This window comes from Panicum hallii, chromosome 1 (genome assembly GCF_002211085.1).
Source record: "Panicum hallii strain FIL2 chromosome 1, PHallii_v3.1, whole genome shotgun sequence".
Taxonomy (NCBI): Eukaryota; Viridiplantae; Streptophyta; class Magnoliopsida; order Poales; family Poaceae; genus Panicum; species Panicum hallii.
This window is the reverse complement of record NC_038042.1, coordinates 53,917,624-54,028,901: the sequence shown is the minus strand read 5'-3', so window position 1 is coordinate 54,028,901 and position 111,278 is coordinate 53,917,624. Positions and strand designations below refer to the sequence as shown.

General features: G+C 48.2%; 18 protein-coding genes across 24 annotated transcripts; 9 read left to right on the top strand and 9 right to left on the bottom strand.

Moving 5' to 3' along the window:
* Positions 1-7,745: 7,745 nt before the first annotated feature.
* LOC112873226 (rho GDP-dissociation inhibitor 1-like) lies at positions 7,746-10,720 on the bottom strand. Its single transcript, XM_025936236.1, has 5 exons — positions 10,195-10,720; positions 9,963-10,029; positions 8,508-8,726; positions 8,221-8,345; positions 7,746-8,099 (listed from the first exon to the last, which is right to left on the bottom strand). The coding sequence occupies exons 1-5, from the start codon at positions 10,447-10,449 to the stop codon at positions 8,019-8,021; spliced, it is 747 nt and encodes a 248-aa protein (XP_025792021.1). The 5' UTR covers positions 10,450-10,720; the 3' UTR covers positions 7,746-8,018.
* A 1,981-nt stretch (positions 10,721-12,701) lies between these two features.
* On the bottom strand, positions 12,702-16,232 carry LOC112885873 (ADP,ATP carrier protein 1, mitochondrial). Its single transcript, XM_025951560.1, has 4 exons — positions 16,079-16,232; positions 14,153-14,679; positions 13,430-13,801; positions 12,702-13,329 (listed from the first exon to the last, which is right to left on the bottom strand). The coding sequence occupies exons 2-4, from the start codon at positions 14,657-14,659 to the stop codon at positions 13,033-13,035; spliced, it is 1,176 nt and encodes a 391-aa protein (XP_025807345.1). The 5' UTR covers positions 14,660-14,679; positions 16,079-16,232; the 3' UTR covers positions 12,702-13,032.
* Positions 16,233-21,953: 5,721 nt separating this feature from the next.
* LOC112878897 (E3 ubiquitin-protein ligase makorin-like) lies at positions 21,954-25,869 on the top strand. 2 transcript variants are annotated; one of them, XM_025943156.1, is made up of 6 exons: positions 21,954-22,296; positions 23,517-23,604; positions 23,721-24,508; positions 24,739-24,808; positions 25,488-25,576; positions 25,664-25,869. In XM_025943156.1, the coding sequence occupies exons 1-6, from the start codon at positions 22,286-22,288 to the stop codon at positions 25,695-25,697; spliced, it is 1,080 nt and encodes a 359-aa protein (XP_025798941.1). In that variant the 5' UTR covers positions 21,954-22,285; the 3' UTR covers positions 25,698-25,869. The 2 variants fall into 2 exon arrangements, with proteins under 2 accessions (XP_025798941.1, XP_025798940.1); XM_025943155.1 differs by having other exon boundaries at positions 21,959-22,296; positions 23,703-24,508.
* Positions 25,870-34,901: 9,032 nt separating this feature from the next.
* LOC112895045 lies at positions 34,902-35,893 on the bottom strand. Its single transcript, XM_025962913.1, has one exon. It carries the CDS (start codon positions 35,817-35,819, stop codon positions 35,157-35,159), a length of 663 nt encoding a protein of 220 aa, XP_025818698.1. The 5' UTR covers positions 35,820-35,893; the 3' UTR covers positions 34,902-35,156.
* A 262-nt stretch (positions 35,894-36,155) lies between these two features.
* Positions 36,156-37,656, top strand: LOC112878942 (PRELI domain containing protein 3A-like). 2 transcript variants are annotated; one of them, XM_025943224.1, is made up of 2 exons: positions 36,156-36,893; positions 37,503-37,656. In XM_025943224.1, the coding sequence occupies exon 1, from the start codon at positions 36,289-36,291 to the stop codon at positions 36,877-36,879; it is 591 nt and encodes a 196-aa protein (XP_025799009.1). In that variant the 5' UTR covers positions 36,156-36,288; the 3' UTR covers positions 36,880-36,893; positions 37,503-37,656. The 2 variants fall into 2 exon arrangements, with proteins under 2 accessions (XP_025799009.1, XP_025799017.1); XM_025943232.1 differs by having other exon boundaries at positions 37,488-37,506.
* A 1,693-nt stretch (positions 37,657-39,349) lies between these two features.
* On the top strand, positions 39,350-41,054 carry LOC112878923 (60S ribosomal protein L31). Its single transcript, XM_025943194.1, has 2 exons — positions 39,350-39,532; positions 40,574-41,054. The coding sequence occupies exons 1-2, from the start codon at positions 39,441-39,443 to the stop codon at positions 40,851-40,853; spliced, it is 372 nt and encodes a 123-aa protein (XP_025798979.1). The 5' UTR covers positions 39,350-39,440; the 3' UTR covers positions 40,854-41,054.
* Positions 41,055-42,004: 950 nt separating this feature from the next.
* Positions 42,005-43,681, bottom strand: LOC112902771 (probable glucosamine 6-phosphate N-acetyltransferase 2). Its single transcript, XM_025971944.1, has 2 exons — positions 43,097-43,681; positions 42,005-42,239 (listed from the first exon to the last, which is right to left on the bottom strand). The coding sequence occupies exon 1, from the start codon at positions 43,593-43,595 to the stop codon at positions 43,101-43,103; it is 495 nt and encodes a 164-aa protein (XP_025827729.1). The 5' UTR covers positions 43,596-43,681; the 3' UTR covers positions 42,005-42,239; positions 43,097-43,100.
* Positions 43,682-45,210: 1,529 nt separating this feature from the next.
* On the top strand, positions 45,211-48,861 carry LOC112890731. Its single transcript, XM_025957584.1, has 4 exons — positions 45,211-45,949; positions 47,466-47,749; positions 47,829-48,056; positions 48,153-48,861. The coding sequence occupies exons 1-4, from the start codon at positions 45,475-45,477 to the stop codon at positions 48,639-48,641; spliced, it is 1,476 nt and encodes a 491-aa protein (XP_025813369.1). The 5' UTR covers positions 45,211-45,474; the 3' UTR covers positions 48,642-48,861.
* A 41-nt stretch (positions 48,862-48,902) lies between these two features.
* Positions 48,903-51,590, bottom strand: LOC112890742. The gene is made up of 7 exons (XM_025957595.1): positions 51,127-51,590; positions 50,675-50,848; positions 50,454-50,546; positions 50,273-50,341; positions 49,804-50,010; positions 49,440-49,565; positions 48,903-49,322 (listed from the first exon to the last, which is right to left on the bottom strand). Exons 1-7 carry the CDS (start codon positions 51,370-51,372, stop codon positions 49,170-49,172), a joined length of 1,068 nt encoding a protein of 355 aa, XP_025813380.1. The 5' UTR covers positions 51,373-51,590; the 3' UTR covers positions 48,903-49,169.
* A 2,053-nt stretch (positions 51,591-53,643) lies between these two features.
* On the top strand, positions 53,644-66,928 carry LOC112888216 (clustered mitochondria protein). Of its 2 annotated transcripts, none has more exons than XM_025954546.1 (29): positions 53,644-53,847; positions 54,142-54,374; positions 54,888-54,952; positions 55,037-55,226; positions 55,305-55,436; positions 55,595-55,751; positions 56,490-56,683; positions 56,769-56,870; positions 57,300-57,435; positions 57,519-57,647; positions 58,853-59,213; positions 59,392-59,496; positions 60,129-60,247; positions 60,583-60,691; positions 60,787-60,876; positions 61,424-61,558; positions 61,634-61,804; positions 61,882-61,968; positions 62,386-62,517; positions 62,644-62,793; positions 62,870-62,938; positions 63,106-63,264; positions 63,368-63,424; positions 63,501-63,541; positions 63,888-64,007; positions 64,444-64,753; positions 64,830-64,937; positions 65,906-65,971; positions 66,215-66,685. In XM_025954546.1, exons 2-29 carry the CDS (start codon positions 54,149-54,151, stop codon positions 66,683-66,685), a joined length of 4,191 nt encoding a protein of 1,396 aa, XP_025810331.1. In that variant the 5' UTR covers positions 53,644-53,847; positions 54,142-54,148. The 2 variants fall into 2 exon arrangements, with proteins under 2 accessions (XP_025810331.1, XP_025810332.1); XM_025954547.1 differs by having other exon boundaries at positions 53,647-53,847; positions 54,891-54,952; positions 66,215-66,928.
* Positions 66,929-67,072: 144 nt separating this feature from the next.
* On the top strand, positions 67,073-69,273 carry LOC112888243. Of its 3 annotated transcripts, none has more exons than XM_025954548.1 (3): positions 67,073-67,285; positions 67,544-67,825; positions 68,704-69,273. In XM_025954548.1, exons 1-3 carry the CDS (start codon positions 67,219-67,221, stop codon positions 69,030-69,032), a joined length of 678 nt encoding a protein of 225 aa, XP_025810333.1. In that variant the 5' UTR covers positions 67,073-67,218; the 3' UTR covers positions 69,033-69,273. The 3 variants fall into 3 exon arrangements, with proteins under 3 accessions (XP_025810333.1, XP_025810334.1, XP_025810335.1); XM_025954549.1 differs by lacking the exon at positions 67,073-67,285 and adding an exon at positions 67,338-67,401; XM_025954550.1 differs by lacking the exon at positions 67,073-67,285 and adding an exon at positions 67,358-67,401 and having other exon boundaries at positions 67,468-67,825.
* Positions 69,274-69,545: 272 nt separating this feature from the next.
* On the bottom strand, positions 69,546-71,741 carry LOC112888279 (outer envelope pore protein 16-3, chloroplastic/mitochondrial-like). The gene is made up of 3 exons (XM_025954551.1): positions 71,607-71,741; positions 71,107-71,428; positions 69,546-69,912 (listed from the first exon to the last, which is right to left on the bottom strand). Exons 2-3 carry the CDS (start codon positions 71,408-71,410, stop codon positions 69,770-69,772), a joined length of 447 nt encoding a protein of 148 aa, XP_025810336.1. The 5' UTR covers positions 71,411-71,428; positions 71,607-71,741; the 3' UTR covers positions 69,546-69,769.
* Positions 71,742-73,266: 1,525 nt separating this feature from the next.
* On the bottom strand, positions 73,267-74,731 carry LOC112888295. Its single transcript, XM_025954553.1, has 2 exons — positions 74,514-74,731; positions 73,267-74,123 (listed from the first exon to the last, which is right to left on the bottom strand). Exon 2 carries the CDS (start codon positions 73,949-73,951, stop codon positions 73,547-73,549), a length of 405 nt encoding a protein of 134 aa, XP_025810338.1. The 5' UTR covers positions 73,952-74,123; positions 74,514-74,731; the 3' UTR covers positions 73,267-73,546.
* A 2,254-nt stretch (positions 74,732-76,985) lies between these two features.
* Positions 76,986-78,850, bottom strand: LOC112878943. Its single transcript, XM_025943222.1, has 2 exons — positions 78,395-78,850; positions 76,986-77,555 (listed from the first exon to the last, which is right to left on the bottom strand). The coding sequence occupies exons 1-2, from the start codon at positions 78,738-78,740 to the stop codon at positions 77,227-77,229; spliced, it is 675 nt and encodes a 224-aa protein (XP_025799007.1). The 5' UTR covers positions 78,741-78,850; the 3' UTR covers positions 76,986-77,226.
* Positions 78,851-79,186: 336 nt separating this feature from the next.
* Positions 79,187-83,703, top strand: LOC112898620. Its single transcript, XM_025966975.1, has 10 exons — positions 79,187-79,203; positions 79,396-79,680; positions 79,953-80,096; positions 80,189-80,293; positions 80,373-80,407; positions 81,356-81,445; positions 81,644-82,011; positions 82,128-82,168; positions 82,280-82,380; positions 83,298-83,703. Exons 1-7 carry the CDS (start codon positions 79,187-79,189, stop codon positions 81,730-81,732), a joined length of 765 nt encoding a protein of 254 aa, XP_025822760.1. The 3' UTR covers positions 81,733-82,011; positions 82,128-82,168; positions 82,280-82,380; positions 83,298-83,703.
* A 3,586-nt stretch (positions 83,704-87,289) lies between these two features.
* Positions 87,290-91,179, top strand: LOC112899457 (protein NRT1/ PTR FAMILY 7.3-like). Of its 2 annotated transcripts, none has more exons than XM_025967943.1 (5): positions 87,290-87,588; positions 88,223-88,322; positions 88,455-88,620; positions 89,238-89,455; positions 89,567-91,179. In XM_025967943.1, exons 3-5 carry the CDS (start codon positions 88,494-88,496, stop codon positions 90,971-90,973), a joined length of 1,752 nt encoding a protein of 583 aa, XP_025823728.1. In that variant the 5' UTR covers positions 87,290-87,588; positions 88,223-88,322; positions 88,455-88,493; the 3' UTR covers positions 90,974-91,179. The 2 variants fall into 2 exon arrangements, with proteins under 2 accessions (XP_025823728.1, XP_025823721.1); XM_025967936.1 differs by having other exon boundaries at positions 88,452-88,620.
* Positions 91,180-95,402: 4,223 nt separating this feature from the next.
* On the top strand, positions 95,403-100,198 carry LOC112886426 (fatty acid desaturase DES2). The gene is made up of 2 exons (XM_025952331.1): positions 95,403-95,560; positions 98,536-100,198. Exon 2 carries the CDS (start codon positions 98,540-98,542, stop codon positions 99,701-99,703), a length of 1,164 nt encoding a protein of 387 aa, XP_025808116.1. The 5' UTR covers positions 95,403-95,560; positions 98,536-98,539; the 3' UTR covers positions 99,704-100,198.
* A 1,678-nt stretch (positions 100,199-101,876) lies between these two features.
* LOC112875941 lies at positions 101,877-102,767 on the bottom strand. The gene is made up of 2 exons (XM_025939955.1): positions 102,586-102,767; positions 101,877-102,430 (listed from the first exon to the last, which is right to left on the bottom strand). The coding sequence occupies exons 1-2, from the start codon at positions 102,683-102,685 to the stop codon at positions 102,117-102,119; spliced, it is 414 nt and encodes a 137-aa protein (XP_025795740.1). The 5' UTR covers positions 102,686-102,767; the 3' UTR covers positions 101,877-102,116.
* Between the last annotated feature and the right edge of the window lie 8,511 nt (positions 102,768-111,278).

The following is a 111,278-nucleotide window of genomic DNA, read 5'->3' as shown; positions in this document are numbered from 1 at the left end:
CCTTTGGTAGGCAACGGGTCTACTCTCCCTGTTTCATCCATTGGTCACACTGTCTTACCCGGTCCCTTTTATCTTAGTATTTGTTGCTCCAGATATTATTATTAAGAATCTTATATCCATTCGACAGTTCATCATTGATAACACCTGTCCTATTGAGTTTGACCCTTTTGGCCTCTCTGTGAAGGATCTGTGTTCCAGGACCACTCTCGTCAGGTATAATAGTTCCGGATTGTTATATTCATTGCATCTTCCGGCGTCAGCTTCTGTGTCACGTGCCCACCTCGCTGCGGCTTCCACCACCCTCTGGCATCGACGCCTTGGACACCCTGGGCATGAGGCCCTGTCCAAACTTACTAGTGTTTCCGCCATTCATTGTACCAATAATGGTCCGGTGATACTTTTTGTCATGCTTGTCAACTCGGTCGTCACACTTGGTTGTCGTTGTCTAGAGCTCTCAAGATTTTCGATTTAATACATTATGATTTGTGGACTCTCTCATTGTGAGTGTGTCCGGGTACAAATATTATCTTGTTATTCTTGACGATTGCTCTCATTTTACTAGGATGTTCCCGTTCGCCTCAAGTTGGAGACATTCCCAACACTGGCTAACTTTTTCTCTTATGTGACCATCAAGTTTGGCTGCGCCATCAAATCCGCCCAGTGTGATAATGGCCGTGAGTTCGATAACTCATCTTCCCGGTCCTTCCTCACTCACGGCATTCTGCTTCAGATGTCGTGTCCCTACACTTTGCAGCAGAACGATAAGGCCGAGCGCATGATTCTTTCTCTCAACAATATTGTGCGCTCCCTGCTGTTTCAGGCTTCCATGCCAGCGTCTTATTGGGTTGAAAGCTTGATGACTGCAACACATTTGCTCAATCGCCTCCCTTCAAAGACCCTTGCGTTCGCCATCCCTCACTTCGCCCTGTTCGGATCCCCGCCCTCATATGAACACCTTTGTGTCTTTGGGTGCACTTGCTATCCGAACACAGCAGCCACCACCCCTCATAAATTGTCCCCTCGATCCGTTCGCTACGTCCACTTAGGCTACTCCCCTCATCATAAAGGGTATCGGTGTTTGGATCTCTCTTCTAATCGTGTGCACATCTCTCACCACGTCGTGTCTGATGAGACCTCCTTCCCGTTCTCCACCTCACGGACGCCAGCTGCTACTGACCTTGATTTTTTGGATCAGTTTGATGTTCCGGTCCTCCCGATCAGACCTCCTCCACCTGCAGGTTCTCGACGCTCCTCGACATCATAGGGTGCTCCGCCGCACGTTGCAACTGTGCCTTCGGGCACGCCCGTGCCCACCACACCTCTGGCCTTGGCGCCGTTCCACGCGGCCCCCGGAGCTCCAACGCCCGTGCCACACGCGGCTCCTGGCGTCCCTGCGCCCACACCACGCGCGGCCCCTGGAGTCCCTGCGCTCATGCCACGCGCGGCCCCAGGCGCCCGCGCCATCCACAGCCTCTGGTGCCCTTGCTGCTCCAGGCCAGTTTCGTCTGACTCGGCGCCTACCTCCGGCCCCAGCGGTTCCGTCGTTGCCAAAAGGAGCGGTTCCCATCACCCCCGTCGTCAACCAGCACTCAATGGCAACTCGTGGCACATCGGGGTTCCGACAGCCTACTACTCTTCACGTTGTCACCGTCTCACCAATTCCCAAGATGTACCGCAGCGCTCTCGCCATCCGAATTGGCGCGCTGCCATGGAAGATGAGTACCCTGATCTCCAATAAAACTTGGGAACCTGTTCCGCGGCCTCCTGGTGCTAATGTGGTCGCAGGCAAATGGATTTTTCACGTAAAGTATCATGCTGATGGCTCCTTGGATTGATATAAAGCTCGCTGGGTATTTCGAGGCTTCACACAACGTCCTGGTGTCGATTATGACGAGACCTTTAGCCCGGTGGTGAAACCAGCCACACCACGGTTCGTATATTCTTCTCTCTGGTGCTCTCACACGACTGGCCAGTTCATCAGTTGGATGTCAAGAACGCCTTCCTTCATGGGACCTTGTCCGAGACAGTCTACTGTTGTCAGCTAACCGGGTTTGCCACCTCAACAAGTCACTGTATGGTTTGAAACAGGCTCCTCGTGCGTGGTACAGCCGTTTCACTACTCATCTGCTTTCCATGGGATTTGTTGAGGCTAAGTCCGATACTTTGCTGTTCATCTATCGCCAAGGATATGATACTGTATATCTCCTTCTCTACGTGGGTGACATTGTCCTCAAGGCATCCAGCGGACCTCTTCTTCGTCGAACTATATCAGCTTTGCAGCAAGAGTTCTCTATGAAGAATTTGGGTGCTTTGCATCACTTTCTGGGCGTCTTTGTTCAGCATGGCTCTTAGGGCATATTCATGTCCCAGCGGCAGTACACCTTGGACATCTTGGAACGTGCAGGTATGAGTGACTACAAGCCTTGCTCTACCCTTAGTTGATACTTGTGCCAAGATCTCTGCTACAGATGGTCTGCCGGTCATTGATGCCACGCAATATCTTAGCTTGGTGGGTGCCTTGCGGTATCTCACCTTCACCAGACCTTACATCTCCTATGCAGTTCATCAAGTTTGTCTTCACATGCATGATCTGCGGGAGCCTCATTTGTCTGTAGTTAAGGGCATCATGTGCTACTTGCAGGCCACGCTCGACCATGCATGGTCTTCTTCTTCACCAATCTGCACCATCAGAGCTCATCGTCTACACGGATGCTGATTGGGCTGGTTGCCCTAACATGCGCAAGTCTACCTCTGGCTATGCCATGTTCTTTGGTGACAATCTGGTTTCCTGTTCCTCGAAGCGGCAAAGCACGGTCTCCCCGATGTAGTGTAGAGGCTGAGTATCGTGCTATGGCCAACGGTGTTGCCGAGGCGTGTTGGCTTCGTCAACTTCTGCAGGAACTTCACTGTCCCTTGACCAAGAGCACCTTGGTAAACAAGAATGAAAATCTGAATTGTATATGCTCGGCTGTCCTTTGGGTTCTATGGAAACTAAGGAATGGTTTTTGTTTTCAGTGAAAATGCTGGCATGGAGTGGAACCGGTGCTGGGATCGGTGGCAAGGATGCTGGAGAGATGGAAAATTCTGCTCAAGGAGGACAAACGCACGGAGATGGACAGCTTCATTGGGGGACTGGAGCGGCTTGGAGCAAGGATGCCAAGGATCATGAGCGCTATGGAACAATCAGATTTGGGAGCGTCTTCATCTGCTCAGTCCCATCAGGACTCCAGCGCTGCAAATCTGGGGGCACGAGCTCCTTCTACCGCGAGTTGATGACCCGTCTTTAGTCCTTTTGCCGGCTGCTATAGACAGTGGCCTGGTTGAACCCTCTTGTTGTGCGGGCGAGCGTATTAATACGCTGAACTAGCACGCTTTGGAACTTTTTTTATGCTTTGTTCATGCAATAAAGCGGGAAAACCTTTTCTCTAAAAAGAATATCAGCTCTCAGCAAGCAAGAGGCAACCTGCAGCTGCAGGCCCTGCCCCTATCCTGAAGTCCGCAGAGACGCCACCCTCCTCATGAGACGGCAGCACAGCAGGGAAACGCCCCGGGACGACGGGCGGCGCTCCTTCTCCGATGAAGACGACAGCTCATCCGGTGACGCCGCCGACACGTGCTCCCGGGTCTTGGCCCGCGCGATCTCCTCGTAGACGAGCCTCTTCCTCGTGTAGAGGTTCGCGGCCTCCCGGTTGATGGCGCCGCCATCCATGACAGGCTCGTGCAGAAGCGAGACCACGACCAGGAGGATCTTGTCCACCGACCACGCAGGCGTCCACCAGTTCTTGTCAGTCAGGAAGTCGAGGCAAACCAGCCTGGTCCTCGGATCGATGTTCGGGTGGTACACCTGAAATCGCAAGCGCAGAGCAGCACAAGGACATGGAATGGATGCATGTGTCAGCCCAAAAAACCGAAGAGAATTGGACGATCAGAAATTCAGAATTCAGACAGAGAGGAGATCACCTTGGTCGCGAACCTGACCTTGGGAGACTTGAAGGGGTAGTCGTGCGGGCCGTGCCAAGAGTCAAAATAACTTTAACAAAACCAAACTGCCAAAATGGCGCTCAGTTTAGTAGGCAGTCGACCAGTAGTAGTAACACCAAAACCTCACATCATTCTCGAAATAGATTTCATCTAGAACCATATAATGTAAATAACCGGCCATGTATGCTGACCACTAACATACATAAAAGGTAACATATGTACATCTTATCATACCGGCGGCCTAGGTGAACAAACCAATCAATTACATCAGAAACAATCCAATTCTACTCACACCGGATTTATTCATGTAACACGATTCCCAGTCAATTACTACATCTTATCATTTCTAATCCACTCGAACAAATCAATTCATCAGAAACACCAAATACTCACACCGAATATACCAGGCGGACCCTTCACCTTTCATCAGAAACGAGAGATAACTGTCACACCGTGTTTCCTCTACCAGGCGGGCCAGGCGGCATCAAACTCTCAAGCTGCGAAATCCTCTCACGCTGCCAAATCCAAGTCTCCATGGGAACTGAAGTCAGGTGGGTGATTTCCTCACCTTGTACGAGGAGGTAGCCAGTTATTCTTTGATCCGCTGGAATTTCAACCGCAACGGGAATCAATTCGACTGAAGACGTCGGCATGACCGGGGAGGAGGAGGCGGCGCCGGAGGTGGACGTCGCGTCGGTGCGGAAAGAAGACGTCGCCGTGGCCGTGGAGGAGGGACTGGACGTCGACGACGCGGCGGCCGCGGGAGACGTTGCCGTGGCTGGGGGAGGAGGAGGCGGGCGGAGGAGGTGGACGTCGCGGCCACGGAGGAAGAGCGGGACTGTTGGAGCTGACCACCTGATCAGCCTCCCCTCACGAACTCTCTGCACAGCAAGCAAGCACTCCTTGCTAGCTACACTCGGTGGATGAAAAAAAACACAGGCTAATAGAGATCACTGATACACACATGAGAGCACAGCACACCAGTGCTCCTCTTTTCATTCTTTTCACCACCCAAATAGACGCGGATTACAGGTCTTAAATAAACACATCCGGACCCATGTTTTGGCCGCATGATCCGGCCAAACGCCGCATGGCTTAACCACTAGGCACTTCCCTACATGCAGGCCACATCTCCTTGCATGTAGAGCACCACTAACAGCACACACTAACGACTCTTCCAACAGCAAGCTCTGATCCAGTCCATCAACCATGCGTGCGCCCATGCAAACAGACTAACTTTATCTTCTTACTCCTAGATTAGCGCCGCCACGACTCGATCGACCAAGCACCTGACCGCACACACACCTGCAAGCCTAACTCCAATGACACACGTGCACACATAACATCACGCCTGCCGATGATATGCTCGCACTTGCAAATCCTGACCACTACGCCATGCTGCACAACAGATAATGGACACAATTAACATCTAACATGGACCCAATAATGCTAAACTGACACACACGCACACACCTAACAAGATTATGTCTAACATGGACGTCGTCGGAGGAGGAGTCGCCGCGGACGTCGAGGACGCGGAGGGAGATCTTGATGCTGCCGTGGCGAAGGAAAGGCCGGACGCGTCGATGCGGGAAGGAGACGTCGCCGTGGCCGCGGAGGAGGAGGAGGAGGAGGCGGCGGCGGAGGTGGACATCGACGGGGTCGACGCGTAGGCGGCGCTCGTTGAGGACGAGGAGGAGCTCGACGACGACGACGACTCGCTGCTCTTGCAGCGGCGACGCTGACAGCAACAGTACAGGAGGATCAAAGCTCCAACTAGCATGGTGAAGAAGAAGGCAATGCCTCCACCGATCGCGCCGCTCTGGGCCATGGTGAGGGCATGGCGCTGCTTCATGCCAGCGGAGGCGGTGGTGGAATGGCGCACCTTGATTCTTGTAAGTTTGATTCTTGGGTGTCTTCTGCTCATTGGAAGGCACCGAACCAAATTTATAGTCCAATTAGCACAGCAGCTTGCCAACAGACTGCACGGGCAGCAGCACATCCACATACGAAGGATCGCGAATGGACTATGAACTACGAGGCTAGCCATAAAGGTGCTGCAAGCGTGCAATGGAGTTCAAGACATGTATTCCTTTAGAGCAAGTATTATGGGAGGCTGCGTGCCGGCTGAATCCTATGCAGAGGAGAGAGAGGAGAGGAGAGAGAAGAAAGCGGCGTTCCGCTTAGGCTGTCTCCAGCGATATCCTCCAAATCCCATCCTCTACATCCTTCATTTACAGAATTCTCTACAAGATTCTCTCCTCTATATCTCATTTCTCTCCAACAACGTTCTCTAAATCTCGTTCTCTATACATTAAACCCTATATTAGAAACGTATTTTGTTTCAAATTTTTATACGTACGTATTTATCATACCTCAAACGCTATGGATATATTTTATTTTTATTTAATTCAGTGTCTGAAACGTAAAGAAAAAATAAAGAAGAGGAGAGAGAATCTCTATATATATATAGAGAAAATCTGTAGCGTTCTCTATTTTAGAGGACCATTTAGAGAACGCTGCTGAAGCAGCAGAGAACGGAATCTTCTTCTATCTATAGAGTACAGGACCCTTTACAGGCATCCGCTGGAGATAGCCTTACCGCCGGTTGAAGAATCTCTGCTCGTGGGTCTGGATGGATTCCACCGCCAGCATACAGCCTGCAGCGGACCCAGAAGCGGGCGTATAGCCGCGCATGCAGCCGGTCAGCCGGCTGCATTATAAGCCTTGCTCTTAGGGTCCTTTGGTTAGATTTCCAACCGGTTGGCATGTAGTCCGCGTGTCGGCTTGGCATGTATCCAGAGTTTTTTTTTGGAACGCATTTATCCAGGGTTGGGCTTCCAACCGGTTAGCAGTATCAGAGACAGCTAGATCGATGGTGGACTGGATGGACCGTTCCCCCACCCCACCCCACCTGAATTCCGGCCAGTGGGCGCCCAGAGCTCCATGTGGCATCTTTAGTTTCAAGTGAGTAGTCTCTCTAGTTGGTTTGTTTGTTTTATGTAATCACAACTCTGTAACCTCCCGCTTGCTTCCTTCTTAAATGCAATGCAGTGCTCCTGCTTTTATTTAAAAAAAAGTTCCGGCCAGTGATGGGCCAACCAAACTTGACCGGTTGGGTCGGCCTGGCCCCGTGTGTGACCAGACCATTCCGTTTTCGTCAGCCTTCCCCCAGTGCCTGGACAGTTGTTGGACCTGTCCTGTTTGTAATTCGGCCCTCTGGGCCCTGCCATGGGGCCGATTTGCGCCTCTAGAATCCGCGCAGAGACCACCACACGCTTGTCACCGGCAGCGAGCGCGCGCGCGGCCGTGCCGAGCTCAGAGCCAGGCAGGGCGTGTCGGTGTGCGCGGGAAACGCGGCGCGGACCTCGACACGAGGTGTGTAAAGTAGGGCGCCTTTGTTGGTTCCCCAGGCATCTGCATCTTCCGCGATACCGTCCTGGTCTCTCTGGTCCTGACTGGCGTCATAAACTGACGGCTTCATCGAACCCTCCCAGACTGGTGACGATTCCGGGTTCATGGCCTGAACTGAAGAATGGTTGTTCGCGGTTGAGACGACGCTGATCTTTTACGGCATGGCTCGGTGAAAGCAAATAGAACGGCTAAAACAAGTGCGCTGAAGAGCGGCACGCGTTCAACTGCTGAACTCTACTGCCTTCAAGATGTCATGTTGCCAGGGATTTCAAAAGTTAGTGTCAAGTTACTCGACCTCCAGTATAACGACCGAGTTACATTTACGAAAACAAAACCAATTCACGAGTGCATTACGTAGAACGCAGCTTCATTTCATTGCTCTGAACTCAACAGGCAGTTTGGAAACGAGACCCCGACACAACACCCAACTGACAAAGTGAAAACGATATTCACACACACACAAGCAGTCACATGACGAATAAAAACCTAGGGACGGGACGAACAACCCAGCAGAAGAGCAAAAGGAAAAAAAAACACAAATGAAACGAGTGGTCTGCTCAGGCACAGCGACATTGAAGCAGCTAATCAAGCAGGCCGACCCCGTCGCCGCTGGCGGAGGCTGATCAGCTCGTCGACGGCCACTCCCGGCGGATGTCGAAGGTGTAGTTGATCTCCAGGTAGCACTTCCGGTCGTCGTCGAGGAACTGCCGGAACCAAGATGTCAGATAAATAAACCTTCTGAAACTCTGAAGACTGAATTTACCGCTTGCCGGTTACCACCCCTGGAATTAACTGAATGATCCCGTTCTCGACATTGCAATTTACCTTGGTCCTGGCAGAGTAGGAGCCCCGGGCGAACATTCCCGACGGGGTGGTGTCCTCCGGCGTCACGTAGGTGTAGGGCTCCAGCTGGGGGCTGAACGTGCCGAGCATCTCCTTGGCCCTGTCAACTGCGCCGCCGTGTGACAACCAGCAGAGAGCAGGCCGTGAGCTGTGCGATCATTGAGCAGGCGACGACCGGAAACGTGGTCGTGCGCAGAAATGGGAGCACGGGGTGCTCGGTGACCGAGATCATGGCGGTTTGGTTCCAGATTTTCGGTGTCGTCTCTCACCTTTGAGGCCGGTCTTCCAGACGGTGTTGGTGTAGCGGAGGCCGGAGACGATGTTGTTGCTGACGGAGAAGGTGAACTTGAGCCGGTAGGGGGAGCCTTCCTTGAGGGTGAACCACACGCCCTTGGCGTTGGGCTCCACCGGCAGAGGCAGGAAGATGTCGGGGCGGCCGGGGGACAGGATCGACAGGCTCATTATCTTCACGTCCGGCTCCAGCGTCTCTGCAAACATTCAGGACGATGTTCAAAACTCAGATCTGCTCATTACATCAAATTCAGATAGTACTGATTTTCTCCCCGCTTCAGGATCGAGATACTTGCATCTCCCACTCAATTGGCCAAAAAGGTTTTGGCCGTGCTACTTGAATTTACAACATGGATTACTCTGAATTCTGTATTCTGATGGAGAGTATGCCGAATGGCTGATTCTGAATTTGCAGTGAATGAAAATGGGTCCAACACTCTTACTGAAACCAGGAAGGTGTTTAACGACATTAGTCTAAAAAGTCTAAACCAAAAGCAAAGGCTCCTTCAACAATGCCCTTCGAAAATGTGCTGACCTTAAAAGCAGCAAAAAAAATGAGTATGCTACTTGATCGAGATACGATTAATTTTCTCCTTTAAGATCGAGATACTTGCATCTCCCATTTAAATGTCCGAAAACGTTTTGAAATTTGCTACTTGGATTTATGACATGGATTGTTAAGAATTCTGCATTCTAATGGAGGGCAACCTGATTCTGAACATGAACGCATGAAAATCTGTCCAACAACCTAAAACAAGGAACGTGCTTAACATTAAACAAATGTGCCAAATGCATGAAAATGCGTATAGCATTCGTCTAAAAAGTCTAAACCAAAAGCAAGGGCTCCTTGAACTATGCCCTGCAGAATGCACTAATCTTAAAAGCAGCAAAAGTGCCGTTCAACTATATCAGCCCAACGACAACAACCAGCATGCCACTTTTCAGGATTGGAAGGTGCTGATCTTAATCAAGCGTTCAAGGAAAAAACTGGTGCCCCTTCACCCCCTTTCCTCAGAAAACGGTCGGCATGAAAAGACAAGCAAGCCGGCGACCGGCCGGCCGGCCTGTCCAACGGAGCCCACCACCGGCCACCGCCTTTCTTTCCTTTACCCCCAGCGCGTCTTCATTTTCTACGGCAGAACGCAATACGAGCCCCAGGTACGGTACGGGGGGTGTGGCCGGCGGTGCATTAGCGAGGACACGGGTTAAGCAAGGGAAACAAACGAAACGAAGGGCTCACGGCCGGCGTCACGGTCACGGGACCATCTCGGCGAGCATGGCGGTGCTCTCACATGCGCACCGCGGCGTGTGCCAGTGCCCCCACCATGCATTAAACTAGGCGGCAAGGACGGGCGCGCGAGCCAATCGAACGCACGCAACCAGCAAATTCGCAGAAATTTAGTAGCTCGTTTTAATGTTTGCTGCGAGTTTACCTCCGACGGAGTTCAAATCCACGCTGCCGAGGAGCTGCTCCTTCCACCGCCGCAGGCTCTCGTCGTCCTGCGAACAACGCACGCGGCCAAGCCAGGAAGTGAGGAAACGCGCCGGAAGCTAAGGTGACCGTTACCGAAAGGAAAGAACGGCAAGATCATCGGCGTGAAAAAGATCGACGGGAACGTTATCCCGGCGGCAATGGCGGCGAGCGGGGGGACGTGTAGCAAGTACCTTGTCCTTCTCGAGCTGGTCCTTGATGCTGACGCGGGGGCCGAGGTCGATGACCTTGGGGGCCTCCTCCTCGTCCTCCTCGTCCTCGTGGCAATGCGGCGGCGGCGTCGCCTCGCCGCACTTGCCGTTCGCCGCGTCGCCGCCGTGCTCCGCCGCCGCGTTCTTGGCCTTGGACGCCGCGGCCTCCTCCGGCTCCGGCGCCGCGGGGACGTCGACCTTGGAGCAGGAGATGGCCGCCTCCACCGCCGACGACATCGTCACGCTCCCGCACACAATGCCGCCAGAGCCAAGAGAAGCGAAGCGGAGAGGACGGCCGGGGGAGCACGCAAGACAAGAGGAGAGGAAGCGTGGCAGAGCCGCAGAGACGAGGAGGAGGGGCACGGGAGGCGAGCACAGATACCAAGAGCGCACCAAAAGGCGAGCGCACGGGGAGGGAGAAGAGGGAGGCGGCGGACACGTCGAGGCGGATTCGGACAGGGGGAAAGGACCGCGGCGCAAGGCTCCAAAAAGAGGGCGCGGGCGGGCGGCGAGGGGAGATGGTTGGATCCGACCAGAGAGGATAAGGGGCTTTAATTCTCTCCACCCCCGCGGGGAGGCGACGGAGTGGAGACGTCGTGACGGGCACGACCTGCGCCGTGATGCAATGCAATGCAGCCCCTCTACAGGTTGTCCAGCCGTGGTGGCGTTGGTTAGGAGTTTTAATTCTCCTGTCGATGCGATCAGATCATTGGTGGCTTTGAAGTTTCTATAACAGCGGCTCAGTAAATCGTGCAGGTTTGACAGTACGGTGACGGTAGAAGGTAGAAACTTCCATGAACTGCGTGATTGACCCGGCGCAAGTTTTTATCCTGCTGGGACATTCACCCGGCAGGTAAAGATCTGCCCGGGTGCCCTTCCCTGTCCGCGCGGGCAGCTTTGTCCGGGGCCTTGTCCGGTAGCAGGGCCCGTGCCGTCCATCACGCCCCAATCACGGATCTGCGCCACAGGCAGCGTCAGGCCACCCGATGCGGCGTAACGCTCGAATCAATGGGGCACCTGACGCCAACTCATCTCGGTGGCTCGTACTACGGCCCTCAGCGTTGCCAACAACACTACAACAGGCAACTGCTGCGCCGAATTTTCCGATCCATTCAGCCTGGTTGGGGTCCAAAATGCATGCAAACTTTCTGCCATCTGAAGAATCCTGCCGTACCACTTGCTGACAATGTAACTATGCTAGTATGCTACCAAGGAACTACTGTGTGACATGCAAAGGAAAGTTGGCATTGGCAATGGCAACCTTTCGAGCTGAAAATCTTCATCGAAAAACAGCTTCCCAGCCAAATGGATGAGGGTTGGCAAGCCAATGGCAAGCATCTGTGCTCATTGCAGTGACCATGGCCCTTTTACCGCCAAAACTGTAAAAAGGAAGTATAATTTTCTGTAAGAGCTGGTAACTACGCACAAATTTCTTGGATCTCGTCGTGCAGCCTACGGTTGGTAATTTTCTTTCATCAGAGCACAGGTGCTGTGTTCTTCTACGAGCAGGAGATCTAACGCTCTACAATATCACCCGCAGCTAGCGGATCGAAAAATGTACAGCAAAGTTTTGCGCGGCAGCAAGTTGTGTCTTGCAACGAATCTGCCATGAGGGAGAATAATCATTGATCAGGATCAATTGTAAAGTTGGGCCTAGGCTCGGGACTAGCGGGCCACCGCAAAAGCCCGGTCGGCGCAGCCCCCGAACTCAACTCGACCCGGCCCACTAAGAAACCGCCACCGGGTCGGAGTCAACCGCGCACGTCCACACTCGACTTGCCAGCGTCGGCGGGCAGCACACGGAATTCACACCGCCGGCGCCGGAGCCGCGATGCTGCGCCTCCGAAGCCACCTCCTCTCCGCCGTCCGCGCGGCCTCGCCTCTCCCTCCCACTTCCTTCCTCAACCGCCACTCCACCGCCACCTCGCCGCACCCCCCGCTCGCCCTCCCACCATGGCTTTCCTGTTGAAGCCAGAGCGTATCAAGGAAATTGTAGATTGTGCCCGCAAGCTTGTCGCGCCATGCACCTCAGCCATATTGAAGCTGGCCTTAGCAACCACCTACAGCATCAGCCCTCGGAGAATCGGCGTGGAAGTTGGAATTCTTGAAGAAAGCTCTTGGATGCTCCGAGGCTGAGCTGCGCATTGCAGTTGGCAGGTTGCCTACCATTCTGAAATTATCAGAGGTCGACCTGACCCGCACGGTGGAATTCCTGAAGATGGGAGGTTCGTCTTGAGGCTCAGTATACGGCGCATACGACAGCAAAAAGGTACGATTTGCTGGTGCTAAAAAATTGTGTGTTTATTGTTGTTCTACAAGAACTAACTGTTGACGGAGAATCTGAAACTAGTTCCCTGCTTTAAAGTTTTACTGAAGATCGACAAAGCACCATCAAACGCAGATCCAAATCAACCATACCAGAACACGGGCAGAGAAACGTCCAACAAGGCAAATACTCTCACGAACAAAACCAATGATACGATTAAGCGTTGCAACAAGGAGAAAAATCAACTGCATCAACTTGACTCTCATCCGATACTTAATCCAAGGCAATGTATGTAAGGAAAATTGCCCCACTGATGAAGTCGGGCAGACTCGACTGAACCTAGGACGATAAATGTTTTTGGGGACTGATGCCGCCATCTAGGATAGTTACCATAGTGTTTGGAGATCGAAGTCTCCACACAAAACGAATGCTGGAAGAATCCTCCCTCTACATGAATTATTACTTTTTTGATATGAAAGGCAAAAACTTCACCAGATCCTGATTGGGCAGGACCGGGAACAAACTGCTCTTGTTCGTCATCATTTTTTCTCCATTTAAGCACCGCCGGAGCCGTACTTCTTCCCGAAGAAGAGGATCTGGAGCTGATCGTAACCAGAAAGCACACCAGCACCAGCAATGGCACGGAGGATGTTGGCACCAGCACCCTTGAACAGAGACTTGGGGCCTTCCTTCTTCAGGATCTGCTGGAATGCATCCAAGGAGCTCTTGTACTTGACAGCCTCACCAGACGTCATCATCATGCGTCTACGGACAGTGTCAATGGGGTAAGATGCAAGACCAGCACCGTTGGTGATCAGCCAACCCAGGGCGAAGCTCGCAAAGAAGTTGTCCTACAAAGAACAATCTTACTCATATCACAGAAACAACTTAATGTGCTCATATACAAAGCAACAGAGCACTGACGAGAAGAAGACTGAAGTTCAAACAAACCTGGAGGTTGCCGGTGAGGACAACTGGCTTGATAGAATCGTAAAGCCCAAAGTACAGACCACGGTACACAATGATTCCAACACAAGAGATGTTAAACCCACGGTAAAGCCCAGCAATACCATCAGACTTGAGAGTCTTGCGGTAGACATCGACAAGACCATTGAATTGCCTTTCACCTCCTCCCTTGGCTGCCTTGGCATCATTGGCCAGCCTTGTCCTCGCATAGTCCAGGGAGTACACGAAAAACAGGGAGGAAGCACCAGCAGCACCACCAGAGGCAAGGTTGCCAGCAAACCACTTCCAGTAACCATCCTTGTCCTTCTTGAAGTTGAAGAGCCTCTTGAAGTAATCCTTGAATGCAAAGTTCAAGGCCTAGGAGAGAAAGACAAATGTTAAGACATTCAGTATGAAAATATTGTGTACGATGACTAAAACAGGACCCATTTGAATTGAATTAAGGACCACAATTCTAAACTGAACTTACACACACAGCTAAATAACTGCCAGTAACACCACATATACAAAAAAGGCCAGGTATCTAAAACATCACTAAACAACCATCAAGCATTGCTAAAATACAAATGACTGCTATACAAAAAGACAACTCATCATTGAAGCACTGAACGACTATGCAGTTTCGGTATATTTCCAATAGTTTCTGATAGAAAATATAATGAAAATTCTGTCACCAAGCATAAGGAATTTCAATAATGTGAAGTTTACCTGAGTAGGGAAGTAGCGAATAACATTAGCTGTGTTACCCCTCCACAGGGAGGAGAAACCCTCATCCTTGATGGTGCGCTTGAAGCAGTCACCAATACCCTTGTATGGCTCAGACAGCCTACCAGCCTTAATCATCTCATCCTGGTTCTGAATAAGCAGCTTCACACGCTCAATGGGAGCAGCAGCAGTCTTTGAGACAGCAGCTGAAACACCACCCATCATGAAATCAATCATGAAGTTCTTGCCTCCTTTCCCAGCTGGAGCATTAGCCAAAGCCGGGGAGGATGGGGAGGATGAAACCACCGGGACATTGACGCCACCACTGACGGACATTAAAGGGCCCCAAAGAGTCTGGGTCATGTAATTCCTTGTGGCAAAACTCCTTTCATAGGATGAGACAGAAGGGCAGATGATACGGGCCCGTACACCTTCAGAGAAGCTGAAGCCCAGGTGGAACTGGCCACCTAGCTTATGAAGGACAGTTGGTTGGTTGACCTGGTCCGCCATCACCACCTCAAAACTATTTCCTGCCACAAACATCAAGAAATGATTTGTTAGGACAGTACAAACAGAAACAGAATAAGACCTCCAAAGTTTTACTCCAGGCTTTCTACCAAAGCTACAGTAGTAGCTACATTTCAACAGAAAACAGCAGGTATATTATATCAGCATACATTGGCAAGCACACAAATTCATAACTAGATGCCGTTCTCTGAAGCAGAGGGCCTCCAAAGACACTAACTACAGAGAATTTTGAATCAATCATGCAAATACTTCTTAAGAATTAATCATCTATGTGCCAGCATCATGTGAAGATACAGATCAGTGCACAATGATGATATAACTTTACATTTTTCTGAGTCTTGAAAACAATTATCAGACAGAGCATGATGGGTGCAAACAAATAAACTAAGCTACTAAAATTACAGTAAGATTATCACATGAAGCATGCTCAAACAGTTCCGGAACTATAAAATACTCATCCAAGTTGTAATCAAATGCCAACTATCCTGACCTCCAAGTCTAACTACACTATGCATTGAAAAACATCATAGCAACTCAACAGTAAGCATTGAAAAACATCATAGCAACTCAAACAGTAATGAGCACTCTAGTTGTATTTCATGAAAATAATAAAGCCAAAGCAGGGATGATTGTTTGCAGCGCACATAAATAGAAAAGAAAGGTTTCACTGAGGCTGGGCGTTTAAATGCAACTGGTTGACGTAAACAGTTTATCTCCACATAACAATACTAAATCAGCTGTGCCCACAAAGGTGTTCATAGATTGTGACAGCCATTACATACGCAAGGCAGAACTGATAACAGATCTACGGCCGAGAGCATGCTAACCAAGATCTTTATCACATGATTGGTAGATCAAGTCTAAAGAATTCAACATTTCAACCGATCTATTTGGGACGGGCGCCTGCCGTCAGATCGCCATCGGCTGCACACAGCAGAGCCGGATCTAACGCGCCACCGTCACTATCACGGAACAGCGGTCAAAAAAACGCCATATTTTTCTCCGCCCTGTCCCACTTCCCCGCCTGACCAACCGATAACCCGGCGATCTAAAGATTCCACTGAGATCTCAAGATTCCGAGCCAGCTAGTACATGAGAACCCCGCGATGCACACATCTAGGAAGAAACGAAGTAGATCTCAAGCACAGATGAGCTAACCACAAGGTGAGCCTCCACAGTCCTTACCAGAAGAAGGAAGCACCGATCTGTACGAACCCGAAAGGGGGAGACCACCACACGGACAACCCAAGGGAACACAAACGAAAAGAATGGATCTACGGCACGAACAGAACAGCAGATCTATATATAACACCACGCTGGCGGACGGATCGCCACAAATAGGAGCGGGAGAGCACGAGTCACGGGAGGGAAGCTAGGCGGGGACGCGAGCGAGGGACTCACACTTCGGCACCGGAGGCGGGGGAGGGGGGCAGGCCGGGGCGGCGGCTCCGATCTTTCAGAGGCGCGTCGAGTTGGGAGGGGGAACGAGGCCTTCTCGGGGAGTGCCCTTTTATCTCCGTCGCGCCGCCACCGCGCGTCGCCCCCAGTCGCGTACCCCCGCCGCGCGGGGCCCTCCCGTGCCGTCACCCGCGGCCCCTGGCCGTCCGATCGGGCGGGGACGGTGGATCCGCGCGCGGTGGCCCACATAGGGGCCGCCCCGTTCCATGCCGGGTTTTCTGATTCGCTCGACCGCGTGGATCCGCTGCGGCTCGATCGAACACCGCGCGGCGGGCTCGGCCAGTGGAGGCGCGCGAGGGGTGGCCGGGTGGGACGTGGTTGGTGGGGAACGCGGGGAGCGCTAGGGTTTGTTTAGGGCCGAACGGACGGTGGATGCGAGCCGCCATGTGGGGTTGGTTGGTCAGATCGGGTCCGGCGCGAGGGAAGTTTGGGGGAAGGGGGGGACGGAGTGTGAAAGGGCAGCACGGAACATATGGGCTGGCGGTGCGCGAAACGTGCAAAGTTGGTTGCGGCCTTTTGGGGATGGGATGGATGGTCAGCACACACACCATTTCCTTTCTTTCCGATTTTTTTTAGGGACTCTTCGTTGTGATAGGGACTGGATCAAAATTGATTGCTCAATTATGCGGTTGTTTATTGGTGTATTGTTTTCGATTTTAGACCGGAGTCTCGACCGTCCGTTCTCGATCGCAAAGGGGCAAGGGCACCGAGAAATCGTAGCTTTTCCAAGTTGGATGGCTGTGGTGCGGAAGAATGGGCGATTTGGATTTTTTGGAGGGGGTGGCTGATGGGGAATAAAGGAGGGTTCTTTCTATCTCCTCGTGGAAAGTTCAAATATGAAAGTGACAGCATAGGAATTAGGGAGTAGGAAACATCGAATTGGAATGGTCCATGCATTGTATTTTCTTGAGGTCAACGATGATATCATGTTTTGTTCACGCCGATGCGTTCAGGGCGGGGCCTGTACAAATATCCCGGTGACAATAATTTTAAGATAGCGTAGGTATAAAGCACAATTATTTTTTAAAATAAGGAAAATAACAAACCAAATGCTTGTTAGCTAGGGTTTTAGATACCACATGCATCTCACTTTCGTACGACCTAACACCTATAAAAATTGGTGTTTGGCATAATCTGACTGGACTTCATGTATCATGAGAAAACGCTGGAGATAGTCGGTGCATTAATAATTGTGTCAAAAACTCGATCGAGTAGGATAGTTACATGCACGTTGATGGATCTAAATTCGAGAGACAAAAAGAATCTATCTTCACTAGGAACATACCAAACTCTAGAAAGCTATTTGGCAAACTTGCGGGGGGAAATAAGATGTATGGTGGTTTTCTCTTTTATGGACACGCCTTCGCGTGACCATGACCCGGAACTAATAAAGAAAATCTTAAATTTTCCAATACATTTCATAGTGAAGCAAAAAAAAAACACCCCATACAATGTACAATTAATGAAAACGGGATAGGAGCAATTGAACCCGGTTGGATCCAAGCTGGGATAGTGGACCCATTCTTGACCAGTTTGAAAAATGTACACTTTAAGGTAAGTACATTACTACACATCAGCGGCGGTCTCATAGGTCATCTCATATAAGTTTACGTAGGATTTTTTATTAGGTGGCGGAGAGAGGAGGAGGAGAGAGAATAAGATGATTATTTCGCGAAACAACCGCCTCATAGACTAAATTTGGGGACTATGAGACCACTTTCTCACAATTGTACGAGTTCTTATTGCCATGCAACTCATAATATTTTTTTATGCACAAATTATGGAATTATATATTTACAATGAGATAACTTATAAGATCTTATAAACTATTGTATGTATTGCCTGTTACATCATTTCAAGATGACGTGGCGATGCATGAGACCGCTTGTTAGACTAGACCAATATACTTGCTCTAACGAAAATACTAACTACGTAGTTATCAGTACCCTAGTTAATGCAAATTCAAAGATACTGCACATGCATGAAAAAAGAAACCTATATGTTGTATGATTTGGCAAGCTATTTAATCGTCAATCCAAATCTTTTCCTCTAAGCCATCAATTTGTTTTTTTATTGTAAAGAGTCTTGGACCGTCTACTGTCATAACACCACGCAAAAAGGAGAATTAGCGTTGTGAAGCGTTCCCTCATCAGAGGTGACTAAATGTGATACAAATATCAGTCACAGAAGGCTGATAACACATTTATTACATCAGATGGTTCATTACCGTACAAACCGTCGAGGTAGCGGGCACTGAAGCACCACTATCATGAGGGACAACATGAGGACTAAAAGCCAAACTAAAGTGTCAACGAAATCTAAGATAACATCAGAGTCTTGCGCCATGATAAGCTTCCTGTGGAGACCCTGAACCACAAGCAAGGTTGGGTGCAGGACGGCGACCTACTCGACGTCTTCAGGAACGAAGTTCGGATCCTCCTCTGTAAAAACTAAGCAAGAGTGAGTACATACGTACTCAACAAGTCCAACCATACCCACAGAGGGGGATAATAAAGATCATGCATAGGATATATCAAGGATAGGGTTAGGGTTCGTTTGCGATAAACCAAGGTTTTACACATACAAGACCTCATTTTATAAAAGAGTTTTCTCAAAACATTTATGTAGTAATCGAATAATAAGTGGGGTCGATCCTACACAAAGGATCCAAGTTTTAATGCTACCGGACTCCACATCCACAGTAGCTCACGGCACAACTGCCGGACACTTTCAAAACAACTCACACCACAAGACCAACCATCCCAAAATATCTATTGAAGTGACCAAGCCGTAACTCGTCCAATACCGTGGACACGGCTATTCGAATAGATTTTACACTCTGCAGAGGTTATACACTTTACCCACAAGTAGGGTACCGCACTACGAACATCTTAGTGTCGCTGCGGATCCTAACAAAGCTATTACCCACCTTAGCTGAATCTAACTAGCCAACACGGAAGCAACCATGGGGTTAATGACCTATCAACAAAGTCATAACCGGGACATAACTCACACAGATTGTATTCCTTCTCCATGATCTCCCGTTGCTCAGCAGCTCTCCTTTTGGCTAGCAGAGCAACTAGTGGGGTTTATGCTAAGCCATTGCCCACACAACGGTCGAGTGGTTGTACGATAAGTGGGTTAGGTAAGATGACACCTCAGTTCATCCTTACATTGACAACACAGACATCTCCCAACCATGCTCAACCACAAAGTTACAAGCTCACTGGTGGTATTTCACACAGGAAACACCGTCCATCTCGTCAAGTTATATCTTTCTTTTATCTTCCAGAAATCCTGTTTTATCTTTTATTTATTTTCGATAAAACACGTTGTGGTCATGCTTAAAATATATTAAAGGGAATAAAAGGTCCTAAGCATCTCTAGTAGTAGTTAACGTCCAACAGAGCAAATCCTATATAGACATTAACCTAGGTCATCATGGAATAGTCATAGCAATCAAGGGGTGGCTATCCAACCATGTCTTGCAATAAAACAATGCATTTTGTAAAACAGGCCAATAGCTTGTGTTTATAAAACTGGGATAAATATGCATCAAAGGATGGGATTGGACTTGCCGTCCTCAAAGCCTTCCGGAAGCTCCTCCTCGAGGTACGGGTCTTCGGGCTCCGGCTCGCGGTACTGCTCCCTCTCGATCACACCGTCGGCTACGACACACAAACAATCACACAATAAAAATAGAGTACGCCGACGAGCTTAAAGAAAAGTAAAGAGAAATAGGGAGCTTCGATTAAAAAAAGTTATATATATAGAGAAGACTATTATATTTGTCGGATGTGGATCCTGAGACTTGGAGAAAATATTTGGAGATGATGCGTGGTGGAGTTTGGAATCGATTCGAAACAAAATGTCGCATGAACTAATGAGTTAAAGGTTATTTAGGGAGTAGTTTAAAAGGATAAGGACCTATTTGTAATGAAATAAAGAGATAGAAGGGGCTCTGATTAAATATTTGAGAGAGGGAGGTGGAGGGCTGCGAACTGCATAAGAAGGAAAAGTGGAGGGGGTCATGCACAAGTCTGCCTTTCTTCTTCTTCGAGACAGAACAGGAGGGGGGAATGGTAGGATGGGGGGGGGGCAGGCCACGAGCGCCGCCCCCCTGGTGCATGGCGACGCCCGGGGAGGAGGGGAAAACAGAGAGGAGGCCGAGGGGGTCCGATTCCGGCCCTCACCTCGTGCGGAGACGGCCTACGGAGGACTGTCCACGGAGATGGGTGGTGGCCGGCAATGGTGAGCGGCGGCGGCGAGCTGCAGCGTGAGGTAGAGGAGGGGAGGTGCTGGGGCGGTGTGGGCGGAAGTGAGGGGTGGCTCGGAGGCTGATTTATAGGCCGAGAGGGAGAGGGGAGATGGCCGGCATGGGAGGGTCACGCGCAGCACAGGAACCTCGCCATTAATGGCGGCCGGGATGCTCGGAGACAAGGCGCAAGCTGCGAGGGCGAGGGGACGGCACGGAGACGGACCGACGCAGCAGTGGGTCGCACGCCGGCTTCGCGTGCACGGGCAGCAAGCACACAGTCGCACAGCAAGCAGCAGCGGCCGTGCCGTGACGCGGGCGGCGCTATGCGAGCGCGCGTGCACAGCCAGCAACGCGTGCTTATTTAAATAAAAAAATAAAAAAATTATTATTATTATTATTTATTTTAAATTTTCACTCAGTAGCTCCACAATTTAAATAAGCAAAGATATGAAATTTAAATTGTTGCGTTACTCAGCAATTTAAATAAGCAAGCGGGAGAATTAGAAGAGAGAAATAAAATGGATTTGAATAAAATATGAGAAAAGAAAAGAGGGGACACGCGCGCGGCACCAACGAGCACGACCGGGCAGGCGCACGCGGCCGACCGCGACACGATGGGGATGCAACGGGACGGCGGGGCTGGTGGAAAAGGAAAAAGGGACGGGCGGCTCCGCGGAAAAAGAGGAAGAGACTGCACGATGTCAGGACGACGGAAAATCGGGAGGTGGGCTTCGGGAGCTCGAGCGGCGGAAAAAGGTTTAAAAGATTTTTAATCGAGTGATTGGTAATGTAATTTAAATAAGATAAAAACGCGGGCGTTACACGTTGCCTAACAATTTTACTAGCCTAAATATCAACACCACGAAAAAGACCACGGTTGTCTAACATGACTTGGAATGTTAACACAAGCCATTTTTATTATAATAGATTGAACATTTAGCTTTATAGGTCCACTAAGAATTGAGTGCTAGATAACCCAGAATTATCGTTTTAGATCTTCGCTTCTACATCTAAATTTATCTTTTCTCCATCCACTAACCCAGCTTAAAATTGCGTTTTGTCTATGAACAAGGCATTTTCAACAACCGCAACACCCCTTGCCGTGGGAACCGTAAGATCTTCATTCATAGAGGTATAAGTGGAGTTACGTATAAATTGTTTTAGTAAATAATTTGCATCTTAGTGCCTCTCATCTCAGTACAGCTGTCGCATCTGTTCATCAGTTCATGTACATGCACACACACCGACCTCTCCACATACGCACGCCACGCTCGAACCTCACTCACACAACCAGACCTACGACTCTACAGACCGTGTCCTTCTTAGCATCACCAGAAATTCCGTACACGACGGGCGGTGAGCGCTCCACCGAGCGATCCCACCACCGAGCTACGCGCTCGTTCGCAGTATGCGTAGTTCTTTCTCCACGTGCTTTGCCAGCCTTGCCTGCTGCGCCACACATTCCCCTCCCTCCCCTCCGCCAGCGAACTGCTCCTGGCTGTTTACCTCCTCCGCGACGCGCGAGCAAAGGCGGTTGGCCACACAATCCGGCGGGAACATAGCTCCAGGGTGGAGGCTCCCCACCTCCCTCCCGCGCCGAAATTCCGCTTCTGCCCGAGGCCCCACCACCTGCCCCGCCACGTCGCGGGGGCGGAACCGTCGTTCCGCGTACCTCCCGTTTTTAGGAGGCGATTCCCCGCTTCGGTGCCCACCACAAAGCTGACCTGCGGAGGCGCGAGGACGACGAAAGGGACCGAGCGGGAGCCGCGCGCTGCACCGACCAAACCCTAGGCGTTCGGCGGGCGCCACCGCGGCGGCGAAGACGGGGGCCTCGCGTCGCCTTGGTGTCCCCGGTGTCGTCGACGGTGCAGCTCGATCCCGGCTCGGCAGGCATGTCGAAGAGGTAATACTTCGGATGCCCCATCACGCCACTGCATTTTTAGCGATTTCGAGCTGGGTGCGACGCTGTTAAGCTTAGAAGCGGATCGCGTTCGTGCTGGTGTGAAAATTTTGGACTGGATTTAGCTTGGATTTCAGTATGTGTATAGCATCGCAGCGCGGTCATCCTGCGAATGGAGCTGGGTGTTAGCGCGGAGGGTCGTCTTAGATTTGAGCGAGATGCTGCTTCTCTTCGTCTATTTATGGTAAATTGGCAATTAAGATAGTATTTGGCTTTTGTAAGGCTGTAATTTCGAGTTCAGGAAGTTTGTTATCATAGTGGCGACTAAATTAATCTCCGAGGGATTGTCATTCTAATTCGTTTGGTTGTGGTCGTGGAAAAACTGGTCTAGTGGAGCGTCGTCAAGAATTTCTTCAATTTATCTAGGTCGTGGAAAAACCTGAGTCACGGAGTTAGTTGGAGTGGCACAGAAATGTCCTCTAGAATTGCTGAATGCAATATATCTAGGTGGAATTAGAGGGGCAGTGGTTGTACCTTTTTTTTTTATTTCCTTGCCATTTCCCCCAAAGGCCCAAGCCTATTCTAAAGTGAAGGTGGAGTTGTAATTTTTAGAATAAAAACAGGACAGAAGTCAGGGCCGTAGAGGCGTAGAGGTAAACTCTGAATAAAAAGGCGTATTGGTACACCGGCATCTATAAAATAGGATGCCTGGAAATGTTTGACAGTGCATCTCCATCCGTGCATGGTTTGGATGATGGTGAGACGAGCAAACACTTCAAAGTTCAGTAGAAAATTAGGAAAAGAGAACGGAATTAGACATGCCATGTTGTCAGTTCGCTGATACATGAGAAACACACTGCTGGGGATGTTTATTTGAAGCCCTGAAAAATTGCAGCATCCAATCTTGCACTCTTTGTATGATTTTAATGATGTTAAATGTCTCTTATGAGGATTATATCTGTTGACATAGCATACCGAAAATTTATGGTGGTCAGGGCGGACCTAGCCTAAAAAATCAGGGGCAGCCTGCTAGTATACGGGCCTTCAAAACTTCACTAAACAGGGACTATGTCCATTGAAAAACAGGAAACTGAGTGGCGGCCTGGGCCCTAGCTGGGCTCAACGCCTCAACATAGGTGCGCCCGAGGTGGTGTCCATGTACAACATGTAAAAATTTAGAATTATGAAGATCTCTTATGTTATCTCTTTCTTTTATTGATCAGGGTCCCTTGCAAATTCTTCTTGCATGGAGCTTGCTTCAAAGGAGATTACTGTGAATTCTCCCATGACTGCAATGATCGACCAGATAATGTAACCTACTTACTTCTAACTTTGTACTAGTTTCCTTACACTACCCGATTTACATTTGCATGATCCAGTATTTTTTACTGTAATGCTCTCACCTACAGGTTTGCACATTTTACCAGAAAGGTGCATGCTCCTTTGGTAGCCGTTGCAGAAATGAACATGTTGAAGTTCGTCGGAACCGCCCCCAACCAGCAACCACTGCAGCACGTGTATCCTCCAATTCTTCTCAGCTAGTCACTTCTTCTGGAGGTCCTCATTGCAGTGAATGCCAAACGGATCAATGTGACCAAACGCAACAGATATGCAAGTCTACGACAGCACTTTCTGCACCAGAACCTGCATGGGCAGATGATTATCATGAACATGACACTCCGGAGGATGCCAGCAGCTCGTCGTCCTACCAAACTGTGGAAAACCAAACATCTCAACATCCTGCTCATATGCCAATCTCCTCTTCTGCTGCTGCTGGCACTTGCCCTTATGGGAAAGACTGTTCTCAGATGCATGGAGATCTATGCACATTCTGTGAAAAACAATGCTTGCATCCTCATCGTCCTGATGAAAGTGGTCTGCATGTCGAGCTATGCAAGAAAAACAACAGACTTCTTGAGGCCTTGAGAAAAAGTGAAGACATTGAGTGTGGTGTGTGCTTGGACCGTGTGCTCTCAAAACCTACGGCAAAGGAAAGGAGGTTTGGGCTGCTGTCTGACTGTGACCATTCCTTCTGTATATCATGCATTAGAAATTGGCGTAGCACCTCTCCTACATCTGGCATGGATGTCAACTCTACACTCAGGGCTTGTCCAATATGCCGCAAACTGTCATACTATGTAGTTCCTAGCACTACATGGTACTCCTCAAAGGAAGGAAAACAGGAAATCGTTGAAGGCTACAAGGCTAAGCTCAGGTAAGATACTTGATTTGAAGATCTGTTTTATCCTCATGCACATTGTGTTTATGATATGTTTCAAACTCCTCAGATTAATAACAGCAACACATCTGTATTGTTTAGTTTGTGTTAAGTAATACATATGCTGTATTCTAAGATGGATTGCTGATTTGCTTGGATTAAACTTTCTCTGAATTTTTTTTGCCAAAGCAGAAGGTGATTCACTAGCTGCGCATATGTTGTTGCAGGTCTATTGATTGTAAGCACTTTGACTTCGGAAAGGGCACTTGTCCCTTTGGGAGCAGCTGTTTTTACAAGGTACAGTTGTACTTCATTTTCTTGGTTGTCTAAATGACTCGTATTGTGCATGTCTGCTGTAATGTTAGAATTACAACTAAATTGATCTAGCTGCCTACTTCCTGCGTTTTTGTTCGGTTACATGCTTCGGTTACTTCCTGCGACTTTTAATATGGACATTTTCCAGTTACGATGCCAGTTTTATTGCCAATACATCTTTGTAATGTGAAACTGGAATCTTCTATAGCAATTTGCAATTTTAAGCTGCTTGCTGTCCGTACTCGAATTCGATTGTAGGTTTAAGCTGAATTGTGCTCCTTCAAAAGTGCATGCCCGCAGCAAACTGCTACCATTTCATAGTACAATAGGATATCTTGTTTGTTTATTTGAAAACATCTGCCGGATTATTATAATATCTTTTGATTTTGTGGAAAATGATATTGAAGGAACAACACATGTTTCTGCTAATTGATACCGTCCAGTAGTGACTGTCATATCTCTTCAGAACTTGGAAGAGAAAATTTACAGTGTGTAACTGCTTAATGGTCTGCTGGTTTTCCTCCACAAGGGCTCACTTCTGGAATATATACCCATAATACATAGCCCCATATGGGTTTCCTTTTGTAGTAACCGTATATTGTGTCTCTTCCCTTGGCGTTACACACTACTGTTCTCACACCTGTACCTGCACCTTTTTCAGCATGCCTACAGAGATGGCCGTTTGGAAGAGGCTTTACTGAATCACAATGACGCTGACGGTGCAAGTGCAGCGATTGCCAGACTTATGAGGTGGGTATCCTATATCCTACCAAGCGTCTTATGCAATGCTGCATTGCTTTTACGCTAGCCGGTAACAAACTCCTGCTTGTTTCCCAGGTTGTCGTACCTACTGACTCGGCTGCATGTCTAGGGAAAACCCGATCGTTATTACCTCACGTACACGCCTCGCGTAGTATCTTTCACCAAACAGGCTGAGTTGATTGGAGTGAGTTATTTGACCAGGCAGGCATTCCTGGATTTGGTTTTGTACTGAATATTTCAAACATCCAGAAAAGAGGGCGGTCATTTCTGAATTTTATCTTCTGCTGAATGTTCCATGGCATCCAGAAGGGAGCAGTCCAAATCGAACCAATTGGAAGCTTTGCTAGCCCTCGTCCGGTTGGTTGTTGATCGGTGGTTGTGACCAAACTAGATTATACTCGTACGCTGCTCGCTGCAGCATCTCTAGTATACCGCTTTTCCAACCCAGTATTAATTGTGAGCTTGGTTCTGGAAATCTGAATTCTGAAACGACCTCACGGTGGTGGCTCTGTAACTGGAGGCGAGAGATGATATCTCGTTCCGCAGAGCAGCTCTGGCGTTGGGAACTAAAGATGGTATCCCTTCGCCACGGTAAATGTTTCGCCGCCGCGTCTTTTTGGTTGCCAACGCACCTATAGAACATTAGATCATTGCCCCATTTCCTCATATTTTGAGGGGACAGTGTATATACACCTCTCATCTCTCTAACTTCGTTGATTCTGTTTCAAAAAAAAAACTTCGTTGAAAAAAATGCTAGATTTTCGGACGAGACGGTTCAGGGTAAATCTTTTGTTCGTGTAACTCCAGAATGAGATCTTGCTGCCTATTCTCAAGAACTGCATGCAAATCATAGAACACGGAGTACAGAGTGTTGTCTGCAAATGTTAGGAAGACTTGGAACGCAAAATGAACCATGGTAAAAGAAGACATGGAACCAAGAAAGTCAATTGACGAACGCACGAGATCCATCGTCTTTATTCATAGAAGAACACACGCCTCAACAGGAGATATACATCCAACAATGCGGTATGGTACAAAAGAATAAGCAATAACACAGATCAGATCACGAACGGCGACTCAGGCACAATCACACAGCCCATCACTGCTACTGCTACTGCTAGCTAGCAAGACATAAACAAACAGGGTCCTGACCTGACCCCGAATCAGCCAGGAACCACCGCCGCAGCACCTACTGCATGAGGCCACCCGCGACGAGGATGGAGAACACGGCGGAGCACGCCACGGCGAGGGCCGACGCCGCGGCGCCCGCTGCGGCGCCCGTGACGGGGGCCGGCGCGGGCGGCACGCCCCCGTCCATCTCCTGCGCCGACGCCGCGGCGAACAGCACGGCCGCCACGGCCACGAGCAGCACCGCGGAGCGGGACGCCATCGCGAGCGCTAGCCGAGCGAAGCGGGAGCAGAAGGTTGGCTAGCCGCGGCTAAGCTAAGCGAGGCAGAGGCAGAGAGAGGTCGGAGGTCAGGCGGTGGTGAGGACGGGATGGCATGGGCGGGCGCTGCCTGTATATAACGAGGTGGCGCCGGTTCGCGGGTTGCGGTCGCGGGCCTCGCGCGCACGGGGCGCTCCCGTGGCGACGCGTGGGGGCTCACGGCGGCCGGCGCGACACGTCGGGCGCGCGCGCCCGCGGAGGTGGCGCGGCGCGAGGGGGTCTCGGCGCGCGCACGCGAGCGCGATTCCATTCCATTCCATCCCACCCCACCGCACACCACACCTCGGGTCTGGTGATGCCCACGGCCCAACCGGCGTTGATCGGCGCGGGCGCAACCGCGACGCGTCCCGCGCACGCCGCCGCCTCTGGCGGCCCTGCGAGACCCGGGCTACGCCGACCGACACGACACGGTGGCCATCTGGCCACCGCCACGCTCCGCGACGTCACGGATAGCACGCCGTCGCGTCACTCTACGGCCGCAACCACCGCTCGCGCTGATTGGCCCATCGCTGCTGCGCCGACTAGTATGCTGGCCGATCATCACGTAGCGTATCACCTACGTCGCTGGGGTTGGTCAATGGCAGCTGCCGTACGCGTACACGCTGTACGCGCGCGCGTACACCTGCCCGGGCCTGGGCGGACGCCGTAAAAGTGTAAAACTCGCGCACATGCCAATGCCAGCCGGTGCCGGGTCAGGTGGCGTAGGACGCCGGCTACGGGCGGCGTCGGGGCCACGTACCGTAGGTTTCGCCCCTCCAAAAGTCTTCACGGTTACTTCAGCATCAGTGCGCGCTCGGCGCCGTAGACACGCCGCGTGCCGGGGCGCCGAGGCGAGCGGCGTGTCCGGGCGTGGCGCGGAGGATGGCACGTACTATGTCCGTCGACAGGGACCGAGCGATCGGAGATCAAATCAACGCACAGCTCTGTATCATTTCCTTGCGGACTCGGGCAAGCTTGGAGACTGTGGAGCCCTGTAGGTGCACCTGAAAGAGGAGTTCCTGACCGATCTGGCAGAGTTCCATGGGAAACGGATGCATCCTCTGTGCCTCTGCCGGCTCTCAAGAAGTGTGCGAGCGTGTTCCTGCTCTCTCTGGGCCGCGGTGCTTCGGCTGTCGAGGTCGTCAAGGCGTGCGTATCCGTCCGGTGTTCCAGAGTATGAACAGGAGCCGAGCCGCACCAAGCGAGACGAGGGCGTGGCAAGTCAGGTCGGCGCCGTCTGCGTTGCAGCGCGGTACGGAGGCGACGGGACGAAAGGGAGGGCTCAGCTGCAGGCAGGGAAGCCGTCCGTCTCATCCTCACCGTCCGGTCGACATGCATGCCAGTGGCGAGCCAGCGCGAAACCGGCGGCATTCTTTTCCCACTCCTCTACGGCTCCCTCGGTGCGGGCGGTTGCCGGAATAATCTCCTAGTAGTCCTAGCGCGCGGGGATGTCCCCGTCGCCGGAGCTGAAACGACGATGGTGTTTCTGAACCCGATTGGTTCAGACTTCAGATTCAGAGTTCAGAGATCGCAACTCGCAAGGGCGCTCTGAATCCCGCTGCGTCCTTCTCCGTGTAAGTTATATCGTTGTCGATCAAGCAAGAAGCAAGATCCTAATCGTGTCGTGATCTGTATGGAGATGAGGTTCGGAGTTCATGAGCTACTCCTAGCTGGAGCGGCAGACAATAATAATTCAGGCTGTTGGCGTAGCGATACCGTAGCACAGACTGCAGAGGGGCCCTGTTAGTTGCCGATAAGCTCCTTTTGCTCGTACACAGTGATTGGGCAATTCATCTGATAGAAACAGGATTCCAGGTTAACGATTGACTCGCCGTATCGTCGTTAGGTGGGTACCTAATGCTTGGAGAGCGTCGTAACATTATTCTGCTTGTTCATTCCATTTCACGGAATCACGGGACAGATGCTTCTGGAATCTGACGAGCAGATGAGCTCGCCAACCGTTGCGTCGTCAGGCTGGCAATTCTGTCCGTCAGTGCAGGCGATCCATCGATGTGGATTTTTCAGTCCAAACCAATGAACTCTTCAGTTAGTTAACATGTTTACAAGTACTAACACCAGCCAATTATCGGCAGCCTGGAAACGTACAAAGCAAATTCGACGAGCTAGAACAAGTCGACAAAACTCGATCGCGGACTTCGAGATGCCTTCCGCTGCCACGTGTGCTGGGCCTTCTTGTACCAGAGCCGGCGAAATCATTGGCGAGAACGTGGTGCCGGGCCCGACATCGTTGCTTGGCGAGCCGGCGCGCCCGCGCTGGCCATGGGCCCCATGCCACCGGTGATGACTGATGAGTGTGCCTCAAGCTCGATGATACGAGCGGCGCCATGGGGGAGGGTTTGAACTGGCTGCTGCTTTATGCCTGCAAGGCCGCAACGAACCAAGCTGCTAGCGCAAGTCTCCTCCCTGTCATCGCGCTCGCAAGTTGAAGCAGATTGTCGATCGCTTTTCCGCCAGCTTAACAACACATGGTGTTGGGCATTATCTAGAGGATTAGAAATGTGCTAAAGCGGAGCGGAGCGCTCGAAATGGACCAAAGGATTTTTTAAAACCCCGGTCGGCAGCCTGCATTTTCATTTGGAAAAGTCTGAACTGAACAGCTCCCCTTTCCCTTTCATCCAGCAGCTGGCAGGCTAGCTACTTGCTGCCTCCGTAGACTAAGCGCTGATGGTACCTTGGGGATTCATCATTCCCCGGGTTTTCCACGGTTACATTTGGTCTTCTTCCCCTCCTCGGAGCAACTAGCTAGATGGTCTCCGTTCTGAACCTTCTCGACAACCGGATGCTGTGGCGCAACCGCGCAACAGTACAGAAAATCCAAGCTGCCGCGCTGTTTCGCCGGCGACGAAGACGAAGGCGGCGGACACAACGTTTTGGACCTGTCTCGAGGCGAGACGTGACAAACATTTGACAAAAATAGGCACGCACCGCCGTCAACCAAAGCCCATTTTTTTTCCAAAAAAGAAAACTAACACGCAGCCACAACACGCGATTAAACGTGCGCGCCTGACCAGTAGAAGAAGAAAGGGACTCGTTCAATAACGAAGCTCAACGAGCCACGCCACGCGACCCGTTCGTCTCTTCCCCGCGCGAGACGGCCGGCCGCCCGTCCACTCGCCCGCGCCCGCCTCGCATGCACATGCGGGCACGTAGCGGGCGCCACCACATGGCGGCCCACCCACACCCACTGACCCACCCGCTCTGGCGATCGTCGCGGCCAAAGCTTCCTTCCCCCGCTGCGACTAGCCCCGCTATAAATCCCCCGCCCCCGCCCGTCCCATCCCTTCCCAGGCAAGCAGGCAAGCAAGCTCGGGGCGACAGAGGCAAGCCAAGAAAAGCAGCAGCTAGCCAGCCAAGCTCGCCGCGGCTCTTCTTGCTCGCCTCCGTTCCGTTTCCGTTCCCGTCCCTCCGAGCTTCGCAGAAGGGATGGAGATGAAGAAGATCGCCTGCGCCGTCCTCGTCGCCGCCTCGGCCACCGTGGCGCTCGCCGCGGACGCCCCGGCCCCGGCCCCCACCAGCGGGTCCTCCGCCGTCGCGCCCGCCGTAGGCGCCGCGCTCGGCGCCGCCGTGGCCTCCTTCTTCGCCTACTACATTCAGTGAGCCGCCGGCCCGCCCGCCCGCGGGGAGGAGGAGGAAGAGACCACGGGGAGACATGGCCGCGCTGATTCCGAACACCGCGCGCGCATTCCGATGCGTGGGTGGGTTTCGATTTGACGCGGCTTCGTCTTCTTCTTCTTTCTTCTTTCTCCTTAATTTAACGAATTGATGGATGTCGCTGATGCACCAGTTTAACTTGGTGCCTTGTCATTTGTTCTCCAATCCCTTCGAGAGAGGGACAGACACCTGTACCATTGCTTGCCATTTGTTTGGATCAATTCAACAATTCGATTTAATCACCCCCGTCGTCCGTCGATGTGTGCTTAACTTGCATAAATGTTGCCCCTACGGCCCGATGGCTGGTTTTCCAGTTCATGGCATCTTGTATTCTTGTTATGCTTTAGTATCCGTGTGTTGAGGATGTGCTTGGCGTGTAATCCGTCTACGATGCTACAAGTGCTCTGCATCTGAGTGAACGCCGCTTCATTTCAGTAAGCATTAAGTGCATTACGGGCTTACGGCACAGTAAGTTCATAGAGAAATGAACGGCTTCATGTGAGAATAGCAAGCATTTTCACCAAACAGGGTTACCTTCTAGTCGAAGTGACGGTGCATGAGGCGTCAGTACACCGTCCACAGTAATGACTGAGATTAACGAAGTCGCAAGATGGTACTGCTGTGGAGGCCCAAGGTTTAGTTCAAGCAATCGAACTCCCCACTGTACTTCGCCCGAAGAGAAAGAGAACTGCACTGCAATTTCTGAATTGTTTGTACTCTGCTCGCGGTTGCAAAAATAAGTAAAACATGCAACATGGTGGTGGTTGTATCTCTCGGAATTACCGCGCAACCAGTAAAATTTAGGCAGTGGCTTTGTAAAATTTATACCGTCCATTACCGGTTCACCCGGGATCAATGGTCTGCACCCAAAAAGTATGGATCGTTGTCCAGATCGAGTCTCTGCAGGGTCCCCAATTGCAGAATTACAAGAACGCTTCAAGGAGTAACTATCACAAAAAGTCGTAAAGAGCAGCGCGCCGTACAGTGATCTACAGAACCGAGAGAACAAAATTGGAGAGGCGAGGAGCAAAGCAACTCAGATCCAACAACTGCTAAAAGAATGGAAAGGTAAAGACGAGATACTCTGTCGCCAGAGACAAGCAGAAGCATCTCACTGCAGCATCGACATTCCAGGTCATCTCTTTCAATTTGCAACTTGCACGCGCCGGAAAGGTTCAAGCTCGCAAAAAAACTCCAGAAAGGCTGCAAACCTGCATCCCCAAGTGACCACCAACACTCAACTTTGTGTGATGTTTCTGAATGTTGGTGTAAGGCCAGCATGTGATCGAGCATGGCCGCAAGTGATATCTAAGCATTCACTTCAGTGGAAATTGGACACAACCAGATTCATAAACAAATACATGTTATTTAAGGCACCCAGGCTGATTTTTTTTTCCCGACCAAAGGCATTCAGCCCAGCTTTATTAAAAGCTTAACATGCGATTACACACCCATGCTGAATTTACCAGCTGGAAAGGAACAAGACACATTTACCCAGCACACAAAGGAAAAGATCAATCCATAGATGCAAAAGATAATATACTGGTCTGCCTGTTGATCAGACATTAAGCTGAGAAGGGAAGACACTCAACAAAGATGAGTCTCACTTTCATGGACCAGCCACCACACTTCAGCTTGCAGCCACTAAACCTCAGCCTTGCAAGGTCAAGAATGCTATGGTCATAACATAAGGATTTCCCCATCCGGGTGCAGGAAGAACATAGCAATGTTTGCATAGGCTTGATCCTATGCTCAAGGAGGTTATCACAAATCAAAGGGTTGAAGAACTACATGCACAATGCATGTTTCAATGAGGGAAAAGAGACTTGCAACTCAGTGGACTATGAAGTTGAATGAAACGGGTGTGCATGCTCCTTTCATTACAGGTGCCTATTTATAATGGCAAGAACGACCGCCAATAATTGCCCATTCTTATCAAGCAGCTCAGACAAGGCCTATTGGTGGTGGACAATGCTGCCGGTGAATCTGTATATCCAAAGGCATGGTGACAAGCTATTTCACAGTGTTGTCCAGAAGATGCATAAGGGCTACGGAACCTACACAATAGAGAATGCCTGGTGCATATCCTCTAGAAAACTGTTCTCCTTGACCTAGGCTAACCTACAAGGTAAACACAGTGCAGTATTAATTCATTAGGCTTGCTTTCCGGAAATCAGATGTTATAGAACTACAAGACTTTTTCTATTTCTTATGCTTGTCAGGTAACTAGAGACCAGTAAAGGAGGGTGCGAGAGGTGGGGCTCCTAAAATACAACATCGCTCTCCGTTGCCAACAGGAAAGATAAATCTCTATTTTATTAAACAAGTAGCAAATCCACAGCTTTTAAGAACCGGCAGGCAAGAGTGATATACTATCATGTATTAAACTACATGCATAAAGCTAGAGTGCTAGACCACGATGTATCCGTCATGAAACAATGGACAATGAGAAAAGTCCAAGTTATACAGCTCAAGGATTTCAAAAGCATTTAGCAAAAAAGAAAACCAGTTGCTTAGTTCATGTGAATATCGCTAAAGACCACTATTAAACAACTAATCCATCAATTCAAGTTGTTATCCCTACAACAGTGCGAACAAGAAACTTAGGTAAACAAACCCAAGAAGTATCTGGATTTCGTTAGTGCATTCGTAGAAGACCAAATTGATCTGTGAACTGGAGCTGCAGTTAGACACTAACATTACACTTCATGTCTAGACTCTAATAACTCCATAAGGTAATAACACCATTGATAGGTTATTTGGGTAGATTCATCAAGTGATTCATAATCACTAATTGTTGCAGCAGGTAAGATAGACCTACAGAAAAGGTAATCTGATCAACAGGATATCAAATTTAAAGTTGATTTGTCCTTTTTTCCATGGAAACTTACCTATTAAAAACCAAGATAAACAAATATTTTCTAACATACTTGGACATAAAATCACCAAGGCATGATAGAGACAACAGACGAGAAAAATGGTACTTTGGAACATAGATGCTTACAACGGTGCTATTATAAGAAAGGACACAGCAAGTGGAGAAACTGTACTACCAAAACAAAGATCCAGCAAGTAATAAAGATATGTCTCCTTCATTATCAAGATGAAACTCAAATCTATAACTGCTACTACAGCTGATTAAAAAACAAACTATGTGATACCCACATCATCTAAATGACTAGAAGTTAGGTTTTGATATTGGGACCATACAGCCCCCTCCTTATAAAAACTGGATCCAAAAACAATACTACATAAGGTAAGACAGGATTAAAAGTGGGAAAGAGATCCCACAAAGCCACAACATTTTATAATATTATGATAAAGCAAGGATGTTTACCTTCCATCTAGTTTTGTTGCTAAAAATATTTTTTTCTCCAACACAAGGCAAACCCCATTTCCATTACTTAGAACGGAAATAATTGCTAAAAATATATGCCTAACTAGACAATCAACACCAAGATAACTGACCTTAACAAGCAGCAAAAAATATTATGAGCCCTGTTTGTTTAAACTATTTTTTCCCATAACTGGCAGGAGGGCTGTCCATCATTAAATTAACAAGAGATAAAAGAACCAAATACAAGATCTTAAGTCCAGGGGCCCAAAAACAAAAGAAAGAAGAAAAGAAAAGGAAATGAACGGACGACCAACCACAAAACAGAAAAGAGAAACTGAAACAAGATTAGGCAAAATTATTGAAAGATTGTGATAAATCCATTTCTTCGTACGAAGGTAATCCTCGCAATAAATCACCAGCTCTAGTTGACTCCTATTACTGTATTTGATACTATGCTAGTTCTATTTTTCTTGACACCTTATAAAACCCTACCTACTCCTTGACATCACATAAGCCAATCCTGGGGAAAACATCTAACCGGCCAAATCTGAGTTCTGAACTGAGCACACAACAAGACTGCCAACAACATAGGTTCCAAAACTCAGTTCACACTGATCTCAGTATCAACTGAATCAGTAACGGTAGCCTTCTAGCATACCTTGCCAATTCACAAAGGTTCCAAAACACAGTTCACTCTTCTCTCAGTATCAATTGAATCAGCAACTACAGTATTCTGGCGTAAAGCCACCATATAACCTAGCCAAATCACAAAGGATCAAAAACAGTTCAGTGTTAAGAGAGTAGGCGATCCGAAATGTTGTTATAAGCACGTTATTAATGTACAAGATATCAGCATGGAGCTGGTTCATCTAAAATATAAGGAAGATGCTAAACTTCTCCAACTGGTTTGGCCGAGCTGAAGATGAATATCATTGTACTAGGAATATTTCAAACAATCACAATCATATTGTAATCTCCTTTGTCTCGTGTACAATCACCAAAATTAAGCATAGCCAACATCCAAAAGCACCAAAAGTACAAACTTCGAAGTCCATTTACCTACCACCAGTGCATTCTTATTCCTCAGTTACTGACACTAACCATCCTCCTTGCAGAGATCTGAACTCAAAACTCACCGCATCAATATCGCAGCAACTGACGCGACAGACACCCCGAGAGCGCAAGAGATGGCCATCACCCGCGTCCGGAGCAGCATGAGGTTGACGTTCTTCGTAGCCTGGAGGCACAGAGTGAGCACCTGCAGCCTCGCGTTGGCCTCCATCTTCTGGAAGAAGGCGATGGGCTTGATGGCGCGGCGCAGCACCAGGGCGACCGTGAAGGGGAAAGCGAACGCCGCCACGCCCTGCACCGCCGCGGCGGACTCGACGCCGAGGGGCGGGGCACCGTAGGCGATCCACGCGCCGGCGGCGAGGTGCGCCCCTCCGAGCAGCGCAAGGGAGCCGCTGAGCCCCTGCACGGTGCGGCGAAGCGCGTCGAGCTCGCGGCGCGTCTCATCGGCCAGGGGCGATGTGTCGCGCTCCACCGTGGGGCCCTCGATCTCCTGGTGCCGCATCTCATTGGGCGACGCGGGCGCGGATGCAGCGCCGGTGTTGGGCTCTGACGGCGTGGAGGAGGAGTCAGGGCTGGGGTTCGCGGACGCGGACGCGGAGAAGAAGCGGCGGCCGGGGTGGAGGAGGACGAAGGGATCGCGCCGATAGGGGAATGCCTTCGGGAGGTGCGCGGCGGCGGCGGCCGTCGGGCTCAGGAGGCGGCGGGAGAGCTGCGCGAGCGCCATCGGAGCCTGACGAGGTAAGGTCGCAGGTCGCGGTGGCTGCTGCTCGCCTGATCCGGGGTCGTCTTTCTTCTGTTTCCCAAGTCAAGCTGAAGGCGTAACAGTGGAATACGTTTCCTCCCCTTGGATGCGTTGAAGCACGCGTACGCTTTGGCAGCACACGTGGCAGCACAAGGAAACCGCTAGGGACACGCGGGAGGCGGGACGGAGTCGGGGGTCACGTGCCGACCGCACCGCTCACGCTCGCCGGCTGGTTCGGGCTGCCTTCCTCGTCAATCCAGCGGCGGCCGCACTGATCGGGACCGGGCCGGGCCCTACAAAAACCGCCTCTCCTCCACCACTCCCCCCTTTCCAACCTCCTCCTTCCTCCTCCCCTCCTCGCCAGCCACCATCAAACCCTCGCCGCAAGAAAGGAGAAATCAAATCAAATCAAGCCAAAACCCCCCTACCCCACAAGGCCGAGCCCCGCGCCATGGTGGTGTACACGCAGGAGCACGTCTACCGGCACCCGTGGGACCGCGTGACTGCGGCGGCGTGGCGCAAGTTCACGGACCCGGCCTCCCGCACGGCGCTCTCCCACGTCGCCGACGTCCACACGCTGCACCGCCGCCTCGACTCCGACACGGGTCGCCTCCACGCCGCGCGCTCCATCACGGTGCGGTCCCCGCCGCTCCCCTTCATCCTGCGCCGCCTCCTCCCGTCCGCCGCGGCCTCCCCCAACGGCGCCGCGCTCTGCCACTGCGTCGAGACCTCGCTCGTCGACGCCCAGCGCCGCGCCATGGACGTCGTCGTGCGCAACGTCAGCCTCCGGGGCCTCATCGAGGTCGAGGAGCGCGCGTCCTACAGGCCCCACCCGGACCGCCCCGACGAGTGGACGCAATTCAAGCAGGAGACAACGATCCGGTGCCGCCCGCTCGCGGCCCTCGCCGCCGTCGCTGAGAAGGTCGAGACCCGCTGCGCCGAGAGGTTCCTGCAGAACAGCGCCAAGGGGAGGGAGGTCGTCGAGCGGATCTGCCGGTACCTCGAGGCCGAGTCCGCCGGCGCCGCGCCCTCCGCAGTCTGATCTGACCTGATCTGGTTTGCGCCTCTTTACTTGATCTGATTGGATCGCAAAGGGTTCGCTCGATCTGTACTGCGTGCGCGCGGACGAATCGAACCTCGCCTCCTAGGCGCTTGTTGTTTTTTTTTTGTATGATATGATGAGCTAAATCCGGAATGGAATAAAGCTTGAGGTCATAGACTTAATTGTTCTGTTGTCTGTGGAGCTGTTTTAACCCCTGATTTTGGTCATATGCCTTGCTAAATTCTACTCTTATGAAATATCTGGTGCTTATCGTGCAAATTTGACAGATTTGTTAGTGCCCATGCTTCAGTCAAGTAGATTTGTTTAGTGGTTGTCATTATTCATTGGAAAGGGCAAAATCAAAGGCTATTGCTGTGTTGATTGTTGAAATCGGTTGCATAGTTCTGTTGTTCTAGCTCAGACTGTCCACTTGATTGATTGGTAAGAATAGCACGATGTTCCACTTTATTGATTGATTGGTAAGAATAGCACGATGTTCCACTTTATTGATTGGTAAGAACAGTATTGCATTGTGAGGTACAATGTTTTTTTGAAGTACCTTGACATTTTTCATGGTCCTTCTAAACGTTGTACCTATTAAGTGATAGATACTGTGCCTGCAGGTTTGCCTGTGGAACCATTTTGAGCCTCCTATTGCGCTTGCACCTTGTGAATTTGAGCTATTGGATAATATCAGTGTTTTGATCAATTGATGTCTGTGCTGTGGATGAGAGGCAAAAGTAATAAATGTATCATTCTTGAAGCTGGGAGTGTAGTTCTATCGTCTTTGCACAAATTGTCCATTTGGTTTATTGATAAGAATGGTATGGCATATATAGTGAATTCCATTGCATCCTTCTATTACAAATCTACAGACTGGATCATGAGTTTCTTCATGGTCTTTTGAATCCTGAATCTATTCACTAACATACTGCCTGCAGTTTGCCACTTTGTACACCATGTCCTGTTGTCATTTGTGGACTGGCCTTTTCTTCCTCGATGCTGCTTTGGTTATGAACTTATATTATTAGTCTGCTTGTGCTTCAACAGGTTTCGATTAGTAGTTTGGTGCAACTACTTCAGTTAAAACAATCAACTGACATAAATTAAGAATTGAGTTACGCCACTAAGCCAGTTATTTTAAGCAGCTAGAATGCCTTTTTCCAACTGTTCCATTATGGGGTGTTCTTAATTTCAGAACAAATAGCGTAGTCTGTCTGTTTGTTTGCACGTCAACAATTTGTTTGATGTCCCGCAATCAGATTGTTACTTAATAGACCAAGCCGTTGAATGCTGCATGTCAGCATCTTCCATTAAAGCTCCAACTTTCTTCTAACTGTTTATTTCACTCCATAGATCCTGAATATACTTGAAATGATTTGATCCGCCATATTTCAGACCATAGATATAGTATCCTACACTCCTAGCTAGTTCTCTACTGTAAACTAACAATGTGGTTCTGGGCAAATGCTATTTCTGGAATCTGGAATTGTTTGTGCTATATTTTCCTTGTTCTCTTGGCAGGAAAGTGTGAAACTAAAACCTGCTGAATTCCTCTTTATGCTGCTGGAGGCAACTGTTTTTTTACTTGTTCGTTCCCTGCCTGCGAATTTTATGGTTGCAAGAATTTCTCAGATAACTAAATCTGTCCTCTTTTGCTTGTTTGTAAATTTGTGGCCAAGTATATTCGATCCTGTTCAGAAGGGCGTGACATGAATGATTGGTCACTGTTATCAACATGTGTGAACTGCTGTAGTGTTGTGCCCGAAACATTTATAGAAACCCAAATGAAGTTTTTTCTGCGGTTACAGTTGTCAATGCTTCAATGCAACCTTTGGCTTGACTGAAGGATTCTCTGGTCTCGGCTGATGTGATTAGGTTATTGCCGCCGCCGGTAGTGGTCATGACTCATTGAGGTCATCTATAAACTTTTTGGTTCAGTATTTTCTGAAGACCGAAATAGACCTGGCTGATATTTTTCAATAGCTGTTTTTGTCTGTTGAACTGAAATGCTTATCAGTTGCTGCTACTTGTGACATGACGCGCAGACTCCGAGGGTTTATCTGTGAGGAACATGTTGCAGTTTGTGTGAAAGATTAGGGTGCACAAAAATCAGGTCGTGTTGGTGTCACTGGTATTGAATTGCTCAGCTGATGGCAATGAGGAACTGAGTTATCAAAAGACGTACTGAAATCTCAATCTACTAGCCTCGAAAGAGAGTGCTTTAAAAAGAAAAACCCGGACATCATCTCTCGACCTACACTGTCGCAAGCCTCGCGAGACCAGAAGGCTAGGTTCGGAATGAGAGACCATGGCTATGTATGCATACATAAAATAAAATGGAAACGGAGAGGGTCTACCCCTAGATGGGCCTAACTCAGTAGACATGGGCTGGTCAAGTATTTGCGAGGAGAGGCCCAAAACGGTAGGGAGCCCTAACTCGCGCCGCTATAAAACGGTGTCCCTGGCGGGCGCGGTTAGGGTTTATCTCCTCACGCCGCAACTTCCCTCGAGCCCCCTTGCAAAGGAAAAAGGCGGCGTTCGGCAGCGGCGGAGCGGAGATGTCGGAGAAGAAGCGCGGCGCCGGCACCCGCAAGGACGAGGTGGTGACCCGCGAGTACACCATCAACCTCCACAAGCGCCTCCACGGATGGTATCGTCCCCTTCCTTTCCTTGCCCTTCTCTTCCATTCCCAAGCTTTGCGGTAGCTGCTCACCAGATCCACATGTTGGAGAGTACTATCGCGCGTGACGAAGTTCCGTGGCTGCCTTAGGCTTGTCCGTGAGTTGCTGGTGCGGAGGGTTGCAGCCTGCGAGCACTTTGTGGGCTTGCGAATGGTTGACACACCTGTTTGGATCAGTATCCATTACCAGCTAGATTACAGTCGGAATCATCTGACCGAGCGGGATTAGATTATGGTGGATCCTGCTCTTGTATTTGATCCCACATTTCATCTCATTTTTCTTGTTTAGACTGGTGACAAGTGGAATGTAATAGCTAATATTTTTGTTGGCACCGTTCTATTAGGTGCTAATCGGGTATAGTCAGGTGTCTGCTTTATTATTCTGTGGCTGCACACAGTTACATGCCCGGGAGATGTAATCTGCTCATCGTTACACGTTTTGCTTCTCATTATGCTATGATGTGTTCCATTTGGGCAGTACATATTTTTTGAAGATGTATATGTGGTACATTAACGCCTTTTTTGGTTAATACAAAGTATCCACACAGAGGCTATTGCATTGTCCCGGACATAGTCAGGTATCTGTCTTATACAATTTGTGGTTGATACAGTTACATGCCCGGTACAGAATGTCACTCATCGTTACACATGTTGCCCTGTCATGCTGTCATGTGTTCCATTTGGGTGCTACATCTATATAGACATAGTAGTACTATATTTCCTGATTTATGAATGTCATGCCATCAAATGTTGAAAATTATATCTGATACAGTAATTTGGTTTGTATTGTCCGGGCATAGTCAGGTATCTGTCTTATACAATGTTGTGGTTGATACAGTTACATGCCCGGTAGAAAGATGTCTTTCATCGTTACACATGTTGCCTTGACATGCTGTCATGTGTTCCATTTGAGTGCTACATCTGTACAGTAGTGCAAATGATGTATTTGAAATCAAGCTGTAGTTGATCTGTCATTGTAGTGATTGCTAATTGGTTGATAATTGTCTACAGCACCTTCAAGAAGAAGGCACCAAATGCCATCAAGGAGATCAGGAAGTTTGCACAGAAGGCCATGGGCACTACCGATGTCCGGATCGATGTGAAGCTCAACAAGCACATCTGGAGCAGTGGTATCCGGAGCGTGCCAAGGCGAGTCCGTGTCAGAATCGCCCGCAAGAGGAACGATGAGGAAGATGCCAAGGAGGAACTTTACTCTCTGGTCACAGTTGCTGAGATCCCTGCAGAGGGTCTGAAAGGTTTGGGTACTAAGGTTGTTGAGGATGAGGATTAAACCCTCCCATGGATTCAATCAGCTAGCACTTAGTGCATATCATGAGAGCAAATTTGAGAATGTTGCCTTAGATTATTGTTATCTACTGTTGAGATGACTTATGTAATAGAAGATTCGAGACTTTGCTCATTTCTTTGAAGTGCTTGAAATTTTGACTACTTTGTCAAATCGTGGTATCTGCGTGGTGTGTTATCAAACTTATACACGGTGTGTGATAATCTTCTGCCCATTTTTTCCTGTATCAATGTATGAGTTCCACTTCTCGTTAGCGACTATGCATTGCTCAATATGGTGCCATGCGGCGCTAGTTGGTGCGCGTGTTTGTTTGTTTCAGCTACATGTTGTGGTGTCTTGTATTGAATTCTTACGCTTGAGTAGCCCTGTTCGGTTGATTTTCTGGCTTTGGGACTGGTTCTCTCCCGATGAGCTACTACAGTACTACACCTGGGCAACCGTCTTCTTGGGGCCGATTGGTTTCAGGATGAGGCATCCTAGCTTGCATCAGCGCAGCCTGGCTGAGGTGGAACAGCCTCTCCTGAGCCAGGCTGCGCAGAAACGCGGATGGATTTTGTATCCCACGAGCCAGGTTTGCTTGCTATTTTTGCATCACCTGAGACAGACTGAACTAGAGATGCAGGCCTCCAAACAAGCGCAGCTTACATAACACGAATCAGGCTGAGCAACCAAACACGCTGAGCGCATAAGATGCTGCACCTTGGGAGCCTGACTCAGCCAGATGCAGGAGACCAATCAGACCCTTGATGTGTTACTACAGTACAACAGGCAACTGGACAATTGTGTTTTAGAGAACGTGCAATGAAATAATTTCATTTACAAGGAGAGAAGGGGGTGCAACGAACAAAACGCCGATAGCCTGTAGATTAAACGCACACTTCGATCCACTCCCTAGTATCTCCATTACGAGCCATGATCGGCGACCCACGACCTAAACCAAGACCAGCAATAGAACCTGGATGAACGAAATAGGAGGGAAAAGAAAGACTACTACAACTGTTACGATCTCGTCTTTTATTCTTTGTGCTGTTATTATGATCTGATCGGTTGCCGCACTGCCAGCGTCATGAGCTTTCCCAACCCAAGGTGTGGCATCTTAACATCTCATATTCTGATGCAATCATCTGGATAGAAACTGGGAAGCATTTCAGTGACCTCCTAATAATAATATAAAGTGAACGCTAGCGGGCCTGATAAGTTGTAAGTTTTGAAAAATTATTGTCCTCATCAAGAATTAAAAGCTCCAACGAAGCTTCTCAATGGTCAAAAACATCAGCAAGAAACACATGCTGCCATGCCGAAATCAGAAACTTTGGGGCGGGTCTCCAGAGCAGAACGAGCGCATATGCCCATCACTCCTCAGCAATGAAACTGCGACAGAAATGGGATGGACTGTAAGATCTCAAAATTAACGAGGGAACAAATAATTCTAGCAGCAGAGCGAAGTTTCCAAATTTTTAGTATAGATTTTTGATTAATGACACATGAAGGAAATGTTGTCAATTTCTATTAGCATAAAACAAAGGTGCAACTGAACCTATCGGTAGCTCTAGTAAGCAGAAAAGAAGTGATCTGAGATCCACTCCAGTAAACATAAGCTGTTGATAACAGGGCAGAAAGACGCATGTAACACATAGTAATATATCATGATATACGAGTTAGGCAGATGATTAAAAAAACATTAATTCGTGACTGCATAGCTTGAAATAACATTTTGTATATGTAGCAAGACATGGACACATAGTCACATACATGATAGGATGTTCAGATGCCTGTCTAGTGGTATATGAAATATAATGGACTAATGGTAAAAATGGCGACAATCTTAGGTTGGCCATATCAGATATTGGCCAAACTGATTGACAATAACTGCATGTAGAGAGCATAAGAACTACAAATGACTATGCTGCATCAAACACTCGATTGGTTCAGTTTTGAACTCAAAACTCAAGCTTAGCTCCAAAGCTAAATTTACTCCAATGCCAGCTACTGTAGTTCTTCAGATGGCGACAACTGTAGCAAGGTAAATTGACTCCAGATACAGAAATGTTATGCACATGACTGTCTGGAGTGTTTGGGCATTTGGTTCAAATGCATTTGAATCTTGATACACCTAGGCTGCTCTACTACAAACCAAATGCTACAGTATTTTACCAACGATCAAGTGTGGCATTTCATTCAGCACTTAAACAGAGGAACAGGAACCATATCAATGCAAGGTATATTACCTCTTCAGAAGTAGACGGCCATCTGAACCCCCTTCTCCACAAACCCGCACTTGGCGTAGTAGGCGCGCAGCTCGGGAGTGCAGTCGAGGATGACCTTGTAGCAGCCGGCGTCCCTGGCGATCTCCACGAGGCGGCGCACGATGCGGAGCCCGAGCCCCCAGCCGCGCGCTGCGGCATCGACCACCACATCCTCCACGTGCCCCGCCTTGCCGCCGCCTCGCAGGAACTTGCGCTCCACGAAGAGGCACCCCGTGGCGAGAATCCGCCGCTCCGGGGCGGAGGTGTCCTCGGCCACTAGGATGACGTGGTCGTCGCCTTGCGCCGCGAGCTCGGCGAAGCGCGTGGCGAACTCGGACGCAGTGAGATCCGGGCAAGTGGAGAGCTGGGAAAGGAGGGCGACGAAGCCCCTCTCGTGGTCGGATAGCTCTAGGCGACGGATGTGGATGGGATCGTTGGTTTCCCCGGCGGCGGCGGCGGATTCCGGCGAGGTGGTTGCCATTTTGGTCCGCGAGCTTAGGTGGGGACACTGGCAGCAGTTTCCCTTCGGCTTGGCCGCTTGGGGGATCTTCTTTTTCCGTGCTACGCGTCGCACGTGCCGTTGATGTCGTATCGACGTTCCGGACTGACCACAGAAGAAAGCAAGGCAAATGGAGTTTGACCATGGTGAAAAAAAGGATGGCCGAGTAAATCCTTAAAGGGAAAATTTGATTTCGAAGTACCAAATAGTATAAAAAATAGATACTATTAAAATGTAAGTTGCATCTCAAGACACATGAAATTCGTATCGATTTTTCATGCACCAATTCAATTATGTAGCAATAGTAGAAAAGTGTCCCGGACAAGAAATTGCTGGGACTATGTTCCTAACACTCTAAAGGTCAATCCAGATCAATAATTGTATTATAGGCAAAACCTGCACTGGGTGTGACTTTTGCTCATTTTTGTAAGCCTGCTCTTCAAATTTATACGAGTCGGAAATCATCTTCATCGGCAGTACGCAACGAAACATGTCACCGTCGCAACTTGCATTGGACGTCAACGAAGATGGCTAATTTATTTGCTTCTCCCCGATCCTAGAAATGGAACTGCCATGTTCTCTAGTACTTCTCCATTATTTGCCACTTGCACGTGGAAGTGAAACTTGACCCAGCAGCAATTAGCCAATTACGTGTGGAAATTCTTGGTTACTGCCTGTATGGAACGGTCGCCGAGAGGAATACGCAGCTAACTGCTCCGTACTTGTTTCTTTGTCATGGCACGAGACTTTTAACAGATCCATACTAGTAGATCAAGAACAATAGTTTAGCCCGCTGCCAATTATAAGAGTTTGTTATGTCATCTAAAGTTAATATTGTAGTCAACAAATATAATAGATTGGCTATTATGTTGGCTAAAAGAGTGTTGCGTAATTAATATTAGACCCACCTGCATACTCTCATTCTCTCACCTCAGTCTGGGAATTTGTGCTATAGCCAGTTATGAGCTGGCTACTAACCTACAGCCAGCTCCTTCTCTCTCTTCTCTCTTCTCTCCTCCACCTCAGCATAAATATAATAAAATAAGATTTATAGCCAGCTGACTAGATTTTATTGTACCTGCTCGTATACGCTTGAGTTGTCAGGCGGCTGCCTATGATTGGCGCATCTACGAGCCATCCGTTTGAATATCCGTGGACCTGGAGAAGGAATATTTAGATTCACCGGCACTGTTCGGAAAACTGGATTCGGTGGTGGCCGTACTTACGATACAATTCCTCAAAAAAGAAGCTTCCCGGGTCTCCGATGAGAGCGTGAGCCGTAACAGACAGGTCTTGGCCAGTGGGTACGGTTGAACTGGCTCAGGAAAAATGGGAACCCTTGGAACCAGGGGCACTGCACTTCGCAGCGCGTGCTGTTGGTCTGGATTGTTACTACGTGTGGGATCTGCCGGTCAGAGATCCAGAGCCACTCTCGCGTCGAGGTCGAGCACTCGAGCTGGCGTCACGCCCGGCGAATTCCGGGCCCCGACTCTCCCCCACGCCACCCCCTGCTAGCGTCAGCCAGATTTTAACAAGTTGCCTGGCAAGTGGGCAACTGGCGACGGAGGGCCGGGCCGGGGCTTGTTGCCTTGGTGTCCGGCCCGACGCGCGGCCATCGCACCGGTCGGTCAATCCCCGCACGGGCCGCACCATCCCGGAACCCGGAAAGCGCCTCCTATTTCTACCGGCCGCCGGCTCGGAGGAGGCCGAGGAATCTGCTTGAGGGAGCAGGGCTTCCGGGTCGCGTCGCGTGGCGTTGGTGGTAGGGCGGCGTGACGGCGCCCCGCACGGGTCACCAGCGCGAGCTGCCCTGCTAGATCCTCCGGCCCCCTCCGTAGATAGGCGACGCTCGAGCGGGGGCATGCCCATGGAGAGCGGGAGGAGGCAGGGCGTGGTGGTGGCGATCGAGTGCGTGGCGGGCGGGTCGCGGGCGGAGGAGTGGGGGCCCGGGAGCAGCGAGGCGGTGCAGACGGGGGACGTCGTGGAGGAGCTGCTCATCGGGGTCGGCGGCCGGGGCGGGCCCGCCGCGCACGCCGCGCCCTTCAAGGGCGGCCGCGCCGCGCTGCAGAAGCTGCTGCACGCGGCCTACAAGCGCGGGGACACCTCCGTCGAGGTGCGCGTGCGCCGCCACGCGCAGGGCGGGGGCAGCGGGGAGCTGGCGCCGGCGGGCGCGGCCACCGCCGCCAGGATGCAGGCCTGCATCGTCCCGCAGGAGTCCGTCGGCGGCGGCGGGATCGGCCGCAGCGGCCGCCAGTACGTGCTCCGCTCCATCCGCGACCCCAACTACGCCGTCGGCCTCGTCGACCGCATGGAGAGCGAGTGCATCGCCATCAGAGGTAACAACTAACACACGCCACCGCCATCATCCTAGCTGTTATGTTACAACCAGTACTTCCAAGCATGCTTATCCTCTTCTCCGCGCAGAGTGAATTCTAGATATTTTTGCATCATTTTTTGATCCGCTTTTAGTCCGTACATCAACTTGATTCGGTTTGCGCTAGCTAGCCCTTGGAGGAAAAGTAAAAGTCCGCGACGTTGTTTTCGTTACATGCCGGGTTGGACTTAGAAGAAAGGATAGGGGGTGCTCGTGCCCTCTGCATGCGGACTTCCGTGCACAAAAAGTTGAGCGACTAGGCTGGCTTTGATAGGTGACATGTGCTGTATCGTTCCCTAAATGGCGTGTTCACGATAGTGATTTTGGTAGCTTGGCAGTGTGTGTATAGGCATATGCTTGGATCGGTACAGACTACGACAGTCAGAATTGCTCACTTCGAGTAGTACAATGCATGATCTGATCGTCGTATACATGAATATGTTCAGAATATCCTGTCCTGGGTCTGGTGGGATAGGATTGTAGAGGGTGCTTGGCATTGTTGCTCTTGTTGTGTTGACTGTTGAGGTCTGCTGGTTTGTTGGGAAGTTTCTAGAGTAGCTTTGGCCTTGGCCAGCAAAAATTACAATGAGGTAGTCTATATAATAATCCAGATGATGCATACAAGTAATGCTATGTAATTAAGCGTATTCTTTGGAACATTACAAAACAAGATATAGAAGACCTAACAACACAATGTTCTTGTTACATCTATTTGCGAGCTTGTTGCCAAATGCAGATTCTGGTGGAAGTCTAACCCCGGTGATTAGGTTACTGCAAATCATGGTAGTAAGTAGTACAACATAGTAACATGACCGATCATAAGATATTGTTAATAAGTAAGATGAAACCTGGGAGGTCCGCATGCAATGTTTTAGCTCCTGTCAGTCAAAAAGAGAGTACGTACCTAATTGCTTTAGGCCTTGTTTAGATCCCTTCAAAATTCCAACTTTTTACACTCTCTCTCCATCACATCAATTTTGGGACACATGCATGGAGCAGTAAATGTATGTAAAAAAAATAACTAATTGCACAGTTTAATTGTACATCACGAGACGAATCTTTTAAGCCTAGTTAGTCCATGATTAGATAAAATTTGTCAAATACAAATGAAAGTGCTATAGTACCAAAAAGTGCCAAAAGTTATAAAAATTTGGAATCTAAACGGGGCCTTAGTCTAGCTCAAGATGCATACTTCCAGGCAACAGACATGGTGATGCACGTTCCATGGAATCAGCATCTAGCCAGATTCATTACTATGCCCCGCAAACCACTAGCTGGTTACTGAATATTCATCTACCTAACTTAAAAAAATTACTATGTCTCGAATTCTTAATGCAATTAGGAGATTCCGAGTTGACTTTTTTTCTGGTCCCATCATTCATTTTTCCTTCTCAACCGGAGCTAAAAAAAAATGCATAATTGCAGAGATCATGGAAAAGCATCGATCTGAGTTCTGTAACTCTTCTGCATTTCTTCAGGTTCGAGGAGCTCGAGGGTGGTGTGCGCGCTGAGCAAGGCACAGCTGCAGGACGGCTACGTGTCCTACCCGTGGGAGAAGAAGATGCGGGAGGTGCAACCGATTCCCAACTCCAGCAGCTTCCTCTCCTTGCTCATCCTGCCCACGGCGCTCGACCGCGCCGGCTCCCGCTACAACTCCGTCGAGGACACCCTGTCCCGCGCCAACGCCTGGATGCTCTCGTCCCAGGCCTCCGGCGTGCCCATCGTGTTCTTGAACGTCCAGACCGAGGCCCTCCTCACCAAGGTATTAATGATTAAGATTTTGTTAGTGCTGCTGGTTAAATGTGCGGCATTTCCGATGATCCGAAGTTCTTTTGGCGCAGATCTCCGGCGAGACAGCCTCCGCGACGGTCAACGCGGGCTCACTGGCCGACCTCCCGAACCTCGCGAACGCCAGCCTCTACGGCTTCGAGGACTATCACGGCGTGGACATTGGCGTCGTGAAGGCGGTGCGCGTCTGGTACACGGCCGAGGCTGGTGAGATGCCGGTGGAGATCACTCTCGAGGAGAGCGACGCCAGGCTTGGCTTCGCCATTAGTCGTACCGAAGAGGTACGCGAACACGTCCCGCGCGCTATACCTTCTCCCTGTTCTAATGCGTGCGCGTCAATGTGCCTGAACTCTCGAATCTCTTGCGACTTTGAGCAGGGTTTCATCTACGTCTCGTCGGTCATGGAGGACGACGGCGACCTCCAGGTGCCGTCGACGCGGTCGGGGCTCCGTGACCTCTACCGGGAGGCGAAGCGCGCGTCCAAGCTGCTGGTCATCTCGAGGGTGTCGGGCCAAAAGGTCCTGCCGTGGATGGTGTCGACGTCCGGCGCCATCCGGTGCTTCGACACGGTCTCCCTCAGCCAGAAGCTGTCCCTGCACCGCCATGCCCTGAAGCCGATCCTTCTTCACGTGATCATGTGGGACGGCGAGTCCGAAGTGCCGGCTCGGCCGGGGCGCGAGCCCTGCCCGCTGCCGCTGCCGCTGCCGTCCCCGGCTTTCGCCGAGTTGCCCCGGCAGGACTCGTTTGCGTACGCCGAGCAGCGGGTGCAGACGGAAGGGGACCCCGGCATCATGAACGAGAGGGACACCGCAGGGGACGCGTCCTTCAGGTTCCATAATTTCTCGCTGCCCAACAACTGGGTCTGATGAAAGCGGTACGCGCTTGGATATCCGAATTGGTCGCTGTACATATGTAGATTTCCGTGAGTCACATTGTGCACGGAATGAGCAGCTTGCGGTGTAACTTATTGCTTGAGGTGTAATTTTGATAGATGGAAAGACTTTCCTCTTTCAGAACTACTTTAGACACTAAAGACAATGCGCTAGGACGAGAATAACAGTCTCCAATTGGTTTTCCTGGAGGTCATTCCTGATCAGCAAGGTAGATAAACACTGGCACACTTCATGTGCAAGTTAAAAATTTGTTTTCTTCATTTTTCACAAGTAATATCAGTACGGTACAGAATATGGTATTCACCATCTTATCAAGAGGAATGGTCAAGCATAGTTTGCACTGACATAACAGGGTGTATTCGGAACAACAGAAGCACACCCTCAGTATAGCTGTATAGCAGCATTTGGAAACGAAGACACAAATGTCAGCATGGACAATTTAATTTTCCATTCTGATATCTGTCAGTCATAAGATATCCAGGCTTGTCCGCTGCACAGGACCTATAACCCATCCTTTCCTTTCAGGTTAATCACTGAAAGCTCCTGTTCAACATAATCCCCAGCACATATTGGGGGATATGAGTTGGCATTGGGTGTTTCAGCAAAGTGGCCCAACGGCTTAAGAATTGCATCTGAAGCAATGTGAGAGAACAGCTGTTTTACAGAAACAGACAACACGTTAGTCGATGAAATGTCAAACACATAGGGTTCGACATGATGTCACAAAGCCCTTGATCAAACTAACATGGTATGGGGGTAAATGGAACTTACTGTTGAAGAAACCCGCCACAAGCTTCTATTTTGCTCCTTCGCTAATGCTATGGCCTCTAATGTTCTCTTCGTCACCACCACCTCGTGCATTCCAGCCAAACACTCACCACCAGTGAGCCATTCCAGCTGTGCAGAAAGAAACAAATCTAATCAGGGAAGAGTAGTATGTTAATTCTTTTCTTTATTTCAAAGCCACATCAAAGATTCCAGAAATAAGCCCCAATTAATTTCTATGCTGCTAACATCATGGACTACAGAAACAGGTGCTCATAAGGTAGAACAAAACAAATATGATACGACCAAACTGAAAAGGTTGAAACCCAAACAATTCAAGAAGCCAAGTTAATTAAAAGGCAAGACTAACCTGCTTCCCCGATTGAATGAGGAGGCAACCAACAGGGACCTTCACCTCCATCTTTTTACCATTCCTTAACCAGATGTTCAGGCCTGGAAATCTACTTCGACCATGTATCGTCAGGAAATTAAGATCATAATGGAACCCAGCGAAAACAGTGCCCTCAGAACCATGACGCTCCAGATCACTTCCAGTTGGTGCGAGAAGGTGTGGTCCCTAGTGTCCACAAGAATAATTGAGCAATAGCAATCAGATTATTGAAGAACTTGAATATAAGATTATTGAAGAACTTGAATCCCATACTGCAAAATTTTGAGGGGAATATGGAGTAGACACTAAACCTTAGAACCCAAGGTAGTTTCAAGTTCCTAGGTAAACACAATGAAGGGACTTGGCGTTTTTTAAGAGCGTGCAGTTCAAGTAGATTTACAAATCACAACAGAATTAGAAAGTGCAGAGAATTAAAGTAGAATAGTACCTCCTTCATCAAAGAAGTAAATGCATCCTTTGGCAAGCCGAACCCAATTGCAGCCATCTCAGCAACGACCTACAAAAACCATATGACACACAACTATGTATGATACAGCGGCACCGTACAGTGTGCATAGAATGCAGAAAACATAGATTTATTCAGAACAAGTTGATAAGCATATATGTACCTCAATTGCAGAAATCATTTTAGAACCCCAGGAATCCATTGTCTCTTTCCACTCTGGCAATCCATCAGGGATAACTGGTTCAGAGTTCAGCTCCTAAACAAGGATACTTGCAGTTCAGTAACCAGAATAACCAAATTACCAGTTGACCATCCACGATACATGGGGTATGCCAATTTCTAGACTTTGACAGCACACAGAAAAGATCACAAAGGAATCATGACCTTAAAACGGGTATTTGCAGGGCGAGGACCAACTCTCCACATGTACCGCCATTTGGGGTCTGGCCCTTTAGGGGTGGCTGGCTGAAACTCCTCGGGCATACTCCTAATCTTCTCCTGCATGTCCTTGTCGACCAAGCTGCGAGGAACCTCCACCCCTTCTGGTGTCACACCAACCTTATCAGGAATAGGGACAAATCAGTTTTTTTTTTCAGTTTTCACCACATACATTGAGCAAAATTTTAGGATGGATTAATAAGGTCGTAGGACGGATCGCAGTCACGGAGATCACAACTGGTGGTCTTGATTCACCACAGGCAGTGACGATCCTTGCCAAAGGGGATAATTTACGGTTCAGAACCTTCCGAATTCCCAAACCTTCGCCCCTCCGATCCGCATCAAACCGAATGCAGAGTCTGCCTAGGCTACAGAGAAGCAACAGTAGGAAGGAGCACCTGGTAGTGGAGGTGGGGCCGTTCCTGGAGGCGCTTGGCCTCCGCGGATCGGGCGAAGTAGCGCTCGACGACGTCGAGGAAACGATCGTTGTCGGCGGCGGAGCAGCGCGGATCCTTCACCAGCAGCGCCCCCGTGTCCCGCAGGCTGGCGCTCACCGTCGCGCACAGCGCGCGCACCTCCTCCTCCTCCTCCCCGCCGGCGGCGGCCCCGAGGAACGGCGCGAGATCCACGACGGGTAGGTCCATGGGGCTGCGACTGCGCGGCGCGGGGCGGGAGAGGCGAGTTGAAATCGCTACAGCATGGAAATGCGAGGAGGGGGATCCGGCACCCGCGCGGCACAGCAGCGGCGCTGATTAGTGTGGACTGGAGCGGGGAGGAACCGAGGAACGATGCGTCAAGTAACGGATCGGAGAGGGAGAGTCGGGGCCGGAACGGCAAACCGGGTGCTCACGCCACCGGTTTGGATGAGATCCGGCGGGGTGCAGCCGCGGGATGTCTATTTACCGCGCACACGCGCGACGCGGTGGGACTGTACAGCGGTTCCGTTAGTCGCACCCGCGATGAACAGACGCTATCGTACAGCTGCGCACAGTAATACTAGCTCCGTTCTAAAAAATGCAACTCGAGGAGTTAAATAATTTAAAATTTGATCAAATTTATGCAAAACAGTATTAATATTTATGTTACAAAATATTATTAAATTAATTATGAAATCTATTTTTCAATATCAAATCTATTTGAAGACACAAATATTAGTATCTTTTATAAATTTTATCAAACTTAGAATTGTTCGACTCTTCGAGAAGTGAGAGTTGTATTTTTAAGGATGGAGGGAGTACAGCACACCAGCCCACGCGATTAGAGATGCACGTCCAGACTCCGTGGTAGCTTTCCAACATTAAATATTTTTTTCCAAGAAAGCAAAAGTATGTTGAATGCCTGAATCCAAGAAGAAAATGCGATAGATTTGCTAAGTTTAAACATTTCATTTGAAAATAAATATATAAGTACGGTATCGATGGTCTAAACATATTAGTCAATTTTGCTATGAAGCATATAATTTTATCTAGTTAAATAGATGGAATTGTCCATCTAGGTTATATCGTGGAGTCAAAAAAATATTAATAGAGCTACGTGTTAAGGAACCCTATTCGCCTGCCTTTTTCCCTCAAAGAATAAAATGCAATCTAAAATGGTGGTGGAGAAACAAGAGGTGGTCAAATTATCAATATTACGTAGTAGGTAGATTCTAAAATCAGCACATTTAGGATGGCATGATACCTCAAATCAAGTACCTATTTTTTCAAATAAAAGTAATAGAGGATAAAACTCAGTACCATAGTTTTCTGGCATCGTAACTCCCAAGCTAAAAATATTTCTATTGTGCCACCATGGAGTAGCGACACTGAACACTATGATAACTTTTTTAGGGTGTAACTGTAACCTATGTTCACACGCCCTACACTACACACGCATTTACATCATCCATATGTGCACCTAAAATTTATAAGAATAGTAATTTAAAGATCGTATTCTACTGCAGCCAAAAAAAACATCACACGAGCACAACACAATTTTCTTATGGCTCCACGCACGACAAGTAACGGAGTTTATTTTGGATTCCAGAAATCAACCATGGCATAACAATTCACTGGTAGTGTTCGCTTCACATCCACCATCCATTATTATTCTTAGCATCTCAATTTATCTCTTCTTATATTTTCCCTATCCGCACAAGTTCCTTTTCATTATGCATCAAAATTTACGTGGCAGTACACCAATGATATCCTAAGGTCCATCATTTTTCAGAAAAGTTTGCATTTAAAAGGTATAACCACAACGTGCTATTAATTTTCCGAACACTAAATACTAAATATATCTTTAAACTACTTGAAATTTGCTAAATATTAGAGTAAAGACACCACTCCAATTGAGGAGAAAGACGAAAGGTAACCAGATAATTTGTTAAAAGATCAGCCTCGTCATACGTAAACTCGAGCATGCTTTTTTAAAATTAAAGGTTTTACCTACAAGTTCTAAGTCATCTGGTAAGTTCACAACTCAATTTGACTCTTATTATTTTTACCTTAAAATTGTATAAGATTAGAGTCCAGATCTAAAAGGGTTCGGATCTTAGATTATCTAGGCTAAATTTTAAGATTCTTTATCACTTCTGCTGTCATGTAAAAAAATAACGATTGTATTTCTCAGCTTGAAAAATGATGTCGAACAACGCCAAGAAACAAACATTGCGCTCACGTGTGACAAGAGATTAAGTACGCTAACATATAAGAAGCCAAGAGTTACATGTCATTTGCGTCGGCCGCTAAACCCTTGGCAAACCCTAACAGGCCCCCAAATTCCAAGTTATACCCAAATTACCCCTACAAGCCCATCGTCCACCGGACGCCAGAAATATCACCGCCGTGGCGCCGTGCGTGCGCAGCTCCGAGGAAAAAAAAGAGAGAAAGAGAAGAAAACCAACCAACGCGACCCGAGCGCGCCTCACCCAGAGCCCCAAAGACCAGCGCCCACGGGGGGATTAGGAAGGTCCGCCCACCCGTATAAAAGGAGCGGCCGGCGAGGGCAGCAGCCTCCCTCCTCCCGCTTTACCCAAACAGCCCCTCGCCCAATCATTCCCTCAGCGCCTCGCCCTTGCGCCGCCTCTCATCTTCGCGGAGCCGAAGCTTCCGCGCCGGCGGCGGCGGCGGCGGCGGCAGGTCACTCTCGCTCCCCACCGGTCACCCGAATCCGATTTCCTCGCATGCAAATTCGATCGAATCCGTCCCGTTCGGGATTCCCGCGGAGCCCGAGGGGTCTCGATTGGTGGGAAGGGTTTAGGGTTTTGATCCTGCTGCGGATCGTGGGCTCGGCCGGGGCTTGGTTCCGATGGGGGTTTAGTCGAGCTGGCGATGTTCCCCGGGCGCTTTAGAGAGCCGCGGTGTTTGTTCAGCGGTGGAAATTGTATTTTTTTTGGACTCATTAGATTTGCTGGTGTTGGTTTCTGGCTTCAGCAGGAATATGGCGGGGAAGTCCAAGGGTGGGAAGAACAAGGGGAAGGCGCAGGGGGCGGGTCAATCCGTTTCGGCCGAGCCCGAGGTGCCGGTGACTGACGGCGCCGAAGTGGTTAATCCAGAGAACGGGGAAGTAAGTGACCCCCCTGCCGCGGAGAGCAGTGTGGCAGATGCCGAGAAAACGGACGGGGATGCGCCAGTTGCTGCACAGCCGGTGAAAAAGCCAGCTGAAGGTGAGGCCATGGCTTGTTTACTTATTCACTGATGATACTGACATACAATAGTTTTTTTTGGGTTGTGTGTGTGTATGTGTTGGGGGGGGGGTACTGACATACAGTAGTTGTGTTGTAAAACTAAATGGGTACAGCTTTACAGGTGGCCCAAATACTTTTGGTTTAACGATTATGTGATTTGGACTGGAGCTATGGTAAATGAGTGTCGTGTTTTGTGCTGTTGCGATGCTTCACATGGCTGTGCCTACACTAATGATTCTGGATGTATAAATATTGAAAATAGTAGAAAGAAGTATCTGACACTAAGATAATGTCCTAAAAATTTTCTGGCCTATCACTGTTAAGAGTCATTAATCACACACTTCAGTTGATGAATTGTGTGAACTTTTATCTATTGAATTTTAGCATTTTGTATGTGTTGTTTTTGCTTTAAATTTCTTGCTTGCATGCTTTTGGAATGGAAAATTTCTGCAAATATGTTGCTTCTTTAACAAGGAAGCATGTTGTCTGAAGCAGGAGAACTCCATCTTTTTCCCGTTCCTGTCAGGACACAATCCGGTGAAAAGCTCGAGTTGCAGGTACTGTGTAAAAATTGTCCTTTGTTCCTCTAATTTCTTTACTAGTTCAATGTATTTCATGTTATGCTATTTAATAATTTACAGCTAAGCCCAGGAGATTCTGTCATTGATGTCAAACAATTCCTCTTGGATGCTCCTGAAACTTGCTTCTATACATGCTACGATTTGATCTTGCATTCTAAAGATGGTTCAACTCATCAGTTAGAGGACTACAATGAAATATCTGAAATTGCAGATATAACTTCTGGTGGCTGTTCATTGGAGATGGTTGCTGGTATGTAACATGTTTCAGTTTCCTCTCTATTTTTCCATCACTGTTGATTTCATGGAGCTGAATTAAATCTTCTTTCAGGAATATATGATGAGAGGTCTATTAGGTCGCATCTCCGACGTGTTAGGGAGCTACTATCTCTCTCAAGTCTTCATGTTTCTCTTTCCACATCCTTAGCTCTGCAGCAGGAGTCTGCTCAGGGAAAATCTGCAGGTACATCAGCTCCCACGTTTTTTGGTCTGCAGGTTTACTTATATTTTCCATATTTGGTGTTTGTCACTTGTAATGTTTATTACTAATTCTTGGTTTGCATGCAAGTTGTAAACAAACCTGATGTAGATGTTGACTTTGATTCTACTCCTGCTGAGCAGGTTCTGAGAAAACTGTTATTCAGGAGCTTGATGGTTTAAATTTTATGGAGGATAGTGCTGGTGCTCTCACTAATTTATTGGCATCTGCACCAGCAGAAATAAAATGCGTTGAAAGCATTGTTTTTTCGTCTTTCAATCCTCCACCAAGTTACCGGAGGTAATTCTGACTTCTGGCATCGTTGTCATTGTTAGTCTTGAATATCTTTTTAGCCACATTGTATAAAAATCAGTCAGCTACGTTTCGTAATTGCCCTTATGCAAGGGCTACTTACTACCCCATTTCAGTTATAATCAGTAAATATATGATCTGATCCTCTCACTTTCAATGTAACTGTGCTGTTATCGAGCCACATATAAGTTCTAAAAGGTAAGCCTTTTTGTAGAATGCTGGAAAGAGTACAATTATATTTTGTATAAAAAATGGTTACATTGCAATGAAAAGATTATAGCTAGTAATTTAGTGTTCTATCCTTTCTGTTTTCCATAAATCTTGGAGTGCTTGATGAGTTTAAGTATAATCAACCTTTAGCTTGTCTGCCTGTGCTTCAAAATTGTATTAACTCAAAGGATGAAACATACTGCATATTAAGTTTGGCCAACTCTGGGCGTGAGGCTAAATGTTTCTTATTGTACCTTAGGCTGTATTGCTTTGCCTATATTTGGGCCAGAGTGCTTCACTTTTCCTTCTTTTTCTTTAAACTTTGATGTTGCGATTCTAGATAATGTAGGATTTTGTTCTGTGTATTCCTTATTTGAGGATGCAGTTGTTTCTTGCTAATATAGATGTATATATGCCTAATGGTCTTAAAACCTGAACGCCTATAACATTGTTGTAAGCTTATCACCCTCGAGCTGGGGTTTTCTTGGAATTAACACTTGCTGATGGTTTGCTCAGGCTGCATGGAGATCTCATTTATATTGATGTTGTCACATTAGAAGGAAATAAATACTGCATTACAGGAAGCTCCAAATCTTTTTACGTGAACTGTAGCAATGGAAGTATATTGGACCCAAAACCTACAAAACAAAGCCTGGAGGCCAGCACTCTTGTAGGCCTACTACAGAAAATCAGTGCCAAGTTTAAGAAAGGTTTGCTATTAATCTAGATTTTTTTCCGTAAGGTGTTGTTCTACTACACTACGTCCCTGCTGACAATTGGACAAATCTTTTGAAGGTTTTCGTGAAGTATTGGATCGCAGAGCATCGGCTCATCCATTTGAGAATGTTCAGTCGTTGCTTCCAGTGACTTCTTGGTTAGGTGCTCATCCTGTGCCAGGTAATTTTGTCAGCGGATTTCCCTGTTGACCGTGTTATTAATTACAACTCTAAAACAACCATTTGATACTATATCTTTTGGTGCTTTGGTGCTGGCATGGCTTAACTGTGATATCTTCTTGCCTAAGGTTACCTTTTCTTTTCACATTCTGTGGCAAGAAATTGGCCAGATAGTCTTAGGCATGCTTCAGCTAAGAGTATACAAAAAGTTCAAGCAGTGTGTTGCTAAATGCCTGCCGTAAACTACATAGGCATTGCTACCGTACTGATTCCTTTTCAGCTCGTCCCTGCTTTTTCATGGAACCTCTTATCCTTCTAGTTTCTTTTTTAATGAATTTGATATTGATTGATATATGTTTCTTGATATTTACTGTTAGTAATCTGGTATGCATGAGATCTGAAGGCACTCCAAATTCCTTTTGTGTAACAGAGCATAGAAGGGATGCAGCCAGGGCTGAAGAGTCTGTGGTGTTATCGTATGGCACTGAACTGATTGGCATGCAAAGAGACTGGAATGAAGAATTGCAGTCCTGTCGGGAGTTTCCTCATGGCAATCCTCAAGAAAGGTTCTTTAGTTATAGTAACTATTTCCATTTATGAATTGCCTGGTTTATATCGGTAGCTACTCAATTTTTTTTGCCAATTGCAGGATATTGCGTGGCAGAGCTCTCTACAAAGTAACATGTGATTTCGTTGATGCTGCAGTGAAAGGGGCAGTTGGTGTCATTAATAGATGCATACCCCCAATTAATCCAACTGATCCTGAATGTTTTCATATGTGAGTAAATATAATGCCCTGCAATTGTATTAGCATAATATTTCTCATAGCACCTATGTACCTGCTTTCTGCCTTAATCAGACTGCCTGACAAGTGACATCAAAAGGTTATTTGTTGTATTGGAGTAGTAAGGGTATGTTCCGTTGCTGGCATTATATTTTTTTATACATGATGTTTGGATGTGCGGAGGTTTTGGATTTATCCCAAATACTGATACATTCTCCAACTGTTTATTCTGCCAAGAGCTCAATGGCAGACAAAAACAAGTGTTTCTGGGAAAATGTTGATTTGCAATTGGGCAAACATTACTTTGAAAAGAGTTATATGGGGTTCCCTTTGCGACGGCACAACAAATTAAACAATTTCATTTGTTAACGTAGTTAATGTGAGATGTGAGAATAATGTAATAACTGATAAAACATATAGATTGCTACTGCCTGCTGCTATATGCATATGAAATAAGACAAGAAATTCCCAATAATTAGACTCAGGGGAAAGATTGGGCAAGTAACCTGAGGTTTAGGGGCAGGGGTGTGGCAGTGGCAGTCACGCCATCACCACCAACTGGAATGTTGAAGTAGTAGAGACATGTAGCTAGGGACATCATGGATACTTAATTTGGCTGTTTGATTTGAATTCAGCATACTATTTTCTTCAGCAAGTCATTTAAGAGTACATCCAAATGTCACCAACTTCTTTTTAACGAGTGTGCTTCTCTTTTTAAGTTAAAGACAGACTATTGTTCCTAGATTTTATTTTCAACCATTTCTCAGTTTATGGGTGCTAAAACTATTTTTAGTTCTCATGCTATACATTATTCTATTATTTTGCCTTTTAAGGCATGAGAGGCATGTGCATACTACCATTCAAAGTTCATTTTTTACCACGTCTCCTTTACACCACCGAGTATATTGTTATTTGTGCTATTGTTCTAGCTTCGTTAAATATTTTAGATGTTTTGCAATGGGATTTTGGTACCACAGTAATGTTGAGCTTGTTTCATTTACGATGATGATAACATGGATTGCGGTGGGAACAAAACCATTACCACCTTGTTCCGATGTATATATGCCTGATCAACTCTTATTTGAGTTACTTGATAAGATTGTTTTACTATATATGCCTGATCAGCTCTTATTTGAGTTACTTGATAAGATTGTTTTACTTTCATTTCCATCTTACCCCTGTTTTTTTGAATGTTTCAGGTATGTTCACAACAACATTTTCTTCAGTTTTGCTGTTGATTCTGACTACGAACATATTCCAAAGGACCGGAAGCCAGACTGCCAAAATGGATCCAGCAGAAGCACAAAAGTTACTTCCTCGGGTGTGGAGCGTAAGTGTGATATGAACCATGCTGAAACCACGGAAGTATCCAACAGCGTTTCAGACAATAGTTTGGATGCATCTGCAGAGGCACAAATTGCAGATAGTGAGCAGGCGACCTATGCTTCTGCAAACAATGACTTAAAAGGAACTAAGGCTTATCAAGAAGCTGATATTTCTGGCCTTTACAATCTTGCCATGGCAATAATTGATTATAGAGGTCACAGGGTTGTAGCTCAGGTTTGTGTAGTAAACATTTTTCTGGTATATAGCAGTTTTAGAATATTTTGCTGCTTTGATCATGGATTCTGTCATTTGTTCTTTCGCTGGTAACATTTTAATGTATTTATTTTAAGATGCCATAAATGGTAGCTAAGCTGGTACTAATGTTTCTTTCCCAATTATTCTGGACTTGTAGAGTATTATTCCTGGTATTCTTCAAGGAGACAAGTCCGATTCCCTTTTGTATGGTTCTGTTGATAATGGCAAGAAGATATCTTGGAATGAACCTTTCCATTCAAAGGTTAGTTTAATACAAGAGTGGAAATTTTTTCTTGGTTGAGATAAGGCTGAAGTCATTCTTATTTTCTTTACTAGGGGACTCAATAGTTTTTTCTAGTGTGAGATATCTATTCCAGTTCAAATATATGTTAAGTAATGCTGCAATGACAAGTATTCTGATTATTGATAAGAGTTGGTTTATTGGTTTACTTAAGTATCGGCAGTGCAGCTCAAATATATGTTATATTGCTTACTGAATTACTATTTGCATGTTTCAAAATTGTCGTTGATGCACACGTGATGCATGGGTAGACGGATATTTCTATCTAGGTTTGGAGTCTTTACACTTTAGGTTTTGTCTGAATTTCTGTTGAAGGTCTTTACTAGAATTTCATTAGCGAGTATTAGAAAATTCCAGTGATCACACTTGATTCTGAATGTATTTGTGGCAGACTTTCAGTGATGAACTTAAGCTATCTGTTATGATACGTCACATTTGTATTCTATGCTGTGTGCCAGTAAACTCAGCTTGTGGCATTAGTTATTTCATTCAACATTTTTTTTAACCCAAACTTACGCTAATACTTAGTTAGCTTTTTTATCGTCCTTGTCCTTCAGAGCAACTTAATTCTAATTTGGCTATTGCTGCTTTAGGTGGTCGAGGCTGCAAAGCGGCTCCATTTGAAAGAACATGTGGTTTTAGATGGCTCCGGCAATCCTGTAAAGTTAGCTGCTACAGTCGAATGTAAGGGCATTGTTGGTAGTGACGACAGGTAATTTTATTTTTGAAGTCAAAACACTGGTCTCTGTTTAAATAAGCAACGATAGCACTTGTTACATTTTGGTTCTCAATGCTTGAAACACTCAGCACTTGTAAGTAGTCTTACAATTTTGTACCAATGCAAGGAGCATGTTTAACTGTGTTCCTGGGTTCTGGCAGTCCTGTAAACATTACATGAACTGCAAACATTCCCAAATACGGTTTCTATGTTTTTGCTTTTCTTGTGAGCTATCATTTTTCCTTTTACACTAATAGCCTGAGCCCTTGTACTCCTATAGTCCTATCAATATATTTATCACAATTGTTTGGATTTCTCTATTCATGTAGGCATTACATTTTAGATTTGATGAGAGTGACCCCGCGAGACTCTAACTACATGGGACTAGAGCACCGCTTCTGCGTGTTGAGACCTGAACTTGTAGCCTCATTTGTTGAGGTCAGCTCATCACATACTCTTTTAACCTTATTGTCAAGCTGTTGCATGGTTTCATTTGTGGAAATTATAATTGTATTTTATTTATATTTGCGCAGGCTGAATCGACCAAACAAGCCACTAGGCAGAAAGTTCCAGATGCTTCGGAAGAATCCAATGACCAAGTTGCGAGTACTTCTGATGCTAAGGTTTGTGCTGATATCAAGCTCGGTGTTTTTGCTGTTTGCTCAGAAGCGTTATACTTAAATAAGCTACTGACCTTTTAGTTCTGACTATGCCACTCCAATAACGCAAAATTGTTGAATTTATCTTATTTTGTGGCATTCATATGTCCCCCAGTTTTGCATGCATGGTCATAATTATCTAAATGATTTTGAATTTGACGCCCCCGTGTAAGGGCAGGGGTTCGTGGGTTTTCTCGGTCTGCGTGAGAGACCTCTTATACAATGCTCGGGGGGCGGCTTGCCCCCTGAGGACCGAGTTTTTAATTGGTGGCATTCCTATGCCCCCCCCCCCCCCCACACACACACACAAAGTTTTGCACGCATGATCATAATTACTTAAATATCATTTATGTAGTCATGTATTACAAATTACTGTTGCATTTTTACCCCTCATGATTATTTGATTAGTTTGTGCACACATAGGCCGAAGCGACTAACAAGATAATAAGGTTGAATAAAACAGGTTACCTTTTCCCATTTGTAAGCTGGAAATTTCTTCCCTTCATTTCAGGCTTCCTCTGTTGAAGGAGATGACAAGTCTGAAGAAAGCTCTGCTCCTACACTTGAGGAAAACAGCAACTCAAATGCCGAGATCCTTTTCAATCCTAATGTGTTTACAGAGTACAAGCTTGCTGGCAGTCCAGAGGTTAGTCTTCAAATCTACTCTTTGTAAAATATCCATGTACCAATTTGATAACATTCAACTGTTTGCTATTATTAGGAAATTGCTGCAGATGAAGAGTTGGTAAAACGGGCTGGTACATATCTTTTGGAAATGGTGATCCCAAAGTTTGTTCAGGATCTTTGCTCCCTTGATATCTCCCCTATGGATGGACAAACTTTAACCGATGCACTGCATCTTCATGGGATAAATGTTAGGTACCTGGGCAAAGTGAGTCTCCAAGCTGATCCAGCTGAAATTGACATTATATTTCATCTATTCTGTTCATAATACAATTCTTGTCTCAGATTGCAGGCATGATCAAACATTTACCACATTTATGGGATTTGTTTTCTGCCGAGATAATAGTTAGGTCTGCAAAGCATGTGATCAAGGTAGTATATCTTTCTCGGTCATACTAGCTTCTGAGTTTGTTTCTTTATGGTGGGACTTGTCAGTTGCATGACAAGGTTCTCTCGTGTGTTATATGAAAGCTAAAATGTGGTTACAATCTGTAGAAAATAAGGTAGAGAGTATGGATTGGGACCACATTTTTTTGTAAACCTAGGAGTGTGTAACATTATAATAAAATGTGTTGTTTTCTGACTGCCATACTTCAAAGTAATGGGGTCTTCATCCTGTAACATGAATGATTATTATTTCTGCACAGTTTTAGTGCAGGACGCAAGATGCATTCAATTGTTGTACCAATTCATTCAGTTCATATCATTGTGTTATGAAATAGTTATTCATGTACCAGTCCATTCAGTTCCCATCATTGTGCTAACCTGATTATTTTTCTGTCACTCAAGGAAATATTGAGGCAAAGCCCGGATCATGATATTGGACCAGCTATTGCTCATTTCTTGAACTGCTTTGTTGGGAAAGTTTCGGGTGCTTCCACTAAGGGAAGCCATGGCAATGCCCAGTCAAAAACTCAGAAGGTATGCAATCCCAAGCATGGCAGCAAACTCTACTGTTGAATTTTGATATATCATTGGCAGATATGTTTTTGTGTTTTTGCTCGTATTGTAATTGTAAAGCTTCATAATTTTATACTTTATTTTCAGGGTCATGAAAGTAGCCAAACCCAAAAGTCTACGAAGGGCCAGAAACTAAACAATACTGCTGCTTCAAGAAAGGGCTTATCAACATATTCCCATCTAACATCTGATGGAATTTGGTCTAGTATTAAGGAATTCGCAAAATCTAAATATCAGGTATTTCATTTCTTTCAGGTCTTAAAACTTTTCTATTTCAAGAACACACTAATGGCTTTGGTTTTCATTTCTTTAGTTCGAAGTGCCAGATGATGCAAGGCTTTCAGCCAAAAGGGTATCTGTTCTCCGCAATCTTTGCCAAAAGGTTAGTACCATTCTGCCTTGCATGGTACTTCTGTTTGTAGCATAATTATTCTACTAGCCGACAAATTGAAGTAGTTTGGGCATTCATGGTGACCTGCATGTAGAAGGCAGACTATCACATGTCACTGTTTGTGCATTCACTAATTTCTGTCACTCTACATTTAACAGGTAGGGATAACTATTGCAGCCCGCAAATACAATCTGGATGCTTCAACTCCATTTGAAGCCTTAGATATATTAAATCTCCAACCAGTTGTCAAGCATTCAGTTCCAACTTGTACAGATGCAAAGAACCTTATGGAAGCAGGGAAAGTCAGGATGGCTGAGGTATACCTGTTGTGGTTTTGAGATTTTAGCCAAAATTGACCTTTGGTGGTTATTGTTTACTCATCATCTGTGGAATTGTTATTAATTCATTTGAGCATTTCAGGGTACCCTGAATGAAGCCTATGCATTGTTTTCTGAAGCCTTCTCACTGCTTCAACAGGTACACACATAAGCTATTTATATGACATGATCTGTTTGCAGAACATCCAGTATTTACTTGACCTTTGAAATTACAGATAACTGGTCCCATGCACAAGGATGCTGCAAACTGTTGCAGGTAATGTGCTAACTTCTTGATACATGACTATTGTATTGGTGTTGTTTCATCAGGCACACATTACTAGAATGTCAACTATCTTATGGATATGTTACGCTGCATACTGCGTTTTGTAGATCGTGCTATATTTCACTATAGTGTGTACATGAATACTATTTTCACCTATATGAAATGCTATGTGCATGTATGTAAGAGGACCGTTACATCAGGGATATGATGTTCAATACATGTTTAATTAAAATGGCATGTAAAATATGTTCAGGACTGGAGCAGTTACCGCGATTTGCTCGTATCTTCATGTACATTAATATTCAAACCCTAAAACTTTGTTCTCGTTTTGTCATAGGTACCTTGCTATGGTTTTGTACCATGCTGGTGATACAGCTGGAGCAATTGTGCAGCAACATAGAGAACTCATCATAAACGAGCGATGCCTTGGTCTTGATCATCCGGACACAGCCCACAGGCATGTGCTGCTTTTGAATTCTTTTTAACTTTATTGCCTCTAGATTTTGATATTGTCTTTCGATCTCACATGAACTTGATGTTGTCTTTGGAAAACTTGCAGCGAATGCTAAATCCAATCATTTATACTCAATTGTGAAGAAACAATTGAAGTTTCATCTAAAATTTTCTATCAAGTTTGTTCTGAAAAATGGACATCTGCTAGAAAATTTGAATGTGCAGATTAGCTTCTGGGCTAGTAGGTCATATCAGATATTAAGTCGTTGAATATTTTTCAGCTTCTTATTAGTGTTAGTGTATGTATTCGATGTTATATTTTTAATGTTGATTAAACAAAAATATAATTTTATTTGTTCTTTGATTTCTCACATGCATTTTACTGTCTTTTATCGGGAAAGTCCTATCTTTTTACCTATATCTTTTGCTTTATTTTGCAGTTACGGTAACATGGCTTTATTCTATCATGGGCTCAACCAAACTGAACTCGCACTACGACACATGTCCCGCACACTGCTGCTTCTCAGTTTGGCGTCAGGTCCTGATCACCCGGATGTTGCAGCAACCCTCATAAATGTCGCAATGATGTATCAGGATGCCAGTAATATGAACACTGCTCTTAGGTATCTTCAAGAAGCACTTATGAAGAATGAGCGACTTCTTGGTCCTGATCATGTTCAAACGGCCGTTTGCTATCATGCTCTTGCCATTGCATTCAGCTGTATGAGCTTATACAAGCTTTCAATTCAGGTTAATTCTGATATAAAACATTGGCAAGAATTATTATTAGAAACTGTCAATCTAACATTTTGGGTTTTTATGACAGCATGAAAAGAAGACATATGATATACTGGCAAAACAATTAGGGGAAAATGACTCGCGGACTAAGGACTCAGAAAATTGGTTGAATACATTTAAGCATCGAGAAGAGCAGGTATAGTTTCTGGAATTGTATGATTACCCAGCAATCTACTTTTTAGAATATTGCAACGGATTTATTGCAGATTATCTTTACGAGAACGATAGATTGTGATTTTGGCTGAATTGTTTAGTGTATGTGTGATGTTGAGGGTTGGGCATAATTACATTTGACACAGAACAACTGAACCAAGCCAGCCACTGAACTTATCAGCTTTCTCGTTGTTCGGTGATTTGTTGGTTCCATGTTCTGTTCTGTTTGGAGTTTGGTATCCCAAGTACTGAGACAGCCACAGCTTATTCTGATTCTATCGCTACCTTGGCCCATCATGGACCATCACCCTCACCAGCTAAAAGTTTTCACCCTTGAAAACCCAAGCTCCGCTTCACCTCAGCCCACCCCACACCAATAGCTCACTGTCGCACCTCACAACTTTTAGCACTCCAGACCCGATAACCCTAAGCCTAGAAGTGTCACATCTGGCAGCGGTTGTGTCGGGACATGGTGAGAAGTTGCGTGTGTGTCGGAGTTCCAAGTGGCTCAAGATGTGGGCTGCGGAGGGAGCGAGTGAGGCTTGCCAACGGCGATTTCAGTGCGTCTTGCTTGATTTCAGTGCATGTACATTTTAGTTGCTGTGGGTTGTTTACTGGTGATTTTCTGTTGGCTTGTTTTATGACTACTGCTCGTGAAAGGTGTTGTTACCTGTGAGTTTTCCTCTTAGGAACCTCGGTGCATTTGTGTTACTGGTACTGCAGTATTTGGGATTTTTTCCCCAGCTGTTTCAGGAAAACTGAAGTTTACAGACACTGAATACACTTTATTAACCATCTAGGCTTAGTTATATAAGATTTGCAGTCACCACCGAGAAATTTTACCGGTACTGCAAAATCTTTCCAGAAAAAAAATGCATTGTTTTTTTGTCTTATGTTCTGTATACCTTTGATATTCTTGCATGACCAATATTTTTATGTATATTTGCACAGGTTAATGCCCAGAAGCAAAAGGGCCAGGGAACCAATGCATCTGAAAATGCTATTAATTTCTTGAAGGTAAGCTCAAATTTCAACATTCCTTCTGTGCCAGTTGATATTCGTCCGGCTTTAATGCCTTGATCCGTTTGCCTTAGAGAACTTGGACTGTTAGGTTAGTATTGTTTTACCATGCATGTATGCTACTTCTAATTTTTGTATATTATCTCGTTTCACAAGGGTTTTTAGTGTTACTGGATGCAGATATCATATCCGATATTTTGATTTATTGTGGCATTGAATTCTTGCATTTTGCTTCTGCAGGCAAATCCTGCATTTTTACAAGCTATGAAGGCTGCTGCGATCCAATCAGGTGATGGATCAGCAAATGTCAACAGGTCACTTAACGCCGCGGTTGTGGGAGAAGGTGTACCTCGACTTAGAGGAGTTGATGAGCGAGCTGCTCGAGCAACCGCAGAAGCTCGGAAGAAAGCTGCTGCTAGAGGGCTTAATGTGCGCAGTGGGCCTGGTGCAAACAATGCATCTGATGAACTAGCTCAAATTCTCAAAATTATCAACTCAGCTGCTGCAGTGTCTTCCACCTCTGCCACTGCGAACGCTCAGCAATCAGTATCTGAAGGGCAGGCGACGAATGGACCTGCTCAAAACGGAAATGCTTCGGAAGGGAAGGCCGCAGATACCAACGGGCCATCTGTCAAGTCAACTGGCAACACGCCGGTCGGATTGGGAACGACATTGGAGTCGAAGAAGCAGAAGTCAAAGCAGAAGTCGTAGGGGCTAGAGATGTTCTTTTTTCTGTAACAGTTTTGTTGGGCTTCTAGGGTGATTTCGGTTTTTACTTCCATAGGGATTGTCACGTCCACATGGTGGCCAAGAGTGAGTTTATTTATTTTTGGCGGGGTTCCTAGGAGGCTTCAATAATCATTACGAGGAAGAATACAATTGTTTCGACATTGATAGACTACTGATGTAATGGCTAATCAGTGCAACTAATAAATTTTTAGTCGATACATACTCCGTACCAAGGATTAACCTTCTGTGCAAGGTTTTTTACTCCAATTTTTAATCAAATTTGTCATTGAACTTGCTGGTTTGTACTGACTGTGCTTGTGCAATTCCAGCTCTTAGTGAAATAAAACTAATATTTAGCCGCCAGCTCTATTTTACAGTCGCCTGAATTTTGGAGGCATTTCAGGCGACGCGCTTGTAGTGGTGGGTTTGCCTTTGGTCTGTTCCGAGCTTTAAAATGGAATCGGGGGAGGCACGCAAGGCGGCGGAGGGCGAGGCGTTCGTTGGCGACACCGGTCATGGGCGGTGGAGGAACGGTGGTGGGCCAGGGACGGGGCGAGGGCACACCGCACACTGCAGAGAAAGGTTAGTGCGGAGGAGGCTGGTGGTGGCAGGCATGGCGGCGGTGGAGCATGGCGTCGGAGTTAAGCGCGTTCACGATAGAGAATGGATGAGACGAGACGAGAGGAAGAAGATAAACAGTAGATCCAGCTTGTTACTATTTAACAGGGTACTCACCCTATAGTGACTGAATTTGTGGCCTATAGAGAGTTGCAGTTGGGTTTGCTGAAGGAACATCTGCTGAAGGCTCAATTGCTCAAACTCGAATGGAACTCTACGCAGACAAGAAGAGAGAGGAGCCCGAGGCGGCGGGGGACGTGGCCGTGGTGATGGTGCACCCCTACACCATCCTCGGCGGCGTGCAGGGCCTGCTGCGGGGGATGGCGGAGGGCGTCGCGCGGCGGGGGTACACCGCCGTCACCTTCGACATGCGCGGGGCAGGGCGGTCCACGGGGCGGGCCTCGCTCACGGGCTCCACCGAGGTCGGGGACGTCGCCGCCGTCTGCCGGTGGGTCGCCGAGAACATCAAGCCGCGCGGCATCCTCCTCGTCGGATCCTCCGCTGGTAGGTCCACTCCGCGAGTTCTCCCCAAGGCGAAACCTTATCGCGATCCGTACCTTTTCATTTTCAGTTCAGGGAAGGGGTAATCAGTCGAATTGACCAAACAGTTTCAGCTCTACTGAAGCTGTGTTTGGTCAAATGGAATGTGCAAATGACAATTCACTTTATACTAGTTTGGATTGAATGTGCTGCACTAAAATTGAACCTCAAACGTTTGCCCTGATGAGACTTCTGTGTTTCAGTCAGTATACTCCAAACATGAACCTGGAATTAGCAGATAGGCATTGATTCTTCATTTAATTTTAGTTGGGGGTCTGAAACTCTGTCAGCTATCCTTAATGAAAAGAATAGTGGCAACCTACTCTATTTGTCAGCAAATTCTCCTTGTAGAAATTGTAGTTGAATGTCTAAGTAGTGGTTGCCACTAGATCTGCTTTCTTGTAGACGAAAGATAGTTTCTGACCTCAGAGGTATGTGGTCTATTTTACTGTCTTGGTAATGCTGTGCTCACTCTCTAACTGATAGTTTAGATTAAGGAAGTGTGAGCTTTAAATCAGTTTATTTAGCTGGATCGACTACGGGAGTGGTGAACAAGTTACTGTAACCTCTCAGTCACTTGTTTCCATTTGCTATCTTAATGAAATGCCTGCCCTTTCCTAGAAAATCCATTAACTGACTTGTGCCAAATACAGGTTTCTTAAGCCTCTGTCAATATTTATTTATGTCAATCCTGTGCGCCGCGAATGTGACTGAAGCACTGCACAGAGATCAGTGAGATAGTTTTTAGTTTGCATACAAGGATCAAGATGGAGTATTCAAATCATTGATGCGGCTATTACACTGTGTTTGGGCATGTATCTAACCGTAATTTATTGATGCAGGGGCAGCAATTGCAGGGTCTGCAGTTGATAAAGTTGACGAGGTGATTGGTTATGTTAGTATCGGGTACCCATTTGGTCGTATGGCCTCAGTTCTATTCGGCAGGCATCATGATGCTATACTCAAGTCTCAAAAGCCAAAGCTATTCATCATGGGAACCAAAGACGGATTCACAAGCGTGAAACAGTTGCAAAACAAGCTCAAATCTGCAGCTGGACGGGTTGATACACACTTGATGGAAGGAGCTGGGCACTTCCGAATGGTGGGCCCTGCTTTCGATGCCCAGAAGGTAGATCTTATTGTTAAATTCATTAATTCCTTGCCAAAATAGCATTTACTGCGATTGTATGAGAGTTTTGAAATCGTAGTGATGAGCAGAGCGTGATGTTTGGTTAGTGCCGTCATGGTGTGTATTTTCTTATGTTGCACATGTGCACTATCTGTTGTTTCTGAGATTGTCTACAGTTGTACACCGCGTGTTGTATTCTAATGTAATCTTTTTTTTATTTAAAACCGATGTAATCTTGACTTTGAAATTCTAAATGGTAACGTCCTGAACGGTTGGATGATAACGGAATGGCTGTTGTTTGTCGCATGAAAAAAAAGGGAAAAATGCCACAGGATATTGGATAACGTGGAGAAGGGGTGAGATAAATAGCTACTATTAATGATAGATTATCATAGAGACTAGTCTATATCACTGTTATAGCCCACTGTTTCAGGTTGTTGCAAACTAATGATGAATTGGCTAAGTCAGTCCCTGTCCTGAGGCTTTTATCACAAAAAGAAACGGACCTTCTGCATTTCATGCTCTATCAAATGGAAAATAGACGATTACACAGTATACTGCGCCACGTGCGTTTATTATCATCGATGATCACAAGAAAGGAAATCAAAGATTTATTTTGAACGTTATGTTCGTTCCTCTCGATCAGAGGCAAACAAGTTGCCATGGATTTTCAAAGGAACCAAGTGCATCAGCAAAACAGACATAAAAGCGCGTATCAGCTTTAAAATTCAACGAGCTGATGGCTTGCAAGATTTGTGCTCCTAGTACACAAGCTTAAATCAATGAGCGGGCTTCTTCTCTGTTGTGTAGGGATAGTACTCTTTGCCGTTGTCCACTCTCGTTGTATTGCCACCAATGTCCAGCACAGCAGATGTGAACGCCAGGCAGGAGCCTCCGATGAGGGCAGACTGAATGCTCTTTCCTGCCAAAGAGGCATTTACATATTAACGTAGACATCAGACTTGATAGCCATCATAATAGATACAAGAACACACATCGGTCTGGACAGTTACTTGGATTCCATCTTGACAAATAACTAAGTAATATCATATGAGAATTATTATTAACCAGTTACAAAGTTGTAGCGTACCAAGGGCACAACACTAGATATATCTAAACAGTCCAACTGTTCAAATGTCAAGCTTCCGTTAAGGATCGGTTGATTGGAATTATTTTATCAAAACAGGGAGCTAATCAAAGCATAAGCACGGCATATGCCAATTTATCACCACACAGTGCTTATACAGGCATTTAAAAGTGCAACTCAGGACTCCGCAGTGAAGCACTTCAGAATAAATAAATATCATACAAAATCAGCACATGCTATCGTTTTATTGTATGATAGATTAATATGTAGGCCTGTTAATCAAGGAACCTGTATTGTGAAAATAGAGCAATTATTATGTGAAAGAAATTTCTGACCCGTATCTGTCCACACAATAACTCTTACTGTGTAGTCACCAGAAGTCACTTGATCTAGGAGCACAAACTATGCCATCATCCAAATTTAGGATGAAACAATCCAAAATGCTCCATCATATAAACCGTATCGCTCAGTCAAGAAAATCATTTTCAAATCACATATTTCTCTGTCATTTACAAAAGAAAATCAGACACTCTGGATGTGCACAAGATTGAACCACTGGTCTAGACAGGCATAATTTACCAGCTAACTTCAATTGTTAGTTGTTATCTATGGACGAAATGGAACTGTAGCTAATATATATAGCTACATGAGTGTGTGTGTTTCATGAAATTGCTACAAGAGGTATGCCTATTTCAGTGACATGAGTAGAACATCTTTCCCGCAGTCACACGTAAAAAAAGGTATAGTTAACAAATTAGTCCCACAATCCCATTCCCTGTTATTTGAGCTTAAGATTCACTAATTAAACCCAACAATCAACAAGAATCTAACTTATCTATATCATTACATTATGTCAAACATAGCGCAATAAAATGACGGCAATCGCAATTCCCAGTTAATTCCCACATGTCTGCAGTCTGCACACCAATGTCCCATAAGCACGAAGGGTATCGCATTGGGAGTGACCAGAAACATAAAACCAAGGCTCTCCCAGGCGCATTCGTTGCAAACGGTTCGAGTTTTTCTAACCTCTGTATCCGCAGACGGAGGCTCCGGCGACGAACGCGCCGACGGCCCCGTTGACGAAGTCGCGCTTCTTGCGCTGGCTCTGCACGAGCTGCTCGACGCCGATGTAGAGCCCGCCGATGGTGGCGAAGGTGGCCCCGTAGGTCCCGCACATCTTGAGCGTCCGGATGAGGCCCGGTAGCGCGACGTGGCGCTCCACCCGGGGCACGTCGTACCAGGTGGCGACGACGGTGCCCCAGATGGTCCCCGCGGCGAGCCCCGTCACGGCGCCCTTCACCGTCCTCGTCAGCGGCGAGTCCTCCTCCATCGCTCGCTCCTCCGGTACCTGCAGGGAAGGCGCGGTGGATCAGGGCCCCGCGCGCGCGACGCTCGATCCGGCGAGCCCCAGGCCTGGGCCGGACGAGATCGGGATCTAGTGACAGCGCGCGTCCGGTTTGAGGTGGGGCTCGGGTGCGCCCCCCCGTGCTTGGGAGGGGAGTCGAGTGGAGACGAGAGCGGCTTACCTCTGGAGACTGCGCGGTGCGTGCCGGCGGCGGCAGAGAAGGTTGGGGATTCAGGGGCGGACGGCTGGAGGTTTCGAGGTGGAAATGGGGGAATCGCGTCGTGGGAGACTGGGAGGAAGGAGTGAGCCGGGCGAGGTGGCCTCCGGTGGTGCCCGGCCGCGACGTTGGTGTGGGCTATGGGCCTGGTCTCGCGAGTGGGCTGATTCGGCCAGCCGCGGTGTTTGGGCGCTACATGGGCCTTTTAGAAGATAACACACTGCTCAGTTAGTGAAAGTTCCGTAGATTAGCAGCCCAACTGCTCCGAGCGAGAAGGCAATCACGCTGTCACTCTCCATTGTTCACTGCACTCAGTGCAAGTATTTTTACCATCCCAACAAAAAAAAAGAAAATGAAAAAAGTGTTTCACGAAAAAAAGTCTTTTACCTGCCATGTGCACGCAGTTGCATGCACTAGTGAAGTATTGACCTGTATAGTTTAGTAGCTGGTCGACGAATAAATATACGAGCTCACAAGCTGACCGATGAACTGATTCCAGCTCGTGTGGACTCCGGGACTTTGCTGGCACTGGCCGGCCGTCGTGTGAGAGTGTGACCCAGCCACCCAGGGCCCCCGGGAACGTGTGGTCGAAGCCCCGCCCTGGACGACGACGCGTCCACCCCACTCCACGAGCCTAGCGCAAGGTCCCCGCTCGATCGCGCAACTCCCGGGCTCCGGGCACGATCCGCGCCGCGACGCGCACTGGCCAGCCGCTCGACCTCCGCGCGCCGGATGCGGTGGACTCGCCCGTCGCGCTCACGGCGAGCGCCTAGTGATTTCACGCTGGAACTAGCGGGCGGGGCCGGCGGCCGGCCCCGAGCAGACAGGCCGTCGACCGGCTAATGATGTCGCTCGCCTGTCCGCCGCGACCGCGCCGTCTCGCGTCTCGTCTGCGCTCCTATCCTAGGCTCTCGGGGATCCTCGGCCGTGGCCGAGCGCCGGGCGAGACCCCATGTGCCAGCCAGACTGCCAGGCGCGCGGCGGCAGCGGCAGGCCATCACCACCGGGGACGGGGTCGCCAAGTGGCGCAGCTTTTGCCGAAAAGCCCTCTGCCGACCTCGTCCCGTGTCGGGTTCGAGCAGGGGGGAGCGGGGATGGATTGCTGCCAACTTGTGATAAGGTGATCCAAGAAATCCATAGGCTGATAGGCATCGAGTCCTGCGGCAGTCGTGCCATACTGCCATGCCACTCCATTCCGTGTGCCAGGAAATCAGGATCACTATATATGTTCTTGTGTGTTTATACTGTGATGAGACTTAAAAAAAAGGGATTTCATAAGGAATCATAACATTCAGATTGCAATGCAAGCCAACAGAAGCTATTTGATATAACCATAGATCGAATTCCGCTAAATACGGATACTCTTCGGTCTTATAAAGCTTGAAACAAGTCATCAAATCGAGCTGCCATTACGGATGATCAAACCTGACTGTAATTCAAGTTCAGCTAAATGTGCCCAAAGTGCACAAAATCCTTATCCAAACGAGCTATTTCCATATTAAACAAACAAACTATATTCGTATTCATATTCACTCTGGATGACCTAACAGTGTTCCTTTTTCATTTCCAGAAGTTGACAAACTACAAAGAACTACAGCAAGAGCAAAGAAGAAGATGCACCAGATGAATCAAAACTGCACGAACACCTCCTAGTATCACCAGCTGTTGTAAACTGAAAGGTAAATCAGTGCTACAAGCAGCTCAAAATCGAATCAATCCTAGGGCAGCTGAACAAGTAGGTGTACTATCAGTTCATACACTTTGCAGCAAACAAAAAAATTGAGGCATGCAAACAGAACATGCTAGTTTACATTTTTTTTCTTCTTCCAGCAGTGGGGAGCTACTAAACATGAGGATACAGCAAAAATTTGGAGGCTACCTTTTCTGGAAACTGCAGGGATGCTTCACTTGCATTCTAGCCCTGCCTCTGCCGCTCGCCGGGGTTTGCTCTTCCTCCGGCTTCCAATCTGCCTGAATCCGTTAGTCCTCGTTGATTCATCACTGCTTGATCGAACACTAGAGTTATTCTCTTCTAGGACAAGGTTAGAGCCTTCTTTCGGCGGCCTGCCCCTCTTGTTGCCAACAGATGAAGTGCTGTTCTTCAGCTTCACGTCATCAACTTCTTCACCATCTCCATCAACCTTTTCAACAAAATTTTCAACATCTGTTTGATCAATCTTATCGGCGAAGCGCTTTTGGGGCCTCCCTCTCCTCTTTCTTGCAGGCACAACTTCCTCACCACTGCTTCCTTTGTCTTCATGGCTCCTGGCTATGGTTAGCTTCTTCCCTCTGCCTCTTCCTCTACCCATTGATTTGATATCAGCAGTGCCAAGATTATTAAGGCAGTCACTGGAGCTACTGGCTCTGTCGACGCTAATGCTTCTCTTTACCTGATTGCCTTTTGTTGGAACTTGGAAGAGGAGTATTCCAAAGAGATGACTTGTGACTGAATAGTCCCAGCCAAAAAGATATGCTAGAAACCTGCATCGATAAAATTTCAGCAAGAGCATGCAGTGAATCTAATTAGTTCAGGACTAAAAGTACTATTGGAGCGTTGATGCAACAATGAACTTATTTATCCTTTGCAAGAAAAAGGAAAAAAAGTGGCCGTGAGATTGTGAGAATAGACTACGAGGTCGGTTGAGATCCATGTCAATCAAGAATCGACAAATTCAAATGAAACAGCATACATATATCCAAATGAAAGCTATACAAAACAGCAAGTAATACGCATCCAATCAGATAAACTGAAACAAAAAAGAGACAAGGTTTTTTTTAGTTTCTGGACGAAAACATGAAACAGAAACAGGGGCCGATTCAACGGCCGACCGTTCCAAAGATTGATGGATTGCTGACGAACAAGAATCTGACCTTCCATAAAGCTTGCGTCGACTCCAAGCAGCATCATGCACCCCATTTCTCCAAGTCTGTTGGCGAAAAGATGGATGCTTTGCTGGTGCTGGGGGAAAAGAAATGCCGAGCACCCAATGGATCGGTGGCAATCTTCGGCTCGCGATGCCGGAAGTACCGCGGATCGGGAGGTCGCAGCAAAGATTGAGATGTGGTCTGCGGGAAGGGAAGCGGGAGGGTTTCTATCAGCGAACAGCTAGCGCTCTGGAGTTCTGGATGGTTGAGCTCCAATAGCGGCTGGGGCAGCCGCAGCAGCACACCGGCTTGGGGTTAGGGAGGAGAGAGAGATTTGGTTCCTGCTTCAGATTTTTTTTAAAATATAGCTTGTTGAGGGGTCATTAGCTCAGCTGTTTGTTTATGCTTTTATTTACAGTCTACCAACCGTTGAAAAATAAGGGAGAGGACAGTGCTTGGCCCGTTGCTCATTTATAGATTAAAGAAAGGATGGGAAGAAGGATCCCTAGGGACGCGGCTAACTTTTTTACCATGATGGGATTTTTGTTTCATGTTGGTGGAAGATTTTTTCACCAATAGGACTACTAGTTGCCTCAATGCCTGACAATCTGACATCCTAGGCCATTGCTTCGTTCCAAGAGAAGATGCCATCCACAGTTTTCTCTGATGAACTGGCTCCAGCCTCCTGGTCCAGGTGAACCATGCTCCTTTTTTAAAAGAACAACCTTTTTCCAAAAAGGAATTGGTCATGGTCTTAACAAGTAATTTTTTATTGGCATCGTTCATTTCTACAGCTCAATAACGGCTAGGATTTTAATTTCGAAAACTATCAATGGTTATTTATTCGGTGTTTATTATTTTAAATATAAACTCTACCTTCTTGGGTAATGCATTGTTAGTCCTGATCAATGTACCATGCTGCTAGTGTTGAACTCTACCTCTAGTGTAACTGATCTGATTCAACAGTAATAATAAGTTATAGCAATTAGACAAAGCAAAGCCCACTTCAGCTATTGCGGCAAGTGGTCGTATTAAACTGTACTGGATCCTGACACTAGGTCCTGCCCTTCACTTTGAATCTGAATTCATCTTCTTCCTTTTCACAACTGCTGGCTCTGGTACACGGATTCATTTTCAAACATGAAGGGTTATTTTATCCAGACCAAATGCCCCCAACCAGACGAGCTCTGTGCCTGTGGCCCTATACCACTGCCAACTGCAATGCCACGGCCGTATTCCTGAATGAATATACTGTATGACATACTGTATACATCGATACGCTGTTTTAAAATCGTCGGAGAAAATGTACTTGCTGCCCATGATGTCAGGTCCTTGCTCCTTTACTGAGCTATGTCCGTTTCTCCTAACTCTTTCTTGTGGTCTGATGTTCTGCTCATGCTTGTTTGGACAGCTGTTGGTTGACCCAACCAGATTTATGGACATCTGTACATCCTGCACTAATTCAGTTCTGCAGCAGAAAGATGAAGTAACTTATACGAAATTAAGCATTGCTTTCTGCAGCCCTTGTTATTTTTTTTTCCTTTCTAGACATTTTGATTTTCAGACGCATGCCAAATAAAAAAGCCTCTCCATTTGGACCCATTTGTTGCATTAGGAATTCAGGATACATTGGATGAACAGAGAAAAGCCGGCATGTCTCACCACTTTCTCTGTGTGCATGTGCGTTTCATCAGCGTGGCATCAGCTGGGCGCAGATTACGCTGAGCCTGAGAAGCAGATTTTCCAAAATAAAACGAGACAGATTTGGACCACACCCTTGAAGGCACTGCATTTTCTCATCAGCGTGGTATCTGCCGACACAAGGATCTGGGAAATGATGGACATATTACAGAGGGGACACATTTATGCAGGCTGGGTTTGAGCAAACTAGATCCAGCTTGGGTAGCCTATGCTCAATTCAAATGCAGGACGTTACCATTTAGATTTTGATCATGTGCTTATGATGGAAGAATGGCATGCTCAAGAACAGCAGGATGGCAGTAATAAAGCTTCCCGGCATTATCCGGAGCTCATCATATATGTTTCCGTGTCTGATGAAGCAATCCCTGAAAACCAACTTTTTAGCTGAATATATCACTGTCCGGCCCAGATGGTTCTGAAGAATATACAGGGTTCTGTGCATCTAAGTTCTTCAATCCTCCTCCTCCATGAAGAGAACTTCTCACCAGCTTGAATAAAGGAACAAATCATGAAAATACAGTAGGATAGCTATGATAAAAGATCTCAGGTAATGAAGGGTTTTGGATTTCAGAGTGGCAGATGGTCAGATGCCATACCTGAAACACGTAACATGCTCGTATCAATTACCATAACACCGGTACGCAGATTAGGACCGGTAATGATAGTGACTACTAACAAGTACAAGCATGGGCTCATAAGCATCTTGGCCAGGAAATATCTGGAAGAAATTGATGAGAATGATAGTATAGGAGTACAAATAGCAACAAGATCACTATGTCATGATGAAGATGAGATTTTTGTATAACGCCTAAATTGCAAAGTCAAGATTACATCGGTTTTAAATAAAAAACAGATTACATTAGAATACAACACACGGTGTACAACTGTACACAATTTCAGAAACAACAGATAGTGCACATGTGCAACATAAAAAAATATACACCATGATGGCACTAACCAAATACCATGCTCTGCTCATCACTACAATTTGAAAACTCTCATACAATCACAGTAAATTCTATTTTGGCAAGGAATTAATGAATTTAACAATAAGATCTACCATCTGGGCATCGAAAGCAGGCCCCTCCATTTGGAAGTGCCCAGCTCCTTCAATCAAGTGTGTATCAACCCGTCCAGCTGCAGATTTGAGCTTGTTTTGCAACTGTTTGACACTTGTGAAGCCGTCTTTGGTTCCCATGATGAATAGCTTTGGTTTTTGAGACTTAAGTATAGCATCATGATGCCTGCCGAATAGAACTGAGGCCATAAGACCAAATGGGTACCCGATACTAACATAACCAATCACCTCATCAACCTTATCAACTGCAGAACCTGCAATTGGTGCCCCTGCATCAATAAATTACAGTTAGATACATGCCCAAATACAGTGTAATAGCCGCATCAATGATTTGAATACTCCATCTTGATCCTTGTATGCAAACTAAAAACTATCTCACTGATCTCTGTCCAGTGCTTCAGTAACAATCGCACTGCACAGCGCACAGGATTGACATAAATAAATATTGACAGGGGCTTAAGAAGCCTGTATTCAGTACAAGTCAGTACAAGGGCAGCCATTTCATTAACATAGGAAATGGAAACAAGTGGCTGAGAGGTTTACAATAACCAGTTTACCACTCCCATAGTCGATCCAGCTAAATAAACCGATTTAAAGCTCACATTACCTTAATCTAAACCATCAGTTAGAGGTCAGAACTATCTTTCGTCTACAAGAAAGCTGAAATATGATGTATGGCAGATCTAGTGGCAACCACTACTTAGACATTCAACTACAATTTCTACAAGGAGAATTTGCTGAAAAATAGAGTAGGTTGCCACTATTCTTTTCATTAAGGATAGCTGACAGAGTTTCAGACCCCCAACTAAAATTAAATGAACGATCAATGCCTATCTGCTAATTCCAGATTCATGTTTGGAGTATACTGACTGAAACACAGAAGTTTCATCAGGGCAAACGTTTGAGGTTCAATTTTAGTGCAGCACATTCAATCCAAACTAGTATAAAGTGAATTGTCATTTGCACATTCCATTTGACCAAACACAGCTTCAGTAGAGCTGAAACTGTTTGGTCAATTCGACTGATTACCCCTTCCCTGAACTGAAAATGAAAAGGTACGGATCGCGATAAGGTTTCGCCTTGGGGAGAACTCGCGGAGTGGACCTACCAGCGGAGGATCCGACGAGGAGGATGCCGCGCGGCTTGATGTTCTCGGCGACCCACCGGCAGACGGCGGCGACGTCCCCGACCTCGGTGGAGCCCGTGAGCGAGGCCCGCCCCGTGGACCGCCCTGCCCCGCGCATGTCGAAGGTGACGGCGGTGTACCCCCGCCGCGCGACGCCCTCCGCCATCCCCCGCAGCAGGCCCTGCACGCCGCCGAGGATGGTGTAGGGGTGCACCATCACCACGGCCACGTCCCCCGCCGCCTCGGGCTCCTCCCCGGACGCGGGGGGCTTGAAGACCCGCACGCTCAGCTTCGCGCCGTCCCCCGTCTCCACCGTCGTCCACTCCATCTCGCTCGCCCAGTCCACCTCGGTTAGCTCTCAGCAAGCTCCCTGCCCTGCCTGTCTCGATTTGATCTGTCCGCGGGTCGGGTCGCACTCCCGGTGGTTCGTCTCCCTTCACTCCTCCGGTTGGTTTCAGGTGGGTGGGGCCGTGCGGGTAGTTGCCGCAGTTATTGCTGCATGGGCCGTGAGCCCATGATCCAAGTTTGGTGGCCTCTCTCCTTTCCTCTCTATGGGTGCGTCTGTTTGGCGGCGTCCGGTGGCCCAGAAACGGAGAAGCGGGGGGAGTAAGGAAGGAGGGGCGATCATGTAGTCTGCTTCAGGCTAGTCCGCGTTTCCTTCCCCCCGTGTTCCCCTTTCTTCCCCTGTTGCCTGCGGTGCTGAGCAGTTCACTCTTCCGGACCGCCCGGGACGAGTCTTCCCCGACTTTGGCCAACCGCTTGGCTGAAATTGCAATGGTGAGGACGACGAGGTGTTTCCGCGGCGATCGTCCCGCCTTGACGGGCTTCGCCTCCGCCGCATCGACTCCTTCCTCAGGCGTCACCGCCTTTACGACACCGCCCACGAGTACGCCCTTTCCTCTCTCGCTTTCTCGCCCACTGTGATTCTTTCGTTTGTGATCGATCAATCCCGATCTCCTCCACTGAGGCAACAATTGCAACAGGCTGGAGAGGCAGACGGGCGCCTTCTTCGACGCCGCGCACTTCCGCCGCCTGCTGGGTGCCCAACGCTGGGCCGATGCCTCGTCCTACGCGCTCGGCTTCGTCACTGCCGGGCACTGCAGCCGCGAGGCCGACACGCTCATCGTCCGCGTCATGGCCGACCTAGCCGCTGGTCGGGTCCGCGCCGTTGATGCTCTTTTCCAGCGCCTCTACGCCTCCCTCGACGCCCACCCGGACGGTCACCACCTCCGCAGGATCCTGCTCTCCATGCGTTCCGACCGAGCCAGGTGGATACGCGTCCTCCCTAATCTCACGAATCATCTCCTTTGTACACCTACTTCTCCAGCTGATAGAAGCTAGTATCGCCGTACTAGAAATTATCGATTTGCTAGCTGCACTCCTTAATTTGCTTCAACCTACAGGCTACAACAACTACTTCAATAACATACCCGCAAAAAAAAACTAATTCAATAACAAGACGAATTGATTTTCGAGCAATGCAATTTGTTTGCATATAACTAATCCTGAATTCCTGATTGTGTGACTTTCGTTCTTGCAGGGCCTCCAGGCTCTATCATCGCATCAGGCCCATGGCAATGGTGGTCATTTTAAACTTGGCTGCCAAGTGTCCTGAACTCAAAGCCAAGGCACAGTTACCACGATGCACCGCCGATCCTGCTTACATCATGTCGCTTGATCCAGGGTATACATCTCATTGTCAAAGTCCCAATTTTAGGTCTCATCCAATGTGCCCTTCGTCAATCTCATTTTCCTTTATGATACCACCAAGTACAGTACCAACTATGTATCTCGAAGGTCGCGGGGATACAAGGTGCATAACAAGAATAAAGTTGGTCACATTCCAGCAGATGTCCTCGCCCGTTCCTTCATGCTGAAGAGGTGTTTACCTCATACAGAAATTCTGTTGGGATGTTCTTTCTCCTAGTATCCTCACAATGAAGCTCCTTGCTCTGTTCAGGCCTCCTTCGGTCAGTCACGACATGAACTATCCAGGTGTGTGATGTTAAATTCAGCAGTGGTACCATATATCCTGTGCAACAATAATGCAGTTTATGGTTCTTGTGCCTTTATTTACGAAGCATGTTTTGGTGTTATGAGTTATACAGCCTAATATGAACCAGGGGTTTCCTCGGTGCTAGTATTATATTTCTCGCAAGCATCTTGCTGCAGTCTGATTGCACGATATGTATCACAAGTAATTCACCAAGTATTAGGTATTCTAACTTTGTAGTTTTGTGCATATGGCATTTGCATTTGCTTTCAATAATGACATATGACACGTTAGATACAACAGATCAGTGAAAGCCAAGACCAAGTATTGCATACAACCTGATAGAATATGTAATCACTTTAACTTTATTTTCGAGAAGTAGGTATATTTCCCGTTTCTTGAAAATGGAGAACATGACTGATCTATTTACTCTGACTGCTTCCTACAACTTCTTTGCTTAATAAACTTTGGAAATGTGTTACCTTTGCTTTATTTTCTTTGCTCATATATCTTCTATGATGAGTTGAATCATAATTGTGACAGTAATGATTTCATGTGCTTTTAGTTGATAGTTCACGTGATGCAAACCCTTTGATGCTGAACCAAGGAAGCTTTTCAATTGTTCCTCAGTTTTTTTTTCTTCTCTATGAAAGCTTCGGTTTAGACTCTCATGATGAATTTTTTCCTTGTTTACTCACCTTCCGCTGCTATTGTGTTGTATAGTTTTTGTTCAAATCTTGCGGTCCGCATTTAAATTGGTACCATTTTGTTCCATTACCCTTTATCTTCTTCATACCCCTTTTGTTTTATCCCATTATCCATGGACTCGTGATCTTGATGCATATGAATTTCGGCCTCTGCTTTCGTTTTACCTAGTCACATGCATACAGTGTTTGTTCTACTTTATAAGTATCGTATTTTATTTGTAATGTAACACTATGCCCCCACAGGTGCTCCAAGTGCTCCAGTCTTGGAAGCTATGCTGGCTACATCACCTAGACCTACTAAAATGGCTTCAATGTCATCCGCTGCTAACGCAGGTAAAATATTAGAATATTCATTGTTTTCCAACAGAGAGAAGTTTTCATGTATACTTATGTTGCCCCTGACGTAGTGTCATAGCTCAATGTTTGGAACAGGTTACACATAGAGGACACTCTTGTACCTAGTATCTAGTAAATATATATTTGATGATGCTGAGCCTCATGAATGTTACCTATTGCAATTTATTGGAGAAGCTTGGAGAAGCTGCAGGAGTTGCTTCATTTACTTCCGGACTGCTTCCGAATGCGAAAGGCACAGCGAACGCCCAGGCCGTTGGAAATAACTCCTCTTGCGTACCGCTCTTTCGACTTCTGAGCTCGTACCATGTTCAATTACTCCTGTTTGAACGAGAGGGGTCACTCTAGTAGTTTTAAGATGCAACATTATTCATACTTGCCGTGTCCAATCACGCCGCCTTACTGTCCTCTTGACATTCTTTTTGACTTCCTTTACATGACTATCTTCCACATTGTGCTAGTTTGCGGGGCTCTTGGAGGCATAAAAAAAAGAGAGTGGACAGGAATCCAGCGCATGAACTCGCACTTTTCCTCCTAAAGAAGAGGTAGCACATAGTTCTGTCGATGTTCTCTGAATTGTCAACATTGCGCCACCCCCCCCCCCCCTTTTTCGGCTGTCAATACATGCCTCAGCGTGAGTGTTCCTTTGTGTTATATTCAGGCTTCCCTCCTGTCAGGAGACAAGGCACTCCAATGACGTAGGTCTGCATTCAGTCCATGTCATTTACATACAAAAATGGATCCGGTTGCCTATTTTGTTAGACTTCATAGTTAGTAGCCAAACCTCATTTGTTTCTTATGCATGTTAATTAGACTTCATGGTTGCCACCCTCCTTATTAGTACCGGAAATGATCAGCAACGTTATACAACAGAATGTATCAAAAAACCACGAACAACTGGAGATGTTGAGGAGGTATGTTTTCTAAATGCTGAGATTATGCTCATACTTTATTTAGCATCATTTACATTTTTATTTAAGGCTTAGTACATAACGTAGTTGATAAAATATATAAATAGAAGTCTTATATATCTGGTCGTGTTCATTTCCTAAATTGCTTTGATAGATGGTTGTTCGAGGGCCATTTTCCCCTCACTGATGCATGCCAAGTAAATGTAGATATTGAACAATGTATTCCGAACAGTAAGGAAAAGAATTAGATATGGTGAATTGTTAACATTGTCCCCCCACCATTTGCCTCATTACTAAGATTTTGACTTTAAATTTCAGTTACAAATGTGGGAACCTTGAATCATCCTTGTGCAGAGTTGTGACCATTGTTCATGTTGTTGTATTCTCGTTGCTAATAGGTGATCTGGCATGGACCAAAGGTCTCGTTCGGATCCATCTAGCTAATCCATTAGCTTGTTAGCTAGGTTGAACCATATAATTGGATAGTTGCTATTTAGCTAGTTAGAAGGGTTTTAGCTGTATATTAGCCGGTTCCTTTTGGATCCACCCCAACTAAAATTAGCTACATACCAATTAGCTGATGGATGCAAATAGGTCCCAATATTGTGTTTGTATTCGTTTATAACTGACAAATAAAATAGCTCTAGGTTCTCCACTATTTTTCATAACAGATTTAGAGGAGCCTAGGCTACTTATATTTAGCATTGCAGAATTTTATATAGTTGATTATATGTTAATTCTTTGTTGAATGCCAGCATTTATGTAGTAACTTTTGTTGTTCTTATTAATATATTGTGCTCTATTACTCAAAGTTCTAGTAATTTCATTCAGTTGGCTATTCTTTCTTCAAGCTAGAGAACAGTAGAGATTGCTACATGAAAGTTTTTCATAGTATCTTGCCCTCTTTTGTTCCTTTTCAGCCTGCGGAGAACTCCCCGAGTTTTGGCATCAGCTGAAGGTGGGGCGGTAGCGTCGCCGCTTCTACTGAGCAGCCTGAGGCCTTGGAGTTTTGATCGAGATGCTATATCTGAGAACAACACATGAATGCATGATGGAACAATGAAGCTCTTAGATTAGGTTCAATGCGCTTAGTATCCTGAAAACGTTTACATGTTTGACCTGATTCAGCAATAAATATTGTCGATTACGTCTCGTTCTAGTATTGCTTAGGGGTGCTGAGGCGCAATGTGGACATTGCTCAGGGGTACTGATGCTGTAGATTAGTTTGTAACCTCCTCCTTCATGAAATACGTGCATTGCACGTTCTAGAGAAAAAAATACATTAAGGGCATGGATTATATATACGTATATTCTACATTTCTATTACATTATCTGTTTTAGAAGGGGGTGACTGCAAATGAACAATGACCACCACAATTTTGTTTAGCTAGAATATTTTGCTTGCCTTCATAAGCCACCTTCTAATCTTTGGCGGCCCAGCATCTGCCCCCTCTCTCTCTCTCTCTCTCTCCCCCTCCCTCCCCCTCCCTCCCTCGCTCTCTCTGGTCATATTCTTAGTTTCTTTCTTCTCTTTGTTACTTTCTTCTTCTTTTCTTTTGGGTTGACCAAATTTGGGGCTCTCCACTCTCCGTAGAATTTAGGCTCTAAATTTTGATAGCCCAAGGCTCAGTAATCTTACTCGCAAAAAAGAAGGCCCAGTTTCTTATTGCTCAAGCTCTGTTGCTCGTCTGTCTGGTACGTTTGCAGAAAATGAATCGGCACAGTCTATGTCATTCGCCTTAGGTGTGTGTTTCTTTCGGACTTCATGTTGTGAGTCACGATTGGTGATCCCGTTGGCTGTTGCCGCATCGACGGTGAGCCCCCGGCCCCTGCGTCGAGCCCTTGATGCACAACCTTGGCATCTCAATTCTCACATACGCAAAGGCTGAAGGGCGGCATCCAGCACCTATACCTTCAACAAGAGGGTGATCTCATTGTCGCGTTCATAGGCATCTCTGCCAAGCCGGCAAGCAGCCAAGACCCTAGCCCTAAACAACACTGCTAATTCTTTTAGATATGTACATGCATATTAGAATTAATTCAAATTACTTTTCTTTAGTTTATGAAACAAACATTTGTTTCCTCGATGATGATTATTATGTCTAAAAAATAGAAAGTACGATTCTTTATTTTATTTAGCATTAATATTAATATATTTCTAAACATTGTATGAAACGGCAGATATTAAAGTTATATAGTTACCTCAATTATATTAAGAGCCCGTTTGGCTGGGCTTTAGCCGACTCCGGCTCCACCGCTGTAGTGCTACGTAGCACCAATGGAGCCAGAACTGGAGGAGCCTTGTAGGTCCACCGGTTCCTTGTAGTTTTGTGAGAGAAAGAGAGAAGAATAGAGAAAATAGGCTTCAGTGAATAGCATATGAATAGTGCTCTGCAATATACGCGTAAGATGGAGCCGGAGCTAGCCCGAAGCCCATGAAATAGGCTCTAAATGCATCGATCACCAAATTCCAGGACACGGACCTGGCCACAGACTACCGGTGCAGAACTGCAGACTGCCATACAAACATGGGTTGTCAGTTAGTCACACGTACAGGTGTCAGCCACAAGTTAACAGCTGCTACCTCGTGTCTCACTTTCACAGCTGTGAGTCTGTTATCTGTGAGGCATTGAGGTCACAGTAGCAGGACTGCTGACAGTGTACTTTACTTGCTTATCTCTGCCTCTAGTCTCCCCATCCTTGTTTGAGTTCGAGACAGGCTCCAGGATTTTAACCTCCAAATCTTGGTTGCTCAACCACATCACACGCAGGCATGATGTACGCACACACAACCTTAGCACCTCAAAAATATCAAGTTCGTTCCGTCTAGTCCTCCTCTTCTTTTCTTCTTGTCGGACTGTTCTCGGCCTGACGCTCGAGCTCAACCATGCATGCACGATGGTGTTGTCAACATCTTATCCACTTCGATCAGAGTCTCTTCACAGTGAATTCCTCTCTCTCACGCACACACCTCCGCCTCAGCCCTCAGCGCCGCCCCGGAAAGTTCAAAGGCAGGGGCAACAAAAGTTAGGCATGAAGAGAAGAAAACACACACCGCGAAAAAAGAGTAGTACGTCCAAATGCCGTGCACACTAGCTACCAGGGTACTACCCGTCACAACACCCCACAGCTGCGAGCCACACAACCCCTGTACGATAGCAACAGCACAACACAGAGAGGGAGGGAGTGATCTGGATCCAGTGATAGCTTATCACTTTTGGCCCTACGCTGCAGCGATCTTTTTGTTCCAGCTCGCTCGGTGACGACCACCACACACTCGCCAACAAAAGTGCCGCCTTTCCGCCGGGTCTAAAGCGCGCGCGACGACAACACAAGCAAGCTGTCGCACGGCTCGATCGATCGTCGTCTCACGAGTCACGACCGCTATCCGCTTGCATTTTTTTTTTGTGCAAGATTATTCCTTGTACCACCACCACGGCTAAGCTGGTGCCACGCGGATTGACCTCTCGCTTGCGGAGTTTATTTGGCAGTGATGGGTTTCGCTTAGGGCTAGACACTGCACGCTAGCTTCCTGGTGTCCAGCGTGCTGCACCACCGCCTAACGCCTCCTAGCTAGAGCCCTAGGCCACACCGTGCCGTCCGTGTCACCGACACGACGCGCGCCCCCTGCTGCGGCGATGTCGGCAGCGTCCGGTGTCCGTGAGCTGTGCCGCGCAACGCAGGCGAGAAATAATAATAATAATAATAGTAATCCTAGTTACCGGTGGCGGCGGCGCGCGTGCCGTGTCGGTATATGTTGTGAACCGCAGAGCAGCATGCATGGCCGTGTGATGTGCCGGGACTCGCACGTACGACGTTTGGTTTGGTTTCAGAACACAGCCTGGGGTCCAAGCGTACACCGCACCTGTTGACTCCTGGCTAGGTTGTGTGCTTGGGTGCCATGCAAAGCAGCGTGAAAAGGAGATGCTGCGATGCGATACTCCACCGATGCATCGGTATCACCCCTGATACGCCTCCGGATCTCGCCGAGGACCAGACCCAATGCTTGACAGGGATACCCACTGTGTGTATGCTGCCTTGATTTTGAGACGTTACAACGACGAGGCATGTATTAACCAAGCGAAAGTAGATGCCATACGCTCGGTTGGTTAGGTTTCCCATGGTAGAATGAGTTTCAATATGAAATGCAATAAGGGTGTTTGTATCTTTTTTTACTTTTTTATTCTTAGATTAGAATATAGCAATTCAGCTGTGGTAATTTTATCAATCTTAATATTTATCGTGCAAGTAAGTACATGCGCATGAACATCTATGTTACCTCGAAAGAAAACGAGTCCAACTAGGTAGCGTGACCACTCAGTCGCGATCGCGCGCACATTGTGATACCAAAGACATCCACAGCGACGTGCGCCCTTCAACTCATTTCTTGTTTGGAATCATTAGCTAGGGCTACTAGGGGAAGCATCTAGCCCACCTTATTTTCACGTGCTTAGGCTTAGCTAGTGCTTGCGTACTGTACTGTCGCAGCCGTCCTCTATGCTTAGCTTCAACGGCTCAGGAGAGATCGACGAGGTAGGCCGCGGACAATCAACTCGGCAAGAAAAAATGCTTGACGGCGAGCAAGAGCAGACAGCAGTGGAGCATTTTCTCCCGGACCCTTCTTTCGTAACCTGCGCGGGCCGGACAGTGACGATGGAGCCCCGGCTCACAAGATCTCCGCTTTTCCTGGGGGAGAAAGGGGTCAGAAAACAGCTGGCACGCCCCATGCACGCTGCCACATGTGTCGGCGCGCGCGCTTTACCCCTCGCCCAGCAGGAGGAAACGAAAACCGCCACCAACACCTACGCGCCGCTGCCTGCCGGCCGGTCGCTGCCTCCCCGTCCGGCTCCCGGCCGGCGTCCATAAATATGCGGCCGCGCCACCCCCAGGAACCCCGCACCTGCTACACATCTCTCCTCCAATCCTATCCCCTCCCCTCCCCTCGCATTGCCGCCGGTGCACGGTAGAGAGGTGATCATCGTTGGCCGCGGGCGCCCTTGTGTGTGTGTGTGTGTGTGTGTCTGGTGCACGTACGACCCTCGCCGGCGGCGGCCGTTCCTGCCGTTCGTCTGCTCCGGTAAATGACTGGAGGCCTTGCCGGCGTCGTCGAGGTCGAGGTGCTGGCTCCGCTCTCGTTCGTGGCGTGCCAATCGTCCCCGTCGCCGGAGTCGACGTCGCTGCGCGCTCGCACCGGAGGGTTTATCAACGAAGGTATGCATACGTAATGTCCACAGCCTCAGCGGCCACCGCCCGTGCGCGGTGCGCCGCCGCCGCTCGCGTATCGATCATTTTGCGTCCCACGCATCGTCATGATCCAGTTCTTTCGGTCCTTTGCACGAGCAAAGGTCAAGATATTAATAAAAGACTACTTCCGGAAGAACTTGTAAAGTTTCTAGCGTAGGGAACCCATGAGTAACAGCCCCTACCAAATAAAGTTTGCTGTTGTTGTACATGCCACGACACTTTTTCTTTTCCTCTCTCCTTTGCACGGCCTCTGGGACGTCGTTGTTATCAGGCCCAGATGCTTGCTGGCATGGGTGTACGAAGCTTTGGCCTGGACAGCTTAGCTAGTTAGCTGCCTGTATCAGCAGTAGCGTCCGATTTTGATTTCTGCGGACTAGATCGTGACAGCGCACGCCTCTGTCCTTTGACGGTCCATGATGGCCGTCTCTACTTGTTTTTACACTATTAGCACTTCAAGATCGGAGCAGAAAGCCAACTTTTGCATGTTCAGCTGTTACACTTTGATGATCTTTGAGGATATACAAAAGAAAAATTATAAGCTATGCTTTTGCAGTGGATTGCCTGTTCATCCCTAGCTAACACGAGGTCCTATATATCACAGGCTAAATCCTGCTGGCAATACGATCTTTCAACGCCTCCTTACAGGAAGACTGAAGAAATTCCTGAACAAGCTGCAGAGAGTAGATAATTAAGAAATCAAGGTATGCCGTAGTACAGTAGTAGGATATATGTATATCAGCATCAGCAACAAATTATTAAGAAACATTTTTCAGATAAGGTCCTTTAACTAACTGTTAGAAGGTCCTTAATTTTCTTAATCGTTGATGCAGCAGGCTGAAAGTGAAGGTTCAGAAAGCCCATTGAACAAGGTGATGGATCCCACCACTGTTGAGCCGAAATGGATGTCTCCCACCACTGAAGATGGGTCTATGGACAGGCGAGGAAACCCAGCTGTCAGAGCAGCAACTGGAAGATGGAGATCTGCCATCCTGCTGCTAGGTAAAAGTTACTCCGTACTGTATTTTTTAAAAAAAGAAAAGGATATGAAACATCTCACATGTTTTGAAATAAGCTGTGTAAACTGTAAACACAGGCAAAACATCGTTGGGAATGCTTGTTTTGCTGATGCCTAGTGACTTCCTCTGTAGTCTGTACATGGTTGCTAGTTACTAGATACCAATTTGTAAAGTTACTCTGGAACGGATCGATCGATTCAACAGTGTAATTCATCGATGTACAGTTTGCCATTTGCTAGCAAAGATCCATGTATTGCCTGCCCTTGTTGAGTGCACTGGACCTTCAACAAGCACCCTTCAATTGAATAGCGTGCCAAAATGAGATTTACAACATCACTTGAAAGCAATCAGCATCCCTGTTGTACTCTTCAGGTTTTCTACTATGTTTTGCCCTCTTATCGATTTACTCTATGAGCAGTAAATTCTGTTATGTTCTAGACCTGACGACATTCAGGTGTCACAAAGATTGGTTGCTGTGAAGTTTTGTTTAACTAACCATGTGGTGAGCTACAAACAGACCACATGAACCTGCTTGATTCTGTCAGAAAACTGGGGATCGAATTGATGATTGAAATTGACTGGAGATCACATCTGCTGCAGCTAACTATGGGCTCGTGACGTGCGCCTTCTTCGGCGTCGGTGTGAACCTGGTGGTGTTCCTGCGGCGGGTGCTCCACCAGGACAACGCCGAGGCGGCCAACAACATCAGCAAGTGGACCGGCACCGTCTACATCTTCTCGCTCATCGGCGCCTTCCTCAGCGACTCCTACTGGGGCCGATACGTCACCTGCGCCATCTTCCAGATCATCTACGTGACGGTAAGATACTTTCATCTTCAGACAACGATCAATCATCGTCAGTCTCCCCAAATCCCCTTCTGTTGCTGCACTGTTCTTACTCGATCGATTGTGTTTGTTCTTGATCATCAGGGCCTGGTGATACTGTCGCTCGCGTCATGGTTCTTGCTGGTGAAGCCCTCCGGCTGCGGCGGCGTCAATGCGCGCTGCGACGAGCCGTCGGCGCCCGGCGTCGCGCTCTTCTACCTGTCCACCTACATGATCGCCTTCGGCAACGGCGGGTACCAGCCTTCCATCGCCACGTTCGGGTCGGACCAGTTCGACGAGACGGACCCCAAGGAAGCTCGCTCCAAGGTCGCCTTCTTCAGCTACTTCTACCTGGCGCTCAACGTCGGGTCCCTCTTCTCCAACACGGTGCTGGTGTACTACGAGGACTCGGGCCGCTGGGTCATGGGGTTCTGGGTCTCGGCGGCCGCCGCGGCGCTGGCGCTCGTGCTCTTCCTGCTCGGCACGCCCAACTACCGGCACTTCAATCCGAGCGGCAACCCGCTGACGCGAATCGCGCAGGTGTTCGTCGCCGCGTTCCGCAAGTGGCATGCCGAGGTGCCCCGAGAGGAGCTCCTCCACGAGGTGGAACGAGAGGACCCCAAGATCTCTGGCATCCGCAAGATCCTTCACAGCGACGAGCTCAGGTTCCTCGACAAGGCGGCGACGGTCACCGAGGAGGAGTACGGCGCGCCGGAGAAGATGAAGGACCCGTGGCGGCTCTGCACGGTGACGCAGGTGGAGGAGGTGAAGTGCATCCTGAAGATGCTGCCCATCTGGCTGTGCACGATCGTGTACTCGGTGGTGTTCACCCAGATGGCGTCCCTGTTCGTGGAGCAGGGCGCCACCATGAACACCAACATCGGGTCGTTCCACTTCCCGGCCGCGAGCATGTCGCTGTTCGACATCCTCAGCGTGCTGGCGTTCATCGCCATCTACCGCCGCGTGCTGGTCCCCGTGATGGCGCGGCTGTCGGGCAACCCGCAGGGCCTGACGGAGCTGCAGCGCATGGGCGTGGGGCTCGTGATCGGCATGGCGGCCATGGTTGTGGCGGGCGTGGTGGAGGTGGAGCGGCTGCGGCGCGTGGCGGCACCGGACCAGCCGAGCTCCCTGAGCGTGCTGTGGCAGGTGCCGCAGTACGCTCTGATCGGGGCGTCGGAGGTGTTCATGTACGTGGGGCAGCTGGAGTTCTTCAACGGGCAGGCGCCCGATGGCGTGAAGAGCTTCGGCAGCGCGCTGTGCATGGCGTCCATCTCGCTGGGGAACTACGTGAGCATCATGCTGGTGAGCGTGGTCACCAGCCTCACCGCTGGGGAGAGGCGGCCCGGGTGGATCCCGGGGAACCTCAACTCGGGCCACCTCGACAGGTTCTACTTCCTCCTCGCCGCGCTTTCGCTCGTGGACCTCGCAGTGTACATCGCCTGCGCGGCGTGGTACAAGGGCATCAAGCTCGACGGCGGCGGCGAGACGAGGAAGGCCTCCGCCCACGTTTAAACACTGGGCCTGGGCCTTCTTCTGGGTGTTCTGGTTTGGAGACGTGCCGGGCTGGCCCGTAGAAAATAAAATGTCAAAGAGCTGGCATGTGGCCCGTGTTGGATGGCCCATGTTGTTCTGTGTCTTTGGTGTAGCTCCAAGAATCAGTCCCAGAGCTCCATGTAATGCTGCTACTCCCTGCGTTCTAATACGTAAGGCGTAACCATCTCTGGTTTAAAGATTAATAAATGTATTTAATTTTCTCTAATAACACTAAATATTACTATATCGATATATGTATATCGATGTGCGTACATATAAAGAGATACATCGATGTACATATGTATAAAGAGAGAGAGCGCATCTTATATTATATTATAGAATTTAAGTAAAATATGGTTACGCTTTATATATAATAGGACGGAGAGAGTACTAGATATGAATATAAAATATTGAATATAGTATAAGTAAGGATGTCGGCTGAACTGGCATGCAGCCATCCTGTCAACGACAGACTTTTTTTGTGTTTGTGATCGATCCAAAATTCCAAATGGAAATTGGAAGCAAAGCTACCTACTAATCCATATCAGACTGTCAGCTTGAGAGGCACTGCTGCAGTACCATTTTTCTCGATTCGGCCGTGCGCCGACGCCGCCGAGCAGCCAGTGCTCGCGCGTCTCGCCGTCTACGGAGCCGAGGGCGACAAGGTTACACGCTTGAGCAAGTGGTTTCGGTTGCCGGCACGTTACGCGCGCGGTGGCGCGAGTACATCCACCGGTCTTTCACCGCGGCTCCCCGCTCCCGGGGGCCGCGTCCCTCCGCGCCACCGCCACGGCTCGCGCGCGTCCGAGCACCACCGCTTGGGCGCTCGGCGTGCCGCCGCTTGGCTGCCTCGCCCGCACCGGCGCACCGCCCCGCCGCCGCCTGCCACCCGCCAGCGCGCCCCATCATTCTGAGCAGAGCATCGCGACTCATCACACGCGGCGTGGCCGCCGGTGACGCCTGCAGAGCATGGCCGCCACTTGTCAGTTCTCTCTCCGCAAGGCGCCCGCACCGAGCTGCGCCCGCCGAGGCAGCGGTAGACTGTCTGGTAGTGGTAGCTGAGCTCTCATCATGGGACGTGCGCTCAGCTGCTGCTCAAAGCCGGACGATTTTTTCGGAGAGCACCGCGCCTCTTGCTTGTCTAGTTGTTTCAATTGTTTGCTTGCTGCTAGTATGGAGGACATCATCTGACAGATCCGGGAGGCGCCATGCTGCGCGTAGACGAGTATCTTTCGGTTCTTGGAACTTGATTCACGGGCGGGTGGTCTGCAGGACGGTTGATGTCGCTGGCGCACTCGGATCGTCGGCGTCGGCAGTATGCGCCGTCACCTTACTTCCCCTGTACCTGAAAGAAGCGCACCAAACATCTTCTGTTGCCTGTACACTGAAGGACTGAAAGAAGGCACCACACCAAATATGATCTCTCGAGTCCCACCCTCGGAGGAGGCACTGTGATGATGACTAAGGTGATGATGATGGAATAAGATGAAAGGCATGGGGAACACACATCATCACAGGCACAATGACAACAGACACCCGAGAACGGAGGAAACCAAGGGAGCCCGGAGAGCATGGCGCAATCTCTCATCCCACTGCACGGAGGACACGAATCAAAACTGAATGCAGAATTGCAGACAAAACAGACATTGCAGAATGCTGCATCTGCATTGCCTCAAAATAAACATGCATTGTTGTGAAGTACTGGGACAAAAGAAAATGTTGGAGAATCCAACCAATCCTTCAAATCAGCAAGATCGCTAGCATCGTTTTCCTTTGTTTCTTTTGAGCTGGCTGTAGAATCGTTTTGGATCAGAAGGGCTGGACCATCGCATGTTTGTGGTCTGTCTTGAGTTTCTCCTCGCGGCTGCAGGACGCACACATCGGCTTGTGGGAGCCTGGACGCCTTTCCCTGCCACAGTTACGTGGCTCTTGCATTTGGAGTACTGAAACCAATTGCATCTTCTTCTTTTTGCAACGGAAACGGGAAACCAATCGCATCTTTGGTTTCTTTGCCGATCCTTCGAACGTGTGTGATTGGCTGCAAACATTCCCGAGTACATTGATGATATGGATGCATTGCGCGCCACCGCCAACCATGTATAGCGGCCCAAACTGCTGCTGCTGTAGCTGTTTTTTTTTCAGATTATGTCTCCTCTCCCTCTGTCTCCAAAGAGAGTGCGAATTCTGGGTTCAAACATTTTCAACTACATCAGGGAGCAAAGGCCAGCCACATGAATTCCATAGAACCAAAAAAAAAAGCAAAACGAAAATTGCATGTCTCTAGCAGAGTAACGGCGTGCCACAGAGCCGAACGTTGGCTTTCCACACTAACGTTCGAGAACATAGCCAAACGCAAGAAAGAAATAAAACACATGGATAGAAAAGGGATAGCACAGTCCTTGCATGTATAGGCAGCCTACGGCCAGGCCTTCGCGTGCAGTTCACTGACCAAGCAACGCCTTCTTGGCTTCTTCGTGCCTGCTCGTGGTACGGCTTGCTCCGATCCGCCCCTCTCCGGTCGACTATGCACCGTGCACGCACGCGTTACGGCGTTAGGTTGATGAACGACGCGCACCAAACCCTGAAGAAACCATGCATAATAGTTGCCAGCACGACTTTCTCCAGGGCTTCAATTCAACCGCTCGCACCGTACTGCGTGCTGAAGCTGGCTCTGAGCCTCTGCCCGGTACTGCCCGGCCGGCCATCTGGAGAAAAAAACACCCATCATCGATCCGTGCGAGAGTTCGCCAGATCCTGCGTGATTTTTTCCAACCAGTTGCCCGGTTAGCCACCTAAATCCATGGGCTAACTCCTGCATGCCTCGTGACCCGTCTCTGTAGATCACATCGGGCACATGCTGGACCCCCGTCACGGGCTGTAAAACGCCACGCCTCGCTCCCTGTTTCCGCCGCTCGACACTGTGGGTGGCAACCGGTGTTGCACTACCGACCGAACGTGTTACCCCGCATCATATGCAATGCAATGCAATGCAAGATCAGCGTTTTTTTTTAAAAAAAATGCAAGATCAGATCAGCCAAAAAATCACAGGAATTGAAGCTGCACAAGCACAAGACAAGAATCTCTGCATGTACATGTAGCACAGCCGACACTGCCGATGCGAATTTTCGTGACACAAGTAGTGGCTGGTTGATGGGCAGTACAGCGGCGAGGTACATGCGGTCGTGGTAGGCTGCGTGTGCGTGTGTGTGGTGGTGGGTGGTCGTAGTGTATGGCAAGTTGCGCCGCATGATGCGTACAAGTTGCAGACAAACTGGATGCTACATATAATAACTCCGCGATGACCTTGTCCGGCCGCGCGCGGAGTGTATGGAGTTCGATGTCGACGAGCAGTCACGCACTGCCATCGTCCGGTAACAAAAAAAAAGAAAGAAAGAAAGGTTAATTACTTAGCAGAGGAGGGTTTCCTTTTCGCATCCCTGCACCTCGCCGCAGCATATTCTGGCGCTCGCGCCGGTGTTATCATCGGGGGGTTCCGATCACCATCAGGCGCTCTGAATTTTCTGACGGAATGATCCGCGGTGTTTGCTTCGGCGCCGGTGAGAACAGGAGCGGGCGGATTGCCCGAGGGCCGACGAGGATGCCGACCTCCCAAGGATCGCGCAGAGCTGGAGGTCGACGGGATCTCTCTCGGGCATGGCCCATGGGCGCGCGCGATCGATCTGCTTCGTCTCGATGCCTTCCGATCCAGTTCGAGGCACGCCATCACGTGCTCACGTTGGCTGGCGAGCTCGGTTCCCTCTGCGCGAGGACCGCACGGCTAATGTAGCAGCCTTACTATAATAGGGGCATGGCTTGGTCTGTGCAAACATGTAGGAAGTACGTGTGTGCAGCTAGACCAACCGTATATCTAACTGGGATTCCTTCTTTTGAAAGCTCCATACGACCATACCAAACACGGTTTGGGCTGACTGGTAGCTGCAAAAATATCAAATGATACGTGTAGCTCAATGGCCACCAGGTGACGCCGCATGACCCATTATAAATCTTGAGAGAGAAAATAAAACAAAAAAGCCTTGAGGAAAAAGGAAGTGATGATCAAGCGGCGATTTCTTTTGCGAAACCAATGGTTTCACGAGAGAACACAGGAGATCCGAGGAGTACTATATCTCCTGTCGTCGTCCCCGGTTGCCCTGGGCCGAGCCCGACCGTCGGATGCGCGCCACGGACGGCCCGCGCCCGCCGCCGCGCGATCCGGGTCACGCCCAGCCGGGAGCCAGCGAAACAGGGCGCTCCACGTGTACGGGGGGCCAGATTTCCCCCCTCGCCTCGCCGACGTGGGTTGGTGCGCCCCACCTGGCCAGAACCGCGGGCCCACCCGCCAGGGAGGCTCTGGGGCTTGCGGCGCAGCGGCGGAAGGGGTGCGGGGGCGCTTTTAAATAGCGCCTCTCCCCCGGCGGAATCGGAGGCGGCCAGGCTCCTCCTCCCCCCTGAAATCCCTGCACCCACACCACCACTCGTTTTCCTCTCCAGGAGAGGAGGGGAAGAGAGGGGACAGGCGCCAGCCCGATCTGCTCCGACCCGGCGTGCCGTCCTCCTCGGTCTCAGGTGCCCACCGCATTCGCCTTCCTCGATTAATTCCCCCCTTGCCACTGTTTCATAGATTGCTCCGATTCGGTGTGGACTGGTGAGGAAGGAATCGGTTGCGCTTTCGTTTGTCCGGAGTTTGGTTTTGGGGGGGCGGTGTTGCTCGGGGACATGCTGCCGGTTGGTTCGCCGGCGATCCGCCGGCCGAACCCGCTCGCGCCGGCGTTGGCGGGCGGCGTCGATCCGTAGCGTCCGGTTTGGGGTATGTAATGGGGATGCGGTAGTTCGCCGCGGCGCCGGCCGTTCGAGCTCGACGTCGATCTCACCGGCGGGCTCCCGTGAGGCCTTCCGATGTAGATTGGCGCGAATGATTCGTGACGAAGCGCGCTTGTTTCTCATCAGATCTGTAGCCTGTGGGATTCAGTGAGCCATGTGGGATTCAGCGAGCCATGCGCCCATGCCGCTCCTGAGATATTTCCCCGTGCTACGGGACCATGATCTCCGGCCCCCTCGTGCCGTTACCACTCGTTTTGGGAAACCTGACATGTCACCTTTCGCCCACAAGCTTTTCGCAGTTCCCGTTAATCCGGTGGAGGAAAGCAGCAACCTTTAGATGATTTTTTTTTTTGCCTCCAAAGGCAGCCCTCCTTTCGGCTTTAGGCCCCTCCATGTTGGGCGTCGCTGCACTGGCTGCAATGATGCTCTCTGCATTCGATGGTCAGCTGCTCTGATTATTTACTGATGACCGATGAGCTAAGCTCCGAGTTGGCGATGACTGCACTCCAGAATTGACCTTTCGGCATGTGCAATCGACGTTTCGGCGAAGCAACATGTTGCTTTGGTCACGTTTCTGGCATAAAGAAACACTATTTTTCCGGATGGAGAAAAGGCATACGCTTTCTCGTGCTCGAGGAACCGAGGGGGTAGGAACTTGAATAGAAAAAATAAAATAGGGTGCATTTCTTTCCATCTCAGTCACGCCGCTCCGGGGCTGGCGGCCGGCCGGCGCGTACGGTGGCTCTTGACCTAGGAAAACGCATAGTGATTAACGACGTGCCGCCGTCAGATTCCGTTGGATGCATCTGGACGGTGGCGATTGTCTCTTCCTCCCCCACGTAGGGCCAAAACCGGGATATAGAAAAAAAGATTCACCTACCCCGCCTCACTGCTACAGACAATGGCGAGCAGCGTGCAGTATGAAATTGTGCGGCGTGCGTCAGGCCTCTGCCGCTGTGTCTGCGCAACGGTACAAGGCGCCTGCGAGGCCGGCAGGGCGGTCAGGGGTGGCACCGAATCCCGGGCCCACATGATGGCCCGGCGCGCCGATTTCCTCTTTGGAAATTGTGTAACAAAAATTCCCAGCCGTAGCTGGACTCGGACAAGTGTCCAGGGGCGTGGATCAGCAGATCTGGGCGCGTGTGAGGTTTGGTTTGAAGCCTGCAAGGGCCCTCCGGTAACTGGTCCTTCACCTTGGCCTGGCCTGCGACTTGCTGTGCCCTGATGCTGCCATTGTGCCATGCTGGTGCTCTGATGCTCTCTACTATGCTAGGAGATGGCCATGCCAGCCGATTTGCACGTTTGTCTCGCTCCCGCGGTCCAATCAGAAAGTTAGGGATCCAAATCAGTCGGGCGCACTCGTCTTGTCAGGTTTAATGCGTAGGATCAGCACAGCCGAGTCTCCTTCAGCGGATCTGAATTGTCTCCATCAGGACGGCATGGTTGGCCGGTCCGAGAGGACACGCTCGTATCATTTTTGCCAAGGGGGGCAGACAGCATCCGAGCACACCTTGTGGGGCACATGTCTAGCTGTGCACCAATGCACCATAACCATTAGTGGGTACCGCACTACCAAGGTTTTGGCGTTACAAATTTGATGAAGCAGAAAGACTAAAAACTGAAATCCTTTCATTTTTTTTTGGCATTGACATTTAGTGGATGTTCCTTGGTGTCAACCACTGTTCAATAGCTCGCCGTGAATAGGCGCGCGCGCAGATGAGTACTAGCTGTCTCTGAGCCCTGAATGGTAGGTGCATAGAAAGATGAGAGTCTTCAGATTTCTTTTTTTTTATAAGGACTTTAGAGTTCAGATTTGCTAGCTTGTCAAAACTGACCACTCGTACAGGGCATTGCTGCTGGATGGTCATTGGATAGCTTAGATTTGACCATCCAATGAGTGTGGTAGGATGTGATGACCTTATCATATCAGATATTCAGATGAGGTACCATTTTCTTTCGTCCCACCTTGCCATGAATCTCTTCCCCGCACGCTTCTGATGCTTGCAATCTCTTCTGCGTGCTGCTTTCCTGGGGTTCATTATTACTTTGACAAAGCAAGCCGTCCAATTATGTGCGCTTGTGCAGCGCATCACATGTGTTTCTTGAGGGGATCGTATAGGATTATTAGTTAGTGGCACGTAACATCACAAGTGAATAAGCCTTAAATCTACTTTCCACTTATTCAATCGATTTACCATGGTTTTTTTACCATCCTGGTCTTGGCGTAAACCTTTTTAATTTTACTAGTTTTGTTGGTAATTCAGAATTATAGCGTTATTAGGCAGATCTGAAGCAGGGCATGTGAACTCATGATACACTCTGAAAGCGAATCTGAATTCTGAGCAAGTTTGTCGCGGATGCCATTGGGCTCGCACATGCTGCTGCGATCGATGCTATCCCATCCTGTTATCCTATGTCACGTGGGAATATTTTTTAATCATGTTTAGCCAAGAGAAAGCATCGCATCGCATCGCATCATGCCCGGCACCCGCCACCTTTGTGGAAAGAGACGTCCTCGTGCCGTGCATTTTTTTTTCCTTTTTATGTGTGGTTCATGCACTCGCAGAATCTAAGCCAATAGTAAGTGCCAGCTTGCTAGATATTTTTGGTTCATGACAGTTTCGGATGGGTTCATTACAAAATTGTTCTTGATTCACACTTGCCTGGGCATATTTTAATGTGATCTTGTCGGCTGATCGTCTATGTTTTTTCCCCTGCAGCAAAATGGGTGCCGGCGGCAGGATGACGGAGAAGGAGCGGGAGAAGCAGGAGCAGCTCGGCCGTGCCGGCGGCGGCGCGGCAATGCAGCGCTCGCCGGTGGACAAGCCGCCGTTCACGCTGGGTCAGATCAAGAAGGCCATCCCGCCGCACTGCTTCGAGCGCTCCATCATCAAGTCCTTCTCCTACGTGGTCCACGACCTGGTCATCGTCGCGGCGCTTCTGTACTTCGCGCTGGTCATCGTCCCGGCCCTCCCGAGCCCGCTCCACCTCGCCGCCTGGCCGCTCTACTGGATCGCGCAGGGCTGCGTGTGCACCGGCGTGTGGGTCATCGCGCACGAGTGCGGCCACCACGCCTTCTCGGACTACTCGCTCCTGGACGACGTCGTCGGCCTGGTGCTGCACTCGTCGCTGATGGTGCCGTACTTCTCGTGGAAGTACAGCCACCGGCGCCACCACTCCAACACCGGCTCCCTGGAGCGTGACGAGGTGTTCGTCCCCAAGAAGAAGGAAGCGCTGCCGTGGTACACCCCGTACGTGTACAACAACCCCGTCGGCCGGCTTCTGCACATCGTCGTGCAGCTCACCCTGGGGTGGCCGCTGTACCTGACCACCAACGCGTCGGGGCGCCCGTACCCGCGCTTCGCCTGCCACTACGACCCCTACGGTCCGATCTACAACGACCGGGAGCGCGCCCAGATCTTCATCTCCGACGCCGGCGTCATGGCCGTGTCGTTCGGGCTGTACAAGCTGGCGGCGACGTTCGGGTTCTGGTGGGTGGTGCGCGTCTACGCCGTGCCGCTGCTGATCGTGAACGCGTGGCTGGTGCTCATCACCTACCTGCAGCACACCCACCCAGCGCTCCCCCACTACGACTCGAGCGAGTGGGACTGGCTGCGCGGGGCGCTGGCCACCATGGACCGCGACTACGGCATCCTCAACCGCGTGTTTCACAACATCACGGACACGCACGTCGCGCACCACCTCTTCTCCACCATGCCGCACTACCACGCCATGGAGGCGACCAAGGCGATCAAGCCCATCCTTGGCGAGTACTACCAGTTCGACCCCACGCCCGTCGCCAAGGCGACCTGGCGCGAGGCCAGGGAGTGCATCTACGTCGAGCCCGAGGACCGCAAGGGCGTCTTCTGGTATAACAACAAGTTCTAGCTGCTGCTTGCAGAGCCAAGATGATCGCCCGTGCTTGCCGCAGGAATGGGAGGAGAAAGTCAGGAAGAGAAGATGGTAATCGCCCTACCAAGTCCCCATCCACCTATCTATGGTTAGTCATCAGTCTTTAGGCAGGAAAGAGAGCATTTGGGCACAGTTGAGACGGCCTACTGCAGTGCCATTGCTACAGGTGCCCATCAACTACAAGTAGGCGGATTTGTCAGTGTAGTGTGTGTGTGTGTCCATGGACCATGGCGGCGAGCTTTGGGCAGTTCGTTCCGAGTTGTGTTTTCTTCTCCGTGTTTTAGTCGTCGCTGCCGGTGTAGGCTGGCCGGCGGCGTCCGCTGTGGTTGGCCGTGCCTGGCCGCGCGTGTCGTGTGCGTCTGTCATCGCGTCGGCGTCTTTCCCGTCCCCCCCTTGCGTGTTGTTGTAAAACCGTATCCCCTGGTGCTTTTGGCGGAAATAACAGATCGTCGAACGGCAACTTTTTGGGTTCGTTGTGGTGGTTTTCCGACTCGGCGCGCACACGGCTCTCGTGTGGCGTTGATCGTTCCTGGCTGCCTGCTCGCTGGCTTTCCCGGCCAGGAATCCAAGGTTGTCCCGGCTGATGACTCCCTGCAGACCCATCCACGCAAAAGATGTGGCGAGCAAGAGCGAGCACGCTCCTCTCTTTGCCGGGACATTCTGCCTTGGCGCTGCCTGGCTCTAGTGCCAATTTGCAGCCTTGTGGTCCAGCGTTTTTTGTGTGGATGGAGAGGAACTGCTCTCCGTGCCAATCGCCGATTGCCGGGGACTGTGAGGAGGACCGGTGCTGCTCTCGGCACCGTCTCAACTGTCCCTTACGGACGGCGGCTGAACCTGCACATCATGTACGACCCCATCAACGTCTGATGATGTGTGTGTGAATTCGTTGCTGCACCACAGTACGTCTAGCTGGTACTTGACACAAATCATGAACCTTGGCATGAGATCCAAGCAAACAATCAGGGCCGGTCTCCATCCGCGCGTCTTCTCCGCAGGAGGACCCGCTGAAACCGAGGACAAGTCGCCAGAGGCGCTCGACGTCACCGGCGGCCGGCGCCATCAGTGTCCCTCTCCTGGGTACAGTCCGTAGCAGTGTAGCGCCGGTGGCCAGTAGCCCAGCAGCAGCGGGCGCAGCCGAGCCGTGCGTTCCCTCATGTGAGCGTTCGGTTCCACGGCACGAATACGTGGGAAAGGCACATACAGGGCCTGATTGGATACAACGGAAAGAGAAAGAGCAAAACTTTTACTCTTTTGCACTTTTTTTCACTTTCGGATCCAAACACCCAAAGTGCAAAAGGGCAAATGCTACCATAATTTTGCTAATTATGGATTAATTAGGCTTAATAGATTCGTCTCGTCATTTAGTCCTCATCTATGTAATTAATTTTTTAATTAAACTATATTTAATACTTCTAAGCGTCCAAACATCTGATGTGACAGGAGCAAAAGTTTTACCATTTGCCCTTTTACTATTTGCCCTTGGATCCAAACATAGCCTAGCTTCTCCTTTCGGGTACACGCACGCACGGGCGAGCAACTAAAACCTCCTCCAATCATGGACTGTCTAGAACACGGATCCGCCCGGGACCACCTGCCCGAGCAGAGCCGTGTCGAGCGGCTAGATATTCTAGTGGCGCACGGGCACGGATCGGTCGGCGACGGCGACGCGTCAACCAAACGCCGCGCCGGACACGAGGGTTGTGTCCGGGCAAGCTGAAACCGTCCGCGGAGCAGAGGACCCCAGCCGCGCCGCGCTGAGCGCCTGAGTCCGAGCGCGTCTGCCAGGATGGGCACGCTCGCCCGCCCGCCCGTGCGCGTCGAGGGAACGCGACGACGAGACGGGTTCGGCCGGGCATGGGTGCGGTATGGGCATGGCAGCGGCGGCGAGCACAGGCCCGGCGGTGGGGGGTGGCGCTCCGGGCGTTTTGTGTCCTGGCCTGCAGGTGACACGGTGCGGGTCTGTGGTGGATCAGAGTGGTGGTCGCCGGTCTCCGCATGTCGCTCGCTCTTTGTCCTTCTCTGATTCTCGCGCCTTTTCGTTTTTGCCTGTGAACGAATGGCAGGGTTAGAACTTGGAGCTCTGTCCCTTCCTTGCATCGGAGGATTAACCTTTCATGTGACTTTTACGCGACGAGAATTGCAGGTCACGTGCAAGCAACGTTAGTCTAGCTGCTTGTGCCTGGTAGATGCAGATCGATGGGCTTGATGACACAGGTACAAGTACAGGGGCTCCATCTGATGAACTGAAGCGCTTGTACGTCACGAACTCGACGATGACAGATGCAATACTAACCCTCGTACCTCAAGCTGCCGGTGGTCTGAGACCCGGACTATAACCGCACCAAATTATTTACTAATGTTCCCACTGATCAAACCGCACCACACCAAACTACATGCCTAAAAAACTAAACCCTATCCGTTTGCCGTTCAAACCAAACCCAAACCGAGTCCTTGGCCAGCCGTCAGCGCGGCCGTAGTCCTTGGCCAGCGCGTCCTTGAACCCGCACGCGCCGCCGTCCGTGGTGCCGGGTCCGTCGCGCCCGCCGTAGAACGTCGCGTGCCCGACCGTCCACGGGCCGTCCTTGAACTTGCCGTGGTTCACGTGGGGCTTGCGCTCCGCGACGCCGGCGGCCAGCAGCAGCGCGAGCCCGGCGAGCAGCAGCGACGCGAGGAGAGGCGGCGGCGCCATTGTCCACGGCGAACCTGCAGACATGAATGGCTGGGCGATCAACGAGCGAATCTAGCAAGCTAGATGATGCTATATACTCGTTCGGGGGCGCTGGCCGGCCATCTGCCATTTTTAGATGCATGGTCGTGAGGTGAGGTGCAATGGGAGAAGGGGAGGGGGATCGCTGCACCTAGCGGATGCACGGACCGCCAGACGGAGGTGCGACGACGGCGAGCACCCTGGTCGCGGCCTGCTGAGTGCCGCGCCACGAGCCCGTGCGGCCGCGCCATGAGCGAACGGCAGCTGCCGGCTTGCCGCGCCTATCAGCGCTCTGATCTGACCCCGACCTTGCCGCCGCTGCTATTGACGAGCTGGTAAGGGCGACGGGGATGGGATGTTTTTGTTGCAACATCAACCTGTAGGAAACCAATCGCGAATCCAAACCGAACCAGCCCACTAGCCATCTCAGCCCGATTACCACCAAACCAGGTAGGCCCAAATGAAAAAACCAAACTACAAAGAGCAGATTGACTCGTACCCGTGCATGTAGACAAAGGCATAACTCTGGGATTTGAAACGCAGCAATTCCTTCACGGAGATGATCCTTTTCGTTCCGCTCTGAAGAGAGAAACTAACGAGCGCGGGCGTCTGAGAAATGCTCACTGTTGGTAGCTAACTGTGTTTCTCTAATTTCGGGTGCAAGAGAGGCGTCTGTCAATCTCTTTCTCTAAGCGAAGCAATTAGCTGCCATGCCTCAGCTGTTCATGAGGGGGCAGAGTTTCTCTTTCTCTCTCTTCCTTTTGAATTTTGAGAGTTAAGCACACACATGCTCGGCCACGGCCCAATTTGGTATTATGTCTGTAGGAGGAGATGCGCATGAAAGCACTAGGTCCAATTTGGTTGCTGTAATGATGTCTGTAGAGTTGGGCTTTCAAATTTCAATGTTCTTGTGCTTTCTCAGATGAAAACTGGATCAAATGGGCCGCAATGGAAAAAGGCCGTCTGCACAAGTATCCAACCAAGCCCACCGTCTTGCCGAAATCCGGAACGGTTTAGAGTGAGGAAAATATGTATGTACACCGGAAGTGGGGTAAAAACATTATCCAGGTTACATCTCACGGTAATTTAATGTCGTAGAGGTGAACAAAAGATTTAATGTGTTATGGGCTGATCATATTCCAAAAATGAGAGTAAACAATAATGCATCAAACACTCAACCCAAATGTTGATCCCACAAAGGTGGAGTAAAATCATTGTCCAGGTTACATCTCACTGTAATCTATCACACCTCTGTGTAACTATGCATGGGAAATAAAGATATTAAAAAGAATCCACCCAAGAACAGCAATCCACGTCATCTGAGGATTTCTCATGAGCATATCCAACGAAGTAACTGAATGAACACATAACAAATTGAGTGAAAGTATCAAGTTAAATTCATGCTTGGTAGTGACATTAGGCGTTGTACCATCTTTTTTTTTTGAGGAAGAGTCGCATTATCTGGTCCACTTTCTTTTCATCTGAACCCCAAGATTAGCACCTCAACCGTTACAAAATTTCTTCGACTCTATTTTGATATATCTCCAAAATTATTGTAAATTAACCACTACTTTTCCTTGAAGCTTTGCCAATTATACAGTTTCAAATATGAAGCTAGGTGGTTTCCTTATATTCTCATGTGTCCGCTAAAAGTGTTATAATCTGAGGCAAGCCCCGTTAACCACCAAAATGTTGATCCCACAAAGGTAGAGCAAAAACATTATCCACGTTACACCTCACTATGATCTATTACTTACTAAAATGGCTAAACCACCTATGCGTAACTCCTTTAAGAGAGATGCATCGCAAATAAAACTATTAAAAAATCCACCCAAGAGTATTTCGCCTCATCTGAGGACTTCTCACTAGCATATAAAATGAAATAAGTAAAATCACCATATATCAAATTAAGTGAATATCTATGTTTGGTAGTGAGACTTTAGGTGCAGTACCACCTTTAGAGTGCGTTAATAACTCTTCTTTTTTTTCCATTTAAACCCCAAGATTAGCACCTCAACTGCAATACAATTTCTTCAACTCATTTTGATGTACTACCAAAACTATTATACATTCTCTGCTACTTTTGTTTGAAGCTTTCCTAATTATTATACCATTTCAAATATAATACGAAGCTAGGGTTTTTCTCTCATATCTCTCCTAAGATTGTTATATCGGACCCAATATTCAATAATGTATGAACTGCCAAAATTTTGATCCTAAAAAGGCTTCACAAAAACTTTATCCAAGGTAGATCTCACTGTGATCTATTACTTACTAAAAATGACAATGCCACCTCTGTTTAACTCTCTTAAGAGATGCATAGGAAATAAAGATACTGCAAAATCCATCCAAGAGAATTCTGCCTTATCTGATGGCTTATGAGAACATCCAACAAAATAACTGAATTTGCCACATAACATATTAAGCGAAAGTTCATGTTTGGTATCAGATTAAATTCATGTTCAGTTGTGACTTTAGATATCTTTAGAGTGTATTTTGGTTGCAACTAATGTTGACACCATGTAACAACTTAATGGGTGTTTTATTAGTAGTTTCGCTGAATGCAGCAACATTAGATATAACAACTTTTGTGCATATTTTGTAGCAACTGCAGCAAGTTTGCATATAATTTTATAGAACCATCACATGTAAGATATTTGAACACAGAAACATCTTTGAAATGTCGCAATATAGGTACCACTTTGTTGAGCTCATCATAACGAACTAGACCTGAGCATTTTGCGGGCCGGTCTGAGAAAAAACCTAAATATTTTCAGGCCAGCAAATTTGATCCTAAGTTGGGCCGGGCTTGGGCTGGGCTGGCCACTATTTCTCAGTGTGAAAATAATTAACTTTAGTGTTTAAACCGGACTTGGGCTGACCTGATTTTTTTGACTTGCAAAACCAGCACGGCCCTAAATGAGCATCGGGCCGAGCTTAGCCCATCTCATTTGGACCGGGTCGGGTTGAGCCAAGCTCATTCTGCTCGAGTCTACAATGAACGTACTATGGTACAGACGGTTTGTCACCCACGATCTGTATTGCTATTTATTTAAGTGTACATACAATCATATATCACCATGTGTTTCTTGTGTCATGGTCTATTTGGAAATGTTTCCTTAGGCGCAAGCTAATCATCGACACAATTTCAATGAAGTTTTTCCGCTTAATAATCAAAGTTGCACAAGTTTAAAGAGAGTACGTCATCATGAAGTAGTTCAAAGAAACTAAGAATCAAAATACTCGAAACAACGAGCATTCATGTTACTAAATGAGGCTTGGGAATGTTAATAAAGCTAGAGAAAAGGGTAGAAGCCTGTGATTCTATTGCGATAGACTCATGATGAATGAGGTGGCTCTATGGCTGTTGTCAAGAATACTAGGACGCTTCGCCGCGCCGGTAGATATGGTGTTTGCCAGATAGGCAATACTTTGGACCATCCATAATGACACAGCAAAGAGCCTTAAAGCTGCTATGGCAAAAGTATATACATGTGCAAAGACTATCTGTATGAAACTTCACATGTGTTTTCATGTCTAGAGCTCCAAGCACCTTATAGCAAAAATAGGCAGTGAGCAGGAAACGCAAAGACAAGCACATGATCTCAGCCATAAGCTAGATAGAGCAAAAGTTGTAACCGGTAACAATCTTTTCATTTTTTTTTGTTTTGTGCTATGGAGGTTGATCCAACAATTACTTGAACTCCGATGGAAGCTGTAATTCTAGAAATCCCTGCCGCTATCCATCAACCGCAAGATAAAAAGATTTGAACCTAATAGAGCATTACTGAGTCAAGAAATATACAACATAAGATTGGGTGCATGGAAACAAAACAAATGTGCAACCAAACTCTGTCATGTAGATGTTCTTAATTTTACTCATAGAGCTAGAACGTGTGATGGGTTCAGGACACTGGTCCCTTCCATGATATGCTGACGATGAAAATGCGCCTCATATTTCCCATCAGTGACCGTAGAAATCAACGTAGGGGAAAAGGCATAATAAACGAACCACGGAATCAGCATGTTTGAGAAAGGACTCAGCAGGGCATCTTCTTCATCACGTACGCTACAGCAATCATGTAATCTGAGAAAGGAATAGATCCACCCAGGTTAAACATCGCAAGTGCTTATTAGCAGGTTTGAATCAAACTGGAATTTAGTTAATTGAACAAAAAATTAAATGGTAATGCCAAATTCGCTGCAAACCGAACAAAACCAGTGACAGACAAAGCGAACTACTGACCACACCAGAGAGACATAGACTCGAGCACAAAGTATGCAAGTGCAAATTAGCCTGCCAACGCCGCCCAACATGTGAATATATATGCGTTGTTTGCATGGTGTTTACCTCTCCAACGACTTGATGGACGATGAGCTCCTAAGTCCTAACCTGCCATCCGTTGACGACGGCAAACACTTTCGCCGCCGCAGAGCTTGCCCAGCCCCTGAGGGGTAAGACCTCATGCTAGTTATGAAGCTCGATGCGCTTCCTGCGGGCGTCGAGGCATCGGCGGCTGCATCGATCTTGCACTGGCCGCAGCGCTCCTCCTTGGCCACGCGCCGCCACGGTTGGGCAGAGAGCCAGCGTACGTGCACGCAGCTGCAGTGTCAGAGGGGACTGCTTGCATTGGCACCGGTCTCGCCGTCGAAGGAGATGGTGTAGCAGAGGGAAGCAATGCAACGGAGGAGTGTGCCGTGTCATGTGTGGACGCTTGGCCTCGGTCGACTTGTTTGCGAGGCAAGGACGACATTATTGCGTCAGGCTCTGTTTCACTGCGTGAGGCAGGCGCACAACGGCCACGTGCCGTGAAGCTACTCACGCACGATAAAAAAAAAGATCTTTTAAGCACTGGGCGCACAGTAACGCATTGGCCTGAGATGCCTCGCTTTCTTCCGATCCAGCGATATTGAGGACCTCGTATCTCTTGCGTAGCGCAAGTAAGATGATTGCTGCAACACGCATACATCAACTGGCGGATGAATTCTAGAGCTCAACAAATGCACACGACAACAAAAAAGATAAGTAGAATTATGTGTAGCCTTGTAAGAACATATGGACACAAACTATTGAAGTGAGCTGGATATATAGGTCATCACATGAAGAATTCAACATCTAGTTCGAGGAGGTTGGGCATTGACTGAGAAATGGATCTGGTAGCCTTGAGGGAAATTAATCATACTACACAAACAAAAGAGTCTAGTGACGAGTAAAAGATGAGATTCTCAGTGTTGAAGAATACAAACTGCAAGCGTTAGTGTCAAGGATAGCTTATATATCCTCCAGTAACAAATGGGGCGAAAAATTAGATTTGTAGAAATGTGGAATTAATGAAACACTTTGAACTTATAGATTATATAAGTAATAATACGAGACCACATCTAAAGATTTTATTTTATTATCCTTTTTGCGAAATGCAGTACAAACATGACACAGCCGTTACCATACACGCACGATCATCAGATCTAACACATCGAGAGAGAGCGCGTCGCCCAAAGTAAGTTGCTCGATCATCAGCAACGAGCTCACTCCTCATCCTCGGACGAGTCGGCGTCATGGTCCGCCTGGATCCAGTCCTCGAAGGAGGGTGACGGTGACGCCGGCCTCGGCCTGTCGATGCTCAGGTACTCCACAAAGGGTTCCAGGCCCGAGCGGTACCTCGCCCAGAAGGCAGGGTTCGGACGAAACGGAACCATCCGGATCGTATTACCGGGACCGACGAATGGCCCCGGCCCCGGCGGCGAGGCAGGACGCTGCACGGGCGGTGGCGCGGGAGCCGCCGGCACCACCACCGCCATGCGGCGGACGCCGGCCGCCGGCGTCGGGCGCGGGGGCGCCAGAGACAGCATCGTGCTCATGAGGAGGAAATGCGGCAGCAGAGGCAGCTGGGCCGGAGCCATCGCCGGTGGCGGCGCCCGGAGTATGGGTGGCATCACGGGGCGCGGGGCTGCAGCCGGCGGCATTGCGAAGCGCCGGTGCGCCCACCCGTGCTCCTGCTTGGCGTGCACCACGAAGTGCTCGGTGAGCAGCTCAGCCGAGGGCCACACCACGCCGCAGAGCCGGCAGACGAAGGCCATGGCACAGGCAGCGAGATCTCAGAACCTGAAGGCTAGGGCGGTGGCTTTCCTCCGCTGTGGGTGGGGTGGGTTTATATAGGGAGCGGAGACGGGAGGGGGACGGGAAAGGGGCACGCCATGCACGCAGCTTTGCATCATGAAACGCAGGACCACCATATTTTAGCAGCTAGCCAGAGCTGTGATTATTTGCTGCGTGAGAATTTAGCAGCTTTTGATGTTCGGGTTTATCGTTTCGCCAGCATTGATTCATGCCGTTTTGTTTTTCTTTCAGAATTCGCGGACGGTGCATGTTGCGTGGATGTCGTGTCTGCCATGTCTTCGATATGATCAGACCGTTGGCGCGGCTCCTGCCTGGCTTTGTTCATCGATCAGTTCCTGACCAAAGGGCTGTGGCCCCCAAAAACCTGCGTCGAACGAGTATACGTGTCGATGGCAACCAAGTGAGGTAGTGTTCCTCTATGCAGGAGCAACCTTACTTAGGAAGAATTTGCATCTCATTTTTTGTGTTCCAAACTTGGTGCCATCGATGCTAACTAATTTCTGCGATGTTTTGCAGTCGAAGAGATTTTAAGATGCGGTGGTATCCATGCCTGGAGGTCCAGGGAACATATATATATATATATATATATGAACGGGGTGGTGATCTTGTTGGCGTAGACAAATGTTCCTACTTCTCCTAAAATGTTGAAATGTTGATACTACACGAATGAAGGAATTTAATTTTCAAAGGGGTACTTTTTCCTGCAAGCAATTGGCGATGCAGGAATAATTCATAATAGTTTCTCATCTTTTTTTGATATATTTTCACAAGGAATATCTTGGTATAATACGACGATGATGTTTTGGCGGGGACTTAAGACGCAGTTACTATTAGAAACAAGTGTTGCTAGAAGATATCTGGTCGGTACTTTAGTAATAGTAATTTTACTATTATATTTAGTGGTGATTTTTAAATGCCTTACTATCTATTGCTACATCCGTCCTGAAATATAAGGGAGGGATTCTAACCATACAAGCAGACATGTACTCATCCACGTGCATATATAGGCGGAATCTCTTTAATTTCATGGAAGCTGGAGTATTTCATTTCAATTTGAATATATGTGCAAGAGAGAAAAAAAGATGACTTCATTAGATGTTATCTTCTTTATATCTATCTTATACTCTCTCCGTTCTGAAATGTAAGATATTTTAGTTTGTTTTAAGTCAAACTGTTCTAAGTTTGACCAAGTTTATAGAAAAGAGTAATAATATTTTGAATATTAAATAAGAATAATTAGATCTATTATAAAATATATTTTCACAATTTACTTATTTGATGTGTTAGATGTTAATATTCTTCTCTATAAATTTGATCAAACTTATACCACTTTAACTTAGAACAAAGCAAAATGCCTTACATTTTAGGACGGAGGGAGTAAGTAATTTAACAACTAATGGCACATTTTCTGAACCGCTGTAGATGCGGAGCTATAATTAGCTTTAAACATCTAATTTCTGCAATGGCTCTTGAGAGAACTAATTCAATCGTCAAGAACATGAGCACATAGTTCTTTTTCTTGCCTGTAGTTCAGTAACTTGGTACATAGGTTTGCGTTTGATTTTGGGCAACGAATATATGCCGGTTTAATTTCATGAGTGAGGTACGTGAACTCCGCCTATGCTGCTTCAACATAGCTAGCCGAACCTCGTTGATATTATTTCTTCATAATCGGCTCGATGCCAGGGAAAGGAGGAACACATATGCTTGTTGAGGCTTCCCCTCTAAAAAAGGGACCTTTTTCATCTTGTTGTTTCACGACCTGGGCCCAAGCATATGTATTCCTCATCGTCAAGTAGTCTAACAACACTCTAATCACATGATGATTGGAATGGCATATCAGAAGTTTTATGCGTACATCACTCATTAGTGTTTTTGTCTGTATGTGCTGTTCGTCTCTGAAATTTCTTAGGTGGACGTCAAATAGATCTTTGTCACCGGATCTGTACATGTATAACTTGATGTGCCATGCCCATTCATACAGTATTACAGCATACTAATAAACAGACAATGACTCCAGCTAGTGGTTTTCATTTAGAAGCCCAGATCAATCCTTTTTCTCGACCGGAGAGGTATATAGTACCAATAATATTTCATCGATATAAAGCTGATAAGCATCATGATAATAGATATGATGTTGCTGATATATAGTCTGATACATGCTTGATAACTCTCTCACAAATCACGATTCGACTGGAAGATGACAACACACACATTACCATATACTAGCATTAAATTAAAGAAGAACACACAAATTGAAAGCTTAATTAAAATGCTGGAGATACTGCAGAGACGAACATGATGCTAACACTGAGATTACCATAGGATTGGGTTCTGGATAGCTAGCTAGCGCGCAGGATGTTGATTTCATGCATGCGTTCACAAACGCCACCGGCCGACGACGACGACTCCGGCCAGACGCCGGCCGCCTCTTTCACCATCAGCCAAGAGTTAATGCTAGAGGATCATATTTGTGGCGTAAGCTGAGTTGGACCATGTCCTCGTCCCCGGGCGTCACGAATTTCCGTTTAGCGCCAGCGGAGGCCGATGGCCCCGGAGGCGGCGCCGATGGTGGCACGACGGCGGTGGGCAGGATGCCCAGAGAAGAAGGACGACGCCTCCACACCAGCGACGGCGCGTCGTGCGGCAGCCTCAGCATGCCCATGCCGACCATGAAGTGGTGCGGGTTGGAGCAGACAAGCAGCACGGACACCGGCGGCGGTGCG

What these genes read in the sequence shown, in the direction of transcription:
- LOC112885873 (XM_025951560.1), bottom strand. Translation starts at nt 14,659, where the DNA reads ATGGCGGACCAGGTCAACCAACCAACTGTCCTTCATAAGCTAGGTGGC. An exon ending in TTCGCTACTTCCCTACTCAG is followed by an intron (nt 13,802 to 14,152) that starts GTAAACTTCACA and finishes TTTCTCTCCTAG; the next exon opens with GCCTTGAACTTTGCATTCAA. An exon ending in TCCTCACCGGCAACCTCCAG is followed by an intron (nt 13,330 to 13,429) that starts GTTTGTTTGAAC and finishes TGTTCTTTGTAG; the next exon opens with GACAACTTCTTTGCGAGCTT.
- LOC112890731 (XM_025957584.1), top strand. Translation starts at nt 45,475, where the DNA reads ATGCCCATGGAGAGCGGGAGGAGGCAGGGCGTGGTGGTGGCGATCGAG. An exon ending in CGAGTGCATCGCCATCAGAG is followed by an intron (nt 45,950 to 47,465) that starts GTAACAACTAAC and finishes GCATTTCTTCAG; the next exon opens with GTTCGAGGAGCTCGAGGGTG. An exon ending in CCGAGGCCCTCCTCACCAAG is followed by an intron (nt 47,750 to 47,828) that starts GTATTAATGATT and finishes CTTTTGGCGCAG; the next exon opens with ATCTCCGGCGAGACAGCCTC.
- LOC112878942 (XM_025943224.1), top strand. Translation starts at nt 36,289, where the DNA reads ATGGTGGTGTACACGCAGGAGCACGTCTACCGGCACCCGTGGGACCGC.
- LOC112899457 (XM_025967943.1), top strand. Translation starts at nt 88,494, where the DNA reads ATGGATCCCACCACTGTTGAGCCGAAATGGATGTCTCCCACCACTGAA. An exon ending in ATCTGCCATCCTGCTGCTAG is followed by an intron (nt 88,621 to 89,237) that starts GTAAAAGTTACT and finishes CATCTGCTGCAG; the next exon opens with CTAACTATGGGCTCGTGACG. An exon ending in TCCAGATCATCTACGTGACG is followed by an intron (nt 89,456 to 89,566) that starts GTAAGATACTTT and finishes CTTGATCATCAG; the next exon opens with GGCCTGGTGATACTGTCGCT.
- LOC112878943 (XM_025943222.1), bottom strand. Translation starts at nt 78,740, where the DNA reads ATGGAGTGGACGACGGTGGAGACGGGGGACGGCGCGAAGCTGAGCGTG. An exon ending in CCTCGTCGGATCCTCCGCTG is followed by an intron (nt 77,556 to 78,394) that starts GTAGGTCCACTC and finishes TTATTGATGCAG; the next exon opens with GGGCACCAATTGCAGGTTCT.
- LOC112898620 (XM_025966975.1), top strand. An exon ending in ATCATGTCGCTTGATCCAGG is followed by an intron (nt 80,097 to 80,188) that starts GTATACATCTCA and finishes CACCAAGTACAG; the next exon opens with TACCAACTATGTATCTCGAA. An exon ending in TCACGACATGAACTATCCAG is followed by an intron (nt 80,408 to 81,355) that starts GTGTGTGATGTT and finishes ATGCCCCCACAG; the next exon opens with GTGCTCCAAGTGCTCCAGTC.
- LOC112890742 (XM_025957595.1), bottom strand. Translation starts at nt 51,372, where the DNA reads ATGGACCTACCCGTCGTGGATCTCGCGCCGTTCCTCGGGGCCGCCGCC. An exon ending in TTACTTCTTTGATGAAGGAG is followed by an intron (nt 50,011 to 50,272) that starts GTACTATTCTAC and finishes TGTGGACACTAG; the next exon opens with GGACCACACCTTCTCGCACC. An exon ending in TGTGGCGGGTTTCTTCAACA is followed by an intron (nt 49,323 to 49,439) that starts GTAAGTTCCATT and finishes TCTGTAAAACAG; the next exon opens with CTGTTCTCTCACATTGCTTC.
- LOC112902771 (XM_025971944.1), bottom strand. Translation starts at nt 43,595, where the DNA reads ATGGCAACCACCTCGCCGGAATCCGCCGCCGCCGCCGGGGAAACCAAC.
- LOC112873226 (XM_025936236.1), bottom strand. Translation starts at nt 10,449, where the DNA reads ATGTCGTCGGCGGTGGAGGCGGCCATCTCCTGCTCCAAGGTCGACGTC. An exon ending in ACCAGCTCGAGAAGGACAAG is followed by an intron (nt 10,030 to 10,194) that starts GTACTTGCTACA and finishes CGTTGTTCGCAG; the next exon opens with GACGACGAGAGCCTGCGGCG. An exon ending in CTGGAAGACCGGCCTCAAAG is followed by an intron (nt 8,346 to 8,507) that starts GTGAGAGACGAC and finishes ACGGCGGCGCAG; the next exon opens with TTGACAGGGCCAAGGAGATG.
- LOC112875941 (XM_025939955.1), bottom strand. Translation starts at nt 102,685, where the DNA reads ATGGCGCGGCCGCACGGGCTCGTGGCGCGGCACTCAGCAGGCCGCGAC. An exon ending in GCGGTCCGTGCATCCGCTAG is followed by an intron (nt 102,431 to 102,585) that starts GTGCAGCGATCC and finishes TCATGTCTGCAG; the next exon opens with GTTCGCCGTGGACAATGGCG.
- LOC112888216 (XM_025954546.1), top strand. Translation starts at nt 54,149, where the DNA reads ATGGCGGGGAAGTCCAAGGGTGGGAAGAACAAGGGGAAGGCGCAGGGG. An exon ending in CCTCCACCAAGTTACCGGAG is followed by an intron (nt 55,752 to 56,489) that starts GTAATTCTGACT and finishes TGGTTTGCTCAG; the next exon opens with GCTGCATGGAGATCTCATTT. An exon ending in ATTGTTGGTAGTGACGACAG is followed by an intron (nt 60,248 to 60,582) that starts GTAATTTTATTT and finishes CTATTCATGTAG; the next exon opens with GCATTACATTTTAGATTTGA.
- LOC112895045 (XM_025962913.1), bottom strand. Translation starts at nt 35,819, where the DNA reads ATGGCGCTCGCGCAGCTCTCCCGCCGCCTCCTGAGCCCGACGGCCGCC.
- LOC112888279 (XM_025954551.1), bottom strand. Translation starts at nt 71,410, where the DNA reads ATGGAGGAGGACTCGCCGCTGACGAGGACGGTGAAGGGCGCCGTGACG. An exon ending in CTCCGTCTGCGGATACAGAG is followed by an intron (nt 69,913 to 71,106) that starts GTTAGAAAAACT and finishes CCTCTTTGGCAG; the next exon opens with GAAAGAGCATTCAGTCTGCC.
- LOC112878923 (XM_025943194.1), top strand. Translation starts at nt 39,441, where the DNA reads ATGTCGGAGAAGAAGCGCGGCGCCGGCACCCGCAAGGACGAGGTGGTG. An exon ending in CACAAGCGCCTCCACGGATG is followed by an intron (nt 39,533 to 40,573) that starts GTATCGTCCCCT and finishes AATTGTCTACAG; the next exon opens with CACCTTCAAGAAGAAGGCAC.
- LOC112878897 (XM_025943155.1), top strand. An exon ending in GGCTACAAGGCTAAGCTCAG is followed by an intron (nt 24,509 to 24,738) that starts GTAAGATACTTG and finishes ATGTTGTTGCAG; the next exon opens with GTCTATTGATTGTAAGCACT. An exon ending in GCGATTGCCAGACTTATGAG is followed by an intron (nt 25,577 to 25,663) that starts GTGGGTATCCTA and finishes CTTGTTTCCCAG; the next exon opens with GTTGTCGTACCTACTGACTC.
- LOC112888243 (XM_025954548.1), top strand. Translation starts at nt 67,219, where the DNA reads ATGGGCGGTGGAGGAACGGTGGTGGGCCAGGGACGGGGCGAGGGCACA. An exon ending in ACCGCACACTGCAGAGAAAG is followed by an intron (nt 67,286 to 67,543) that starts GTTAGTGCGGAG and finishes AACTCTACGCAG; the next exon opens with ACAAGAAGAGAGAGGAGCCC. An exon ending in CCTCGTCGGATCCTCCGCTG is followed by an intron (nt 67,826 to 68,703) that starts GTAGGTCCACTC and finishes TTATTGATGCAG; the next exon opens with GGGCAGCAATTGCAGGGTCT.
- LOC112886426 (XM_025952331.1), top strand. Translation starts at nt 98,540, where the DNA reads ATGGGTGCCGGCGGCAGGATGACGGAGAAGGAGCGGGAGAAGCAGGAG.
- LOC112888295 (XM_025954553.1), bottom strand. Translation starts at nt 73,951, where the DNA reads ATGGGTAGAGGAAGAGGCAGAGGGAAGAAGCTAACCATAGCCAGGAGC.